We start from the raw sequence: 144,179 nt of genomic DNA on the forward strand, positions 1-144,179 counted from the left end.
TTGTACCTATGTGCCCCCTACAGACATAGTGAAAGTGTTGTGAGACAAAGGCTAGAAAGTTTAAAAACTATAAATTTTTTAAAAAGTGAAAGTCTTTTTTTAGGAGGTGTTAGCATTTGACACCAGTCTTCAGAAGGACATGCTCTTTTTTTTTCTTTTTTTACTGTTTTAATGGATCTCATAGAAGATTAGGAAAATATAATAGAATGTAAATAAAAATTCCATCTTGGTACACAGGTGCTGCCTCTGTATATATTTACATTGGTGGTTCCAGTTGCATTTTTTTTCTTTAGTTGACACCACTCTGTGAAGCTTTGGATCAGTTTTTTTTTGCTTTGCTTACATTTTATCATATGTATTTCAAGTGGTTGGATTCCAGAAAGAAGTGGTGTCCAAGATTAGGGAATTCTGGACTAAGAATGTAGCCCGCGGGAAGGTGTGGACATAAGAAAACCCAGAGGGTATTTAGGAAACACTGAGCAATTCCTTGAGGCTAGAACTTGTGACCCAATGACAAATTGATGTTCTCAAGGAGTCTAGGAAAGTATTTTCTGTCGATGGGGGAGAGCCTCAGACAACATGCTAAGGAATCTTAGCTTATTCTACTCTCATACAAAAAGTAGCACATATTGCACTGTATCTATTTAGAAAAACACAGTGAGGACACTTAGAAATAACTCATAATCCATTGTCCATGAACAATTGCTGCTAATGTTCTGCTATGTGTGTAGTCTTCCAAGTTTTTGTAGACACATATTTCTTCTTTTTCTTTCCTGAGCAGGGGCATAGAATGCATACTTTTTCTAATCTGCTTATAATTCCACTGACATATTTCTTAGTCATTAAAAATTCTTTTGGGGAAGGACATAAGGAAAGTGTGAAGAAGGGTGAATATGGTGAAACTATTACGTACTCATGTATGAAAATGGAAAAATGAGACCTGTTGAAGCTGTTCTAGAAATGGGGAGAGGAGGGATAAAGGAGACTGGGGGAGGGGTGAATTTAACAATGATATATTGTAAGAACTTTTGTAATTGTCACAACGTACCCCCAGCACAACAATAATATGATAAAAAAAGTTTTTTTGCTCTACTGTTTTTAAAATATTTTTTTGCACTGGAACTCTGTTTTAAATGAAATACTATGAGGAACCTGTACAGTAAAACAGAGCTATTATCATGAGAACACGAGTGGGGCTGTGACACCCACCTGACCCCACAAGACTCCCTGACCCCACTCTGAAGGCCACTGTTGCATAATACCATTTTAATGGTGGCCCTGTAAGAATATGACATCATTTTCTTAATCAGCCCTCAGTTGTTTCCAATTCCCCTTTGTAAATTGATACTTCATTCTTTGACCACATCCCATAATTATTTCCCATTGAAGGTTTTTAACATGGGCGTGACATAATCAGAGCTATTAGTATGAGTACCAAACACAGTCAAATCGTACTTAACTGGAGGTCAGCTACCCACAATCCCTAATTAACCAATTTTCTTTTGCTCAACTTTGGGAACATAAAGAAACTCTCTGTCTCTCTGTGTCTTCTCTCCTCTCCTTTCTTCTCCCTCACCCTTCTCTCTCTCTCTCTCTCTCTCTCTCTCTCTCTCTCTCTCTCTCTTTCTCTCTCTCCCTTTCTCGCTCACTCTCTCTCGCTCACTCTCTCTCTCTCACACACACACACACACAGAGGAGTAAAATAACGATATCATTAAAACTATAGAGCATTACTAAGATAAAGAAGAGGAATATAAATGGTGACATATACTGTATTCATAGATTGAAAGACTCTATACTATTAAAATGCCAATTCTCCTCCCCAAGTTGATGTATAGATTCAACACATTGATATTCAAAAATTTAGCAGGCTTCTGAAAAATTAGCAAGGAAATTTAAATTTTTGTCATGGAATAGCCAAAATAATTTTGAAGAGAAACAAAGTTGGCATACTTACTCTGCCTGGTTTCAAGACCTAGTATAAAGCTGACTGCAATCAAGATAGCTTGGTATTCAAGTAAAGGGGGACACATCAGTGGAACAGAATAAAATCCAGAAACAGATACACAATATATTTGTCCACTGATTTTCGGCAAGAGTTCCAACACAGTTAAACGTGGAAAAGGATAATCTTCTCAAGAAAAAGAGTCTGGAACAATTGGTTGTATGGACAAAAATGAATCTTAATCCTTATCTAACACCAAATTTGAAAATTAAACTGAAGTGGATCATAGACCTAAGCCTTCTTTAAAACAAAACCAACCAACCCCCCCAAAAAAAAAACAATAAAAAACCCAGGAGAAAATTAATGTTGGGTTGGCAAATATTTTATAAATCAATAACTTGAGCTTCATCAAAATAAAAAATGTCTGCTCTTTGCAAGCACAATTAGCACATATTCAATAAAGGAGTTCTACATAAAATACATGAAGAATTCTCACACGTCAACAATAAGACAATTAAAATCAGGCAAAAGATCTGAGCAGCCATTTTATCAGAAATATATACAAATACTAAGTAAGCATGTGAAAAGATTATAGACCTTATTAGTCATTAGGGAAAAGCAAGCTTAAACCAAAAGGAGACACCACTACATAGCGACTGAAGAGGGTGATGGAAAAAGATGGACAATACCAAGTGTTGGTGGTCGCGTGGAGCAACTGGAATTCTCGCACCTTGGCAACGCAAAACCGCACAATCACTATGCAAAGTAGCTTAGCACTTCTAAGTTATCCGTTCACTTTCCATACGACTCAAGAAAGTTTACTGTTGAATATTTTCTCAAGTGTAGTGAAAAGTACTTCACAAAGATTTATTCATTTATATTCAAGCAGCATTGCTCAGAGCAGCAAAAAGCTAGAAACAACCGAAATGTCCATAAACTGCTAAATGGATTTTTTAAAAATTTGTATCTGAATGGGATACTACTCAGCAATGAGTAAGTTTGAACTATTGATACATGCAGCACAAGAGCCAGATATAAAAGACAACGTGCTGGAATGCATCCACTTTTATGAATTTCTAGAAGAGGCAAACCTAGTGACGGTGGACCGTGGTTGGTAGGAGTCGGGGATGATGAGTGAGGTTGACCACAGTGTGTCCCCAATCACATTTCTGAAAGAGGTTGCACTATTGCATCCTTACGTCAAAATTCATCACTGTACACTTAAGAGTGATTAATGGTATCATAAACTCTACTTCTGCTGGCATTTGGATTCATCTTCTAGTTTTAAAAACCATTCTCCTAGCCAATAGCTACAATTCACATTTAATCGTTCAGAATTGTGATGTCTGCTAGTTTCAGGTATAAAGTTTGCCTGTTTCTTGTTTTCTTTTGTTAATTTTGAAATGGTTTTTGCAAGAAAAAAAGAAGCGGGAGTATCTTTTCCTCACTATTTTAAATTTGAAGGACATATGAATAGTAGTTAAAACTATGGGATCAGAGATTTTCTTTTTTTTTTTTGGTGGAACTGGGATTTAAACTCAAAACTTCTGCTTGCAAATCAGGTGGTCTCAAAGCAGGTGTTATACTGCTTGAGCCACACCTCCTGTCCATTTTTGTGCTCTGGTTATTTTGAAGAGGGGTCTCATGAACTATTTGCCTGGGCTGGCCTTGAACCACAATCTTTCCAATCTCAGCTTCCCAAGTAATCAGGATTAAAGGTGTGAGCCACCAGCACCCAGATTTCCTAATTCTTAATGAATTAATTTACCCTTTGAGAAGATGCTACTGAGTTCTCACAGTGATGAGTAATCCCTCAGATTTCCCAAACCTCCCCACTCCTTCTCCACTATCTCCACCAAAATAGTCATAAAACAACTTAGTTATCTCAACAGTCAGGTTATACTTTGTTGTGATTTTGCAAATATTCTTTTTTGTAGTGAAGGGACAGAAAGGTTCATAAGGAAAAGAATATACTTTCAATGGACTGAAAGTGGGTCATCTCTAGAGGGAATAAGAGCAACTTTACAAATTTCATTCTTTAGAGAACAATTAGCACTATACCCTAACACCTTTTTTGCTTTCAAACACCAGTCCTTCACTTTTGCTGGAGTTGTTCACTCTCCCCCTTTCCTCTGTCTGATTTTTCTGTACATCTGCCACAATGTGCCCAGGTGCTCTAGCTCTATCAATAATGCTTTCTGTAATCTCAAACGTGCCGCCTCATTTCTCTTATTCTTCATCCACCCCTCCTTCCATGTGCTCCCATTTAGGCTGATTGGCATCAGATGGCTGTCACCCTAAAGTTTCTGTTGGGGACTCACCCTTCCACTTACCTCTTATACCCCTTGCTTCCTGGTTCCATGTGTTACTTTCTTGATCACGCCTTTGTTTTGCCAGTTTGTTACATTCAGTAGCTCACTAAGTCAGGGTACAAGCAAAGTAAATGATTTTGGCTCTTACATGTTTGAAAATATCGTATTTACACTCTCCTTTGATGATTTGACTGAATATAGAACTGTAGGATGTAGGTTAGAACATGGAAGGCGTCGGTTCCTTGTCCTCAAGACTCCAGTGTTATTGTTTTGTTTTCTGGAAGTATTGGAGTTTGAACTCAGGGCCTTGTGCTTACAAGGCAAATGTGCTACCACTTGAGCCAAACCTCCAGCCCTCCTCTGTTGTTACAGAGTCTGTCAACTTCGTGTCTCTTCTTTTCTCTTTGTAGGTTTATAGAATCTTCTCTGAATCCAGAGTATTCTACAATTTCACGGTGTGCCCAACCCTGAGTTTTGGTCATTCCTAGCCTGTTTGACTTGGAAAGTCATGTTTTGGTTCTGGAAAATGTTTTTATATTGTTTTCTTGATTTTTTTTTTTTTGGTCACTTTTGCCCTCTTTTTGACATTTCTGGTAGTTGACTTTCAACTTCCTAGTCATGTCCTCTAGCCTGTTCTTCCTTTCCTCCCCTCCTCCCTTTCCCTCCCCTCTCCTCTCCTGTCCTTTCTTCTTCTCTCCTCTCTGCCCCTCTTGTCTTCTCTCTAAGACAGGGCCTCACTGTATGGTTCAGGTGGCCTCAAATTCACAATCTTCCAGCTTCAAACAATATGCTATCACACCAGGTTGTAATTTGTCATTTTGTCTCCACGATTTTCTATCTTTCAATCTTTTTGTTCTATCTTCTAGAAATTTCTCTGAATTTTATTTATTTATTTGTTGGTGGCACTGGGGTTTGAACTCAGGGCCTCATACTTGCTAGGCAGGCGCTCTACCACTTGAGCCACTCCATCAGCCCTTGTTTGTGCTGGGTATTTTTGAGATAGGGTCTTAAGAACTATTTGCCCAGGCTGACCTCAAATCTCAATCCTCCTGATTTTTGCCTCCTGAGTAGCTGGGATTACAGGCATGAGCCATTGGTGCCTGGCCTGAATTTATTTTTTAATATTAATTTTTTTATTTTGGTGTCCACATCTTTAACTTTACAGAGATGTCCCCGCGTTCAGGATTTTTTTTAAACTTCCTGTTCTTGTTTCATGGATACAAGACATCTTTATCTTTTGGGAGAAATTGTTAGTTTGAAGTCATCTCTGATTTCTCCATGTTCTTTTGGTTTCTGCCTCTCAGGTTAGAAATATTTCCCTGGGGTCTGGAGGTGATTGACCATCAGCTCTTACTGACACCTAAGGCGTGGTAAGCTCTTTGCACATAGCCAGCCTTGGGTCATTGAGGGCTTCCGTCTAGTTGGATGGAGTTTCAAACTGATCTGTCACTGTGAAGAATCTCAAACAGCAGGTCCTGAGATTTACTCCAAAGATGACTATTCTCCTGCTGAAGCGGATATAAAACTCAAAACTGGCTCTGGGGGGGGGAGGAGAGGGGCAGTATTTGAATTTTCTCTCTATCCCTCTATTTCTGAGTTGTGCTTGCTCCCATCTACCTGCCCACTCTCAAACCAATGGCTGCTGCCTTCTCCCCAGGTCCTTGGTCCTTGTAGGCTTGCTCTTTCTTATTTTCCTGTTATTTCAGTGTGGTTGAAGAGGGGGGAAAAAAGGAAATAATTCAAGGAAATAATTGAATCTGGTCTGGTCTGTTTCAGTGCTAAGGGTCCCAAAGGAGGTTCAGAGAGAGCTTACCTTCCCCAAGGCTCCCCAGGACTCCCAAGTCACTGCTTCAGACTGGCTCTCAATTTTCTCATCTATAAAATGGAAGAATAGGACTAGACGAATGTTTAGAACTCTTTTGATTTGGAAATTTTATGTTTTGAGAAACCAGAACCTAGTCTTCATGACTATTTTATTTGTCATGTTTTTGGTGCTCCCAAAAATGTCTTACCTAGCTTATTTTTTTTCTGCTTTTCTTCAGAAACAATGGCCATGGGTAGTGCTCGATCAGTGGTGTACAGCAGGTGCACTCTCAGGACCTTGTACTCAGAAGGATGCCCTGATTGGTTTAACCCTCTGCTATCACCATTTTGAAATTCCTATTAATTTTTTCCTGGGCATGGTGGTGCATATCTGTAATCCCAGCACTTGGGAGGCAAAAGCAGGAGAATTTTGAGTTCCAGGCCAGCCTGGGCTACATAGGAGACTCAGTCTCAAAAAGAAAAAAAAAAAAAGAAAGAAAGAAAAAGAAATTACTACTAATTTTTGAACAAGGGGCTGTGTTATGTTGTGTCAGTTCTCCCAAATTAGGTAGGCAGTCCTGACCACAGGATCTTAATGCCTGTGGCCAGCGCCACAATGTCTGTTAACTCTGCTTCCTAGAAGGAAAGGAGGAGAAAGATGGAGTTTGCCTCATGACTAAAAATGGATAAGCCAGCTCTGGACAGGTTCTGCAACCTGCCTGAGATCTTATCACTCAAGAGTCTGGGAAACTCCTCAGTTATTTAAGCCATACTCTGAGTACCTCACCCGGGTCTCAGGTTATTTTGCTTCTGTTTCATTGGGGCTGTGCCTTCAGTACAAGTTGATGCCCTTGGACAATTCAGTTCTGCATCCAGCATACTTCATTCATTCACTAAAGAAACCTCTGTGAAGCACTTACTATGTCAGCAGAAAGAGCAGGTTCTTTGGACCAGGTAGAACTGGCCTCTTGCTGGTTGTGTGGCCGGCCTGATTTGACCTTCCGAGCCTCAGTTTCCTTTTCTGTTAATGGCCAGAGGATGATTCCATACCAGCTCTGTTATGAGATAACTTAGGTATTAGGCCTGGTACAGTGCTTGACACAGTGTAGACACCTAACAAATAGTCTTTCCTTTCCCTCCTCTCTAAGACTATGCAAACCACAAAAGGGTTCAGCTTCACACATTGGAGCACTTGGAGGATCCACTCAGAGGGAAAATATTCTTCTGTCCACTAGGGATGTTGAGTGTAGTTGGGGAAGAAGGAGGATCGTTTATGAGAAGTTGTGTTTGCTTTCTGGAACATCCGTGTATTCATGATTAGCATTTAATAGGTCCCCAGAAAGCTTTGAAGATAATAACACGTCTACACCTTTCTTTCAACTGACGATCTTGAAGTGATACATTTATGTCAGTAATGAAATTGGGAGGCTTTTGCAAGGAGCCAAGACTTGTTCCTTATCTTAAAAAAAAAAACAAAACTTAGTCTAGTTGTGAAAATTAAGCCCACAGAGAGAAGAGGCAGAGGAATTTGTCCTTAGAAATAGACTGTTTTGTGGAACAAATTGAGGGGTAGATTCTGTAGTAAATTAAACCTAATGACACCGTATGGTATTTGTATTCCACTTTTCAGTTTATAAAGTTTTGACAATGCCCTTGCATACCCATTATCCCACCACAAGGTAGCATGGGAAAGTTACCATCCACACAGACTCAGAGGAGCGACTTGTCCAGGTCACATAATTAGCAGGGCCAGGATTGAGATCCAGTCTTGTGATTCCAGAGTGTCTTCTGTGGCCTCCTTGAGACAGTATTGGGCTCCTTCATCACTCAGCAGAACCTCTTTAGCTAAACTTTTAGCTGAGCTGTCCTGGGCTCCAAGTCCTGGGATGGTGGTAGCATCAGAGGGTGAGGTAGAGGCACCAACTCTAACGTGGCCGCATCAGCAGACAGGGCCCCATCCTGGCTATGTGGTGACCACATTCTTTGAATTCCCATGACCTGGTCATATGAACTAATTCAGACCCTGAAGGTGGCCTCGTCAGGGACCAGATCTGACCCTCTGACCTGCTCAAGGATGCTCCTGGCGTCCTCCCCTTGGATCCTACATAGCCAACCTTTCATTTACCTTAGTGCACAAAACACTGCCATAGTTCACATTTTTAACCCCTCCATCTGTGTTTCCTTTCAGCTACTGTCCCTTTGGCTCCTCCTTTCAGGGAATTGTTTGTGGTCACGCACTTCTTTTTTCCTCTTCCTTCCCTGCCTTGAACCCACTCCAACCAGACTTTCATCCTCACTTGACTAAAATCACTCTCATCAATGATCTGTACTGTACCTCTCCCATGCTGAGCTCATCCAAACTCCTGTGCCATTGACAGGTCTTTCTTAAGGCTTTCTTTCACATGGTTTCTGGTCTCCACTGTCATCTATTCTCCTTCTTCATCATCTTTGCTGGGCTGTTCTACTCTAACTCCTCCTAGACACCAATAACTCCCACATTCATACCTCCAGCCGGTACATCCCTCCGTTCTTGACTCCTGTGTCTGACTTGCTGCTCAATATCTCCTCTTGCATTTTTTCTTTTTAGTGGGACTGGGGTTTGAACTCAGGGCTTCATACTTTCAAAGCAGGCACTCTACCCCTTGAGCCATGCCTCCAGTCCTCCCCTTGTTTTTCTAATAGACATAGTGCATTCAACATGTCCCAAATCTTAATTTTCAATCCACTCACCTGCTCACATCAGTTCTGTGGATAGGCTCTACCCTCACCCAAAAGAGGATCTTGATTCTCTATTCTTATAGTTGCATCCAGCCCATCATTGGGTCCACCTTCAAAATAGATCTGTTCTGCCCCACACAAGGCCCTGTTCAAGTACTGCTAGCAGCTCTAGGCTTTTTCCCCAACAGCCTTCCATTCTCACTCAACCATGTCCTTCTGGTCTAGTCTTCACACAGTGACCTGATTACCACTTCATTCAAAATCCTTCAGTGACTTCTCAACTCATTAGAATTAAATTGAAGGCTGGCAGAGTGGCTCAAGCGGTAAGACTGCCTGCCTACAATTAAATTGAAATGTCTAATGGTGGCCTCAGAAAAACTATTCAAAATACTCTTATTTAACAGGTGGTAGAGGAATATAAATCCATATAATGTTTCTATATAAATCAAAATTTAGAAATATATTCCTTTCTAATTTCTAAGTAAACCAAACTAAATTTATCTACATAATAAAACTGCTTATAAAATTATATAAGGTATAACACAGAACACTTATCAAATCAGCCTAATAATATTTAAGTCACTTATTGGCTTTCAGAACTTACTGGCATGATCTTTTGTTTGCTGCATTCTCACTAATTAAATGGTGACCCGTTCTATAGAAGCTACAACTTGACAGAGGGACTTGTATCAAACTCCTTCAGCACCTTCCCCATGAAATCAGCAGTCACTCCATAACTTGTAGTCTCAAAACAGAGAATTTCTGTTTATGGTGGTGGATCAAGCCTAAGAATCTGCTTCTGGAGTGTGATTATATTAAATTTTTTCTGATCTTTATAATACCATCATTTTAATATCTTAGTGTTGGCTAAATCACTGAAGTTTTTTATTGAGTACCACATATAGTTAGGTCCTTCTTGAAAGGGTCATAAGACTGGGCCAAAATTATGCTTTTACCAGACTTTTTGTTTGTTTATTTGATTTGGTTTGGCTTTGTGGTTTTTGTTTGTTCATTTGGGTTTTTCCTTTGGTTTTTGTTTGTTTGTTTTTTATAGCATGGGGATTGAACCCAGGGCCTTCTGAATGCTAGGCAATCACCATAGCCCTTGATCCACACCCCCAGCCCTTTTGTTTTGTATTTTGTTTTTGAGATAGGGTCTTGCTATCTTTGCCCAAGCTGGCCTCAATCTGGAGGTTCTCCTGCCTCCACCAGACAGCTGGGATCACAGGCCTATGCCAACATACCTGGCTAGATTATCTGGTTTTGACTATGAACTCAGTCGCTCACATAATTTTTAAATGGCCTCTTTTTGTTTCAGTTTTCTTATCTGTAAAATGGGGTGATGGGTGATGGTGACAATATTCAAATAAGCTAATTGATTTAGAGTGGTACCTGACTCAGAAAATGCTAGATTCACATTACTTCTTATGCTAGAACTGCTGCTCTGGAGTGGTCCTCTGATGGAATTATTTTGCTTCCCCCTCCCTTTGCCTTTCCTCGAGGTTGTTACCCCTCCCTAATTTTTTTTAACTGTTACACTTCCCTCCCTTTTGTCTGGCATCCAAAATTCTAAAAAGAAGTCTATGCTTTTACTTGCTGTCAGGGTCTGGGGTCAGTGCTCAGGGCAAGTGCCTGGCAGAAGGAGGAAGATGGCTGTGGAATTGTGTGGCCCAAGAGGAAATTAAGAAGGAGCTGGAGAAGCCAACTGACCTCAAGAAGAGTGGCTTGTTGTTGCTGTGGGTCTTTACCACCAACAGGGGCCACCACAGCCCAGTGGACTAGTCTTCCCTTGGAAATGTGACATCCAGTGTGCTGCAGAGCTATACTTGGGTGAATGCAAACTTGAAAGAACTGGCTAGTTTAGTAAGTGTCACCAGATGAAGGATGAGAAAGTTCCCTGAGCTTCCCAGTTTCCACACCAAGTCACTGGAACTTGAGATCCACAAGTGAAAAGCATTTAAAGGTGTCTCATTAAAAAAAAAAAAAGACAGAGAGTCTCACAAGGTGGAACTTTTAGCAATTATTTATTTTAGAATAGCAGGATAAAGTAGGAAGAAATGGAGGGAAAAGGGAGAAACATTTCCAGCCTCTCACCCTCTACCCCAAGGAGCTAGGAATAAAGACTGGTTCTCAACTGTGGCCTTTGTACTTTCTCAGCTGGAGAATAAAGATGGTCACATTGTCTAGCAGACTCTAAACATTAGACAGTAGTTCTGGGTGACTAAGATGGGTGCTGCTTATTATTTTAAAACATGAAGATATGATCTAGGCCTCCCCAAAACACAGAAACATAGGTGAGTTTTAGATTTCCTTTTGCTAAACATGCCTTCCATTTTTCTGCCCATCTACCTCTTCAAGGAGCTTTGCAGCTTCTGAATAGCTCAAAGGGAAAGGTAGCTATAGAGAGCTTTTGTTATGTCTCCCTATTTTTGTAAAAATCTAAAAGATGAGGGAGGGGAGTTTGTTGCTCTAGTTTTTCAGTTTTTACTTCCTGGATCTAATGTCTGAGTCTGGTCCTTTAAATATTAATTTAAAATAATAAATATAACTTTCCTGTCTCCTTATCTGTCTATTAGACCTCAAAAGAAGTCTGCCCAGAAGCTAGAAAGAAAAGACACACTCTTTGATTTTCCAATTGTTTTTATAAATCTTAGAAGACCTGGCTATCAAGGTAAGGAGATGGGTAGCACCATGTCTGGCAGAAAAGGGGGATGGGGTCAGGGTTGATGACTCCATGATCTTGCAGTTGCTGAATTTCCAAATAGGAGATTATCTGGACATAACAATTGCTCCTCCAAACTGGGCACCACCTCCTTTATGGCAGATGAGCTCGTCTTAAATTCCATTTACTCTCTTGAATTTATTTTTTGGCCAGTTATATAAGATAAATTTATGTACTCTCTTTCCTCCCCAGGAAGGACAAAACAGGGACCCCACTTAAATGCTTAAGATATTAACTGCTCAGTCTTTCATTCCATGCAGTCAACCTGCACAAAGCATGTAAACTGATCTGAGGTTTAATATGAAGAAAGGTAACATGTCTGTCTAAAAATAATTATAGGAGCTGATGCACTGACCTACATCTGTAATCCCAGCTACTCTGGAGGTGGAGATGGGGGCTAGGGATCCCAATTCAAGGCCAAACCCCAACCCAACAGAAAAAGCTGGCTGTGGCGGTGTTACCGTGTTGAGTGGTCTAAGAAGACGCTAGTCCAAAAGATCCCAAGTTCTTGTGTAACCTGAACAGAAAACAGAACAGAGACACAAACTGTAAAACAGTAGCAAAACTTTATAGAAAGAAAAGGAAAGGAAGAGGAAGAGGAAGAGCCGCAAGAGAAAAGCGATGGGCTCTGGCTGAGTGACATAGAAGTACTGATTTATTTGTTTAAATCCAATTTATAAGTTGTAAGGCAGGAAAAATCTGGGCAGTCCTTAGGGAGAGACTAAAGTGGCTGGCATGGGGTATTCTGCATATGTGCTTACACTAATTTTTAAGTTTTTAATTTTATGTATTGTATGCATGAGATGTGACCAAAACTCATGAGGTCTTAAGCAGAGGCTTAATCCAGAAGTTAAATTGGGGACAGAACTCCTTTTTTTAACCAGGAAAGCCAGTCCTGGAGGTGCCTCTTTGGAGACTGTCTTGCAAAGATTTTTTTTGACTGCCAGGGTATTTACAACATGGAGGGGACTTATTGCTCTAGAGATGGCTCAGTGTGGTGCAAGGGGAGTAATGAAAAAAATCTAGCATGAGGCCAGGCACTGGTGGCTCATACCTGTAATCCTAGCTATTCAGGAGGCAGAGATCAGGAGGATCATGGTTTGAAGCTAGCACCCAGCAAATAGTTCATGTGACCCTTTCTTGAAAAAAAAAAAAACACAAAACAGGGCTGGTGGAGTGGCTCAAGTGGCAGGGTGCCTTCCAAGCAAGCATGAGAACTGCAAACCCCAGTACTGCAAAGTCTAGCATGAGGATATCAGATTTGTTTAAGAGAAGGGACTCCCATAGTGAGTTATTTTTTTGTTTGCTAGCCTGCCTCAGTAGTATACATCTGTCATCCCAGCTCCATGGAGGCGGATTGTAGTCTAGGCCAGCCTGGGCAAAGCCAGACCTTGTCTCAGATATAATCCAAGCAAAAAAGGGCTGAAGTGTGACTCAAAAAGTGGTAGGACACCTGCCAGCAATCTCAAAGCCCCAAGTGCAAACCCCAGTATGACCAAACAAACAAACAGAAAAAAAACTACAGGAGCTAGCCCAGGAGGTTGGGGACCATTGCAATGTTCTTAAAAAGGAGACCAAAGGAGACACACGCCCTGGGCAATGAAAACCCAGTCGGCATGCAGCCTTTCTGCCCTGCTCCTCCCTTCTCTCTCTACAAAAGAGCCTGCAAGATGGAGCTTTGAAGACAATACCCCTCCATCTTCTTCAGAGCTGGCCCTTGGAAAAACCTGTTCTTTCCTTCCTACCAACTCTTGGCTCCTGAATTCTGGACTTCATGCAGCAAGAAGCATAGATCTTGTCCCAGTAAGACTCTCACTTTATTAATAACATTAATTTTGTTAATAAAACAAATATCCTTGACTCAGAGCTGCATGGTGGGCTTTAAGAAACTTGTCCTCTTAAATGAAGGTGAAACTCAGCGATAGTGGTGAAAAGATAGAGTCACATTATCCTGATGTCCTCTGTCCCTAAGTCATCTCTTCAGTCCCTTACTTCTTCCATGGCCTCATTCCTGTCATAGGACTAACTCACTATTCCCAGTTGAGCTCCAAGTTCCTGGCTAAGGCCTGGATGGGGTACCCCTGAGGAAGGTCTGTTTCCCCAGTCTCTCCCTTGCCCTTTCTGGGTCAAAATCCCAAGAAGGCAGTACTCTTCACACACAGACAAGGCTCAGTGGGCAGTCCAGGGCAGCCACGAGCAGCTGGATGGCACCAGTTAATCCACCAGGAGTCCCTCCTCTCTTCCCTATTGGAAGCCCATGATGGTGGTCAGAGGGTGGGAACTTCAGGGATTCCTGGTATTGACTTTTTAGCAAGTGATGCAGTATCTGGGCATCAGCCCTGCAGGCCAGAAGACCTTCAGTAATCAGGCTTTTCCCAGCAGGCTGATCCCAGGAACTTTGCCTTTCACCCTTTACTCTCAGGCTACACTGGCCTCCTTTGTTTCTCAAACATTCCAGAAGGATTCTGCTTCAGGGTCTTTTCATACCCCTAGGATCTATTCTTTTTTCTTTTCTTTTCTTTGGTGGTATTGAGAATTGAACTCAGAGACTCCTGCTTCCTAGGCAAGTGCTCTACCACTTGAGCCATGCCCTCAACTCCTTTTGCTTTTAGTCTGTTTTTCGGATAGTCTCAAACTAACTTTGCCTGGGATGGCCTCAAATTGTGATCCTCCCATCTCCACCTCTTGAGTAGCTGGGATTACAGACAAGGACTACCACGCCTGGGCGTCCTCTATTCTTTTTTGAGTACATTCTTCTTTTTTTTTATGGTACTTGGGTTTGAACTCAAGGTTTCACACTTGTTAAGCAGGTACTTTAACACTTGAGCCACTCTGCCTGTCCCTTTTGAGCACATTCTTACAGGCTTTCCTCCTCAATACTCCACTGAAACCATTTGTATTAGTCAGGGTTCTTTAGAGGAATAGAACCAATAGAATGAATGTGTGTGTGTGTGTGTGTATGAATATGTATGTATGTACATACCCATATAAACACACACAAACTGCATATATATTCATAAAAAGGGATTTTTTTTAGATTGGGTTACACAATTGGAGGCTGGATAGCCCAACAATGGCCATCTGCAGGCTAGAGAACCAGAGAACTCAGTAGCTGCTCAGTGCGAGAAGCTGGAAGCCTCAGAATAAGGGGACCAGTGATGCAGCTCCAGTCCAGGGCTGATGATGTGGAAGCTCTCTGGAGAGTTGGTGGTGTGAATCCACACTGACAGGCTGATGAAACTGGAGTCTGGGTAGTTCTCGACCTCTCTGTCTAAGACAACTCACTTTCACCCTTGAAAGTGTCTCTATTCTAACAAACTTTACTATAATATCATCATTCTCACCCTAGAGATGACCCCTTTCCTAACAAACTTTGCTATCATTTTCACTACAAAAAGAAGCAGCTGGATTCTGATGTTGACGGGCGATGGCAGCAGCAAGAAGAGACAAAGAACCAAGCTTGCACACTTTGGCAGTTACTCTACTTTTGTTCCATCCAGGCCACTAGCCTATTGAGTGGTGCCACCATATTCAGGGCAGGCCTATCCCCTTCGGTTTCTGTCTCTTGGAAATGCCATCACAGACACACCTGGAAGTGTGCTATGCTAATTTTCTTAGGCATCTCAATTTAATCAAGTTAACAATCAAGATTAACCATCACACCACCCTTGTCCAGGCCCCTGGTGACCCCTATGTCCATATCCTCTGGTCATCCAGGAGATGAGAAGGCAATCCCACTTCAGCTCTCAGGAGGAGCATCTGGCAGTGGTGATGGACAATGTCTTACTTTTGGACATACTGCTTGGCTTCCAGGACACCATTGTTGCTGGGTTTCTTTCTAGCTCATGGACATTTACTCTTGTGGTTTATTGGTCTCAGTCCCCAGAACTTTTACTCGATGGATACTCACAACCTTAGTAATCCTGCCCAGGCTCTTTACTCTCAAACTTATTCCTCCAGTTGTGCCATTTCCCCTGAATATACAACTCATCTGTTCAACCTGGTACTCAACATCTCCACTTGAACATTCGATGTGTATTGCTAACGTAAATAAATTACAGAACGAACTCTTGTTTTTTCCTCTAGACGCTCTCACATGCCCCACACAAATCTTTTTGGTCCCAGTAATTGCTAACTGCCTTACAGCAGATCAGACCCCAAATTTTGCAGTCATTCTTAATCTTCTCTTACACCAATCCAATCTGTCTAGAAAGACTTTTTGCCTGTATCTTTTAAGTACATCCAGAAGTTAACCTTTTTTCTTCAGCGTCATCACTATCACCCACCAACATTGCACACCTGGATTTTTTTTGTTTGAGGTAAGGTCTTGCTGTATAGCCCAAGTTGGCCTCAAACTCACAATCCTTCTGCCTCAGCCTCCCAAGTTCTGGGTTTATAGTATACACCACACGCTTGGCTTCCACACCTGGATTATTTCAATACCATCCAAAGGGATCTTCCTGCTCTCCCTTGCTTCCTTACAACCTGTTCTCCACACACTCAGAGACTCTTATTAAATGTAAGTCAGATCCTGTCCTCTGCTTTCCATCTAACTGAGAATAAATTCTGATGTCCTTATCATGGTCCCTTGACAAAGATGTCTGCTCTCATGACTTTTTTTATATTTTGGTGGTTGTGTTGAGGATGGAAACCAGGACCTTGCATGTGTTAGGTGAGCACTGTACCACTGAATCACATTCCCACCGCTTTATCATAGTCAACAAGGCCTTCACGATCTGAACCTGGCAGCTTCTCTGACTTTGCGTACCCCACTACACTCTTCCCTGCTTATTAAAGGCCACCCTTCTGTATCAAGGGCTTTGCACCTGGAGTGCTTATTCCCCACTTATTGTGCAGCTGAGACCTGTACTACTCCTAAACCTCCTCTCAAATGTCATTGCTATGGGAGGAGTCTTCTGAGACCTCTCTATCTAAAATAGCAACTTCGACCCCTCAACCTTCCACTCCATCTATGTTCTATCTGCTTTATTTTTGTACATCATGTTTTTCTCATCCAATATGTTTTATGAACATTAATTTACATATTTGTTACGTGTCTTCCCCCACCTAAAGTGTTGGCTTCATGAATTAGAGATTTTTGTCATTGTCCATTGCTTTATTATCTAATGTGCCTAAAATAGTGCAGGGCACACGCTAGGCACTCATTGTTTAATGTATGAAAGGTAAATTCTTTGGGGGAAGAAATTTATGCTATGGAGCAAGCACACTGAGAATGAGTGTTTGTAGAGATTTCCATTGTTATGAACACACTTGGTTCTATGTGCCTTTGTAAGATACTTTTACTGTGATGACCTTCAGCAAAAAGCATTAAAATAAACTGAAATTAGGACCAGAATTACAAATCACTGTATTATATAGTAATGAACCATAATTTAAAAAACAGTGAAATTTTTCATTACGTAACTATTACTAATATTTCAGTGAAAGGAAAGTTGCTTATTAGGTTGATAAGTTATTTAAATGTTTATCTCATTGTTTTATATTATATGTCTCCTATGATACACATCACTAGAACAGTCCTACGTATGTGTGATTTATACAAAAATACATACAATAGGGATGCATGTCCAAAACTGTTTTCTGATGTCTTGTTATCTAGAAGAGGTATTAAGATAGAAATAGATCCAGGCACATGTTTTAGGTTTTGGTTCATCACTATTCTAGTTCAAGGACCAATTTGTATAACTTAGTTCTTACTGTGTAACAAACATAGTGACTTAAAACAAAACCATTTCAGTGCACACTTGTAATCTCAGCTCTCAGGAAGTGGAGGCAGGAGGATTGTGAGTCTGAGGCCACCCGGGGCTGCAAAGCCAGTTCCAGACTAGCCTGGGCTACACAGTGAGTTCCAGGTCAGCCTAGGCGACATATTGAGACCCAGTCTCAAAAAAAAAAAAAAAAAGTGAAAACAAGTAACATTTTGTTGACTCACAATTCTGATCCACTTAGCATCAGCCGAGGTCATTTACATGAGGTCTACTGCATACGAGGCTGGGAGGTCCAAGAAGCTTCATTCAGGCGTGATTTCTTATGTGCCTTCTATCTTACATGCCTGTTTGGGCTTTCTCACAGCATGGTTGTCTCAAGACAGTCGGATTTCTTTCTTACTATGGCAGCTGACTTTTCACGAAGGAGCATCCTAATAAGAGCAAAAGCCAAAGTCACAAAGATCTTGCTTTGGAAGTTGTACATCGTTGAAACAGCATCTACTGGCCAGCGATGATCACAAGACCAGTCCAGATGCAAGGAAGGGGGTAAATGGATCTCATATTTCAATGATAGTGGCATTTCCAACCACAGACTTCCTTTACACATCACTAAGTTAATTCCTATAGCTGTATGCAGCAGTAATTTATCCTTTCCATTATATTCCACTTATGATTAGACTACAATTTGTTTATCCATCCTATTGCTGGAGATTTGCGGGTTTTGCTATTACAAAGTAAGATTTATGAAAACAATCACACATATCTTTTGCTGAACATATGCACTCCTTCTCTTGAGTGTATGTCTAGAAGTGGAGTTGCTAGGTCATAATTAGAGTATACTTAGTTTTACTTCTAAACAGTTTTCCAAAATGCTTCTACCAATTTATACTTCCATCAGCAAAGCAGAAGAGATCCAGTTTATGTGTTTGTGCTCAATCTTGATATTGTCAGTCTTTTTAACTTTAAATATTCTGCTGGGTATGTAATAGTAGCTCATTGTGGTTTTAATTTTCATTTTTCTGGTCAATAGTGATGTTAAGCACACTTTAATGTATTTATTGACATTTAGTTATCCTCTTTTGTGAGATACCTGTTCAAGTCTTTTGCTTATTTTAACAGGATTGTTTACTATTAATTTGTAGGCTATCCTTGTTATGTAAGTCTGTCAAGCCAGGCACTAATGGCTCGCACCTGTAATCCTAGCTACTCAGGAGGCAGAGATCAAGAGGATTGTGGTTCAAAGCCAGCTGAGCAAAAAGTCTGGTAGACTTTACCAGCTATACCATTTAAGATTGGAGTTTTCTTTGTGAGATTTTTATTTTATTTTATTTTCAGTACTGGGGGTGAGTCCAGGGCCTCACTACCACTGGAGCCACACCCTCAGCCAGTGAGAACATTTTAAAAATAGTTATTTCCTAAATAGCTATAGGATTGTTCAGATATTCTATTTCTTCTTGTGTAACCTTTTGATAACTTGTGTTTTTCTAGGAATTTGTCCATTTCCTCAAAATTTTCAAATTGACCTAAAGTTGTGCATGACAGCCTCTTACTGGTTATGATATTTGAAGTGGTACCACTTTCATCATCCTAATATTAATTAATTTTGTCTTGCTTCTTGATCAATCTGTCCAGGTTTACTGAATTTTTCATTATTTTCAAAGAGGTAACATTGGTTTGTGGAGCATTTCTATTGAATGCTTGCTTTTTAAAAGTTAATTTCTCCTCCATATATATTTTTTGATGGGTCTAGGGTTTGAACTCAGGGCTTCATGTTTATAAACCACACATTCTATCCTGTGAGCCACACCTCCAGTCCACTTTGCCTTGCTTATTTTGGAGATGGGGGGGTGGTCTTGTGAGCTATTTGACCAGACTGGTCTCAAATCATGATGCTTCTGATCTGGGTCTCCCAAGTAGCTAGGATTACAGGTGTGAGCCACCAGCACCCAGCTTCTTATCTTTTTAATTTCCTTCTTCCCATTATTTTCCAGTTTAACCTTCTTTTTCTAACTTCTTGAAATATATGTCTGTATCAAAAAGCCTCTCTCAGTGAGAACTTTCTTGACCATCCTGTTGTCACTGGGTGAGGGGGCGAAGGGGTTCTCTCAGAATCCTAGTTTCCACACAAAATCACAGGTAGTTGAGATCCACACAGGTGAAAAAAATTTCAAGTTGTCTCACAAAAAAAAAAAAAAGGAGAGTCTCACAAGGTGGAAATTTTTATCAAGGATTTTAGTATAATAGGATAAAATAGAGAAGAATGGGGGAAAAGGAGAAACATTTTCTGCATTTCAAAGAGGAAATGGGAATAAACACTCCTTGTTTAACGAATAAAATAGTTAAATTTATTGAGCCCTTACTATGTGAGGCTTAACTACATGGGTTTACAAGTAACACATAATTTTTACATAGAAGGAAACTAAGGCACAGGTAAGAAGGAAAGTCATAATTAGAAATCTAGGTCTAGGCGGGCAATGCTGTCTCACACCTGTAATCCTAGCTACTCAAGAGGCAGAGATCAGGAGGACGGCAGCTCAAAGCCAGCTCAGGCAATAGTGCTCCAGACCCTATCTCGAAAAAACCACAGAAAAGATCTGGTGGAGTGATTCAAGGTATAGGCCCTGGGTTCAAACCCTACTACAGCAAAAAAAAAAAAAAAAAAAAAAGAAAAGAAAAGAAAAAGAAATCTAGGCTTAAGGGCTGGAGATGTAGCTCAGTGGCAGAGCGCTTGCCTAGCATATTCCATGCAGAGAGAGGGAGGTCCCCAAATTAAAACATAATTATAACTCAGCAGCCTGTGTTCTTTCTTCAAACCTGGAGACCTCTGACTTTTTCAAGTTTTACCAAGGTCTTGTTTTAGTATAACAGGTAAAGTAGGGAGAAATGAAAAAAAAAAAAAAGCGAGGGTTGGGGGTGGTGGTGGTGGTGGTGGGAACACGACATTTCCTACTCCCTATGCAGGAAATGGGAGTAAAGGCTCAAAATTATAGTTTTCATCAGTGGCCTTTATGCTTTCTGAGCTGGGGGAATATCACCCCAATCCTAAAACGATTGTTTCTGGGTAGAGAAGATGGGTGTAGTCTATTGTTCTAAAACATGGAGATGCGGTCTTGGCCTACTCAAAACACAGGGACAATAGGTAATTTTAGGATTCCCTTTGCCAGTCTTGCCTTCCAATTCTGTGACTCTTTACCCACTGGAAAGAGTTTATAGCCGTTAAACATGCCGAAGGAGGAGTGATGCAAACAGCCCCTTCATCTAGACGTCCTGTTTGAAGAGGGCTCGGAGCCCACGCTGACACCCTTCCACGTGGATCTAGCAATCACTCCGCGGCGGGCGCCGCTCACTTGCTTATTGGTTGGTTTTAGGCTCCGAGAGCAGCGCGCACAGACTTCCCTGGGGCAGGCCCGGAACCCAACGGCAGGGGCTCGAGTTTCCGGCCGGAAGGCTCCTTCTCGGGCTCCCGGAAGTGGCGCTCGCTGCCGAGGTAACGGGTCCCGGCGGGGGCGGCGCTGTGATGGACTTTGAGGAGACGGTGAGGAGGTGGCGCGAGCAGTTGTCTCTGATAGCTGGGGCGCGAGGGGAGTGAGGCTGAGGAGCATGGCCCCAGGAGGACGTGGGCGAGGGATGAGCCTGGCGGGCCGCGTGTGCGCGCGGGTTGGGAGAGGCTGGAGTGTGCGGCTCCAGCACGTTGTGGGTGAGGGAGGGTGATGTGTTTTTCTTTAGGGGTGAAGCTGTGGGTTTGTGGGGTGCTCACCCGCGTGGCTCTTCCTCGGCGAGACCACACGACAGTCCGGTGCGATGCTGGAGAGGGTGAGGGAGGGGCGCGGCGGGGCTGGACTCTGGCCGTCGGTCTTTCTGGGAATCCAAATCCGGGTCTGCCCAGTTACCACTGTGGTTGTCCGTCAGTACGGTCATGGAAAATTGTACCAAAATAAATTCGGCACGCATTTTTGATACGCTGCATAAAGTGCTGCACTCTTTGGCGATATTGAAATCGGTAATTAAGTCAGCCACAATAAATCAAACACCAAAAAGCAGAGAATTAGTCTGTGTGTGCACAGTTACTGCGATGGTAAAAGGTCTTGTAAGTAGGTGGTCAGTACATGTTAATTGAATGATGGATAATGTCTAAATGCTAAATTGATGAAATTACAATGAAAATTTACCATAAACCATACATACATGGTTTGAGTAGATCACCTGTTCTGCTCAGTGTTGAATCTCCAGCACCCAGTTAAGGGATGGGGGTGTGGCTCAAGTGTAGAGCTCCTGTGTAGCCGGCGTGAGACCCTGAGTTCAAACCCCAGTACCGCAAAAAAAAAAAAAAGAACGTGGTACCCAGTTAAATGTCTAGTGTACACATAGTTGATACCCTTTACACTGTTGAATAAATAAAACTTGAAGCAACTGCAATAAAAATCTAGTTGCGTTGTGATTTGTGTTTTTAGTATCCTGGAGGAAGTTCTATTTCTAATTTTTGTCCGAAGTCTTGTCTGTATTTACATTTTTTCAATTTTTTCCTCAGACCATTTTTCAAGTTTTGTTTACTCCTCTTTGTTTCCAGTTTACTTCTACCACCTTTTCTTTTTTCTCACACATATTTTAAGACATTTTCTATAATAGTTTTAGTTTCATACTGGTCAAGAGATACATTTTCAGTTTTCTGTGATTTTTAAATTTTTATTTATAAGGAATCCTTCAAAAAGAACTAAGAACTGCAGAGTTTTGATAAATGTGTTGAACGTGGTTTGATAGTAACACCTTTTCTGTCTTCTTCCTTAGAAAGAGTTTAAAGCACGCTGTTCCCAGTGTGGTGCTGTCTCTTGGGGTCTTACTGAAGAAGGCAAATATTACTGCACTTCTTGCCACAATGTTACAGAAGTAAGTTACTGATATCATTTATGAGTTTGTTTATGTTTTAAAAATTGTGGTTTCAACCTGATATGTAGCATAGTTCTCAAAAGTTGATTTTTTAAAAAAATCACTCATACAATTCCCCAATTCCAAGAATGTAAGTAGTTTTCAAGTGCTCACTCTTAGGTTAAAGAATTTGTGAGTTAGATTGAGGTTAAGCTTATGAAAGTATGTTGAGCCATACTTATAAATGAATTTCTGATGCAGACTGTCGTTAAACCACATTAACACTGTACTTAGAAGGTGATGCATTTCTTTTCATTAGTATTTATTTAAGAGTTTTTAATGTGTTACACTAACTTAGAGATTTAGAAGCTGGGCTGTTAGAAAGATTGAAGATTTTTGGGAGGATTGAAAATACGTTTCATTATCATTTTACCTTTGTGTAGTACCTTACAAATTATCAAATGTTTTCTTATCCATTATCTTCTTTCCTCCTCATAACAACCTGTGAGATAGTGTTATGCCTATTTATAGATAGAGTAAGTAGGGCTCACAGTTGACTGAGTCTGCCAAAATCATACAAGTACAAAGTATTGAGCCAGGTCTTGAACCTGAGTCTTCTTATTACAGGCTTCATTTCACTCCATCACACTGTTTCTTAAAATAGAGATTGTGATACTGTCCTGTGTAACCTTGGTAAATGAGGTTACCTTCTTTACACTGGAGTGTTCAGTCCTATTCTGGCGACCATAGCTTTAGACCAGTATAACCAAAATAATCAAGGGTATGGATAGTCTACTACTAGATAGGCCAAACACATAGAAAAGGATTTGCTGAAAGTATTTAGTGCCAGGAAGGAACAAATCTTAACTTTCACCACATCATTAAGAGAGGCCAACTGTGACAGATGAGTGACTGCTCCAACATGGAATGATAGGGACTGATTTACCTTTCTGCTTGAAGCAATTAAAAACCTGGACAAAATATCTGAAAGTAAAAAAAATAATCCTCTTGAGAAAAGTTGTTAGATAGTTTGCATTTCTGTCATACAACTGTTGCTGAGATGCTTATGTCTGCTTTCTATTTAGTCAGATAGGATAGTAAGATACATATCTACTGAAGAAGCCTTTAGGGTGATGGTGATGTCCATTAGCTGGATTATGGAAATAGTTTCATAGGATAAGGTGGGAAGGAGGGAGGGAGGTAGATTACACACCCAGCAAGTTGTGAAACTTGAAATGTACGAAGTTTGGTCCTCTCCTTTGATGCACATTAGGGCACTGGTAGTTTTATTTACTGTTTTTTTTTTTTTAAAGCAAGGATTAATTTGAATATGGTAAGATAAAGTAGGGGGAAAATACCAAGAAACATGCATACCTGCACCCCATGCAGGAAATGAGAATAAAGATTCACTTAACTGTTATTTTTGTACTGTTGTGCAAATTCACATATGGTGAAGGAAGATTGTGTCTTAATGGACTATTTGCCATTAGCAGGTGAAGTTAACATACTATTTTTATAGAAATTGAGCTACCATAAATAATTGCTGCCTCTGTGTGTGTGTGTGTGTGTGTGTGTGTGTGTGTGAAACTGGGGTTTGAACTCAGGGCTATGTACTTGCAAAGTAGGTGCTGTATCACCTGAGCCACACCTCTAGTCCATTTTGCTCTGGTTATTTTGGTTGGTGTCTCGCTGTTTCCCCTAAGCTGACCTCAAACTGAGATTCTCCAGATCTTACCCTCCCAAGTAGCTAGGATTACAGTGTGAGCCACCAGTGCCTGGCAGTAATTGCTTCTTTTCTTTCTGTCTTTGCTACTGTTCTATTTGGTTCTGTCTGTTTAAATCTCCTGTAGTCACTTTTTAGTTTGAAATATCCTATTACCTACCTGACTCTACATTTAAGACTGTCGACCTGCATGGAATAACTTACTAAGATGTACAGTTCTTAAAGGCAGGCACCATGTTTTTTACTTTTTATTTTTTATGTTGTGTTTGTGTGTGAGGGATCGAACCCAGTGCCTTGTGCATGCTAGGCAAGTGTTCTGCCACTGAGCTACATCCTCAGCCCCAACGTAGTTTTTATAAAGAATATGCATGTAGCTCAGAGCCTTCCTTCCATTGGGTAGGCAAACCTGTGTTTGTGCAACTTCACTGGTTACTCTTGGCTTTATGGCCATTCAGACATGTTCACTCCATAGAATGCTATGTACTTGGTGCTGCCTGGAGTTCTGTAGTATGGTGGTGTTGAAATCTGGGGAGTGGAGAATGGACAGTGAGAGAGTAGTTAGATCTATGAAAAATGGAAGTCATGGAGCGGCTTATCTGATTTTTCTTCTTTTCTTGCCCTCCAGTTTACTCTGTATCTAATTCTTCAAACGCTAGGCATTTTCTACAATCTGAGCAAAGGCTTTCTGAGTTGGTAAAGGAAGCAGAAGGTTTATCCTGGTATGTTTTATCCAGGAAAAAATATGAAACCTTCAATCAGGCCAATTTAGACAATTGCAGATATTTCATGGGTATTTAATAAAAGCATAGGCAAGAATTCTGTGAGTTTAATAGACTTTCATGATTATAAAAGCAATGCATGTTTATTATAGGAAATTTGGAAATTGTGAAGGTAAAATTCTTCACAATAATATCAATACATATTTGAATAACTTCCCTTTTCCATGCCTCTGTCTGTCTCTTTCTCTTTCTCTTTTGTTTGTTTCTTTCTATGTATGGGAGGGGAAAGGGGAATTTTTGAATACTACTGTGTCTTTTGTGTTAATAATACTTTCCTGTGTTATTGTAAACATGTGCTGAAATTTTTACTATGTAAATATTCCATAACCATCCAGTAATTAATTATAGCTTTAGTTTGTGATGCTTGGCTTTTAAAATTTTTATTTGTTTGTTTCATGTTTTGTGTCATCCTGATTTTAAACCTTTTCTTCTTGGCTACCTTATAAGCTTTACTTGACTTTGCTAGGTAACTGCTTTAGTATTTATTTTGACATGTCTTAGGTTCTCAGTATGGCCAATGTAGTATATTGATAGGAATTGCTTTGGAAATTGTTTCTGTGACTAGAGATCGTATTCCAAGAATCCTATTGTTAGAGACAGGTCTTTTCTTTCATTCTTAATGAGAGATAAATTTTATTCTAAATCTCTAAATTTAGAATATTATATTACTTTTCCCTGCTGATTAATGACTTTCACTTTTCAGCATTGACTGAATATTTTCTTTTTGGTTGTGAGAATTAAGAATCTTAGATACCTGCCCTTGAGCAGTTGAAATTGAAGATTTTGGTAGGAATTATACTTACCGTTTAATCATCTAAACTTCTGTAAGTTACATTAAAAACACAAAGTAATACTTTCATATTTTCAGAAGTGAAAACTGTTTTAAGATAATTCAAATACATGAAACAGGAGATTGAAATGAATTTGTGTGTGGGTTAGGCATCATCGGTTTGAGTAAATATAGAAATTGTTTTAATCTTAATATGTATTTTTCATGGATAAAAAAGTGAGTAGATTTGACTTTTGGTTTGATTTGATCTGCAAAAGTTAGTTAGTGATTTAAAACTTTATCTGTTTACTAGCCACTTAGTGATTACTGTGTTCAGGCACTGTTTTAGGAACAGATAAATCTTAAATGAAAAAGCAACAAAAAGATTAACCAGAATATTACAATTTACATAATTTTCACAAGCTGTTACCATTGTTAGTCTAGTCACTCACAATTTGGTTCTCAGAGCGTAGAAATATGCTGAGGGTGTCATAAAGCTATCTTCTTAATGGTCTGTTTTTGTTTTTTGCAGAGATGTAAGGAAGTTACAACCACTGGAGCTATTCCTAATGCCAAGATAAAAACCATCAACAAGGGCCTGAAAAATAAAAGAAAGCTTGGTAAGCTCTTTCTCAATATGTACTCATCATTCTTTATTCATATCTTTCACTTTCGTGACTTGGGGACATGGAATTTTAAATAGATTCTAGAGAACAATGTCAGATTTTAAAGCAGATACTGCAAAATTGAATTAAAGTTGGTAATTTGATGGTAAAATTGGAAGTAAATGTATTGAAGTATATTCTTTTTTTTTTCCCTCTGAAGTTTTACTTCTTGGCATTGAGTTGCTTTTCCAGTGGAACAACTGCTCTGCAGAAGATAATAGCAAAAGGAGCATTTTTTTACCTAGTGGCTTATGTTCTTCTGGACTATATTTAAATTGACTGAATATGATTTCTGTGCTTTTAAAGGAAAGTGCTTACTTTGTGAACTGATTCACCTGTGAAATGGTCAGGCAAGTGAAACACGATATTCAACTTTCAGAAACCCATTTCTCACATTGAGTTTTGAACACACCCTTTTTAAAATAGAGAAGATTGTTTTCCCTTAAAATAGATAGCCTCAGCATGGAATACATATAATCAACCATTACTTCAAGATTTGAGGTAAAGTTTATTATTTTTCATTTTTGTGACTACCTACGACAAGGTTCTCAAGTGTGAAACCAGAGTAATGATAACAGTAGATTCTTCCACATGAAGTGCCTGTAAGGCTATATGGATGCTACATATGTTTGTATGTATGTATATATAAAAATGTAACATGAAATACACGACATTCTTCGGTGAGTAACAGGGAATGCCTAATGCTAACAGATGTTCCTGGTTAACCTTTAATAATGGCTATTTTTATTGAGCTAAAACTTGATTAATTTTTATTAAATTTTATCAGAGTAAAACCTAATTTATCTGTACTTGACATATTTAAGTAGTTAAAATGCATAGCTTAAACCTAACTTGTTTAAGGAACTCTAGGTGCTTCATTAGGCAGTAGGTGCAGCCTCATTGCCCTTAGTTTCTTCTCTGGAAAATCAATTTGTTATGTAAAATAGGATTACAGACTCAGAATTTAAAATACAACTTTTTCAGGTTCTAAGTTTCTAGAACGGTGTGCAGGATACAGTTGAAAACTAAACTTTTGCATACGTCAGAATTACTGGTTTTCTGTTACACAGATTGGGACCCTTTGCAGGAGGGAATTGGGTTAGCCAGTGAATGTGAGGAGACCTTGTACATTCAGGTCAGGGAGTCCTCTACCATCTGCAGGGGAGGAGGGATCTGGGAGTCAGTGACAGGCTTCAGAAGCTGTGTGTAAAACGTATTGATGACATGCCATTACAGTATTTGGCAGTGAGGGGTTGTTTTGAGGGCTCACGAAAAGCCCACCTAGAATACCTAGCACACACCTGCTGCCCTAACAAGAGTTTCAGTTTGTCCCTGTATGTGGAACCATTTCCACAAAAGCAGAATACTATTGACCAGTTTCGTTTCTTTAAATATTGTCAGTGCCTTTTCCTTCATCTGGACCATCAGATCTTGGCTCTTGACATTTGTTTATTCATTCATCAAGGGTTCATTGTTCCCTTGTGAAATGGAACAGAAAACTGGTAGAAGCAGTGACTTAGTACTTTCATGTGGAATTCTGGGCATTGTTCTAAGCTGGGTGAGGTGGCTCATACTTTTAATGTAGCTAGGAGAAGCCAGAGATAGAGAGGATTGTGGTTAGAGGCCAGCTTGGGCAAAAAGTTAGCAAGACCCCATCTCAACAAATAGGGTAGATATGGTGGTATACAGCCATAATCCCCGCCATAAAGAAGGAATAGGAAGGAAGATTATGGTCTGAGGCTGGCTTGGGCAAATATGTAACACCCTATCTGAAAAATAACTGAAACCAAAAAGGGTTGGAGGTATGGCTCAACTGATAGAGTGCTTGCCTGGCAAGCATAAGGCCCTGAGTTCAAACCCTGATACCACCAAAAAACCAGAGAAAACCTCCACATTTTAAAAACTTAAATTTTACTTTTTTTTAAAACATTATGAGTATGCATTTTTCTGCATTTAGATTAATATTTCATAAAAACTATTGGTAATTGAAAACAAAAACTGATAAATTATACAAAATGCTTAGTTTCAGCATATGTGCACAAATTTGACAGATTAGAAAAGAAAATGTAAGGATAGAAACTCTCTAGGGGTACAGACATTTTTTTCAAATTGTAGTGTGTAAACAAATTGTAATTATGTATTACCATTGCAGTTAGTAAATCAGGAGTGCAGATATCTAAAACTTGTTATTTGTCATTTAGAAAAAGGCTGGGATTGGTATGTATGTGAAGGCTTTCAGTACATACTTTATCACCAAGCGGAAGCCCTAATGACTTTTGGAGTCGGTCCAGAGTTAAAGGTAGGTCCAATGTGCCTGAATATTAGTTTACATTATGTTGCTTGGAGAGAAAGGTTTATAGTAGAACTAAGGAGGAATCAGTAATGACACTAGGGGCTTTGTGTGTAAGTTGTTTTCTTTCTCTGATCCTTAATTTAGTAAATATGTAAAAGGAAGTGCTTCAATTAGGTGAAGTTTAATGTCTTTTCCTTCTCTAAAATGTAAGATTAAGAGAATTTCATAGTCCCTGGGTTCCACCCCCAGCACTGGAAAAAACAAACAAAAAAAGGATTTATTCATTGTTCCCCATATACCTGATGTTGTGATGAGACTTTAAGGAAAAGCAGGTAAGCATGAATTTAGTTGTAAGGCAGTATGTAAAGTACATATGTACCTTTCTATTTGTCGTACTCTGAATCACCACTTGTTTCCTTTCCCCTTTAGAATGAAGTTCTGCATAATCTTTGGAAGCGCTACCTTCAGAAGAGCAAGCAGGCATATTGTAAAAACCCAGTTTATACCAGTGGAAGGAAAGCCAAGGTAAGTCACTAGTCTGAAAAGTGGGACTAAAAGACGTGTTGTAAAATAGAAGAAGATGGGGGCTCTCATCTGTGTGAGTCTGGGATTATGGTGCTTGTCAGAGGATTTTCAGTGAAGAGGTTCCCGGTATACTCCAGAAGGACAGAGTCCCTAATCTAGATGTTGGAATGAATTTTGACTTACTAAACTAGTTGAAACATGAAGGAATTTTTAAATTAACTTCCTGTATTGAAGCTTAAGGAATTTCTATTTCTTTCTTAAGGGATTTCTGTCGTGCTACTGAAAGTTTTTTTTACCTGCTATTCCTTTTGCTTGGTGTCCTACTTTACCTGGCATTTCAAGATTCACTTCAAATATCTCTTCTCAAGAGCCTTGATGTGAAGGCAAATAAATCTGGGTGCCCACCCTGCCACATCCACCAGAGCAGATATATTTTTAGCAGTTTGTTCTTGACAACTTTATAAATGTACCATGGTACTTTTATTTGGGATAAGGACAGTTTCACTGCTGAGAAAGCAAGTTTGCTAATTGTTGATATGTCTTATATGTGGTACTCATGCTTGAGGGCTAAGAAGAAGAGATTCTGAATTTTTTTGACTCGCATTTGTTAAAAACTTGGGAACTTGGCCCAGCGTTTCCTTGTCTGGTCAAGTCCTCACAGGTTCCATGTGCAGAGTTCAGTGATCCAGGACTGAGAAGCCCAGGTCTGGGTAAAAGGAATAGATTACAGAGGTGAGCCAAGAAGTCACCTCTGAGCTACTCAGGTATTTTCAGTGGTGCTGGTCCTGAGGATGAGAAGGTTACAGGAGTCAAATCATGTAAAACATAGTGACTGCAGGGGAAGAAACCGAAGGAATAGGTTTGGGAAATGTTCTTGTTTAAATATGAGACAATGAATTTAAATAAACTCAAGAGAAAAAACTTGAATTTAGTAGAAAAAGACATTTTATGATCATGCAGGTATGAAGCATTATCTTTTGGGATTTTTTGTTTGTTTGTTTTTTGCAGTGTCGGAAGTTGAACTCAGGGCCTCATGCTTGCTAGGAAGGCACTTTACCACTTGAGCATTCTACCAGTCCTGGTATTAACCTGTCTTGATGCAGGAGATAGGTACTTGTCAAAAAAAAGCAAAAGATGCTATATGATTTTTAGATGACACTTTAAAAAAGAAAAGAATTATGCAAACTAATAAATTGATTCTAAAATTTCATAGCTTAGGTATTTGTTGGTTATTTGTTTTTATACACTGCAGCTTTGCATAGTATATGGAAAATAGGAATCGGAACTGCAATTCTCTGTGACTTTTTTTGTTTTGTTGTTGATGTACTGGAGATCAAACCCAGGGCCTTGTGCATGCTAAGCAAACACTCAACCATTAACTGCATCCCCATCTCCTCTCTGTGGCATTTTTATAGTTTTAGGTTAACTTAGGATTTAAAGATTAAAGTTTTGGCATAAATTTTTACCTGGGTAAAATAGTATTAAGAAAAAACTCCTTATGATCAGTTACATATATTTTCCTCAACAGAAAACAGTATTAGCGTCACACTAAAATCCTGGTGAATAAATAAGCAAAAAGTAAAACTTGAAGGTAATATATAAGTTTGTAATACGATTTCTGTTGCAGGAGTACAGCTGTACTTTCTTTTCAAAGGAAGGGAAACAACTACTTTTTGATTAGAAGTTTAGGGATTGGGAATATAGCTCAATGGTATAACACTTGCCTAATGATTTGAGGTCTGGCTTCAATCCTCAGCACTGCACAGAAAACAGAAAAAATCAAAAGCTTAGTCTTCTCAGTAATTTTTGTTTTTGGAGACAGCATCTCTCTTTGTAACCCAGGCTTTCTAAAACCCAGAATCCTTAGGGTTTTGGATGTAACTGTCCTAAGCACAAGAAGAGGTCTAGATCTGAATCCTGGTCTTACTTCTGAGCTGTGGGATCTTTGGTGAGGTAAATTTCTGGAAACTTCTAGAAAAAGCCAACAAGCCAAGAAAAATATAAATCAGGGTAAGGAGAGGTAGGGATTGGGGCACCTGGGAAAGGTGCTATGTAATTGGTCAGGGAAGGCTTTCCTGATGAGGGAGCTTAAGGAAGTGATAGAGTAAGCATGCAGATACAGAGGGGAAGAAATGGTGAAGTTTAGGCCTCACCTGGACCAACCAAATCCAAATCTGTACCTTAACAGGTGTCTAGGTACTTCCTTTATACACTAAAGTTCAAGAGGCACTGCCATAGGTGAGCCATGGTAGGAGCTGAGGCCAGGTGGTAGCAGTGGAGGTGATAAGTGGTAGGATTCTAGATAAACTAAAGAGAGAGCCAACAGGATTTCCTGATGGATAAGTGGGGTGTGGAAAAGAGGAGTCAAGGATGACTCTTAAGGGCTTTGGCCTGAGCAGATGGAAGGAAGGAATTGCCATCTACTGAAATGGCAGGAGGAACAGGAAGATCAGGAGTTCAGTTGTGATAATGTTAAGTTGGAGACAGCAGTTAGGCGTCCAAGAGGAAATGTCAAGTATGCAAGTAGATAGACACAAGTCTGCAGTTCAGGAAAGGCGACTGGACTGGAGATAGCAATTTGAAAGCTGTCAGTTTGCACTATAATAATCCAACCTAAAATGTTGTTTATAAGATACACCAAAATTTTAAGTACCTCTAAGAAAGAAAAAAAGGAATGCTATAAATTAAATTGTGACATGCCACATGCTTATAAGATACACCAGGACTTCAAGAATGCTAAAATAAGGGGGAGTGCATTTTAGAATTAAAATACAATAGTCAATATTTAAAACTAAGACTGGTTGACATCACCAAGGAGTGAGGGCAGAAGAGGATCAAGAACTGAGTTTCAGGCCTGCTAGAGGGTTAGGGTATTTAGGATAAATAAGGAACTGACAAAGAAGTAAGGAGCATTTGGTGAAGTAAGAGGACACCCAAGAGAGAAACAGGACTGTTCTGAAAACAAGGGGAACAGAGTGTTTCAAGAAGAGAGCAGTGGTCATCTGTGACAAATTCTACCAACAGGTAACAAAGAAAGAGGGCTACAGATTGGTCAGGAGAGCAGTGGAGCAGAAAGCTTGACAGGAATGGGGGATAAGATAGACTAAGAGGAGAGAATTTGGAGACAGCAAATCTGGACTTTCCTTGAGGCATTTTGCTGCAAATGTAAAGTGAAATTGTGTAGTACATGGGTTTCAGGAAAAGGTTTCTTTGTTTTTTGAAGTAGGATCAGTTAGTATATTTGTGTACTGATCGAATGATAAAGGAGAGAAGAAATAGCCAACAGTGGAAAGAGTAGAAGTGAGTGATTTCTTTGAGTAGACCAGATAGCCAGGTGGAAGGCATATATGGAGATACAGGCTTTAGATAGGCGGTTGAATGGTACAGAAGAACTGGGAAGAAGGCAGAGGATGTGGGAATGCTGCTGAACCAATGCTTGTTTTCTTCTAATGGCTGCAGTTTCCTCAGAAGCATGTGCTCCTCGGCCAGCTTTTGTAGCTTGCCCGTAGGAGGGAATGTGTTTGGCTAAGAATAAAAACATTTTTTCCCATCCCTGATTTTTTCTTGCCTCATTCTCTCGTGAGCTTCTTAAACACATGAGGGTTATTTTATTTATTTTATTTTGGTGGAACTGGAGTTTGAACTCAAAACACATGAGTTTTATCTCCTTGTAATAAGATTAAGTTTCTTGGCTGGCAGGGTTGAGGGCATGGCTTTTTGGCTTTTTTTTTTTGTGGTATAGCTTTTTGATTGCAACCAGTTCCTCACAGTAGTATCAGCTAATGAGATCTTTAAAAGGAGCCAGGCACCTGACCTTTTTAGGGACTCTGACTACCATTTCAATAGTACATGTATGATACACAAACAATGTTATGAGATAGTATACACTTTATAGTTACGGGTTATAAATAGTGCTACAAGGTTCAAGGAAACAAGAAATCATTGAAGAGGAGTGGGTTGGAAAGATAGCATGATAGAGTAAGTAATGAGTTGGAAAAGGAGAAGAGAAGGTCAGGAAGGAGAAATGGAAATAGCAAGGTAAAAATTTAAAATTCCCCAGGTAGGGTCAACAGAGAGAAGCTAGCTGTGTGCATGGAGTCATCATCCACTCACAGTGTTTTTATTGTGCGAGCACTAGTGCTACAAGTGAAGTGTTCCTGGGAGAAGACCTGAGGCATGTGGTGGCAGCCTGCTTCCCCACTCACTCCTGTCTGTAGTCCTTTTCCAAGAAGCATTGTGGGGGCTATCAGGGAACATATTCTAGAAGTAAAGGCCTTTCAGACATAGGGACTTGGCAGACAGTTGCAGTTCTCTAGAATGGTTTCTCATGATATTTATCATGGTCAGGAATTGTTTAAGTTCACAGAAATTAACTGAAACAGTTATGCAATAATTTTATTTATATTATTTTGTGAATAGGTATTGGAAGATAATCTGCATCATGCAGATGGGACTAGTGAGCCTGAGCTGCTAAGTGATACTAACTATCCGGTTGAAAGTGGAGCAGAATCTCCATCCGATACCCAAACTCCAAAGCACTTCCCCATCATCAAACCATCACAGCCAGGTAAAAATGAGAACTAGACTCTTTAGAATTTTAAATCTGATATTGTATCTTAAGAATAATTTAGTCATAGCTCCACTTTCCAAGGAAGAGAACTTGGCTAGCAAAGAAAATGACTTGCCGATTCATATGACTAAGAGAAGGCAAATTAAATGAATTCTTTGTGCAAGTTTTAAAAAGGCACAATGTCTCTCCAGGAAAATGTTTTCATGTGATTTTACAGGAAGATAAAAAGAAAGTTGTTCCAGAAAGGAGGCTAGCTCAGAGATACCAATTATTTTTAAAGCATCATGATTATTTTCCTAACCTGTGTTAAGTTTTTGTTTGCTTGCTTGTGTGTGAGTTGCTTTTTTTAAATGGTCGTACTGGGCTTTTGAATGCAGGGTTTTTTGCTTGCTAGTCAGGTGGTCTATCACTTGAGCCACACACCCCAGCCCTGGTTGCTTGTTTTTTGATAAATGATGTCTGGAGCTTTGCCTTAGTTTTACAGTCAAATTATGAATACAACTCAATACAAAACTATAAAATGCAGACACTTACAAAGAAAATAAAATTATGAGTCACTGTACCCTCAAAAACAATCACTATTGCTATAGCCTATCATCCAGATTTTTTTCTTCACCTGTATATAAAGAGAAATGCAAAATTCTTTGTTGTTTTTGCAAGCATGTGAATTGTCTCTTCATTCTTTTTTTTCCCCTGGTTTTTTTTTTTTTTTTTGAGTGAGGGTCACATTATACAGCTCAGTCTGGTCTCAAACTCACTATGTAGCCAGGATGACCTTGAACCTGCAGTCCTCCTGCCTCAGCCTTTCTGAGTGTTAGGATTATAGATGTGAGCCACCATGCCCAGCATCATTCTTTAAATTCATAACCAAAATTCTCTGTGTATATAATTCAAATAGTTCTCTGTCTTGTTATAAAAAACTTAAAATATCACAACAAAAAAGAAGTGTAGACGACTGTCCTCCCAAATGTTCTGTTCCCAAGCGGCATTCACTTTCAACTCTTTTGTAACTTCATATCTCTATATCACATGCTTCTAGTATTTCATCTTAATTCATTAGCTATTGAATTCCCATTGTGAAGACAAAAGTTTTAGCTTTTTCACATTCCCTACTGCCTCTTCTCCTCCCATGATTGTGCATTTCCCATCATCTTCTCCATGTAAGGTTTGACTAGGTCAATACAATAATCATTTAAATTATGAATATATAACTGTGATTCAGAACTAAGACAATGTAGTTTAGTATGATTAGCCTTTGTCTGTGTCCTTTGCTTTTTCCAGAGCTGATTTTTGCTTTGTTATTTAGTTTCTCTCTACTTACTGCTTGCCTATAATTTATTGTTAATGTATCTTCACGTTTTCACTAGACCTGGGATCTCTCTTTACTGCCCTCCTGAGATCCTGTCATCTTTCTTTTGTTGGATTTCTTTTTTCCTGGGTCCTATTTTATTTTCGTTCCTGTCTTAATTCTCATTTTTGTAGTGCATCTTTTTATTTTGGCAGTACTGGAGTTTGAACTCAGGGCCTCAGGTGCAGGTACTCTATTGCTTGAGCCACTCCAACAGCCCTTTTTTGTGTTGGGTATTTTTGGGTAGGGTCTCATGAACTATTTGCCAGGCTGGCCTGCCTCCTGAGTAGCTTTAATCTCAGTCTCCTGAGTAGCCAGGATTACAGATGTGAGCCACCAGCACATCTTTTATTTTTTTATAATTTCACAGAAGGTATTAATATTTCCCCTTTCATTTATTGGTCCTTTTTATATTAGACCCTTCAAATGTTTAATGAGCCTAAAATGGCTCTTCCTCTCTAAAAATAGAAACAAGGAGCTGGGAGTATTGTTTATGGTAGAGTGCTTTGTATGGGCATGGCCCCGGGTTTGATCCCTACCCCTGGGAAGAAAGGAGACAAAATCCTTGTGCCCATGGGACGTCTTATCAGTTTTGCTTTGTACCCAAGGGTGATCTCACTGAGTTGTTAGTGAACCTCCAGCATTGTCATCTTAAAATCTCCCTGCCCCCTTGGACTAGAGGTATGTCTCAAGCAGTGGAGCACCTTTGAAATCCTGAGTTCAAACCCCAGTCCTGCCAAAAAAAGGTAATAATAATATTAACCTGGATTTAAAATCTTTCCCCCTTGAGCTATTCAGATCCTCCAGAGAAATGTCTTTGGGTCCTCTCTTTCAGAAGTGTATAATCTTGGCCGTTCTGGGATATGGGTGGGAAGAAAGGGAGTGAGGGGCTATGGAAGTACTCAGCAGGTTTTCAGTTCTCACCTGTTTGTGACTGGCATGCCCTACTCTAGAGACCTTTACTTTCCTTTCTTTAGAGAAGAAACTCCCATTTTTCTGACAAGGTTGGGGAGGGGCAGTCATGTGGCTGCAGAAAGTTGGGGTAAGAATCTGGATATCTGTTTCTTAATCAGACTTTCAGCAGTCCTCCTGGCATTAGTCCTGCCCTTATCCATTTTCCAGGAATATCTGTTTAACCAATTCCTGAGTTGTCTTCAGGGATTCCCCAGTGAAAAATTCAGTTGGTTTTTGGCCTTCCCCATTGCTGGCTTTGGACCTAGCTCTGTCAGGGCTGCCAAGGCAGTAATCACCTGTCCATATGTTTTCCAGCTTCTACATTTTTTTTTTCATATTTTTGAGACAAGGTGTGTAGCAAGGCTGACCCAGAACTCATGATCGTTTCTGCCTCAGCCTCTCAAGTGGTGGGATTACAGGTATATGCCACCATGCCCACCCCAGATTCTAAAATTTTATTGCTCTTCTTTTCCATGTTATTTGTTTTTGCATTTATGTTTTTAAAATTCATTTACCACAATTATCTTTGGAGTGGGAGGAACAGATGGTAATCTTATCTGCTGTCTTAACTGGAAGTCCTTACCATAAGGACTGTATTACAAGTATATGCATGTGTGTGTGTGTGTGTGTGTGTGTATGTGTGTATGTATACAATATTGTACATACATATGTTTATATATTTAATGGAAATTTGTATTCTTATTCTTTTAAAACAGTGGTCCTCAAATGGTATCTTCTATCAGAATCATCTGGAAGGCTTATTAAACTGCAGTAATTTGTGTTCCTGCTACATTTTTAGATAATCCTAATACTGCTGGTCCAGGGATTTTACTTTGAGGACCACTAAGCTAAAGCATTCTGGAAATTGTTATATTGTATACCATTGTGTAGGATTATTTAATTTAACTTCTAATGCTGGTGCTTGGGTTGTTTAAATTTTTCTCACTTAGACATAGTGCTGCACAATATTCCTTCACTGTAAACCTTTTTGTGTTTTTAAAATCATTTCTCTAGGATGAAATCTTAGAACTGCTGGACCAGTTGGTCATGGAATATTTGTTGAGTTTCTACTCTGTACTTGGGACTGCTCTGGGTCCTGGGGACACAGTGATGAAGCAGCACTGTCTGCCTTCAAGGTGCTTATATTATAGTAGGAAGAAATAGGTAGTAAATGCACAAATAAAAGAAAAGATTTAGTGTCATGAAGGAATTCGTTGTAGGATTTGGAAAAGGGGATTTTGAAAAATGATAGTGAGAACTTCTGTCCAAAAAAGCTTGGAGTTTCTCACTGTTACTCTCAGTTCTACTTCTCTATCCTCACCCCTTAGGTGACTTTACCTAATACCATGGCTTAACTACTGTTAGCCATGTCCTGAAACTAAAAACTTCCCACCACTAGTCCCACCTCTAAAATATATAAACTTTTGTATTTAGCTGCTTACTTACCATTTCCATTGTTATGTTCAATAAGATCTCACACTTTGTAGTTTTTGCCAGGTTTGGAAGTATGTATCTGTAATCCCAGAACTCTGGAGGCAGAGGCAGGAGGATCACAATTTTCAAGACAGCTGGGCTATGTAGCCAGACCCTATCTCAAACAAAACAAAATATTGAAGTTCTAACATCTTTTGGGAGAGAAGAGGGACAGGGTCTTTCTTTGTAGCCCAGGCTGGCTTTGAACTCTCAATCCTCCTGCCTCTACTTCCCAAGTGCTGATACTACAGGTATGCATCACTACACCTGACCAGTTTTGACATCTTGACTTCTCTTGTCAAACCTGCTCTTTTGCCGTCTCACTTGTGTCAGTAAATAGCATCTTCATTTTTTTTTATTGTTGTTGCTGCTCAGTCCAAAAATCTTAGACTCATACTTGTCTCTACCTTTTCTCTTATACTTTACATCTAGTCTGTCACCAAATCCTTTTGGTTCTGTGTCTAAAATGTTTCTAGAATCCATCCATTTCTCTGTGAAAATTTTAGATTTGTTGAAAGCCAGCATGTTTTAGTTGGGTGCATGGCATTATGGGAAAAATGAATCAAGTATCCACAGTAGTCATGTAAAGAGCACGGAGTAACATCTGATTTTGATGAGCAGTATTAATGTGTGCAACAGTAGTTTTGTGACAGTAATGTAGCCTATTGCATGCTACATTTCACATCATGGATGCTCAGATCTAACTGCTCATATGACATAGGTAAACTTGTAATTTTAGAGTCCTGAAACTATTCATCCTGAGCATTCATGGTGTTTCCTTAGCAGTGTTCGCCTAAGAATCTGTGCATACCAGTGGTCTACCATAGTTTCTTACTCTTACTCCACCATCATCTTCTGCCATTTTCCTTTACACATGATGCTTTCCCCATACTGGCTTTGCTTTTGCTCTTGTTCACTCCTGCTCATGTGTTTGGTATTCCTCCTAAGATCCTCAAGACTGACTGAATTCATTCAGCCCTCTGTTCACATGTCTCCTTCTCAGAGAGGTCTCTCTGCACCCATATAAAATAACACATTTCTCCTCCTTTCCCATCAGTGTATCCCCCTACATTGCTGTTTTTCTATATAGCACCACCATCTGTCCATTGTTTTTTTGTTTATAGACAAGATATTGTTCATTTTCATTTCCCAAAACGTAGAAGAGTGCCAAGAAGAACAATGTGAATAAGTATTTGTAGATTGAACAAGTGAGGTTACTGTAATGCCAAATGGTAGGGGTGTCTGGAGAATGGGATGAGAGAAGGTACTGCTTTAGCTGAATAACTTTGGAGAGGCCTCTCTGAGAAGAAGACATTTCCACTTTGTAATTGTTTATCCTCTTATTTATTTTAAAAATGGTTCATGTTCACACTTGAAAATTCAAAGCATTCATCTCTGTAAAATCTCATCCAATCCACTTCCACAGATAACCCTCAATTGCCCGTCTGGCTGATTTCCCTCTAAACCTTCTTTGTTCTTCATTGACAAATTGCTCTTGCAATGGTAATCAGGTCTCACCTAATTTAATATATCTTAAATGCCTGTTCTTTTGTTGTCCACAGTAGTTACTTGCGTTTTTAAAATTCTTTTTTTTTTTTTTTTTTTGGTGGACGTACTGGGGTTTGAACTCAGGGCTTCACACTTGCTAGGCAGATGCTGTACCACTTGAGCCACTCTGCCAGCTCTCAGTTTTAAAAATCTTGCTTTATCCCCTAAGAAACAGCATCTGTTTGTTCTGGATCTCTTGATGGAATTGAGTACTCAGAGCGAAAGGAGAAAGGAATTGTGAAGATGACTGTGCCAAGAACGCTTGCTTTCTGCTGTCTGTCGTTAATTTGGCAGAGAGAAACAGTTACTCTTTCAGATCTTTTGAGGTAAGCAGAACTTATAATGTTCTGACAGTTATCTGTGTGAACTAACAGAATAGCCTTTGGATAGTTGAATTGTGTAAAAAGGCCTAAAATAAGGATAGGACTGGGAAGGTTTTGGGTAGCCTTAACTTCTGAAATTTAATTCCTTTTAAGGCTAGTAATTCATTTCTTTGGTTTTGTTATTTATATAGTGAAAATAATAGTATTTACTGCACATTAAATATTAGAAAATTAATTATCTAATGTGAATAATATATTTTGAAGAGAAAAGTGACATTAAAATATCGGAGGAGGAATATTAAATATTTTCTAAGAAAAGATGAACCAGTGATCTTTACTGGTTTAGTTACAAAAATATTGATTACTGGTATAATTTTAAAAACATTGGTGTTGTAAGAGCTAAAATATTTACTGTCTATGTTTACTAGGAAAAAGTTGAAAACCAAACTGTAGGAAGAACCTGTTATACAGATAGTAGGCATTTACATGTTTTAAGGTAGTCTACAGGATTTTTTTTTTGACAGTACTATAGTTTGAACATAGGGCCTCATGCTTGCTAGGCAGGCACCCTATCACTTAAGCCATGTCCTAGCCCTTTTTGCTTTAGTTATTTTTCTGATAGAGTCTCACATTTTTGCCTGGGGTATTCTCAAACCTTAATCCTCCCAAGCTCTCTGTACCAAATAATTAAGATTACAGGTGTGAGCCACCATGCCTGGCCTCTACAGAGTTTTAGATGGAAAGACTGCTGTGAGGAAGTAGCTGCTTGAGCTAAAGCCAACCCCAGTCTTCAAGATTTTAAAATTAATGAATTGAGTAAATTATAGCATCATGTGTAAGAATTAATCACTTAATACATGTACTAAAATCATTAGTGTGTTAATCGTTTCCCTTCCTTTGTCATCAATGTGTGGAGTGCTTATAAGAACACAGATTTGGAACCAGACCCTTGGCTCTGCCACTTATTTTTTATATGACCTTGAGTAAGTTTTTAAATTTATTTCTGCTTCTGTTTCCTCATTGGTAAATGGAGCTAATAATAATAACTACCTCATAGGGTTCTAACTATTTTCAATAATTAGCACTACATGAGAAGTTCTGAGAACAGTGTCTGGAGCATAATGAGAGTTCAATGCTAGTCATGATTGTTTTTGTTTTCATCATCACCATCATTGTCATCATCATTGGCAGTAGGCCCTTTTATTAAATAAAATGCTTCAAGTAAATGATGATAGTGCCTTTGTATTTGGCCACATCAACCACATAACAAGGTATGATTAACTCTACATGCAGATAGCTCATGATTCAGTGAATTTTACTCTTAAGTTGAAAAACTTCATCATGCTTTGTATGCCCCCATTGGGTGATATCATCCTTTCTTCCAAGGTTTTAATTACCATGTGTATGCTGATGACTCCCAGACTTACATCTCCAGCCCAGACTTGTCTACTGAGTGCCAGATCCATCTTTTCATTTGTACACCTACCTTCTGGACACAACTACTTGGATGTCTTTATGGTGTCTTAAAATCAGCATGACTGAAGCAACTTAGCATCTGTCCAAATCCAGTTTCTCTTGTGTTTTCATTCTTAGTACATGCCCATGCATCCTGTTGTGTCCTGTCCGGAAACCTAGGATCATCCTTGACTCTTTCCCCTCTCCACGCATACAGTTAGTCATTATGTCCTATCAATTATACTTCCAGAATTACTCTAAAATCATTCTTTTCTCCATTCCCTGCACCTTTATCATCACCTGGATTACTTAATGATTTCCCAACTGAGCTCTGTGTCTGTAATCTTGTGTCATTCCTATCCATTTTCCTCCTGATAACCAGACGGATCTTTCATGTCTTTAGAGCTGCCCGGAGCAATCTAGAAGTAGGCAGCAAAACTCCTAGAAAGTGAAAAGTTGGAGAAAATATTTATTGAAATTCTTCTCAGGGAGAATATTATATGTGGATGGAAGAGTGGGGATAAGCTCCTGTCCCCTCTTCACTCCCTCCCTTGGTCTTAACCTTCCCTCTTAACCTCCCCCATTCAAGGGGAATTCTAAAATGCCTTCAAGGAGATTGGATCTCCTTAGCTGGAGGGCTTTAACTTTGCTCTGTGGGGTACACAAGTTGGGAACAGAGTTTAGTTGCTTGGGGCAATAGGAGAAAGGGCTCATTCTCTGCTTTTCTCCCAGAAAAAAAGTTCTGAGTCACAAATTCTCAAAACTGTGGCTTCCTGAATGACAGCTTCAGCATTACATGGGAACATGATAGAATTGCAAATCCTTAGACCTATTCTAGATTTTCTGAATCAGAAACTCTGAGGGTAGCATCTGGTAATCTCTGTTTTAATAAGTCCTTCAGGGGATTCTTAATGAATACTGAAGCTTGAGAACTAATGCCAAGTTATGAAAAACTAGTTAAAGAACATTGATCTGAAGGGAGTCAGTTACTAACCTGGCCAGGATGCCTATGTATCTTAAGTTGATTGTGCATGTCATTCCCCTGTTTAAATATAGCAGCATCCATAGTCCTTGGGATAAATTCATATACCTTCACATAACCTGTAAAAGACCCTGCCTGCCTAGCAAGAACAACAATAATAAAGAGCCAACATTTATTTCACAAATACTTACTGAATATCTACTATAACCAGATTTTGTTCTGGAGCTTAGAATCTTTTTTTTTTGTGGTACCGGGGCTTGAACTCAGGTCCTTCACCTTGAGCAACTCCGCCACCCCTTTTTGTTGGTATTTTCGAGATAGGGTCTTACGAACTATTTGCCCGGGCTGGCTTCGAACCATGATCCTACTGATCTCTGCCTCCTGAGCAGCTAGGATTACAAGCATGAGCCACCAGCACCTGGCTAGGAGCTTAGAACCTTGAGATACAGTTGTGAGCCATGTTGGTCAAGTCCCTAGTTGCATGAGGTTCAAGACCAGTGGAGGAAACATGAGCAAATACATGAATAAATGAGAAAATGATCAGATAGGGAAATGTAGTCTGGAAAATTTAAATAAGATGATGTGATAGAGAAAGAGTAGATGGCTGCTTTAGATGGGTTATTATGGAAGGTGAAACTTGAGGTACTTCAAATGATAATATAGCCAGCCTGTGAGGACCCAGAGTCCTAGCATTCCAGGTAGAGATGATGTTAGTGCCGAGCCGCAAAGGAAGAGCTGGCTCAGTATGATTAAGTTGCAGGTGAGTAGTGTGAATGAAGGAAGAGAATTCAAAGGAGGAGGGGAAGGACAATGGCAGAGAGATGATAAGCAGGGCAGATGCATGTCTTTGTAAGCCAAGATAGGAATTAGGATTTTTTAAATTGAAGTAATTTATATGTGATAAAGTTCACCCTTTTAAAATGTGCAGTTCATTAGTTTTCAGTATATTCACAAAGATATGCAACCATCACTTCTGTCTACCTCTAGGAAACCCCATGACCATTAGGACTGAATTTTTTTTTTTATTCATATGTGCATACAATGTTTGGGTCATTTCTCCCCCCCTTTCCCCCTACCCTTTCTCTTTCCCCCCACCCCCTCGCTACCAGGCAGAAATTATTTTGCCATTATCTCCAGTTTTTGTTGTAGAGAGAGTATAAGCAATAATAGGAAGGACCAAGGGTTTTTGCAAGGGTTTTTGAGATAAGGATAACTATACAGGGAGTTGACTTGCATTGATTTCCTGTGCATCTGTGTTACCTTCTAAGTTAATTCTTCTCAAACTAACCTTTTCTCTAGTTCCTGGTCCCCTTCTCCTGTTGGCCTCAGTTACTTTAAAAGTATCTGCATTAGTTTCTCTGCGTTGAGGACAACAAATGCTATCTAGTTTTTTAGGTGTCTTACCTATCCTCATATCTCCCTTGTGTGCTCTCACTTTATCATGTGATCAAAGTCCAGTCCCCTTGTTGTGTTTGCCCTTGATCTAACATAGGACTGGATTTTAAGTGTTATAGTAAGCCCTTGGGCGGTTGCAGCAGGAGAGACATGATCTGATCTATGATTTTAAGAGATCATTCAGGCAGCTGTCTGGAAATTGGATTTCATGAAGGGATAGGTTGAAGCAGGGAGACTGGGTGGTCTTTTCCTATACTTTAGGCAAGAAATGGCGGCTTGGACGAGGGTGGTGGTAAGGGAAGAGGGAGGAGTAAATGGGTCAGGATCTGTTTTGCAGCACACATGACTCATTTTTAAGAAGTGCTTCTTAAGTGATCTGTAGCCAAGAACCAATTTGTTAAATTTTCAATCCATCACTCTGTTGGTCAGGAGAGGCGTTTGGGTGCTTTTAGTGTGTGCCAGTTCCTCTGTCAACTTCCTAGACCCAGAGAACCAGCTGGCAGTACCTGCCAAGGGAAATAGATTGTTCAGAACTTTGATTCTGCAGCCATTCTTTTGGGAATTTTTTTTTTTCTGAAAGGAATTTCAAATTCAAAAAACTTTGGACAGAGATTAAAAAGCGTTCACTTATAAGTGGTGAATAATTGTTAAAACTCCACATATCCCAGTAACTGCTCTGGGGATACATCTCTTCCAACCAAGTGGGTTTCTCTTTCCTCTGCACCTGCAGCACTGAGTGTGGCTCTCTGGTAGCTGTCTGTATGACCGGTTAGGGTGGGAGTGGGCCTACTCTTTATCTCTTACTCATCTCTGAACGCATAACACACTGCACAGTGCTATCACATAGTATCACAAGGAGGTAAGCACTAGATTATGAGCACATTCGCATGGTGGAATTCTAGATAGTTTTAAAAGTGATAGGCATACACTACATCATGTACATAAAATAATATTAAGCCAAAACTGTAGTTCTAAAATAATATGAATAGGGATTACTATGCAAAACTATTTTTATATAAACTAAAGGAACTAATGGAACTCAGCTGGGGGAGGATTTCACACTATTTTTACATAAAATTTTTATTATCAACTTTCAGTAGACTTAAAGTTAAAGAAATCGCATTCTAAATTTGAAATTAAATTTGGATAGATTTTCTCTTTTAACTGCTAGAAAGCCGACAGTCATACGTCACCTCCACTCCGGCAACAGCAGACTGAGGCATTGCATTGTGTGCTTTGTCCTGACTTTTATCTCCCTTAACACCCTTCTTACTTCTTGAATCTTACATTTAAGATTCCATTGCTCATTCTCTGTTCTCCTTGCCTGCTTTAGTTTTCTCCTTAACATTTTTCTTACATACCAGATTAATTGATTTGCTGTGTTGATTGTCCTTCTCTTTTCACTAGAATTTAAGCTCTGTGAGGACAGGAATATTTACCTGTTTTGTTCACTGCTTTATATCTGCTGTCTAGACTAGTACTGGTAATACAGTACTCAATAAATTTCTGTTGTATGAATGAATGAATTGTAAATAAATGTATCCATTCATAAATGGTGTAGTTTTCTTCAAACTCAATACTTGACTCAAAATATTTGATCTCCTACTGTGTGCAAGACATTTGGATGAAATCATGAGTGAGCAAACAGACACGGTTCCTTCCCTTAACAATTCCTCCAACAACCAGCATGAACTGGATGCCATGCACTGAGATAGTCCTGAAGACAGAGGGCAGATGGGAAGGTCTGCCATCAAAGAAAACGGAGCAAGGAACATCTGAAGAAGTGAGGGGTAGTAGGAATGGAAGAAATGCTGGGTTGGGCAGCCTACTGATGAATTAACAGAAGACACACACTTCTTAGAATATTTAATCTAGTCAAAAACTTAAGAGGAAAAACAAAAAAAAATAATTAAGAGACTCATAAGCTAATTGGCTAGTCTCGCACATGGGTTCAGAGAACAGTAGATATGATTTAATTTATCCTTAATAATATGTGGGCATTAGAATATACTTAACTAAGTCTTCTTTTTTTAAAATTTTCTTGGTGGTACTAGGGGTTGAACTCAGGGCCTCACTTGCTAGGCAGATACTCCACCACTTGAGCCATGTCCCCAGCCCAACTAATCCTTACTTTCCCTTTGAAATAAAAGAATTTACTTTTCAAACCCCAGTACCGCCACAAAAAAAACCCCCAAAACAACAACAACAAAAATCCCACAAAGTTTACTTTGCTAAATCAGTATATAACTCTGATTGAAACTTTGTTTTAAAAATACAGATTTGTTGAAGAGGGCCATATTCCTTATATAAATGCTTTCCAGCATTTTCCAGAAGAGATGAAAATATATGGGCGTGACAAAGGAATCTTTGGCATAGAGGTAAATTACTTTTTTATTTACTTTGTATTCGCTAATAAGACACATAGTATGATTTATATTCTTTTCCTGACTTAGTATTTGGTGTTTTCTGAAATGTCTGAAATCTAGTTTTTAGTCTCCCCAATCATGGAACATTAGTTGCAATTTAATGAAGAAGAGAATCTTAATTTTTTTATTTTCCTTAGGTGATTTCTTCAAGAAAGATGTGTGTTTTGTTGTTACTTGCACACTTATGTTGCTTTGGAGGAATGAGAAGAAAATTACATTGTTTCAAGAGGCACCATTTTAAGCTTGTCCTTCTGTTAGCTTATCTTTTTTTTAGACCTGTTTTCCAATGGAAATACTTCTGACTTTTAATTATTAGTCTTTATCACTACTCATAGTACTCAAAGATTATTTCTATTTCATTGGTTTATTTAGTGTACAAAATGTGCTAAATATCACTATTAAATGTTTTTCTCCATTTACTCACTCAAGACCTTTATGACCTTCCCAGCCTTGATATAGATTGTGGTTTAAAAGACATTTGTTAGCTAGGCACGCTGGCTCACTCCTGTAATTCCAGCTACTCAGGAAGTGATTAGCAGGATCACAGTTTGAGGCCAGCCCGGGCAAAAAGTTAGCAAGACCCCCATCTCAACAAAACAAGCTGGGTGTGGTATTGCAAGGCTGTAATCCCAGTTATGTGGGAAGCCTTAGGTAGGAGAATTGCTGTCTGATACTGGCCGCAGGGAAAAATGCAAGGCCCTACCTGAAAAATGACTAAAAGCAAACAGGGCTAGAGTACCTGCCTTGCAAGTGTGAGGCCAAAACATTTATTGAGTGCTTGCTAGATTTAATAAGGATAACTGTAATTTACAAGATGGTGAAACCAAGGCTCAAAATGGTTAAGTAACTTGGTCCTGGTCATATAATTGGCAAATCATGAAACCTGGATTTGTTCCCATGTGTCTCTCATATCAAAAGTCATGTTTTTTTCTTTCATGCCACAGTAGTTTCTCATTCTCTGATAAGAGCTACAATCAGGGAGGCAGAGCTTCCAGGAATGGTAAAGAGCTGAAAATCTTTCCCTCAACATTCCCCCAAGAACTCGGTTCTCAGAAAATTTACCAAAGGCAAATAATAATTTGGGAAGTATTTATTTGTTAAAAAACAAAACAAAACGAAACATGAACTTTGGGTAAGAATAGTGAAAGTCTTTGTAGCATTCTTAACCTAAGGTTGCTCCCATCTGTCACCCTCACCTTAGTCCCAGTCCCAGCTGGTGGTAAGGTTGTGTTGTATAGCAGGGTGGCTATTACTATCAGCTTCAGTGTTGGAGGGACTGATTTGATTTGAAGCAGAGGGCAAAAGGTCCACACATGGCATGATCAGATAAAATAGAAAATCCCATAGGACATGGTCAGGGAAAAGCCCACAGGCCTTTTAGCCTGAGATTGAGGAACCACTAATGAACTTAGTATACATTCAACAGGGGTGTCCTAGAAAAGCAGAGAGCCACAGTTATTAAGGGGACATCATAAATTCTGAACCTGTGTATCTACTGATTATCATCAAAACTGAAGAAAGTTTAGCATCAATAAAAAGTAATCCCATTGATGTTTCATTACCAAAAGTTAAGGCACAGACTATAATGTGTGTGTGTGTAAATATAAAATTACTTTCATCTGAAACCTTGACATACTTTTCATTATTGTTTTACTTATTATTATTCAATGTCTCAAAGACAAGTTGATTCACTTCTTCAGAAATATAATTTGAGCCATTAAAAAATAGATTGGGGCCAGGTGCCAGTGAGGCACACCTGTAATCCTAGCTACTCAGGAGGCAGAGATCAGGAGGATTACGATTTGAAACCATCCCAGGCAAATGTTCATGAGGCCCTATCTCAAAAAAAAACATCACAAAAAAAGGGCTGGTGGAGTAGCTCAAGGTGTAGGCCCTGAGTTCAAGCCCCAGTACTGTATAAAAAAAAAAAGAATTGGGATGTCAAATTATATAAGATTTAATCTTTGTTTGTTCACCTAAGTAATTTATTACTTGGTAGTACACAGTTTGGGGAGATCCCTTTTATTAATGTTTATGTTAAAAGGTTTGCTTTGAGAAGAATGTCGTCATAACAAAAATGTTCAAATTCCTTCCATTCAAATATCCTTTCACAAACAGGTTGATACGGGGTTTGTGCCTTTCCAACTTGTCAGTGTTAATATAATGCAGATATAAACTGAAAGCAAATGTTGTCTTTGAAATTATTTTAGGGGAACTGCTTGCAGTTTATTGCCAAATGAGAATCTAACTGAAGTAGAGTGTACTAGGTTCCTTTATTCATGGTTTCAGTTACCCATGGTCAACCATAGTCCAAAAATATCAAATGAAAATTTCAAGAAATGAAATAAACCAGTCCTGAGTTTTAAATAGGGTACCATCTTGAGTAATGTGATAAATCCTGTTTGCTCCTGCCCAGGATGTGAAGCCTCCTTTTGTGCAGTGTGTCAACAGTCTGTGCTGTCCTCCTGCTAGTCACTGCATTAGCCATCTTGGTTTCCAGATCACTTGTTGCAGTATTACTATCACAGTGTTTGTGTTCAAGAAACCCTTACCTAATGGCTGCAAACACATGAACAGTGATGTTAACAATTCAGATATGTCAAGGAGAAGCCGTTCCTCTAAGTACTTCTTTTAAGTGAAGAGGTGAAAGTACAATAAAATGTTTTAAGAAGTCAGGAATGGTGGTACATGCTGGTAGTCTCAGGAGGATTTTGGTTCAGGACCAGCCAGGGCAAAGATAGCAAGACCTTGTCTCAACAACAAAAAGTAAACCAAAAACCCCAAAAGCGTTGGGGATGTAGCTCAAGTGGTAGAATGCTTGCACAGCCCACATGAGTCCCTGGGAAGTTTTGACAGACCACGTTTACGTTTTATAATATTGTCGTATTTTATCGTTAGTTATAAATTTGTTACTGTACCTAGTTTATAAATTAAACTTTATTATAGGTGTCTGTAGGAGAACAGGTATTACATATTTCAGGTCAGTCTGGGGCTTTTCTAAGAGTCTTGGAGCATATGCCTGACAGAGAAGGGAGGAGAAGGGCTATTGTAGTTCACAGTGGAAGAAGAGAAAGTCAGTAATGAGAGTGACACCATAGGTGCTTTGAAAGGGAAAATTAGGGTGTCAGGGGATTAATAAGAGAGTTCCCTGGCAAAACTGATGTAGCCCTTGAATATTTTTGTAAATTGATTTTGTTCAAAAGGATTTCACAGTCTGTTATCATACAGTTTTTGCTAGAAGTTTATACCAAAAAGAAAAGTCAATGTCTCATTCATTCTTTGTTATGTGAACTTAATAAATAAGTATAATTATAACTTAGATTTTGTTCAGAATAAGATGAAATAAACTTACTGGTATGCTTTTTAATTGTTTCTCAAAGTCCTAACCAAATCCCTCTTCACTATTTTCACCAATAAAATTTTGACTTTTTTTTTTTTTGACAGTACTGGGGTTTGAACTCAGGGTCTTACACTTGATAAGCAAATGCTCTACCATTTGAGCTGTGCCCCCTGCCCTTGTTCCCTATTTTTTAAGTAGATTCACTTTGAGTGGCTTTTATTGGTGTGAGTTATCTTTGGATAATAATAAAATAAAATAACAATGCAGTGTTGCTATAAAAGTCATGCTTATTTTCACAAACGATGATCTGTGCCAGGCATGGTAGTGCCAGTCTGTAATCTTAGCTACTCAAGAGGCAGTGCTCAGGGAGGATCAAGATTCAAGGCCAGCCCAGGCAAAAAGTTATGAAGACCCCTCATCTCACCAAATAAGCTAGGCATGATGGTGTGTGCTTCTATCCCTAGCTTCGTGAGAGGTGTAGGTAGGAGCAGCATGGTGCAAGTCCCGCCCCGGGCAAAAACTTGAGACTCTGGAAAAATAAAGTGAAAGAGGGTGGGCATGTGGCTCAAGTGGTAGAGTACCTGCCTACCAAACATGAGTTCCTGAGTTCAAACCCCAGTACTGTCAAATAATAACAATAACAATATAGAATGTAATACTTAAATAAAAATTCTTTATTAGATTATTTACATTATTTTAAAATTTTAACCACTACTTTTTTTTCCCCTTAAGATAAGGTCTTGCTTTGTAGCCCAAGCTGACTTTAATCTTGTGGTCCCCTGCCTCCATTTCCCAAGTGTTAGGATTATAGAAATGCACCATCATGCCCAACTGTAGCCACTGTTTTTATTTTTCAAGAATTTTAAATTAATTTGAAGCTGGGAGCTGGTGGCTCATGCCTATAGTCCTAGCTACTCAGGAGGCAGAGATCAGGAGGTTCTTTTTTTGAAGCCAGCCCTCGGCAAATAGTTTGTGAACTCTGTCTTAGAAAAAGGGCTCTTGGTAAGAGCACCTGCTAGTAAGTGTGAGGCCCTGAGTTCAAATCCCAGTGCTGCAAAAAAAAAAGAAAAAAAATTAATTTGACCTGGCTGTTTCATGGCAGTGCAGAGCATATGTTTGTTCCTAATAAAGTATGTTTTGTTTATAAGTAATTGTTTTGCACATGATGGGAATAGAATGACCACATATGTAAATTTTGATTTTATTAGACAGGTGTTTTCCTGAAAAGCTTACTGTAAAGAGTTGAAGTATGTGTCACCATTGACATTCATTATGAAACTGGAAATTTCAAAACCTGGTGAAAAATGCAATCAAGAATTAGAATACTCTATTCATTTAATTTTTTTTATGGTGCTATGGATTGGACCCAGGACCTCTCACACACAGAGTACTCCTTTGAAATTGCATGTTTAAGTCTCTTGTTTTAATGGTACTAGGGTTTGGACTCAGCCTCACGCTTGCTAGTGCTCTAGCCAACCCTGTTTTATATAGGATGTTTCTTTTTTTTTCTTTATTTTATTCATATGTGCATACAAGGCTTGGGTCATTTCTCCCCCCTGCCCCCATCCCCTCCCTTAGCACCCACTCCTCCCCCTCCCTCTCCCCCCACCCCCTCAATACCCAGCAGAAACTATTTTGCCCTTATTTCTAATTTTGTTGAAGAGAGAGTATAAGCAATAATAGGAAGGAACAAGTGTTTTTGCTAGTTGAGATAAGGATAGCTATACAGGGAGTTGACTCACATTAATTTCCTGTGCGTGTGTGTTACCTTCTAGGTTAATTCTTTTTGATCTCACCTTTTCTCTAGTTCCTGGTCCCCTTTTCCTATTGGCCTCAGTTGCTTTTAAGGTATCTGCTTTAGTTTCTCTGCTTTAGTTTCAAATGCTAGCTAGTTTTTTAGGTGTCTTACCTATCCTCACCTCTCCCTTGTGTGCTCTCGCTTTTATCATGTGCTCAAAGTCCAATCCCCTTGTTGTGTTTGCCCTTGATCTAATGTCCACATATGAGGGAGAACATACAATTTTTGGTCTTTTGGGCCAGGCTAACCTCACTCAGAATGATGTTCTCCAATTCCATCTATTTACCAGCAAATGATAACATTTTATTCTTCTTCATGGCTGCATAAAATTCCACTGTGTAGAGATACCACATTTTCTTAATCCATTCATCGGTGGTGGGGCATCTTGGCTGTTTCCATAACTTGGCTATTGTGAATAGTGCTGCAATAAACATGGGTGTGCAGGTGCCTCTGGAGTAACCTGTGTCACAGTCTTTTGGGTATATCCCCAAGAGTGGTATTGCTGAATCAAATGGTAGATCAATGTCTAGCTTTTTAAGTAACCTCCAAATTGTTTTCCAGAGTGGTTGTACTAGTTTACATTCCCACCAACAGTGTAAGAGGGTTCCTTTTTCCCCCGCATCCTCGCCAACACCTGTTGTTGGTGGTGTTGCTGATGATGGCTATTCTAACAGGGGTGAGGTGGAATCTTAGTGTGGTTTTAATTTGCATTTCCTTTATTGCTAGAGATGGTGAGCATTTTTTCATGTGTTTTTTGGCCATTTGAATTTCTTCTTTTGAGAAAGTTCTGTTTAGTTCACTTGCCTATTTCTTTATTGGTTCATTAGTTTTGGGAGAATTTAGTTTTTCAAGTTCCCTATATATTCTGGTTATCAGTCCTTTGTCTGATGTGTAGTTAGCAAATATTTTCTCCCACTCTGTGGGTGTTCTCTTCAGTTTAGAGACCATTTTCTTCAGTTTAGAGACCATTTGGATGTTTAAGATAGGGTTTCATGAACTGTTTGCCTGGGCTAGCTTCGAACCTCTGATCCTCCTGATCTCTGCTTCCTTAGTAGATAGGATTACAGGCGTGAGCCACTGGCGTCTGGCTTCATTATCCTAGTTCTTGAAACTATTTAAGTAGTTTCTGTAAAGATATAATAAGAGTTTTTCTCACCATTTTTTTATGAAGTACTAGTTTTGAAGCATTGAGCCAAAAGGAAGTAGATGATTAGAAATACAAATAAACATGCAGCATACAGTGACATATCTCAGATTACTAAATATTAGCATTTTGCCTTGAGTTAGAATGTGGGTCCTCATGAGCAACTTGTATTAGATTTTTCAGCCACGTTTTGTGGGAGCAGTTCCAGTAGATTTGGAGCACAGGAAGCAAGCTTGGAAGTGGTGTCCCAGGGCTGCTGTCCTTAGTAATTACTTTCTTTCATTCCCAGTAGAGATTGGATGTGTTACATATATACTTGCACTTGCAGTGGCAAATGTCCCTGAATCACAAGGAAGCAGAGCGTGGTTATAGCTACCACTTGACCTGGGAAAAACAAAAAAAGAAATGATAGTAGTGGTAGTACTTAAGTTCCAGCTGCCCCAATTTTAAGTACTTAATAACTCTTTTTTAACTTGAACCTACCCCATGAAGCATATTGTATGCATTATTACTATTATTATTATTATCCCTATTTTACAGATAATCTGAAACAGGTTAGGTAACTTGCCTGGTACATTTATTTTGAATGTAGTCTGGGATGGCCAAGTTAGGCCTTAGTTTTGAGGAGGACAAAAAAGAGGGACCATAGGAAACCACAAGGATTGGGTGATGGGCAGAACAGGGAGCAGGAAGTGGTGGTAGGATATTGAGGCAAAAGAAAGAAAGAAAGAGGGAGGGAGGGAGGAAGGAAGGAAAAAGAAAAGAAAAGAAAGAAAAAGGAGGGCTCTAAACTGGTTACTGAAACCAACAGGTTGCCATGAGGCAGAAATGGCCAAAACTAAAAGGGAGGGGAGAAAGAACCAGGCAGGCTAGGGTTCATTGATGTAAAGGACTGAGGACACAGAGGATACCTCCTGTTTATCTAGCTAGCACAGTAGACACCAACCTACTTGACTTGGACAGAGGCAAGTTCAGAAAACTGAACTTGGATGAAGTCAGGGAGGAAAATATGGAAGTATAAAGTGCTCCTTCCATGTCTGGAGTCCTTATTGCATGTCTTGGGTAATACTAAAGGTACTGTGAAACTATCACGTAGGAGAAGGTTTTTCAAAATTATTGATTTTTGAAATTCTGCAGTTTTTAGTGGCTAAAAAATTGCTGTGGCTAGTTATCCGAGCCTTGTTTAAATGTCCTGCTAAAAGGAAAAGAAATTTGGCTCCCTAATTCTAGATGTGTCTTTTTGTCTTTATATTTGTTCAGTTTTTCTGGAGGGATCAATGGAACTGAGTTGTCATTTTTGCATTAATTATCTGCTTAGTCTTGGCTAATAAAAAATTCCCCCTCTTTCTTCTATCTCCCCTTTTTCTTTTTTTCCCTTACTTCCCCCACCTTCACCCCTTTCTCCTCCTCTCCCTTAATCCCCAGCATGTTCTTGTAGCTTACATCCTGATCAAATAGGGTTTAACATGATTTCTTACTTAAATTATATGGATTTTTTTCTTAATTAAGGTTATTTATGCATTTTGCTAGTGCCTGAAATTATTGTATTCTTTTCTTTAACCAAATTATAAGCCTCTTGAGAATAGACGTCAGTTGTTTCTTTTTTGACAGCACTGGGATTTGAACTCAGGACCTACACCTTGAGCCACACTACCAGCTCTTTTTTGTGATGTGTTTTTTCAAGATCAGGTCTTTCAAACTATTTGCCTAGGCTGACTTCGAACCACAATCCTAATCTCTGCCTCCTGAGTAGCTAGGATTACAGACATGAGCCACTGGTGGACAGCTAGACATCAAATTCTTTAAGATGAAATCATGGAACATTAAAGGTAGAGGGAAATTGGAGGATCAAATAGTTCACTTTTCATACTTTTCCAGTAGGAAAACAGATCTAAGAAGATTATGACTTGGGAACAAATAAACCTGTCCTTTAATAGAATTTTCAAGAGAATTATTTGTTTGTTTTTGGTGGCACTGGGGTTTGAACTCAGGGCCTCATGCTTGCTAGACAGGCACTCTCGCTGCTTCATGAGAAGGTATATGCAGTGTACAAGTGCATCACAAGCACTCGAATGGCAACAAGTTCCTTCAGGCCTTAGGTGGAGAAGCTTTCCCCTTGAGGTAGAGAACCAGAGAGTAATACAGCTGCTTGGAGAAAAATATGTGTCAGCTTTGACAAGTAAATTTTCATTTTAAAAATCTGTTAACTTGTGAATATGCCTGTTTCTAGGCTTTTTTCAAAGTCGTTCCGGGAATTCCATGGTTGTGGGAACAGATAATGTGTCTTGCTTCTTTAAAATGGTATTTTGTAACTTTGGTTATAAAGGCTATTGCTTCTTGGGCTGAGTGTATATGCTTGGTGTTGATAGCTAATGAGTAATTTACTTTTTAATTAAGAAATTTAGTTTTAGTTTCTGTTTATTCCCATAAACACTCAAGTTTCACTCTGTAAAAGTAATTTTCAAAAATTCATTCTGTGTTGTTCCAAATAGTAATAGACTCATTATTACCACATGTTTGAATGATGGCAGGAGTGGTATACAGTGCTCAGTAGTCAGAGACTTTCTGTAATAGCCACGCAGCCCATGTTTCTCTGAAGCCTCGAGTAAGATCTTTCCCTGCTCTAATAAGGACAGTGTGGTAGGGTACCTGCAGCTATAGTAGTTATATTTATTTCTGGTGATGACTCAGGGTTTTAGCCTAAAATACTATGTCTTAAGCTGTTCTCTGCCCTTCCTAAGTTTTAACAATTTGAGGCTGAAGTTTTATAGAATAAGAGGTGAAATGAGTTACGCTTATTTCTGCTCCGAGCCATTCAAATACTAATTTTTTCTCATTGTATCAGTATTAGGTCTCTGTATCCTTAGGTCCCATATCCACAGATCAAAAATACTCTAAAAAAAAAAAAGTATCATTATTCCCTAAACAATACAGTATAACAACTACTTACATTGCGTTAACATTGTGTTAGGTATTAAAAGCAGTCTAGAGATAATTTAAAGTGTATGGAGGATGTGCACAGTTTGTATGCAAATAGCCACACTGTTTTATATAAGGGACTCGAGCATTTGCAAATTTTGATATCTGTGGGAGACCCTGGAGTCAGTCCCCCACCTTTAACTAGGTACTGCTGCTCTAAGAGAGGAGTATTGAAATCTTCAATTTGATTTGCAGCTTTTTCTTAGCATTCTTTCAATTTTTGTTTCAGTATTTTGGAGGTGTTACTGTGCATGTAACATTTAGAATATATTATTTTCTTAATTGATTTCTTTATCTTAATGAATGTCCCTTTTCTCCTGGTGAATATTTCTTCTCATATCAGTGTTGTCTGAAATTAACATAACCACTCCAATTCCAACTTTTTTTCATTGTTTTCATGCCATCTCTTTACTTTTTGAGGGGGCAGTACTGGGGTTTAAACTCAGGGCTTCACACTTGCTAAGCAGGTGCTTGACCACTTGAGTCACTCTGCCAGCCCTTTTTTGTGTTGGGTCTCTTTGAGATAGGATCTTGTTTTCACTTTGCCCAGCACTGAACCACGATCCTCCTGATCTGTGCCTCCTAAGTAGGTACGATCACAAGCATGACCCCACCAGTGCTGGTCCAAATTTTTTTTTAAGCTGTCATTGTCCTTATATTTAAAGTTAGTTTCTGGTAGCTAGTATATAGTTGGGTCTTGACCGCTCACAGTTTGAAAAGCTCTCTTAGGGTTTTCTTATTTTTTGGTATATTTTTTGCTCATTTTTGTAGTGCTAATGATCACCCCAGGACTTTGCACACTCTAGGCAAGCCGTCTATCACTGAGCTACACCACAGTTCCAGTTCTGCCTTTTAATTAGAATGTATGGACCATTTGTTGTCCGATGGTTGGTTAAGTCAATCAACCTGCTCTTATTTGTCCCATCTATTCCCTGTTCCCTTTTCCTCTTCTCTTGCCTTTTTTTGAATTTTTTTTTCATGATTCCATTTTATTTCTACTATTGACTTATTAACTGCACTTCTTTGATTTCTTCTTTTAGTGGTTGGTCTAGAGTTTACAGTATTCATCTTTAATTTATTGGCTACCGCAACTACAATATGCCATGACATGTATAACGTAAGAACCAATATTGACTGGAGGTGTGGCTCAAGTGGTGGAGTGCTTGCTTTGTAAGCTTGAAGCCCTGAGTTCAAACCACAGTCCCTCCAAAAGAAACAAACAAACAAAAGGTCCAGTATTTCTACTTCTTCCATCTTTTAGTACAAAACATTTCACTTTTATCTGTAGACTTTGGGACTATTTTTGCTTTCAACAATCATTTGTCCTTTCAAGAAGCTAAAAATGTTTAAATCATTTTATATTTATGCACATATTTGCCATTTCTGGCAGTTTTGTGTAGATCCACTTTTCCACCTGTAAAAAATGCTTTTTGACGTTTCTTAGAAGACAGCTCTACTGACATTTGAAGTCTCCTGGCTTTTCTTGATCTAAAAAACTTTGTCTTGTTTTGAAAAGACATTTTTACTGGGTAACAAATTCTAGGCTCATACTTTTCTTTCAGTAGTTAATAAATACAACATCACATTGATTTCAGGTCTGCCTAATTTCTTGGTTTTTCAATTGATCTATAGTAGTAATTGTACATATTTATGAGGTATATAGTAAAATGTTTTAATGCACATACACAGTGTGTAATGATCAGATCAGGTAATTGGCATACTTATTACCTCTTTGTGTTGAGAATGTTCAGTCTTCTCTACCCGGTATTTTGAAGTATTCAGTTCTTTTTTTGTCAGCCATAGTTACCTGACTGTGCTATAGAACATTAGATTATTCCTTTTCTCTAATTGCACCTCTGTGCCTGCTACTTATCATCTTTCCATCTTCCACACACACACACACACACACACACACACCCACAGCCTCCACAGCCTCTGGTAACCACTGTTCTGCTTTCTACTTTCATGAGTTTAATTCTGTACCTTTCACATAGAAGTGAGAACATGGCAGATTTATCTTATTTCTGAGCCAAGAGGGCTCAGAAATTGCCGTAAATTACAGGATTTCATTCTTTTTATGGCTGAAAAATACTCTGTTGTTTATATATATATCACATTTTCTTTATCCATTTATCAGTGGACACCTCAGTCAATTCCTTACCTTGGTTGTTATGAATTGTGCAGCAGTCAGCATGCACGCGCACATACCTCGTTTACACACGGGTTTCTGTTCCTTTACATATGTACCCAGTAGTGGAATTGCAGTAGCATGTGGTAATTTTTAGGTTTTGTGTTTTTCTGAGACAGGATTTACTATGTCTGGACTCCCAACTTATGATCCTCCTGCCTCAGCCTCCTAAGTGCTGGGATTACAAGTATGCACCACCACACCCTGCTTCTTCTGTAGCTTTTTGAGCAACTTCCAGACTGTTTTCTATGATGGCTGTACTAGTTTACATTCTCAGAATAGAGTATGAGAGTTTCCTCTGAATCCTGACCAGCATTTGTTGTTTTGAGTCACTTTTATAAATTTTGGGGGGGGGTAGTTGGGTTTGAACTCAGGGTCCCATGCTTGCAAGGCAGGCACTTTACTACTTGAGCCATAACCCAACCCTTTTGTGCGGTTTTTGAAAGATTTTTTTTCTTCACTGGGTTATTTTATAAAAGAGGAAGAAAGCGTGTCTTTTTAATAGCATTGTAACTAAGGTGAGGTGTTACGAATGGGATTTTGATTGTCACTCCACTGACAGCCATGCTGACCATCTTTTCATGTGTTTGTTTGCATTTGTGGCTTTTTGTTTGTTTATTTTTGTTTTTGCTTTTTTGGTGGTACTGGACTTTGAACTCAGGTCCTTGCACTAGTTAGGCAGGCATTCTGTTATTGGAGCCATGCCCCCAGCCCCCTTGTTGCCCATTTGTACATTTTTTTTTTTTGATAAATGTCTGTTCTGATCACTTGCCCATTTAATATTATTATTGTTATTAGCAGTACTGGAGTTTGAACTCAGGGCCTTGCACTTGCTAGGCAAAGGCTCTACCACTTTAGCCATACCAAATGTTTTTGCTTTAGTTATTTTTTAGATGGAATCTCATGCTTTTGCCTGGGGTCAGCCTCAGACTGTGATGCTTTTACCTCTGCCACCTGTATAGCTGGGACTACAGGTGTGAGCCACCACATCCAGCCCTTGCTCATTTTTGAATTGTGGGGGGTTTTTTGTTTTGTTTTTTGCTGTTCAGTTACTTACGTATTCTACATTTATCTCTTGCCAGATGAATACCTTGTAAGTATTTTCTCCCATTCTGATGGTCGTTTCTTAACTCTTGTTTTTTTTTTTCCTTTTCTGTACAGAAGCTTTTGCATTTGATGTGATCTCATTTGTTAATTTTAGTTATCCATGCCTTTGATGTCATAGCCGAAAAAAGTCTTTGTTCAGACCAACATTCTAAAGCATTTCCCTGTGTTTTCTTCTAGTAGTTTCATAGTTTGGGGTCTTACATTTAAGTCCTTGATCCATTTTGAGTTGATTTTTGTTTATGATTAGAGATAGGTCTGTTTCCTTCCTTTCTTTCTTCATTTCCCTTTCCTCCCTTCCCCTCCTTTCTCCTCCCTTCTCCTCCCCTCCCCTCCCTCTTCCTTTACCTTCTCTGTGTTGCTAGGCTGGCACTGAACAACTTCAGCCACACCCCCAACCCTTTAGTTATTTTTCAGATAGGGTCTTGAGTTTTTGCCTGGGCTGGCTTGGAACTCCTGCCTTATGTCTCCCACATAACTGGGTTCACAACCATGTGCCACCACTGCCTGGCTTGTTTGTTGAGATGAGGCCTCACTAACTTTTTGCCCCAGCTGGCTTCCAATGGTAATTCAGATCTCCACCTCCCTAATAGCAGTGTTTACAGGTGAACCACTGCACCCAGCCTGCAGTTTCTTTGCATATGGATCTCCAGTTTTCTGAGTACTGTTTGTTGAATGTCCAGTGTACATTCTTGGTGCCTTTGTCAGAAGTCAGTGGGCAGTAAGTCCTGGGTTGACTTTTGGATTCTCTGTTCTATTTCACTGGTTTTGGGTTTGTTTTTATGCCATCACTATGTTGTACTGATCACATAGCATTGTAGGGCTTTTTTTTTTTTTTTTTTTTTTTGGTGGCACTGGGGTTTGCACCTAGGGCCTACAACCTAAGCTGCTCTGCCAGTCCTTTTCTTGTGATGGGTTTTTTGAGATAGGGTCTCATGACCTGTTTACCTGGGCTGGCTTTGAACCATGATTCTCCTGACCTCTGCCTCCTGAGTAGCTAGGATTACAGGCATGAGCCACCGGTGCCTGGCTATAGTGTGTTTTGAAGTCAGGTATTGCTATGCCTCCAGCTTTGTTCTTTTTGCTTAGGAGTGCTTTGGTTATTTGGAATCTTTGTAGTTTCATCCAAGTTTTAGGAGTTTTTTTTTTTTAATTTCTGTGAAGAATATCATTGTTATTTTGATAATGATTTGCATGAATCTGTAAATCACTTGGGGTGATGCAAACATTTTAGCAATTTTAATTTTTCAGTCCATGAACATGGTTTGTCTTTCCATTTTTCTTAGTGTGCGCTTCAGTTTCTTTTATCAGCGTTTTATAGCTTTCATTGATAGGGTTGCTTTATCTCCTTGGTTAAATTTATTCCAAGATGTTTAATTGTGAATGAGATTGCTTTAAGTTTTTTCAATTAGTTTGTTATTGGTATACAAATGTTACTGATTTTTGTATGTTCATCTTGTATCCTGTAACATTTCTGTGTAGAACATTTATCAGTTCTAACATTTTTTTAGTGGAGTTTTTAGGGTTTCTATATATAATATGTCATCTGCAAACAGGGATAGTTGAACTGCTTCCTTCTCAATTTGGATGCCCTTTATTTCTCTTGTGTAATTACTCTGGTTAGGACTGTGGCACTGGGAATTAAACCCAGTGCACTTTATCACTTGAGTGATGCCCCCAGCCCTCCACCCCTTTTTGAGATAGGGTAATTTTACCCATCCCGGACTATCCTCGAACTTGTGCTCCTCCAGAGTAGTTGGTATTATAGGTAGGCTCTGCCACATTTGCTTCAGGGCTTTTATTTTAATTTTTTTTTTTTTTTGTGGTACCAGAAATTTAACCCAGGGCCTCATGCTTATTAAGCAAACACTCTTCCACTTGGGCTGCTACTCCCTGGTCTCAGGACTGCTTACGTGCTGAATTAGAGTGATGAAAATAGGCATCCTTGTCTTGCTCCAGATCTTAGAGGAAATGCTTTTAAATTTTCCTCCAAAGTATGATGTCAGCCATGGGTTTGTCATATATAGCTTTAATTATGACAAGTGATGAGGTGCGTTTTTCTGTACCTATTTTGTTGAGAGTTTTTATCATAAAGGGATATTGAGTTTTATTGAAGACTTTTTCTGTGCACATTGAAATGATCATGTTGTTTTTGTGCTTGATTCTGTTGGATGTTATGGATCACTTTTATTGATTTGTGACTGTTGAATTATCCTTGCATTCCTGAGCTAAGTCCCACTTTAATCATACTGAGTAATCTTTTTGATGTGCTCCTGGGTTCTGTATCTGTCCTATGGGTAGATGTAGATACAGATATATAGATATAAATATAAATATAATTGGGGTTTGAACCCAGGGCTTTGTGCAAAGCAGGCGCTCTACCACTTGAGCCACACCTCCAGTCCATTTTGCTCTGGTTATTTTGGAGATGGGGATCTCATGAACTATTTGCCTGGACTGACCTCAAACCTGTGACCCTCCTGATCTTAGCCTCCCAAGTAGCTAGGATTACAGGTGTGAGCCACTGGTGCGAGCCACTGGTGCTGGCCCAAATGCTAATTTTTAAACTTTTAGTAATAGAAATGCTAAGTACTTCTTCCTGTAATACCTAAGTGCATTTCAGTGGTCATTCATTCTTAGATTTTTTTAAAAAATTGTAATCCTTCATCAAAATTTTCCCCCTAAGTAGACCATGGTTTTTGGAGAATCATGAGTTTGATTATACAAAATAGTTCTAGTAATAATCCCTTTTGTTGACTGTTTTTAATCTTTTTTCATTAATAGTGTTTTTAATTGACACATCATAATTACATACATTTATAGGGTTCATTGTGGTGTCTTAACATATGTCACATGGAATAATTTATTCAGTGTAATTAACATATCCATCACTATTTTGCCTACTATTTTTTATGGTGAGACATTTGAAATTTGCTTTCTTAGTTATTTTAAAATACATAGTTCATTATTACTGACTGTAATCACTTTGCTGTGCAATAGATCCTAACATTTATTCCTCCTGTGTATCTGAAACTTTGTACCCTTTGACTAGCAACTTCCCAATCTCTCCTTCCACTTGCCCCCAGCCTCTGGTAATCATCAGACTCCTGTCTAGTTACATAAATTCAACTTTTAAAAATTCCATAGATAAGTGAGATCATTTCGTATTGTATGTCTTTCTGTGCCTAACTTCTTTCACATAGCATAATGTCTTCCAAGTTCATCCATCCACATTGTCACAAAAGACAGAGAATTTCCTTGCTTAATGCTGAAGTATTCCATTTTGTATATCCTCCACATTTTCTTTCGTTATTCATTTATTGTTGATGGACCATTTAAGTCGGTTCTATATCTTTGCTATTGCAAATAATACTCCGGTGAACGTGGAGATACATTTCACCTGGTAGTTCTATTTTTAGAGAGTTTCTGTTTCTGTTTTCTTTTCTTTTTGGCAGACTGTGGTTTGAACTCTGCCTTGTGCTTGGCAAGTGCTCTGGCACTTTGACCACTCCCCTGGCCTTTTTCTTTTAGTTTATTTTTCAGATAGGGTCTTGCACTTTTGCCCAGGCTTCCGCTTTCTTTTCAGTAGCGATTATACACTTGAACCATCTTGCTCAGCTTGTTTTCTGAGATAGGATCTTGCTTTTCCCCCACCAACCACCATCCTCCTATCTTGCCTTATTAGGTTTTTGAGGAATCTCCATATTTTTTATCATAATGGCTATGCAAGTTTATACTCCCATCAACGATGTATAAGAGTTCCTTTTTCTCTGCTTCCTTACCAATACTTATTATCTTTGCTCTGTTCAAATTAATCTTGAGAGAAGTTATGGGATAGAGAGTTCTTGTAGAGGTTTTGGTGGAAAGTATGAGCATAAAAATAATATGAGATTATGTCTTGGTAACAGCCATTGCACTTTGCTTTCTTTTTTTTTCCATGTATATCTTGGAGAGGGTTGGTGTGGGTGTGGGTGTGGTACTAGGTTTTGAACTCAAGGCCTCACACTTGCTAGTAAAGCCACACCCCCAGCCCTTTTTGTTCTGGTTATTTTGGAGATAGGTTCTCAATTTTTTGCCTAGTTCAGCCTGAACTAATATCCTACTGTTTTAAGCTCCCGACTGTAAGTGGGATGACAGGTGTGCAATACCACATCTGACTTTTTTTCAAGTAGCTAGGATTACAGGTATGAATCACTGGTGGTGTCTGGCTTAGGTTTTTTTGTTGTTGTTGTTAACTTTTTAGTGTAAGTTTTTAAAATTTTTATTTATTTGTGGCATTGGAGTTTGAACTCAGGGCCTCACACTTGCTTGGCAGGCACTCTTACCGCTTGAGCCACTCTGTTAGCTTGTTTACTTTTTATTTTGGAGTAATTTTTGATTTATAGAAAAGTTGCAGTACTAAAAATAGTACCCTGAGTTCAAACCCAACTACTACCACAAACAAAAATAAATAAATAAAAATAGTACAAAGAACACTCATGTAGCCTTTACCCAGATTCAACTATTGTTAACATTTTATCTGTGTTGTTTTACTATTTCTGCTGTTGTCCCTATCTGTCCACCTATATGTCTACATAGTTTTGTTCCTGAGTCATTGAAGGTAAGTTAAAACATCATGATCCATTACCCCAACTACTTCAGTATCTAGTTCCTAAGACTAGGAATATTCTCCTACACAACTATAATTTATTTATCAATTTTTTATTCCTTTTATAACTGCACAGTATAGATAATGCCACAGTTTACTTAAGTAGTTCTCTACTAATAGCAAGTTTTGTGTTTGGGAAGAAAAGGCTAAGGAAGTCAGCTACATAATGAAAGAATAAAACGAGAAGCAATCTAAATACCTGTAACATGAAAGTGGGTAAACTGTGTTAAATTCATAGTGATTAATATTAAACTGAAAACCAATCTAGGAAACATGTTGAATGTAGAAACCAAGGCTCAAAAAACTACATACAGTGGGACGGGGTGGGACAGGCAGAGTGCACTGGCAGTGATGTCCATGCTCCAGTTCATGCATTCATGGGCGTTCATTTTACTCCCTGACTTTTAAGTTACAAACATGTGAATGTGCTTTTCAAAATTTTAAAGGCAGTTAGAAAATACTATCTAAAAAGAATTTGTAAACGAGAGAAGTAAAAGTAGTATGATGCAAGGGTTTTTGTGTATGTCCCAAATCCCAGTTATAAGATGGATCTCTTTGAGGATTGGACCATATTTACTGCCTCTATTCTATAAACCATAAGACCTAATGTGGCTCTGTATGCCTGATTAGGGCTCAGTCTGTATTTATTGACTAAGTGATTTGAGATAGTTATAGAACAGAATTTATTTAAACACTATTTTTGGGAGATTTCAAATTGATCTGCTGGGTTTTTTCCCCCTCAAGTACAAAATTTCCAGACTGCTTCTGATATAGTCATTATGTGATATATTAGAAGGCAACATTAAATAGTGATATTTGTTTTCATTGTAAATGTCACAATGTATGCCCAGTACAACAATAATATGATAGTAAAAAAATTTAAAAATTACAGTATGAATCACATGTGTAAATTAAAATTTTCTAGTAGTCACATGCAAAAATACAGGCAAAATTAATTTTAATAATGTTTAATCTCCAATCCAAAATATTATATTAACATATGAGCAGTATTATAAAAAAATAATTCTATTAAATTTAATGGTAAATACATAAGGGATATAACTTTTACAGATAAGCAAGGACATTTACAAATAAGAGTTATGGGTGTGTCAGAATCACTGATGAAAATCCATGAATAAAATAAATAATCTTATCAGTTAATTTGTACTCTTTACCAGTATATTGAAACCAATAGTGAATTATTTAGGTTAGAAATCTATCCATGAGGCTACATTTATATTTTTAGGAGAATCATAACTTGTATTTTGCTAAGTGAAACTAGTGATTTCATCTGTATTATCTGCGATTTAGTTTGATCCTGAGCTAGTACACCCAAGTACCCAGCATGCTCAGCCCAGAATTACCGTTTTCCAAGAGAAGTGAGCGATAGTTTGCTTTTGCATTCACCTAAATGCAACAGAATATTGACAAAGATGAATCTGCAAAAACAATCACTTAACCCTTCCAAAATAAAATTCAATTTGATTTTGCTTGGGGATTATCTGCTCTTCATCTTTTCCTCTCCTTTAGTATAGAGAACTGTGAAACTGGAATATAGCTGTACAACTATCAGCAGAGTATTTGGAGAAATCTTGAGGTGGGCTCCAAAAGGTTTTTTCTAGCTCTGATCCTATAGCCAAAACAAATTACCATGTCCTGGTGAGTTGGCAAGTCCTCGTTGGTCCTCAGTTTTGTATTTGTTCATGAGGTCATGTCTGTGCATGTTTCTAAAATGGTCTCATCCTCAGGAACAAGGCTGTCTTTCAAATAAAGTAGTGTGTTCACAAGTATTCAGAAAGCAAGACTTTGAACGTCAAGTATTTTGTTAGGACATGGTACATTTACAACCACTAAGATAATTCTAGCAGACTAAAAACACAAGGCGAACTATTTTATGAGTCATATGAGTGAAATTCATTTTATCTGTCCCATGATAATGTATTACAGTGCTTGTTACTGCTTCTCAGAGATTTACCTATTCCTTATTGATTTTCCTTTGTAGCAGAGTCCTGTGATAAGTTTGGATTAACAGGTGCATGTAGCATTAGCTTCTTCACAGCTGACTCTTAGCTTCAAAACAACAATACCAATAAGTAGGGTGGGGCACTGCACTCTTTTTTAATAGCTGAGCAGGAAGTTCATCTCTGACAGGGTATTGTAATCTGCTTTATCGTAGGAGCCTGCTCTTGTGTAACAGAAACTCCAGCGTGTCCTTGCTTGTCTTAAAGCATTGCTTCATGAAAGAAAATAAACTCACCAGAATATTTGTGAAATTCAATTAAAATGCTTTCCCAAGTGATCCATTTTTAATTCATTGTGAAATAATTTATTATAGCTTTGTGGTCTTTAAAAAAAGACATGTTAAACCTGTGATTTCTTACTATTGTAATTAAGTGGATCTGTATCACTCTAGAAGCCCTGTGTCATATTTATTATACCTTTTAGACGCATCTGCAGCCAAGTGGAGTAATAGTCTACACCCCACCCTACCCCACCCAGCCCCACCCCTTTTTTTCAAGAAATGGGAAGGTTTGGGATGCCTTCAACTGACTGTTTATTCAATTGACAGGCAGCTTTTCTTCTTTGTGTGTTTTGCCTTTGCTCACAAAAGTGCATTCACTCCTCTATAGTATGTTGAAACTTTTAAATGGAAATGGCTTTTCATTAACAAAGGAAGCATTTTCTTCCCCCTTCCATGTCTTACCTTTCTCCACTAAGTCTTGGCTTCTTCAGCAGCGGTACTTCCACCAGAAATGACAAAAGGTGCAATTGTGCTCAGAGATGGCTGTGAAGATAATGCCACTGGGTGTGTGGGCTACTGGGGACTGTTTTTCTTCTGGGTTTCGTTTTGTTTTATTTTTTGTTATTTCAGAAAGTCCAGCACTCCTTAAAACCTCCTTTCCCACCCCTTCCAAAAAAAGCCTTTAAAATTCTTCTTAAACCTTTATCAATGGCGAGTTATTTCTCCCATTAAGTTCTGTTACTATTAAAGACAGCCTCTCTGCCCGAGTAACAACAATGTGAAGGGAATTGAGTACAGGATACAGAGAGTAGTGAGTAGTTTTGTTTTCTTTATATGCACATCAGGAGAGTTGCAGTCTTCTTGCTGTTATCCTGACTTCAGAGTGGTCTGGAGAGCGTCTGCTGTTCACTTGAAGGTATAGATAGTGTCTCCAGCAGTCTTCTTTTCTGAGTTGTGACTTCCACCCAAGGTGAATAGCCCATGCATTTTATTTAATTCCTTATTTAATTTGAAAATTATCCCCTCCTTTTTTTGCCTCTACCTCTTCATTTTATACTCATGTTTCTGGGGAACAGTACTGATTTGAAGCACTATTTATTTCTAGTAAGAATCTTCCAGTTGAAAATCTAGTCTCTTTTAGGTATACATCTCTACCAAATAATCAGACCACTGGTAGAACCAAATTGTTGGGCCTAAACACACTTTCTCCATTAGATATGATTTGTGCTGCCAATGGCCGGCAGACAGGTGGTCCACAGTGATTTTTGAGCCATGGTTTTCTTTATATATTTTGAACTCTCAGACAAATTTCTGAGCATATAATATGTGATGTCCATATTTTCCTACTACGATCGTTGGCAGTGTTTCTAAATCCCCTCAAGAATTAGTCATTTTGTCATCTTTTGCTAGACTCAGCAAGAAGAGATAAAGTAGAAGCTGGGAATTCATTCTCAAGTACACCTCCAGTATTTTGAATGTTGGTAAACAGCATTCTCCTCTTCTCTCTGAATGAGTAAAGGGAAAAGATGTAATGCAGGCTCCGCCAAACCCACTGAGTGGCACTTTGCCATCATGATTCAATTTGCCTTGCAGCAGTCTTACACCGTTTATGAAACTGGAGGAAGAAAAAGACTCTTCCAGAAATGTCAGTCACTTCTTAAGCACCTTCAAATGAAGGTCTTATTGGATCAATTTTTAATACACACTGAGTCTTCAAACTTTACTCTAGATTTGTTCATCGTCTCACTCCGTAGGTCACGTGTGACCCTTGGGATTGTTTGTGCAATCTTAGTTAGAATAGTGATCTGACCGTTTAAAATCTACCTGAGGGAAATTCAGGTGAGTGTAAGGATAACAGGTGTTCTCAGTTCCCCTTGTTCCCACTCCTCCCTTCCAGAATCGCTACTTCCAGACAGCGTGAGGAGAAACCCCATGATGTTGCCTTTGCTTCCTGGCCTCCCGCGTCTTAACCATCAGTGGAATGTATGTGTGTGCACGTCTCTATTCAAGCTTGCAGAATAAAACCATCTGAGGGGTTCTGCCAGTCTGTGAAAAAAGTGAGAACGAGAAACCACTGTATATTTTATTTATATGTTTCTTATTTCCCTGAAATGGCATGTTCTGTTCCCTAGGGACTAAGCAAGTCCATTAACTGACTGAAGGTTCTGAAGCTTTAGTATGCAATAGAATATCCTGAAAATTGGGAGACCAATGCAGGAGGATCCCAAGGTCGAGACCAACCTAGATTATATAGTGACACCACGACTCAAAAAAAAAACTCTGCAAAGCTGGGTATGGTGGTATACATCTGTAATACCAGCACTTAGGAGGCTGAGATTTGTTAGTTCTGGAGAACTGTGATTCTCAGAATTGTGAATTTATGCCAGCCTGTGCTACACAGTGAGAACCTGTCTTAAACAAAAAAGAGAAAAGAAAAAACATAGTATCTTGGGTAGCTTGTTTACCCACATCTTCTTAGACCCAGCCTTAGAGACTGACTGAGAATCTGGTGTGGGATCTAAGAAGACGCCTTTGTAATAAGCATCTTGCAAGTGATTCTGATAGAGATGTTGCTTTGTGCAGTGCACATTAGTCTTATCTCTGTTTCTGTCTTTCCTTTGTATTACATATTGTTTCACCAAAAAAATGTAATGTAGTATTAGACTAATTAGCAGATAACCCAAGGTTGTCAGTATAAAGCAAAATGCTATTTTACCTTACTGAACATGAGAAGTTTTTATTGTTTGTGGGGTTGGTCGGCCTGGTGATTGTTTTTGTTGTTGTTTTCCAGTACTGGGGATCGAACACTTGAGTTACACCCCAGCCCTTTTGGGTTTTTGTTTGTTTGGTTTTTTTTAATTTTGTTTTTGATGTAGAGTTTTGCTAACTTTGCCCGAGCTGGCCTCAAATTCATGATCCTTTGGTCCCTGTCTCCCAGTAGCTGAGGTCATAGGGTGTACCACCACACCCAGCTTAAATATACAAAGTTTTAAACTGAATTCTGGTAAGCTTCTTATTCTATTTAATTAATATATCAGAGATTCCACATAACTAGTGAAAATATACTACAAATACCTGCAGCTTCTAAGACATCCTTCCCTTGGGTGAGTCCTGTTGATGAATGCATTTTATACAAGTCAATCTAACAACATCACTGAATGTTTACCGTAATTATTATGTGATAGTTATCTGTAATTTACAGTCTTGTCCATTTTAGAGACTGACTCTCATCTCTGGACTAAGGACAATGGAAAAGAGACAAAAATGTCTGTTATTCTCTAAAGTGGTGCCAAGTAGCAGTCCTCGAAGCCTTGTGCCAAAGGTCAGATACTTTGCTGAACTAGACCCCCAAACTGCCTAGCTCAAATGTACTGGCTCATGCTGTTAGCAGGAGATAGTATTCTGTTGCCTTTTTTGGGATAGAGGGGAGGGTCTTATTTTATGGTCCAGACTAACCTCGAACTCATGATCTTCCTGCTTCATCCTCCCAAGTGCTGGGTTGCAGAACAGTACCACTCAAAGCCCCTGATGCTTTTGGTTACATTCCCTGGAACAGAAATGGTGCACAGTGATGATGTGATAACTCTTTTACCTTACTTGAGTCACTAAAAGGAAAATCACTTTGAGTCTTACACTAGAATCATTAAGTACAAATTAGGTGTAATTTCTAGGCAAGGAGGTTCTGAGCAAGAGATTCTGCAGTTATATTTTTTTAATCTTCAGCTTTATTATACTTCTAATTATGGCTTCTCTAGTGTGCTTTTCCTCTTTAGACAGACTTCACTTAGGTTCTCTTTTATACTTTTTTGTGTGGCAAACTATAGGTAACAAAATTTAACATTTGAACCATTTTTAACTAATTCAATGGCACTAAGTACATTAAATAATAATATGGCTTACAAATAAAAACACATTTAAAATAGCTTTAAATGCATTCTTCATGAGTAATTCAGTTTATATTTTTATATCATGTTCACTTATGCTTAAGAATTAAAGCAAGTATATTACTCTGATAGAAATTTGGGAAATCACTCATTCATGCAATATAAAGGATAATATTCAAGTTAAAGGGAAAAATCCCCCTCTTTTTGTTTTTGTAAATGTATCCACATGTAATCATCTATTTGTAAGACATTACATATAAAGAAGTTGTGAAAAATAGTAATATTCAAGACTAAGCTTTGATCATTAAGGAAGAGAATGTGGAGGTTCCTGAACCAGTTGAATGTAGAATTACCACATGGCCCAGCAATCCCCCTCTGCATATATTCCCAGAGGAGATGAAATCAGCACTTCATAAAGTTATCTGAACTCCCATGTTCATTATAGCATCATTCATAGTATCCCAGATACAGAAGCAGCCTAAATGCCCATCATGGAGCAAATAGATAAAAAAAAAGTGTTGTGTCTTTATAAAGGAGATCTTGGACTGGGGATGTAGCTCAGTGATAGAGAAATTGCCTAGGATATGCAAAGCCCTGAGTTCAGTCCCCAGCACTACCAAAAAAAAAAAAAAAGCCATGACATCTGTCATAACACGGATGGACCTGTAGGACATTATGCTATGTGAAATAAGGTAAGTACAAAAAGAAGAACATTGTATGATTTCACTTACATATGAAGTGTTTTCTTAAGAGTCCAGATACACAGAGATAGAGAATAAAATGGTTACTATGAGGAGAAGGGATTGAGAGATGTAGGTTAAAAGATACAAAATAGCAGGTATGTAGGATGAACAACTTCATAGAGATCCAATTACAGCATTTGGACCAAAATAAATAAAGCTGCATTGTGTTAGGGATTTTGTTAATTAAGTAGATTTCAGCTGCTCTTTTCTCACACACACACACACACACACACACACACACACACAGTAACTATGTGAGATGATAACATGATGTAGTCTATAACTTCATGTTCTAGACCTCAAATGTATGTAATAAAATTTATTGTAAAAAGACTGAGCTTTTAGGTGGAGTAAAGAGTGTGATGGAATGCATGTAGCATGTTAACAAAAGATTTCACAAATGTTCCTAGATGACTGGGGATTGTGCCTGGGTAAGGAGCACCATTGGTGGATAAAATTTGGGGGAGTAGAATATGAAGAGTCAGTTTGGGGTGTATGTGTGACATACAGGATAGCTGCTCAAGTAGAGAAAATGTCAAACAGACTGCTGGGGTGGGGTTAAAGTCCAATGTTGCAAATATGAATGTTCTAAAGGGACCAAGAGAAAAGTCCACCAAGTCTATGTTGTGAGTTATTTTTATTATCTTCAGTATAGTGTTTTATATTTCATAAATTTTTGTAATGTTCATGTAGTTTTATTTATTTTTTACTTTTTGGCAGTACTGGTGTTTGAACTCGTGGCCAAACACTTGCTAGGCAGGGCACTCTACCAGCCTTCATGTAGCTTTGTAATCAAACTTAAATGTTGCTAAAATACACGTGCAACTTACTATATGCAGCAGAATACTAGTTTAAAAAATAAATAGAATGGTATTGGAAACCCTTTAGCCACCTTTAAAAATATTTTGACTTATTCATAAAAGGAGCTGTGTTTAAAAAAAAATGAAAATTTTTTTATAAATGAAATTTTGAAAGTGAAATCTATAATGCTGACTTGTGATTAGAAGAATCTAGAATCTAAACTTTAGCATAAATATGTAGATTTGTATTAGTAATCATTATTTTCCCCTTAACTCATATTTGAAAAGATGATAACCTGTTTGTGACCATATATTTAGTTTGACGTATCAGCCTTTTAGTGTGGCAGTTCTGAATACATGCTAAATCTTATTAGCTTACCAAGTTGCTGTTCATTAATAGCCTACTTGTCATGAATTTATCATCCATTAAATTATTTTTTAAATAATTAATTTTGAGAGGATGTGCTCTCCTCTAAGTATTTTGTTTGCAAGTAACAATACTTAATTGCATCTCCTACTTGCTGTATTTAAGAGGATTGGGGTTGCCTTAACTCTTGTCAGTAATGTTAAGATTGTCTTAACTTGAAAGATGCTTCAGATTTTGTGCAGAGAAAAGCAGAGGTCTAAGTGACTTGATTTTATTTTTTAAAAAAGGGAAAACACGTTTTTCTCAAAGATCACTGAGAATTTATGTTTTCCTTAAAAAAGGAAAATTCATAGAGTAGAATACAGTTAGTATCTTATATACAAGTAGAATTACTTTATCTCAACATTAAAAAAAGACTTAAAAGGCCACATTGCTACTCTGCATTGACATGAATTTACTTTGAATTCTTCAGCTACAGATTAATCATCATACTTTAATAATATAGCATAAACTGGAAAGCCTTTTTTCCAAATAAAATTCAAGAGTCCAGATGTTGAAATAATATCAAAATAAATAGGATGCAGAGAAGATTGTAGCTTCAGGCAAAGTAAAAGGAATCACAGTTGCAAATTTTAGAAATTAGCAGAATGCTTGTTTCCTGAAAGTGTGCCCCTGTTCTATTATAAAGAATCTCCCTATGCTTTATAATTGCACATGAGCTGAAATTAACAAAGTGAAGCTTTACAGAGAAATAGTAATGTCTTCAGGTGGCTCCCAAACACATTCACACATTTAGAAGATGTGTAAGACATGACTTAACAGCAGTAGTTTCTAAAACAGCTCTGGATTTCATTGACTGTAAGCTCAAATTTGGAAGCAGAGTTTTTCTTAATGATTATACCTATTAAAACAAATCGAATAATTAGAGCTGGAGATGCAGCTCAGTGGCAGAACATGTTCAAGGCACGGGTTCAGTCCCTGTGCTAAAAAACAGCAATGGAGTGTGGCCTTTGGGAAGAGTGCTGGGCTCCCATCACTAGAGGTTTTGAAGAAGGTTCAGATGTGCTAGGGATTTTGTAGGTTAGACCATGTGCTTACAGTCTTTCCAACTCTACTTGCCAGTTACATTGTTTCTCCCACGAAGGAGAGACACAAAGCAGCTCTCATCTAAAATAGTTTACTTACCTAGTATTATATTTCTTTCTTGCCTCCTCCCCTCCCTTTTTTTTAACTTTGTATTGAGGTAAAATCAACATCTGGAAAATGCGCATATCATAAACATATGCAGTGTGATGAATTTTCACAATTTGAACAGTCGTGCCACCAGCCCCCATTACTGGCACCCAGCAACTCCTCTGTGCTCACCTGCAGTCACAAGCCATCCTACCCTGGTGTTAACAATCTGCTGGCTTCTGTCAGCATGCAAGCCTAGAGCTGAGCTCCTGGGTTTGTACTTCTCATAAATATAATTCCTCGTGTTCATGCTTTGCTTCTTTCTTTGAGCACTCACTCATAATGCCTCATGTAGAGCATTCATCTCATTGCTGACTAATGTTGCATTGTGAGACTATACCAAAATCCTCTCACTGCCCTATCCTTGACAGATATCTGGGTAGATTCCTGTTTGGGGCTTTTATGAACAGTGCTGTTAAGAACTTCCATGCACATCTCTACAGATTTCTACTGGGCATATGTAGCTAAGAGTAGAATAGCTTTGTCATGGGATGTACATATGCTCAACTTTAATAGATACTACTGATAGGATTGCAAAACGTTTGTCTTCAGGACCAGCATGGTTCTGGCATGGTTCCCACCATGTCAAAAATGTTAGTTTTCCTGAACTCCCATAAGCTTTTTGTTTATACCTTACTTGTGGCACTTGGTAACTTTGTGTTTTGTACTGTTGTTTTTGCACCTGTATTTCTCCTTCCCGATTATTAATGTCTCACTCATCTTCCTATTTCCCAGAGTACCTTGTGTAGAGTAAGCTCTACATAGTGTTTCCATGTGAATGGACGGATGAATTAGGAAAGTTTTATGTAGCTGTTAATAGTAGGGATGTTCATAAATTGCAAATAGAGGTTTGTTTGTTTGTTTTCTTGTGGTACTGGGGTTTGAACTCAGGGCTTCACACTTGCTAGGCAGATGCTGCCAGCATAAATTGCAAATATATGCAAAAAACGAAACAGCATCCTTACAGTGCTGGGCAGAATTAGAATTTACACAGGGAAAAACACCCCAATTTTTCTGAATTTTTGAAGAGAATTTTATGTTTTTATGTGAGGGACTTGAATATGAAGTTGAGTTGTGAATATTTACTACTAAACTTAGAGTCTGGTGTTACCTCCCATGTAGAAGCATGTGAATTTTTTTACATCACAGTGGGCTGCACTTATTAGTGTGCATTTGAAAGTTACAAGAGGGTACAGGGAAGGAGGGGAGAAGGAAGCAGTTCTGACAACACTGCCGCTAGTTGTGTATCTGCTTTATCCTTCCTCAGATCATTTCAAGGTAAGAAGTACTGATTTCACTAGATCATGATTAAGGCCCAGGAAGAGTTTTATGAGCCAAATAGAATTTCAATGACTTTTTAATTTAGTATTATTACTGTTTAAAATTACTAAGTTAAATTATTAAGTACTTGTGGTTATATTGTCCCCTTAGTTTTTCTCCACATTTCAAATTTTATTCAATAAATACATATTAAATCAAAATGTTTTAAAAGTAATTTATGCTGCAAGAATTGCTATCTTGATTACCACTTTTATTTTATTTTAGTCTTGGCCTAACTATGAAGAGATCTATAAAAACATGATTGAAATTGCCACGTTTTTAGATTTGCCTCGTTTTCCAGACATAACTGAAGACTGCTACCTTCATCCCAACATCTTGTGTATGAAATACTTAATGGAAGTCAATCTCCCTGGTAAGGTGTGGTTTATATGGTGAGGAAGCTTTCACTGCTGGGGTTATGATAAACAGAATAAAGAATCCTTTCTTTCCAGTCACAGACTACTAGAGCCATCTGAAAGGGTCCACAGTAGCAGGAAGCTTCATTTCAACATGCTTTCTTAAAAATAATTCAGACTGGGCTGGCAGAGTGACTCAAGCAGTGAGAGCACCTGCTTAATAAGCATGAGGCCCTGAGTTCAAACCTCAGTGCTGCCAAAAAGAGAGAGAGATAATTCAGACTATACAGCCGAGCATGGTGATTTATGTCGTAATCCTAGTTACATGGGAGGCAAAGAAAGGAGGATCATAGTTTAAGGCCAGCCTGTGCAAAAAGTTTGAGACACCCCATCTCAACCTGTAAGCTGGGCATGGTGGCTTACAACTATAATCCTAGCTACTTAGGGAGGTGGAGATCTGGAAGATCATGGTTTGAGACCAGCCTAGGCAAAAAGTTAGCAAGATCCCCGTCTTAACAAAACAAGCTCAGTGTGGTGTTGCACACCTCTTACTCTAGCTACTTTGGAAACCTAGGTGGTAGGAGGATTGCAGTCTGAGGCCAGCCCTAAGCAAAAACATGAGACCCTATCTGAAACAATCTAAAAGCAAAAAAGGCTGGAAGTGTGGCTGAAGTGTAGAGTGCTTGCCTACCAAGCACAATACCCTAGTTCGAACCCCAGTGCCACACGCACACAAAACAAGTTAAAGTGGCTATTTCTCAGCTATTGTAAGGCTTGTTATTTTTTCCTTGTACCATTATATATCCTATAAATCACCTCTGTTGAATTTGTATTATTGCTAGTGGGGAAAGCATTGAACTTTTAACATAATAGAGCTACAAATTAAGATGCAATAATCCCTGCACTGTAGAGTTTAGATTCTTAAATGTCTGAAGTTGGTTCGCAAACCCCCCACATGTAAGATTGTAGGAGGACCTCTACCGTTTGATGCTTTCAAGTTTATAAATACTGTTCTCAGTACTGCCTAATTGACTTATGACACTGTTGCTCAGAAAGGAGAGCTGTGTGTTTGATACTTTCACAAATAGAGGTTTTAGGGGCTCCAAGAAGCTAAAAGTGGTTTTAAATATCCTAGGGCAGCAAATGCTCTTCCTTAGTGCCTTCCATTCTTCTTCTTCTTTGAAACAGGGTCCACACTGTGTTGCCCGGCTGGCCTTGAACTCAGGATCTTCCTGCCTCACCCTTCTGAGTACTGAGATTTCAGGTGTGTGCAACTACACCTGGCTCCTCCATGCCTTTAAAGGTGGCCATGAAGTTGAGTTGTAAGGTTTCAGCAAGCCTGACACACATAGCCTTGCTGAGCAGCCCCTCTGCTGGCTGTGAGTTATTTCAGGCATGGTTTCTCAGATGGGCACCAGTGAGTCTGCTCAGTAGAGTTCCTGCCCACTTTTATGGTTATATATCTTCTTTCTGAATGACTTTGGTGTTTCCAGGGTGCCCTGCACATATTCTCTCCTCAGTGAAGGTGGGAAGCGAAGGCAGGTAGGAGTCCCCATTGATAGACAAGACTTAGAGAAGCTCAGTAACACTCAGGTGGTCAGTAGCACAGAAGATTCTTATAGTCACCCAGTCCGCCCCCTCCATGTCTGGTGTTCTTTGCATATCATGCTCATTTTCAGCCTCCTGTGCTGTCTGTGCTACCCTTCTCACATTTTCTTCCATTTGCAATGTTATTACTCTTGTAGTTTTGTTATAAGAGGAGCATTGTAAACTATCAATTTTTAAAGAAAGGAGAATTTTTAAAGAAATGTCACTATATATGTAATATATATTACATATTAATACATTATTATGTATTTTATATATATGTTATATATATAAAACTCCTAATATGGTTTTGATTTTTGAATTAAGAGACCATATCCTCTACAACCCAACATAGATAATGCATAAAATTTTAGTGAATATGTTTTAAAATTAGTGTTTCCATGTTTTAAGTGTGTGTGTTTGAGTATGAGTTCTAATTATCATTTTTCTGGTATCCTCCATGGTAGCACAGTGTCTTATACATGGTAGGTACTCAGCAAATGCACGTTGAATTGAGTTTAGTTTTATATCTCCTTGTCTTTTTGAACTTAAATAAAGACCTGGAGTTGATTCAGATTCAAATTCTCTGTCATACAAACACCCTCATGAGCTGGCCCTGCTTGGCTCTTCGCATTCAGCAGTAGCGCCCTCATGAGGTCACATTCTCATAGTTCGCGCTATGAACTCAGAGCTGCTTGAGGAAAAGGACTGCCTCTGTATCAAGGGCCCAGAACATAGTTGTTGCCCAATAAATGTTTGTTGAAGAATGAGCAAAAGTGAAGTGAAAACTTTATTAGACTCTAGTAGACATAGGGAAGCACTTTGGTGCCATATTTTAAAATACATTAATAATATGTAATAGTATGTTCTGTTTTTGTGTGAGCAAAGTTCTTATCAGTGAGTTTTTTTTTCCTTTTTCGTCCCTGGGGATTGAACTCAAGTCCTCACATAGGCTAGACAAGTGTTGTGCCACTTGAGCTTCATTCTCAGCCCTAATCAGTGAATATTTTCACTTAAACATTTCACGGAAGAAATCTGTTTGTAGTTCACTCATTCTTTACGTACCTTGTAATTAACATCAGCTCTGTGTAGGTTGATGCAGTTGGAAAGACTGAGTCAGTCTCAAGTTTAAGCCCTTGACCACATGTACTGGGGGAAGATGGTCAGAGAGCTGCCGTGGTGCTCAGAAGAGGGCCAGCCAGAGAAGTTGCTGGTATCATGGTATCACACAGGCATTCTTAGGAGAAGTAATTGGTGTGACTGAGATCTGTGACATGAGTGAGCATCATCCCATCAAAGTTTGACATGAGGAGTGGGGCAAAGAACTTGGCTTTCTAGGCCAGGGACAAAAGTTGCTCTGCAAAGTAGAGAGGCAAGTGAGAATGTGGGAAAATACAGAGTTCTGTTTGAACTGGGAGCTTAAAGTTTTAATGGGTTGCATGAGGCATGCCTGTAATCCCAGAACTGGGGGACCAAGGCAGGAGGATTACAAGTTTGAGACTACATAGTGAGAACTATGAGACCCTGTTTCAGGAAAAAAAAAGAGAAAAAGGATTACCTTATGAGTACACACATCACTATGGTTTAGTTAGCAAAAAATATTAATTCACATTTAACTGTTTTGTTCTTCAACAGATGAAATGCATGGTTTAACCTGCCAAGTGGTAAAAATGACTGGAATAGGAGAAGTAGATTTTCTGACATTTGATCCTATAGCTAAAATGAAAAGGACTGTTAAATATGACGTACAAGCTGTAGCTGTCATTGTAGTAGTATTGAAACTGCTCTTTTTATTGGATGACAATTTAGAATGGTAAGTAATGTCAGTTTTATGTCAAATAATAATTTATTGTGCTGGTCTTAGTTTTTGAAAATGGCAGGGAAGAACATTATATTACTTTTGCATAATTATTCAGAGTGAAGGAATTGATACATTATCTCAACAGAAAATGGAGACTCCATTGTCATAAAACATGAACTAGTACTATATTGTAATGTTGACTTCTCATATAATACTTTGACTCAGCTAATACCAGTAATCTGATCATGTTTCATTACTGTGATTCTTTAGATAGCAATGTTTCTCATTGCTCCACATATTTCTGATTTTTAAATATGGTCATAAGTCCTAGACTTAAGATTATTTATCACATTATTTCTATGCCTTCAGACTCCTGGCGCTGTTTGTCACAAATGTCAGCAAAGTGACTATACTCATAGTCTTCTTTGCAATTTTAGTGATTGCTTCTCTATTAAGACATCCTATCAGTTTCAAGTATTGTGCTATACTTTTTTCTCAGAAGAATTAAAAATTTAACTGTCCAAATACATGATTTTTTTAAAAAAATTGACTTATTTATCATTATTTCCAGGTCTTTGTCTGATCTTGCTGAAAAGTATAATAAAGAAAATAAAGAAGGTACTTAAATTTTTTATTAGTCAAATTCAAAGTAATTATAAATCATGAATTAAGGGCTGGCAGAGTGGCTCAAGTGGGAGAGTACCTGTGTTGCAATTGTGAGTTCAAACCCCCATTCCACAAAAAAAAAAATTCATGAATTAAAAGATGTAAAAAATGTAGGGGGAAAATTTGAATAACATACATGTGTACATCCACACGTGTGTATACAAGCTGTACCTTTTGTACCAGGGTTATTTTTTTCCTAGACTTAGCTAATTATATCTGTGAGCCACTAAGAAATTTCAGTGACTTCCCACAACATGTAGAGACCAACCTGCTCTTTATTCCCAACTTGTGCTACCTAACCACACTCGTCCGTGAACTCAGTGGTGACTTTATAACCACTCTGTTCTAATGCCTTCAGCCTTCGCTCATGCTGGTCAGGCTCCCTGAGGCATTCTTTCCTTCTTACCCCCAATGCTCTTTCAGTCCTCGCAAATGCCTCTTCATTCTTCAAGATGCAGCATTAATACCACTCTCTACCTGTTCTTCACACTCACTCCTTCATATAACTTCCCTTCTTCCCAAGTCACAGCCAGTCAGTCCTTCCACCATTGCTGCCGTCCAGACTTCTATTGGATGTGTTGTTGATTTTTGGTTTTTTTCAGTACAGGGATTTCAACTCAGGGCCTACACTTTGAGCCACTCTGCCAGCCCTTTTTTGTGATTTTTTTTTTTTTTTCCAAGATAGGGTCTTGCAAACTCTTTGCTTCCCTGGTTTTGAACTGCATTCTTCTTCATCTCTGCCTCCTGAGTAGCTAGGATTACAGGTGTTGCCACTAATGCTCAGCTGGTTTAGTTTTCTGAGACAAGGTCTCACTATGTACCCCAGACTGACTTCAAACTTAAAATCCTCCTGCTTCTGCCTTGCTGTACTCCCATGCATGGCTAATCGATACAACTTGAACATGCTCTGACTGTCCAGTCCATTTTCTTCCTTATCTCTGGAATCTCTGGATTAGGATTAGGAAGAACAGAATTAGGCACTGATAAAGCTGGAAGTCTAGATTCAATTACAGTAGCACCATTTCACACATTTATTAATTATTTGCTTCTCAGTTCATGTATTTTCCAGACATGTGGGATGCCAGGCTGTATGTGCTGGGTGTGAGGCTTGGGTGTGTAGTGACAAAGTGTGTATTCCATTCTCAATGAGGTAACAGTCAAGTCTAAGAAAAACAAACATGCAAAAGAATGGTGTCGGTATAATTTAGGTAGGGCCACACACAATACAGGTAGAAACTGAGAGGTGAAAGTAACAGATTATTGAGGAGAGTGAGATTAGAGTATGGAGACAGTGACTCCATCCGTGATTTCCAATAACTGGTATGTAAGTGTTTAGTTTTGTCAGTGAATGAAGATCCAAGTGAACAATATGTATCATTATAATTTGATTTATTTCATTGATCATGGATTTCATTTCTTTCAGAAAAGCCCTGGTTTGATTTCAGAAAGTGGTACCAAGTTGTGAAGAAAACTTTTGATGAGAAAAAACGAAAATGGGAGGAAGCAAGGGCAAAGTATGTTATATCTTGTTGTCTTAGATTCACCTACTCTTAGTTCTGTGTCAGTTACTTTGTGTTGAAAGCTCAGATTTTATCAGTACTCACTCATCAGCATTGTGGCATTTTTTTCTAGAAATGTTAGCACTGTACATTCTAGTTATATTTTGTTTTCTTTGGTTTGGGGCAGTCTACCACTTGAACACCCAGCTCTTTTATTGGGTGGAAATGGGGGTCTCACAAACTGTTTTGCCCAAGCCAACCTTGAACTGTGATCTTCCCCATCTCTGCTTGCCAAGTAGCTAGGATTACAGGTGTACACTACCTTACCCAGTTTTGTGGCGGTTTTTTTAAGCAGTGTTGGGGATCAAACCCAGGACCTTGCACATGCTAAGCAAGCACTACTTTCTTTTTTTTTACATGGCTGTTAACTATTAATTAAACTCCACATTGTTTTAGATGTCACCATTTTCCATTAAAACTACCTCTTTTATTCTAGGATCTAATCCAGGGCTACATGTTGTACTTAGCACTCAGCTTTTTACAATTTGCCTGAACCTCGCCAGCATTTCTAATATTCCTTCCTCTTCCTTTCTTTCCCATGTATGTTTCCCTATATTATAACGATTATAGATGTCACCCATGACATACATAATTGGAATGTTGCCCCAAAATAATGATCTCTGTGAAAATCTGAACAAAGGAAAGAAGACAGCAGGTGTATTTAATTCAGTCAGCCTCACTTTGTTTGAACTATCGTTCAGATGTGGCTCCAATTAAGGTTGACTGGAAAGAGCACTGCTTATGGACAGGTGATGTTCGGCCTGACTCTTGACTGTGTCACAGACTAGCTGCATGACTTCACTCTAGCTTTATTGCACCAAAGTTTAGTTCACTCATAAATTTCTGAATACTGTCTTACCTAGAGTAGATTCATTTGATCAGTTGCTCAGTTTTATTTCTATTCTTAGAAATTTGGGTGGGAGTGGGGAATAAAGGAGAATGGTGGAGAGGGTGAATTCAAATATGATATAGGAACTTTTATAAATGCTACAATGTACCCCCACCAGCACAACAATTAAAAAAAAGAAATTTGAGTCTCCATAAGACTTTGAAGAAAAATTAACATCTCTGTTGTGTAAATTCACAGTAATACTGATTTGAGCAAGTAATTTTGTATCCTTTGAGAAAAATCAAAAGTTCTTAAAGTTAGTTAAAATAATTTGTCAGCATCAGTTTCCTCATGAACAAAATAGGAATAATCAGCCGTGTTTATATGCTCTAATTAAAGAACCAGTTTTCAAGTTTCAAAGCTAAAACTTTTATTATTATTCTAAATTTGAGAGCTTTTCAGTAGAAAAACAGACTCTCAGATCATGGGAGAAGATCCTTTCCAAAAGAAGAGTGATAAGTTCTCACTAGGCAGGCTTGGTGCACAGTGGTAAAGGAGAAGGGGTGGAGGTGAATGCACTCTTGACAGCTCATGGAGATGGATTCTTCCTTTCCCTATTAGAAAACAAGTGGAGGGCTAGCCGAGTAGCTCAAGTGATAGAGCACCTGCCTAGTAAGCATGAGGCCCTGAGTTCAAACCCGAGTTCTGCCAAAAAAAACCTAGCATAGAAAACAAGTGGATCTTTAGTCAGTGTATCTCAGTAGATACAAGACTAATAACAAGAACAAGTTTGTTCTGTTGTCTGAGGCATCTTGGAAAATCAGCCTTTTGTAGTGTCAGCTGGGTTAACCATGATGATCCGAAGGGCCAGTTCGGAGGCCATGCTGCCTGGCTGTCTCAGTGATGATGAGGCATTTCTTAGCCCCAACCACGCACCACCTTACATTTCAAACATGACTCAGTTCATGCTACAGTGCTGTAATCAGTTTGCACATCTAAGACTTCAGGCTTTCAGCTACTTTAGGAAAGAATTTAGCAACGAAAAAAAAAGATTGTTTAATTTTAAAATACTATTTCCCAGGGAGGCTCCAGGTCCCAAGAGGTCATCCAGGGAATCTCTTACTAAATTCCTTCTTCACAAAGTGTATGCCATCTTTACTATGTACAAGCAGTGTCAATCGGCCACCTGTACGTTAGTCATTGGCAAATGATGCATGGACACAGAGCCCCTGGGCATGCTGGCCATTGACCTGTTTGTGTCATCCTCTCCACCCCATAAAATTTCTAGTTTTCTTTGCTTTTTGCAGTGCTGGCACACTAGGCAACCACTCTACCACTGTGCTGTGTCCATCCCTAGCCCTAAATTTCTAATTTTTCTCCCTGTTTGTCTGGACATCATCTTCCTGTTGTCAGATGAAAATTATTGAAACATTCTCTATAGCTAGTATGGACCCTGTACACGGGCTGAAAAACACTAGTAAATAGTAATTGGAAAAAAACAAAAACAACGCTTATGGGGCCATTTTGCTAACTGTCAGTTTGCCATAGAAGATGTTGAGAAAAACATGGTAGAAAATCTCTGTGGCCTTTTGGGTTAGGCAAAAACTTCTTAGGACTGATATCCATAAAAGAAGAGAACTGATAAATTGGACTTCATCATCTGTAAGAACTTTTCCTCAAAAGGAACTTAAGAGAAAAAGAGGCCCCAGACTCAGAGAAATTATATGCAAATCACATATCTGATAAGAGATTTTTTTCTATAGTATAAAAAATTCTCAATAGGATAACAACTCAATTTTTCAAATGAACAAACCAAAGATACACAATTGGCACATGAAAAGATACTTGGATTCATTAGTAGGAAAGTGCAAATTAAAACAATTAAATGACATACGCCAATTAGAATGACCAAAAAAAAAAAAATGTTGACCATACAAATTTGATAGTGCAAAGTGGTGCAGACATTTTGGAGAGTTTGGCAGTTTCTCATGATAGTAAGCATAAAGTTAAGACAATATCCAGTACTTTCCATTCCTCGATATTTACCCAAGTGAAATCAAACTTACAGTTATACAAAAACCTATTTAGAAGTGTTTGTAGTGGGTTCATTCACAATCACTAAAAACTGGCAACAACCCAAATGTCCTTCAGTGGTGACAGGATAAACAACTGGCATAGCCATCCAGTACGATTACACTGAGTAGTACAAAGGAGCAAACTGACATCAGTTGTATGAATGAACCTAAAATTCATTATGCTAAATGAAGGACTCAAAAGGATATACAGTATGATTCCATTTATGTTATGTTCTGGAAAAGGCTAAACTTACAGGGGGCGAAAGGCATAGACCAGTGGTTGCCCAAGATCAAAGGTATGGTGAAAATTGATAATAAATGGCCGGGGGTGGGGGTGGGGAAGTGATGGATATGTTCTGTTAATCATAGTGTGTGTTTGTTAATCCTAACCAGAAGTGCACTGAAAAGGGCAAGGTTTACTGTAAGTAAATTATACTGGATTTTTTTTGTTTAAATACAGGGAAATAAATGGTAAAGATGAGAGAAGCATACAGATAACTTCTAGATTAAAGACCTAAGACCTTTGTGGCATGTCTCTGTTTTTATAGCTTTATGTAATGGGAAGAGGTAGGCAAAGTAAAAAAGTTCTGAACAAGATTTAGTTTCAGAAGGGGTGTCCACGCCTTGGGAGCATCCCCTCTCGAGTTCTCGGGCATGTGCTCCAAAGGTAGAGTAATGCTTCCTTGGTAACAGTGTGGTCCACTTGTGTAGGCCTTTACCATCAATGCCTGAGAAATGGCTAAGAAACATCTGTCCCATCAGGCCGTCAAAAGAATGCTTGAAATGGGATACCTGTTTAGGGAGTTCTTTATTGTTTGAGATTTTGTTATTCTTATTACTTAAGAAAGTAAATAACAAAAAAAGATATGTTAAAGAACCACAGACTCATGGGGTTAAATGACAAGCTCCATGATATATTTTATTTTTTTTCATTTTTCTTTTATTATTCATATGTGCATACAAGGCTTGGATCATTTCTCCCCCCTGCCCCCACTCCGTCCCTTACCACCCACTCGGTCCCCTCCCTCTCCCCACCCCCAATACCCAGCAGAAACTATTTTGCCCTTATTTCTAATTTTGTTGTAGAGAGAGTATAAGCAATAATAGGAAGGAACAAGGGTTTTTGCTGGTTGAGATAAGGATAGCTATACAGGGCATTGACTCACATTGATTTCCTGTGCGTGGGTGTTACCTTCTAGGTTAATTCTTTTTGATCTAACCTTTTATCTAGTACCCGTTCCCCTTTTCCTATTGGCCTCAGTTGCTTTAAGGTATCTGCTTTAGTTTCTCTGCATTAAGGGCAACAAATGCTATCTAGTTTTTTAGGTGTCTTACCTATCCTCACCCCTCCCTTGTGTGCTCTCGCTTTTATCATGTGCTCAAAGTCCAATCCCCTTGTTGTGTTTGCCCTTGATCTAATATCCACATATGAGGGAGAACATACGATTTTTGGTCTTTTGGGCCAGGCTAACCTCACTTAGAATGATGTTCTCCAATTCCATCCATTTACCAGCGAATGATAGCATTTCGTTCTTCATGGCTGCATAAAATTCCATTGTGTATAGATACCACATTTTCTTAATCCATTCATCAGTGGTGGGGCATCTTGGCTGTTTCCATAACTTGGCTATTGTGAATAGTGCCGCAATAAACATGGATGTGCAGGTGCCTCTGGAGTAACAGTCTTTTGGGTATATCCCCAAGAGTGGTATTGCTGGATCAAATGGTAGATCAATGTTTAGCTTTTTAAGTAGCCTCCAAATTTTTTTCCAGAGTGGTTGTACTAGTCTGCATTCCCACCAACAGTGTAAGAGGGTTCCTTTTTCCCCGCATCCTCGCCAACACCTGTTGTTGGTGGTGTTGCTGATGATGGCTATTCTAACAGGGGTGAGGTGGAATCTTAGTGTGGTTTTAATTTGCATTTCCTTTATTGCTAGAGATGGTGAGCATTTTTTCATGTGTTTTCTGGCCATTTGAATTTCTTCTTTTGAGAAAGTTCTGTTTAGTTCACGTGCCCATTTCTTTATTGGTTCATTAGTTTTGGGAGAATTTAGTTTTTTAAGTTCCCTGTATATTCTGGTTATCAGTCCTTTGTCTGATGTATAGTTGGCATCCATGATATATTTTAAATGTGGTATAGTTCACTAAAATTTAATTTGCAAAGGTTTCAGGAAGACCATCACCTATACAATGTTGAGTCCATCGTTGCTTCTCCCTGACATTGAAAGACATTTTACTTCTGTTCTTAACATTTTAAGTCACTGGGAACCCAAAGTAAAAAGTTGTCATTTCTCTTTTATGTATAGTCATCTAATCAATACTGATTTAGTATTTTTTTAATCCTAGAGAAAAATCTCAATTCTTAGTGATAATTTGCTATCATAATGTTATTAAAGTGTATATGTCTTTTTTCTTTCCCAGCATTAAAAAACAAAGGTGAAAAATTATGAGTTGTAGACTTCTATAGGTAAATAAAAATCATTGTACTTTTGGCTTCTTATTCCTTACTGTCTTTTCTAGAAAGTCCTCAGGAATTTCTTAAGTGTCTGTTAGCCAGGCACTTAGTCAAGCATTAGATAATTACATCTAATAATTGTATAGTATTTAAAGAATCTGTGCATATCTTAATTATTCCTCACAACAACCCTATAAAAGTGGAAGACAGGTTAGAGATGCTAAATTCATTAGTTAATTCACTTACTCATCTGTTCATTTATCAACAGGTGTTTAAACAAGTCTTTACTATGTACCATTCCTTGCCAACACTGGGGACAGAAAGAAGACTGAAATAGTCTCTGCCTTGGAAACCACCATAGTTTGTCCCTCAAGGCCACTAGACCTTTTGCTAGAAATAGTGGAGGTAGATCCTCTGAGTCAGTACTCTTTTTCTGTTGCCACAATGTCTTTCAAAATAATAAAATGGCCTGGGATCGAGGCAGATTTATTTTTTATTATAAGTTACAGATGTCCCTTAGGATGCTCAGAAAGAATGGAAATAAGATTTAAAATGAACATTATTGGGCTGGGATGTAACTCAAGGGTAAGAGCACTTGTCTAGCATGTGCAAAGCCCTGGGTTCAATCCCCAACATGATCAAAAAAGGAAAACAGCATTGTTATCTTTGTTCTAGAGCAGCAGCATCTGCTTGGCAAAGTTTAGCAGTGGCCACTAGAACCAGAAATAGTGCAAATCACTTCCTTTTGGCCTGAATCTGGGACTGGTCACTAATAACCTGTAGGAATGCCAGATGGCGTATAGTCTTTGCCCTTGAGGCTACCTGCTAGCCAGATAAATCGAGTACCCCATTACAGTTGCCCCTCCCTGGCTGGCCTTCCCTAAGCAAGAGTCAATACAAGAACATTGTTGGTCTGTGTCATGCAGAAAGCTAGATGTTTCCTTCCCATTCCCTCCAGGAATAGGATAGATTTCCAGGCAGTGAGTGCCAGAGAAATTTGAGAATAGGAAGTGACACTGTTTATAGTTTTCAGAATCAGAAGTACCATTGACTTAGTCCTCAGCAAAGGGCATTTGAGGCAAAGGAGGAGGAACAGTTGTTTCTTATACTCTCTTTATGAGAGTAAAGAGCAAGGAAATTTTATGGTGAGGAAAATCATTTCTACTTTGTATAATTAATAACTTCTGCAGGATCCTTTGGCATCTGGGAGATGTGTGGGAGGAACACACCATACTATTGGCCTGCTCTCACTCATTGCCTCCTTGTAGGATTGAAGCTTTATGGACAATGGAGACATGTGACAATAGGCCCCTCCAAGCCAGAGCTATTACGCTGGATGTCAGGAATTTCAGACAGGAATGACTGCCTCTGAGAAACGGGTCTCTGAACTGTATTCAGGCACATTTTGTCCCTATCCTGCTCAAACTATTTGTGGGTTTTTTTTTTTTTGCACAGGTACATGTGGAAAAGTGAAAAGCCACTCTACCACTCACACATCGACAAATCAGTAGCATATAAAAGAAGAGGTGAGTTGAATTTTTTCTTGTTAGTGTCAGGTAGCAACACAGTTGTAGACTAGCTCAGTATCTTGACTTGAAAAGTGAACTTCTGAAGTGTTACACTGTACATGTACATCCAAAGGAAAATCATCCTCTACAAGCAATCTATCTTTTTATCTCAGTGTTCCCATTGGAATCTAAAATCCTATATTTCTATGATGTTTAGAACTCTGGAGAATTGCCCTTAAAGTAGTGATAAAATATATATAAAGTTTACCATTTTAACCATTTTTAAGTAACTGCTTTATACCCCTCATCCTGTTGCAGTTTCACCTTTGTTATCCTCATACATTACTGTGGACCATTCATCAAAACAAAAAGCCAACTGGGTATGGTGGTGCACACCTGTAATCCTAGCACTTAGGAAGCTAAGGCAAGGGGCTATATGGCAAGACACTATCTTGAGAAATAAAATAAGAAACCAACATCAGTATGTTCCCATGAAGGAAATTCCAGGCTTTATATGTGATATAACATTATTATTATTTCTTTGCTTTTTTCCTCCATTTCCAGAAATGGTGGTGAATCTACAAAAACAATTTAGTACACTGGTTGACTCAACACCAATTGTTGAAAAAAAAGGCCCTTCAAGCTTTCAGTTCAACTGGACTGAAGAAGACACTGATAGAACTTGTTTCCATGGACATAGCCTCCAGGGAGTCCTGATAAAGAAAAAGAAAGGCCAGTCACTGATAACCAAGAATTCATTATATTGGCTTAGTACCCAGAAATTCTGTAAAAGGTAGGTGAAGCTTTTCGAACCCAAAAGATAAAAGGCATGATGAAATCCCCAGTTTGGGATGAAGGTATATTCTTTTCTAATAAAAAAAAAAAAGTCACAGATAGTTTAAAAGAACCAGATAGTTTATTAGTTGGGATTAGAAAATGGTAAATTTTTGGGGGCAGGGATTTTTTTTCTTTTTTGGTGCTGGGGATTAAATGAAAGGCCACACATAAGCTAAGTGAGCATGTACTCTACCACTGAGCAATACCTCCAGCTACAGCAGATGGGAAGCTTATAGTCATGAAAATCAGAATTATACACTGAGTCTTGTGTAAGAGTTTTAGGAAAGCTGGTCAGCTGGTAGAGTGGCTCAAGTGCTCCACCACTTGAGCCACTAGCAAGCACGAGGCTCTGAGTTCAACCCTAGCAATGCCAAAAAAAAAAAAAAAAAAAAGAGAAAAAGAAAGAAAGCTGGTAAAAATCAAGAAAGAGATGTCACACATTAGCACAGACTGTTCCCACTAGCTAAATTAATCTGCAGTGAGTGATGGAGCCAAATAATTGTCAGTGAATGCTGATCAGGCAAACCATTGTGTTTTTAAGTACATTTTATTATTCATTGTCCTGAGTAAATTACATACTCATCCTCACTTACTCCTAATTCTTCTTCAAGTATTTCCTAAGAATATTCTTCTAAGTAACCATAATACAGTTAGGGCAGGACCTAGCACAGTGCCAGTGTTCACAAAGTATTTGTTGAGTCAATGAATAGAAAATAGGACCTGCCTTAGGTTCTTATGAGAATTAAATGGCACATTTGGACATAGTACTTCATAAATGATAACTATGATCATTATTTTAAGCAAAGTTAATTTTTCATTAAAGCATTTCACTTAGTGAATTTGTATCAAAGATTAATGAAAAGTAAAAAATAAAGTAGGAGATGGTAAAATGAAGTTGTCCATATTAAAATTTGCTACCAAAAAAAAGTGTAGTTGCATCTGTAGTGCGTAAGGTATGGCTTAACTGCACACACAGGAAAATGCCACCACCCCACCCTGAGCTCAGTTCCACTTCTGAGGTGATAGATTCCTTTGTAGTGGTCAGTGCATGGCTTTTTAGGGTTTAAAATTTCATTGAGAAAAGGAGAAAAAGTTGTAGTCCCTACCAGCAAGGAGTACTTGCACTAGACTCAAGTTAAGGCTGTGGTGCTGATGCAGCTGTCTCTTCTGTCTGCACAGTTATGTGGTTTCTGGGCTAATATGATAGCTTTGTGGTTTTCACAGAGCACATGGGTGAATGTTAGATTTAATAATGTCATAGAACATAGTGAGACATAAGTAGACCATGATAGAATCAGAGGTAAAACAGTAGAGATTTTCATTGATGCATGAACTGTAGCTACTGTAAACCAAGGTTCAATAAGGCTGTGATTTTATGCACCAAAACTGTCTGTCATCCTTTCCTACTTCAGACCACAACCCAGAACCACAGGGTAAGCAAAACTTCAACCAACCAATAAAAAAGTCACAAAAAAACATGACTGAAGCTTACACCTTTTCCTCAGAGAGCCTCTAGCCTTTCACTAGGAGTCTGCAGACTCTGCATTTAGTTGTGTTTGAGTTTTCTGAAATCCAAACTCCTAATCATCAATAGAAACAAAGTAGAGGGGTCTGAGAGGTGGTCTACCAGAGGACACTTGACAGCAAACACAGTAGAAGAACCAGCATGGGGCTTACAAGACCTGCAAGGGATACTACCTGTGTCCCTTGCATGATGGTTGTGGACACTGTGAAAAATTTTCCCTTTATATAATTAAGGTATTTTAGCAAATTGTTCTTAATTTCCTTCCAACTCATAATACTATTTTAAGGCTTATACTTGCTCAGTTATTTGGGGGGGTGCTCAAAAGCTGGATGTATACATTTCTGAATTATCTTCAGAGATAACCGACTCCTTTTCCTTCCCCTTCTAGTCATTGTAGACATGTGACAACCTATGAAGAATCAAATTTTTCTCTGAGTTACCAGTTTATACTAAATATCTTCTCCTTCTTGCTAAGAATAAAGACCTCCTTTCTCCATGAAGAAGTGAGCTTAATTGAAAAGAAACTTTTTAAAAAAAAATACAGAGAAGCAAAAAAGAATTCTTCAAGATCCAAGAAAGTGAGAAGATACTGAAAAAAAAAGAAATAGAAACTTTATTGGAAAAATATTTTAATAGTGATAATGATGTCAAATTAAACACTGCAGAGAATTGTGGAAAATATAATTTCACTACAGATGTATTTACATGTGTGTCAAATGTGCTTATAGGATATACATATTGTGAATCAGGTGAACTTTTTTTTAAATGATGAGTATTCTTTGGGAAAATTAAAGCAGCAATAAATTATACAAATGGTATTCATAACTTTGTATTCATTGTAGTTTAAAGCTAATTTTGTGTGTGTGTGTGTGTGTGTGTGTGTGTGTGTGTGTGTGTGTGTGAGAGTGGGTTTCAATTCAGTGCTTTGCTCTTGCTAAGCAGGTGTTCTACTGCTTGAGCTACACCCAGCCCTTTTTACTCTGGAGATTTTGGATGTAAAGTCTTGCTTTTTGCCCAGGCCAACCTGGACTATGATCCTCCTATTTCATGCTTTGCACCATAGCTGGGATGACAGGCACACACTACCATGCCCAGCTATTGGTTGAGGTGGGGTCTCCTGAACCACCCAGGTTGGCCTTGAACCCGGATTCTCCTGCTTTCAGCCTCCCAAGTAGTTAGGATTACAGGTGTGAGACACTGGCACCTGGCTTTTCTTTGGTGAGAGAAGGAGGAGGGAGGCAGGGTCTTGGTGGGTAGCCCAAACTAGCCTTGATCTTGAGGATCTTCCTGCATCTGCCTCCTGAATGTTGGGATTTTAGATGTGCACCACAGTGCCCAGCTTTTAAGTCTGTTTTTTAAACTAGATCATTTCCTTATACTGTATACCCCAAAGTAAATCCCAGATGGATCAAAGATCAAAACATTGTAAACTTTCATATATAGATGTGTAAATGTATTATAAGAAAACAAGTATGAGTGCTTTGATGATCTTGGAATTGGGAGGTTCTAAGCATGTCTCAGATCCAGAAACCAAAAGGAAAAGATTGATAGTAGGACTATGAAGTCAAAGGCAAATGGCAAACTGGGATATTTTACTTGCAGCTTATAGTTTACGAAGGAAAATTTTCTTTAATCTACCAATAGTTCTTGCAAAGCAAGAGGAAAAAGACAAAGGTGAGCAAGAGATATAAAGAAATAATTTTCTGAGAAAAAGGCCAAGCCAAAAAACATAACATAGTCAACTTCACTTGTATTCAAGAAATGTAATCTAAGGTAGGTACTGTTTCCCACATCGCAGATGGAAAAGTTGGGCCTTCTTGTTCAGAGTTCAGTTATTTGTGCAAAAGGACCTCACTGAGCAATGATCCAGTCACATTCTATGACTGCAGCACCAGAGACTGAGCAAGATCCTGGTCCTAAGGACTGTATATATTCTAATTAGGAGCAGACAGTAAGCAAATGAATATTTGGGGGAATGAAATGCAAGGAAGAAAAAGCAAGACCAGGAAAGAGTGGAAAGGGAGAGGCTGTTCTATAAAGGGTACTTGAGGGGAGATCCTCTGCATGGTGACATGTAGGTGGAGATCACCTTGCATGAAGTACAGTCGAGGGAACAAGCCAGGTAGGCTATTCTAAACGGAGGTAACAAATGCAAAGGCTCTGAAGTCTGAGTGCTTGACAGATTCAACAGCCAGTTGTTGAGGGTGGCAGGAGTATGGTGGTTGACAGGAGAGAGGTGGCAGATGAGATGGAAGAGGTTGCCAGGTGATTCAAGGCCATGGTAAGGATTTGGACTTTCATCCCAAGGGTGTCAAAAATTTTAAGCAAAAGATTGAGGAAGTTCTCTTCCTGAAGAAGAGACTTCAGGTTTTCATTTTGTAAATCAGGAATCAATGTCCTTTTTTCAGATGAGTTTCCTGCATCCATGAAATGATCATACAGTGTTTTTAGTCAGTCAATAAAGTAAGTTACGTGATGGAATTTCAAATGTTAAACCAATCTTGTATTCCTAGGATAAACCTCATTTGGTCCTGATCTATCACTCATTTTCCGTGTTGTTGAATTTGATGGATGAATTTTTTGTTTGTTTGTATTTTTGAGCCAGGATCTTGCTTTGTAGCCCAGGGACTCTCAGTCCTCCTGCCTCAGCCTCCTGAGTGGTGGGAATACAGCCATGCATCACCATGCCTAGCTGGTTTGCTGAAATTTCATCAGGAATTTTTTGCACCTATGTTCATAAGAAATTTTCTGTAACTTAAAGTTTCTTTATGTGTTTTGGTATCAGAGCAGTGCTGGCATCACAGGGTGAGTTGTGAAGCATTCCCTTCTGCTTTTCTTTCTAGAGGCATTTGCATAGAGCTAGTATTATTTACTCCTTAAATGTCTAGTAATGAAGTCTATGGGGGCGGAACTGGGAAGGCTGTCCTCGTGGGAAGCTTTTTAACTACAAATTCAGTGCTTTAATATGGGGCTGTTCAGGTTATCTATTCTTGAGAAAACTTTTCAAAAGACTGTTAGGAAAATAAAGGCAGCACAGGCTGGGAAAAATATTTGCAAAACATCTGAGAAAGGAGTTGTATCTATATAAAAAGTTCTCATAACTCAGTAAGAAAGCAAACAGCCCTATTGAAAATGGATGTAAGATTTGTACAGACTTTTCACCAAGAAGACATACAAATAAGCACATGAAGTTACTGAGCATCATTAGCTATTTAGGAAAATGCTCATTAAAAAGGGAGTGCCATGCCACTGCACAGCAACCAGAATGGTTAGCATTTGGGAAGACCAGCCACAGTAAGTAAGCAAGGATTTGGAGAAGCTGGTGCTAACCATAGAATGCTAAAGTCACTTTACAAAAGTTGAGTAGTTCTTAATGAAAGTTACACGTGCCTTATGACACAACCATCCTACTAGGTGTCTACCCAAGTAAATTAAATGTTTCTGCATAAAGTCCTGTATCCATATATTCATAACAACTTTATTTGGAATAGCCAAAAAAGGAAAAGAACTCAAATGCTCACCAATAGGCAAATGCATAAACAAATCATGGTATATCCATATACAATGAAATACTACTTTCCCATGAGAAGAAACAAACTATTCAAACAACCAATGATATCCCTGTCGAGGAGCAGGGTTTGAAGGAGAATATAAGAAGTGTATCTCTTTTTTGCAGTACTGGGGTTGGAACTCAGGACCTTGCATTTGCTCAGCAAGTGCTGTACCAGAAGTATATCTCTTATAACTGAAAAAAAAAATTGAACTGAAAAAAGAATTTTTTAATATAAATGCCATGGAATGAATATCATGACTTGAAGTAGTATGGCATTTCAGTTGAGTAACAAGTTGAAGTTGCTAACAAGATCTATATGCTTAAAAATATCAAGACAGCTCAAAGCTAAGAAAAGTAAGATTGACCGAGGAGGAAAGTGAAAAATAAGCTATATTTGTATGTATCTCAAATCCTATGAATTAACATTTAAATCTAATGAAGAAATGTTACTCTCTGGCAGTCAGTGTTTTCATACCTAAAAATATTATCTGACTGTTGGAAAAGTGTATCTGTCTACCCCAAAAATGAAGAGGGAGGCCACCCTGGGCTACATGGTGAGACCCCCCCCACCTCAAAAAAAAGTGCTGCTGGGCACCAGTGGCTCAGCCCTGTATTCCTAGCTACTTGGGAGGCTAAGATCAGGAGGATCAAGGTTTGAGGCGAGTTCCAGGCAAATAGTTCTCAAGACCCCATCTCCAAAATAACCAGAGCAAAATGGACTGGAGGTGTGACTCAAGCAGTAGAGTGCTTGCTTTGGATGTGTGAGTTCAAACCCCAGTCTGACCAAAAAAAAGAGCTACTTATGCATGTATTATATGTGTATATATTATATGCATACACACATATTTATATACAGCTACTTCACTAAATTCAGTGTCTTCTTGTCAGCTGTCTGTGGGACTTGCTATCCTCCTTTACGTAAATGAGAAGCTAAGGGTTAATGATATTACGTGGCCTGTCCAAGATGTACAGCTGACACAAGGCTGAGCTAAGATTCAAGCCCAGAGGGCTCAAGTGGTAGAGCATCTCCCTAGCAAGTGAGAGGCCCTGAGTTCAAGCCCCATTACTGCCAAAAAAAAAAAAAAAGTATAAAATTTGAGCCCAGGTTTCAGACTCCAGATTCCAAACTACATTTTTTAATAATCAAGTCTAGATTTCTCACTGCTTTAGCAGTCTGTACATTTGTCTCCCTTTCATTTACTTCATTGGAATACAGATAGGTTGTGGATGTAGTACATTTGATTCAATAAAAATTTCTTGGTTGTGTATCCCAGTCCTCAAAGTGTGATCCCTGGATAGCAGCAAGGATCTTGTTGGAAATGCATATTCTCAGGCCTCCTTCTGACCTGTGTGTCAGAAATCAGTGTGGGGCTCAGCGATGTGCTTTAAAGCCTTCCCCTGGTTCCAATACACACTGTAGTGTGGGAACCACTGATTTAGAATATATGATAAAGGTTTAGAAATCAGTGAGTCAGCATATGAATTAGCAAATGTTTTTCGCTACTATTAATAGAAAGCCTCACTACTGGGTAGGATACAAGGATATTTCAAATACTTTGAACAGTTCTGGGATGTGTGCTTGTTTTTAATCCTCCTTCCCAAATGTGAGTTTCTTTAAACAGTTTGAGACTCAAAGGATGAGTGTCTTCTGCCTGGTGTGTTGACTTGTATAGTGCATGGGCACCTCAGTATTACTGTGGGAATGTGATGGCTACAGGTGGAGGCCCAGAGAGGTGCCTCATCTCCCTGAAGGGCAGCATTTCTCCGGGCACACAGTAGGCCTACCTGCCATTGCCATTCAAAAGTGGAGCCAGTTCTAAAGCCCCAATCCAAAAGGGCAAACCCAGGACCTGGCTCTCGGCACTCGGCAGCAGCAAATGGTGAGTTTGCTGGTTGGACGGAGCCTTGCTTCTTTGTTGCCTTTTTTCCCCTCTGCTGGTGAAAAGCCATCTAGAAAAGAGGATTAACTCAACCGGGTATCTACACAGCAAGTCATATCGCCTTCAAGGAGAGAAGGGTCAGAACCCCCATAGAATTTCCAAGTGTGGCTGCTGTAAAAGTTCTATTCATTATTGTGAAGAGAGCAGATAGCTAATAGTGTGTATTTTTATCTTGAGTGTGTAGCTAGTGACTTTTTTAAAACTTAAAAATGCCTCTGTTTTTAAAGCTGAGTAAATGCACACAGTATTTAGTTTCTCACAAAATGCGTTCAAGGAGCTTTTAGCGTATGTTCTCTTGTTAGGTGCCCTTGTGAAGTATTTAAGCCTAAAGTGATTTTAGTGCCAGACTTACCTGATAATATGCTATGACCTGAGAACAGCTTACAAAAGACTGCTTTTATTGACTTTATAAATTAAGAACTTGGTATTTCAGCTCACTTGGCCTTTTGCCCTTCTGGAACAATTAATTTCTTTTGGAACAATTAGTACACATTTTATGGATATTTGCATTGAGCTGGGTGACTCACAGATACTCCCAAAGGAATTTTTTAACTCGAATACCACTTAAATATAATTACCTTTGTCACCATTGTTGTCACATTAAATTGTATTAAGTGATTAAGTTAAATGTTATCTAAAATGAAAAAGGTGGCCACTGAATTTAAAAACTCCCAGAATTGTGCACATTTCATTATTGTTTTTCTCTTTATCAAAAGATATTTCAGATGTGCTAACCCTTGGAAGGAAGTGAGCACGACTGACTTAACCACTGCCACCAGTCACTTTAAAGGATAAAGAACTTCAGTTTGGTATTTATTTGCATTGTACGAAATTTTTGCGCATTTTTGAGAATTGGAAGAAAAAGAGCTTGAACTCAATAGAAAGATATTTTTATATTTCTCTCAGAAATTCACACCAGAAGAAAAATCTGAGAAGCCCACTTCCACCCCCACGGTCACCCTGCTGGGGCTCTGGGACCTGCAGAGGGGACCTGGGGCCTCCTCTCCCTCCTTGCTCAGTGCAATCAACTCTGTTCCACATTTGATTTGGTGTTTGTGGCTGTGGTTTTAATTGCACCTTTCTCTCTAACTAGTGTTTCTCACAGTGCAGCCCAGGGACCTGCATCAGAGGCAATGCCCCGGGGTCCCTCTACTGTCCCTCACCCCAGCCCCCAGCACCTGCTCCTTATCACCCCACCCTCCTCCCTGCCCCAGGCGGCCATAGGCATGGGCAGGGCCTGCAGCTCCACCTCTTCTTCCTGGCACTGCTCCCTGGAACCTTGTTGGCTCTCTGCGCCTTCCTTGGCATCTGAGCACTCTTTTCTTTCAGCTCCTCCACACTTAACAGCACATCCTCCTTTTTGACACTAGTGCAGTCTGCTTGCCTTACTCACTAGACAGGGAGCCTTTCACACAGGTCATTCTCACAGCTCTTTGGAGAACCTTGTGCCTAATAGATGTTCAGAAATTGTCTGATGGAATGAAGGTAGAAGAGGGAATGCAGCAAAAAGCTTCTTTCTTTCTTCTAAGCTGCTGCAGGGCAGTTTTCACTGTGTACTGAGAACTCAGCTGTCTGCCTTCCAAATGTTGGTTTGGGATCAAGTTGGAGCCCTCCTGAGACAGAAAAGAAAAACTGGGCAAAGCTTTTGCCCAGGGTATTCCTGTGGCCCATCCTCTAAGTTTGCCTCATACGCAGCCTCCTCATCCCTTAGCAAATTTTAAGTGAGGGCCTTGAGACAGGGAGAAGTTGAAGGACTTGCCCAGGGACACATGGGAAGCCACAGAACCAGGCTCTGATCCCAGATGCTTGACTCCAAGTGAGCTGAGTGGACTCACAGAGCTGCTCTCCCTAACTGGGAATGACGTGGACCCCAGGGCTACTCTGAGATGAAAACACTGGCGTTTATGGCTAAAGGAAATCCTCGCCACCCTTGTCCACCTCCCTCCCTCCCAAACCTGTTCTTCCTCTGTTCCCTGTTTTTCGATTGCAGCATCATTCTCCTAATTGCCCTAGCTATAAAGTTGCAACCACTCCCTAGCTGTCACCCCAACTTCCATCAGTATCAGGCCTGACACTAGGGCCAGAGCCTCCCACAGACAGAAGGGCTGCCCAGCTCCGACCCTCTCACCTCTCTTCTGGGGGATTGCAAAACCTCTTTTCTCTCCAGGCATTTATCATTCCTCAGCCAGTAATTTTCCAAAAATAGATTTAATAACACTCTGGGGCTTGAAATCCTCTGATGGCTCCTTGGTGTCTACAGGCCCGATGGCTTGGCCTGAGAGGTCATCAGACTGTGGCTCCTGAACCACTTTTCCTGTCTCCTGGCCCATGTACTCCCTCTGCTCAGGCAAGCTGTGGCATCTCACACCCCGGGGCTCTTGCCTGGGCTGGAGTCACTATCAGGAATGTCCTTGTCCCTCTTCTCAGAACGCTTTTTCTTCCCTCAGGACCCTGCTCAGATGTCATCTCCTCCATGGAACCTGCCCCACCTCTGCTCCCCCAGGCAGAGTTCCTCATTGCCAAAGTACAGAGCATACACCTCTGTCACGGCATATGTGACTTTAGGGCCATGTGCAGCTTTCCAGACGGAGCCACTGGAGAGCAGGACTGGGTCAGCCATGTACACTTGTGCCCGTGTGTCCTCCACAGCTCCAAAGGCCCGGGGACAGTCTGAGGTTAAGAAGCTTGGGCCCTTATAAAAAGTGAAAAACAGAGCTCCCAAAGATAATACAGGCAACAAGCCAAAAAAGTGTATCCAGTACATTTTACAAATCTAATTTGTAAAACTGAGTTTTTTCTTTTCTCTTTTTGGCAGTCCTGGGAGATTGACCTTGGCCTTACACTTGCTTAACCCACCACTTAACCCACACCCCAGCCCCAAAATGAGTTGTATGTGGCTAATTTTCATGTACCAGCCATCACTACAGGATGTCTCCTCTCTGCATTTTCAGTGAGCTGTCTGTAAATCTGCTTTGCTTTATGCAGAGTCAAATGCTTTTTGCCTGTCCTCCATGGATTTCAGATCTTTCATCTGCTGACCTCACCACGCTCCAGAGCAGAGTACGCTGAAGCTTTACGATGCTTGAGCTTTTATTGAAAGAATTAAAGGACACCTGAGTAATGCCCAGTGAATGCCTCTGTTCCCAGGCGACAGAGGCTATGTGGTGTCAGGCTGTGCTCACCGAGAACTATCCCCCTCTTCGTCTCCTCCCTTGATGCCTATTGCAGAATTTTCCCCCTCTCCTTTTTTCAACCCCTAGTTCTTTTTTTCTCAAGTATCCAACAGGAGTCACTCAAAATTCCAGGCACTAGGTTGATAGGTTGAGAAAAAGCATACAAAATGCTTGAATTTCAAGTAAAGGAAATTGTCACTTGGGGAAATAGGTACTATAAAAGTCAAGTTGATGAAATGTCAACCTTGGACAAATGACTTGTTCCCTGCTTATAAAGCAAGATGATCTCTCCCATGTACTAAAATGTGTGGAGATGCTCCAACAATTTTAAATGGGCATTATTTTATAACAAAGATGTCTGCCCACTAGTAATCCTTTCTTCAAAGAGTCAGCCATCACCACCTGGCCTCTCTTCTCCCCTTGACTGGGCTGGGTGTTTTCTTGAAGTGGCAGTGAACCTAATAGCTACGCCCCATTTTCTGTTAGTCACGGGCAAGAGGGGTAGTGGAGATTGAGCCTAGGGCTTAATCTGGTAGCTGTGTTGCAACTGCAGAGCCTTTGCTGGAATGATCGATCTGCAGTGAAGCCACAGGAAAAGAATGTGAGGTATCCAGTTTCTCCCAGTCGCCAGCAAGTGGGTGACGCCCAACTTTACTTAGCTGCTTCTGCTTCTGCCTCCATTCACAAACAGGAGGGCTGTTGGTTTCTTGGTGACTGAGTCTGGATCAAGTCCCAGGTATCTGACAAGACTCACCTGAGACTGCAGTCATCCTGGCAGCAGCAACAAGCAGGGAGGAAGGGGCAAAGCCTTCTTAAACAAGTGTGTTCATGACAATGTCACTAAAGACGTTTGAACATAGAGTGGATGGATACCAAAAAGTGAAGCTAATCCTGAGTCACAGTGTTCTCTAAGTTTGAGAATCACTTAGGGAGTAGTCAAATGTCACCTCCCAAACCATATGTTGTCACCAGGAAGCACCAGCCATGGCTTTGCCACATTTAATACACCCAGGCTGCTCTACAATGGAGACTACAGGCTAACCCCAGAATCTCTTGCAGAAATACCCAACCAGCAGTATCACCACTACAAGGGAAAATGTGGGATTTGGAAACAAGATATGGAGATTCAAGTCCCACACTTACTGGCTGTGAGACTGTCATTTGATCTCTCTGGATCCCGTTACTCCATCTGTAAGAGGGATATAGCCCTGTCTACCTTTCAGTGCTGGTTTAAGAATCAAACAGCCTGGGTTTGTGACCATGCTGGACACTGATACTGCCACAAGAAGGTCAACATAATTACCATCCCAGATAACAGTGGCCGGTGACCTCTGCCACATGCTGCCTCTGTGCTAGATGACGAGCAAAGGTTTTATTCCGTAAATCAGCTTATGATAGAGTGAGGAGAAAATGGAAAGCTGGGAAGTTTAGTATTTACCAAGTTCCCGTTATGTGCCTGGCCTTGTTTGGATCATTTTATTTTTTCTTTCTCTCTCTCTTTTTTTTTCCTTCCTTTGTGAGACAGAGTTTCACTATGTATCCCATGCTGGCCTCAAACTTGAGATCCTCCTGCTTCAGCCTTCTAAGTGCTAAGATTACAGGAATATACCGCCATGCCAGCTTGGGACATTTTTCTTAAAAGTCACAAAACCTCTAGTAGTAGAAATTATTATTGGATAGTCCACAGTTGAGGAATCTTAGGCTTGGGCTAAACAACTTCTGAGCTTGCAGGGCTAGAGGCAGGGTGGAGAGCTGTACTCCTTGCCTCCCACAACCTGTTCTCCAAAGTGGAAAGACTTTCATCTCACCAGGCAAAAGCATGAGACACCATGGTTCTGGTGAAGTGGGTGGGACAGTGCTGGATATCAGGGCATGGAGGCTCTGCCACTTGGGATGTCCCTTCTATATGGCCTTGTGATCAGAGCGGAAGACCCTTCCTGAAGGTGGTAAGCTCTGCGAATGGCAGTCAGACAGTGAGGAGGTGGCATGCCCAACAGAGAAGCACACAGAGGAAGAGGACAGCTTCCTGTCCTCCTAAGCTTTTTCTCCTGGCAGTGCTGGGGATTGAACACAGGGTCTGGTGCTTGCTTGCTAGGCAGGCGTTCTACCACTGAGCTACTCTCCTAGCCCCTCCTAATCTTCAGAGAAGATGGAAACCACTATCAAGTAAGTGCTCATGTGCCAGGCATTGAGTGAGATTCTTTAAGTACAATTAAAGCTGTAGTTAATTCCGGAACACTTGATACTATTTTCCTTGTCCAGATGGGAAAACAGAACTGGCAGAGGCCATGGCTGCTCAAGATAAATATAAGAAGCTGACCTGAAATTTGAATCCAGATTTGCTTGACTTAAAGTTCTCTCAAATCACGCAGAACTGGATATAGCAGAACGCAGAGGAACTTGAGGTGCGCAGTTTAGTAAGGGATGGCTAGGGGACCTGGGAATAACCGTAACGGCACTGCAGGTTGGCCTTTAAAGAAGTGTAGACTGGGGCGGCCAGAGAAGAACGGCCTGAATATCAGGCCATGTTCAGAGAACACTGGGACAGGGGCACAAGGCATTGGGGCTTTTGACTGAGACGTCAATTTGGAAAGGTCTGTTAGGGTCAGAAAGGAGCTTGCAGTTCAGCCTGAAACTATAATGGTTCTAAGTGCAGCAACCATCTTAGAGCCATGGAACATGGGAGTGGGAGGGACTAGATGACTCCTGTCCAACTGTTTCCTTTTACTGAGGCCCACGGAGAGGTGACTCTACAGTGATCACCTCGCTGGGCAGGAGAAGCACCTGGGCTATGAGCTGGATCTATGATTCTCAATCTGCCGCCCATACTGAGTTTTTACTTCCCCAAGTCTGCTAGCAGACTGTGGTCTCTAGCAGGAGAGGAAACCAATTTTAGTTCTGCACTCTGAAACCCATCACTTGGGAAGCTCCCATCAAAGATCCTCCTTCTGGGTTGGAGATACGGCTCAAGCGGTCTGCTTAGCAAGCTCGAGGCCCTGAGTTCAAGCTCCAGTACCACCAAAAAAACCCTCCAAAACAGAAACCAAAACACAACCGTTAGTGAGACATGGTGACGAACATCTATAATCCCAGCACTTAGAAAGCTGAGGGCAGGAGGATCTTCAGTTTGCAGCCAACCTAGGCTACATAGCAAGACCCTCAAAAAACCAAAACAAACAAGAAACAGCAACAAAAAACTATCCCAGATGAGCCCCCAGTACGTGCCTGAGCCCAGCTACTCAGAAGGCTGAGATAGTAGGATTGCTTTGAGCCTGAGTTCAAGGCCAGCATGTACCACGTAAATTGACTGTCCCCAAACAAAACAAAACAAAATCCATAAAACCCCAGAAACCAACAATACTACCCGATCCTGAAGCTTTAAAAGATTATTATCAAAGAACAGATGCTAAATCTCACTCATAACTTTAAAAAACGCAAATTAAAATAATAAGATACATTTTTCATCTAAGAGACCAGTGAAGCAAATCTTGTAATCCCCATGGTTGGAGAGGGTATGGTACCTTAGCCAGTCTGATCCTCTGCTGGTCAAAGCAGGGCAGACTTTTAGAAATCAAACTGGAAGGAGCTACAAAAAATTGAACTGTGCATCCCTTTTTTCCCAGCAACTACAGTTCAGGAATTGATCCTATTGGTAACTTTGGTCAGGTATGCAAAAATGTACCTCGGAAGATGTTTATTTTGAATGTGTGGAATTGTGAAAAACTATTTTCTCACCAATATAGGGTAATTATTATATACCCATACAAAGAAATAACATGCAGCCATTTTTTTTAAAGGACAGATTTCTGTGTGCTGACACAGAAATTGTGTAAAACATAGGAAGTGCAACCAAGCAAGTGGTTGCAGTTTGTGCTTAGTATGAATCCCGTTTCTGTAAGAAATGAAAGTATGTGCATGCTTGTATATACACAGAAAAATCTGCACACACAGAAATGGTTAATAGTGGTTATCCTGAGGGATAGGGACAAGGGATGGTGGGTGGAGAAGTCTATTTGTACTGTTTCACTTAAATTCTGTTTTTCTTCCTTTTTTTGATCTTTTCTTTATTCATTTATTTTTTGGCTTCTTTTAAACTATGAGTATGCACCTTTGTAATTAAAAAACAGTTTAGAAAATAAAGAAGTATTGCATAGATACAGATTTTAACTTTAGAGGATTATTGGAAATAAACAATCCTATCTTCAAATTTAAAATCAGATCCAAGTTTTTTTATTACTACATTTCTGTTCTAATAACAGTGGGCCCTTCCTGTTTCTGTTTTTGGATTTATGGCTTGACATCTCTTCATTCTTCTGTTTATTGGGTGGCTACCATGTGTCAGGCACTGAGCCTGAAGGAGCCACCAGGAGGGTCATTTAAGTCAGCCCCAGATGCAGCAGGAAGGACAAAAATGGATGCCTGCAGAGGATTCTACCCATTCAAGAAACAGCTCCTGGGTATTTCTACGTATGTACCAGGTACAGGGTGCATAACAATGACAGCCATACAATTCCTGCCCTCTGAAGACAGGCATGAAGAGAAACTCACACCTGGCAAACAGACCGTAGTAAACATGGGGCTGAGGCCCTGGGCAAAGCCCTGTAGGTTACCCAGGATGTCTCACCCAGCCTAGGGGAAGGCCACCTGAGGAATGGGGAGCACTTCAGGGTCTAGGAGAAGAGTGGAGCTCTGGCCTCCCTCAGTGTGGAGACAGAGGAGGAAGAGGAAAGGCCAGGTACAGGGACATTGTTTCCCTGTCTGTCACTTCCACACTATTGATGATCTGCACCGTGTCTATGGGCCACCTGTTCTGTTCTTAATATTTTTCTTAAACTAGCTTGCTTTTAATATATAATTTAAATAGGAAAGTACTGCATAAGAAAAAAGAAGAAGCTGCATGGCAACAGCGCTGTGCGCAGGGCTAGGTGACTTGAAACGTCCTTGAGAAGTGGGTCTGTGGTTGCTGACCTGGGTAACCAGGGACCTGGAAAAGTAGGAGCAGTATGGTGGCTGGAGCAGCTGAGGGTCAGCTGGCACTGGACAGAGGCATGGATGACCTCACATGCTCAGTCCTCAGCAAGTGACAGCTGAATGCTCCTCCTTCCTTGTTTCAGCTTCTCCCTCCTGTTCCACACTTCCATTTTCCTCTGATCTCAGTGTGTGCTCTTCCTGTTTCCTCTGCTGTCTTCTCCTTCCTAGCCTTCTATGTCGGAGGCTCCAGGGCCCAGGTCAAGCCCATCCTCCTCCTTCCCTCACTGCCTCAGAGATTCGGACAATCTCAAGACTTTAAATTCCACCTTTACACGATCCCAGACTTCTCACCTGGGCTCCAGTGTCATACCCATCTTCCTGTCACTTCTCAGATGGAAAATAAACTTGAACTTGCCACATCTCAAGCAGGACTCCTGCCCTCTGCCTCTCAGGGATTGGCAAGTCACTTCTTCCAGCTGCTCAACTGAAAACCTGGTAGTCAGTCATCCTTGACTCTTCTTTTGTTTTTCTGAGACAAATCTTGCTATGTAGCCCAGGGTAGCCTCCTAGCCTTGCACGCTCAATCCTCCTACTTCAGCCTCCAGAGCAGCTGGGATTACAGGTGACATTGTGCCTGGCTATCCTTGACTCTAACTCACACTCCATATCCAATTTTCAGGAAACCCTGTTGGTTCTGCCTTCAGAATATGTCCAGAATTGAATAGATCCAGAACTCTACTACCCTAGGCCAATGCTACTGGCTATTAACTTGTGCTTGTATTGTCCCAATGACCTCCCACCTGGTTTCCTACCATTCGTGACTAGATTAAATGGTGAGTGAGATCTGTCTCTGTCCTACTCCAAGCTCTCCAACATTTCCCCATTTCAGAGTAAAACCCAAAGGCCTTAAAGCCTACAGGGCTGTACACAATTTGCTCCGTTGCTCGATTTACTCTCTGTCCACACATCCCCTACTCTCCTCCTCCAGCCACAGGGCTCTCTTGGCTGTCCACTGGACACACCAGTGTGCCCCCCACCCCATGCCTGGCTGGGCCTCTGCCTGTACCAGTCCTCCTCCAAGTACCATTCAGGGTTCAAGGCTCACCTCCCTCAAGTCTGAAATCCAGACTCCACCCACACTCCCCATCTGTGGGCAGAATTTACAGCTTTTTAATATACTAAATGATTTCCTGTGACCCCAAGTAGGATGGTCTATTAGACAGGGAATTACGTCCGCTCTGTTCTCTGCCCTCTCCCCAGCATCTAGGACCATGGCCCTGGCCGAGCCTCCGCTGTGCAAGTGCGCAGACCCTCCGGAAGGGAGAGGTGGAAATGAGAGGAGCGAGGGTGCAGGAGAGGCTGAACTGGGCCGAGGACGGGGAGGCTGAAGCCCGGGTGGAGGTCTGGGAGGGGTGAAGGGTGGGCAGAGAGGAGATCCGGGAAACTAGTGCGGGCCTCCATCGGGGAGGCTGGGCGCTTGGGCAGGAGGCTCAGCCCCCACTGGGACCACTTCCCAGGTACCCATGCTGCCGCTCGCTGGGGGACAATGGACAGGGGGATTACAGCAGACTTCCAGCGACTGGTCAGAGATGGACCAGCGGGAAGTTCTAAAACCGGACGGCTGAGGTGGGCAAAGAGGGAAAAATCTCGGTTAACAGTCATGGGAGTCAGCCGGGGCGCGGCGGCTCACGCCTGTAATCCCAGCTACTCAAGAGGCAGAGATCGGGAGGATCGTGGTTTGAAGCCAGCCCGGGAAAAGTTTGCCAGGCCCTATCTCGAAAAAAACCTCCACACAAAAGGGCTGTTGGAGTGGCTGCGGGTGTAGGCCCTGAGTTCAAGTCCCACTACCGAAGGGAGGAAAAAAAAACACCGCGCGACTCATTAAGTGACCGGATGCAAGGAGTGGAGGGCGAGAAAAGGGCCCAGAGGGCGGAAACTGGGACGTCCCCTTGCCAAGCGAGTGACCGGCACCGTGGGGCACTTGCGACGGAAGGAGCTGGGTGGGCGAGGAAGGAGGAGGCTCCACCCGCCAAGAAGGTAGCAGAAGGGGCGATAGGGGCTGCGGGGGCGACCCGACACCGCCGAGAGCTTTTTGTGGGCTCGTGGAGGTGGGCTGAGGGCGGCAGGTGCGCGCCGAAGCTGCCAGGCGACGGCGCCAGTCTGGGCTGACGCGACAACCGCGAGCCAGGCGCGCAACCCCAGGCGCAATCGCGCGGAGCGCCGCCACGCGGGGCGCGCGGACTCTCCTGCTCTTCCCCACCCTCTCCGCTCCGCTCCGCCCCGTAAGCCCCGCCCCGGCACCCGGGATCTGGCCAATCAAGAAGCGCGGCAAGCCTCCAGTTCTCTGAGGCCCCGCCCCGGACCGGCGCGCCGCCAGCCAATGGGCGGCCGAGCCTGTCGCCCAGTGCGCGCAGCTCGCGCGGAGCCGGCTCAGAGCGAGAAAAGCGAACCCAACCCGTCGGGGCCGCCGCTCCGGACCCGCCAGCCGCCGCCGCCTCCTCCCCCCCGGATCGGGTGTACTGTCCCAACCCGAAAGTCCAGTTCTGCGGCCCGGCAGCGGCGAGCGAGCGCGATGACACAGGAGTACGACAAGTGAGTGAGGCGCGGGCGCGGAGTCCGGCCGCCGCGGGGCGGCGGGGCCGCCGCTGTCCTCTGCCGCCGGTGGGCCGCCCGCACCTGCGTCGAGCGAGCCCGGCGCCGGCTCCGAAGGCTGGCGGGGCGCGGCGAGGCCGGCGCCGGGGGTGGGGGGGTCGGTCCGTCCGTTTTGTCCTCCCCGCAGCTTCTGCCCGCGCCTTGGTTCGGCCGGAGCCTCCCGAGGAGTTTGGGGCGCGCGACACCCTCGGCCGGGGGAGGGGGGTCCCCCCTTTCCCGCGGGTCACGCACCTCGGGGGGCGTGGGGACCGCCGCGGCCGCCCCTGCGCGGTGGTCTGTGCGACAGGTGGACAGACGTCTGTCATTTGCCGGCACCTGCCGACTTGGCGGAACCCCAGAGGGGCATCTGGGGGAGGTCGGAGGCCCCTGGCCGGTGTGTGAGTGGTGAAAGTGCACCTGCATCCCGATGGCGATTACGGGTCGCCGTGTTTTACCGTGGGGCGATCGGGAGGGAGAGCCCCAGATCCCGGGCGAGTTAGAAAACCGCAGATTAGCAGGCCATTTGGAAATGCGACGAGTGCAGTAGGGGAGCCGGGACGAGGGATAGAGCTCCGTTTGTATTTGCGGTTCTTCTCTAAATGTGAAATTGTTCCCCCCAAAAAAGTTATTTGAAAATTAAAAAGGAGATCGCGCCAAGCCAGTCAGTCTATTACAGGTAAGTAGATCCAAAGCCGATTTATAATCAAGAGTCGTTTTAAGTGTGCTCGTCTTCTGAATGAGGTTAGCTATGTATGGAGTATGCAAAAGAGATTAATCTTGTCTTCTACAAGAGGCAGTAAAATTATTGCTTGAACCACCTCTGTTTAAAGGGCAGGGGATGTAGCTTAGTGGTAGAGCGCTTGCCTCGCTTGTGCAAGGCCCTGGGTTCGAGCCTCAGCATCTCAAGAAAAAAGTATATTTGAGAAGTCTGAGAGGTCACTAAGGAAGGGTCTAAGGCTGCCTGAAAGTACTGATGACCCTTTAGGACCTAACAGCAGCTCGATAGTCATGAAAAGGTGGTAGGTAGACTAAGAAAGGCTACTGCTTTTTGTTTACCTGTTGACTTACAGTTCAGGTACAGCAAAATGTCCAAAGCTAACATTTTGGCCTTAGGCACACTTTGGAAACATAAATCACCTTCAAGGTGATCACAGACATAAAGCCATTTGAAAAATATTTATTTTCTGATGCTTGTACAAATTTGGGATGGGGGTGGAAGAAGAGAAGCTGAAAAACTAGCACAACTGGACTTGAGTGAGACAAGTGCTGTCAGAGTCTTCTGGAAGTAGTTATTAGACTATTAATAATAGCTGAGCAGTGCACCAGAAAAACTCCTCAATTTGAGGTACCACTGTCTGGTAGCTGGGGGACTATGACCTGATGGCTTGGGGAATGCCACTCTGTATATTTTTCTGTTTTGTTAAAGCTTGAGATTAGTACAGTCCATTTTTAAACAAACTATTTTGTATTGACTTTATTAAAGTAGTAACCCATCTCCACACTTGTTCGGATGTAAGCTCCTAGGATGGTATTCCTAGGCCTGAGGAAAGATCTGGATTCTGAAGAAGCTCTTTGCTGGTAGCAAGACTAAATTAAGTTCCTGGATTTTTTCTCCCCTTTTCAAAGATGTTCTCTTTTTTTCTAAATCTATATCTGGTTTTAAAGCGCTTGGGTGACTGCCAAACCCTAACCTTTGTTGATTACTTGAAAAGATAATCAGTCTTTCTACATTCACTTTTAGAAAAGGTAGGTCACCTTTAGGCCATTTACATATTTCATTTGTGTGTTGCAATGAGAACTGATCCTTGAATTTGCTAAAAATAATAATAATTCAGAGATGTTCTAAACATTATTTTTTCCCTTTACAAAAAAAAAACAGCTTTATTTTGCTAGAGTCAATGTTCCAATTTTTTCTCTTTAATGACTTTTTAAATAGTACCAACTGAACAGTTGTTGAGACTGTTTACATTTCAGATTTTTGGGATCAGTAATGTTTGCCTTAATCTTTTATATTAAATCTTCTATAAAGCTTCACTAAGTTCACCCATTGATGTTCTGGTGTATTCCCACCAAACTGCAGTTTTAAAATGAGACAGTTCTTGCCCAGTGTGAAAAGCTAGTAAAGACGTCATTCATTTTTTGGAGGGGTTCTGGGGCTTGAACCCAGGGCTTCGAGCATGGTAGGCATACGGCTGCTGGCCTGTATCTTTAGCCCCTAAAAATTAGTAAAGATTTTAAAAATCGGATTTCTCTAGCTGCTTTTAAAAATCTGTTTTCATTCACTGGCTTCATTTATTGTAGATTCTTGAGTGTTTATCTCTAAGATAAACAGTTAACTCTCAAGCCAGAAGATTATGCCCCTTTATTGATTTACAGTCCCCTTTGGCGACATTCCATGCTCGATCTGCTGGTCGTCAGCAGAATACCCTAACCTTCCCACATACCCCTCGGATTAAGCAGAGTATTCCTTTTCCTTTCTGCCCCTCCTCCCCTGCCCCTGTTTTTGGGCAGGAGAAAGAGGGAAGTAACAAGTAGCAGCATGATTAACTGTGTACGCTTAAGAAGAAGGTGCAGTCTCAATTGTGTGTTTGAAAAGAAGCAATGTTCTCTTTGCCTTACTGTCTGTGTCCTTGTGTTTACGTGAAATATTTGAATAGCACATTGTTTTCTTAGCGGTGTTTTGGGGCTTTCTAAACTGCATACCCTGGGTGCCGTGTGTAGGTTAACTGTAGGTTCCCTGGCTGCCTCTGGACCTTGTATTTTACTGGGGGACCCATTGGTCTGCCTTTAATGAAGACCTTCTGGTCTTAATTTGACTTACTAGCGTCATCAGAGAAACAATAGACTATTTTATAGGAATGTCAAGGAATTATTTGGTTATTTAAAAATTACCTTATGATGCCTTGCAGTAAAAAGTGTGACTTTTTTTTTATTATTACTACTTTTTCTGAAGCAAACGGCCAGTGTTGGTTCTTCAGAATGAAGCACTTTATCCCCAGCGGCGCTCCTATACTAGCGAGGATGAAGCCTGGAAGTCTTTCCTGGAAAACCCTCTCACCGCAGCAACCAAAGCGATGATGAGCATCAACGGGGACGAGGACAGTGCTGCGGCACTGGGCCTGCTCTATGACTACTACAAGGTAGGCCACCTGCTCTCAAAGCCCCAGCAGCAGTCTCAGACGCACTTGATTCAGCAGCGTATAAAACAGTCATTTGCGGTACAATGTCATGCTAGTTGCTTCTGTAGTGACTATAAATAGTTTAATGAATACTTTGACTTACTGTGGTTCAAAGCTGAAAATCTACCAGCAAAGAATCAAAGGATTGTTTTTTTAAACGTGTGAATTAGGCAGCTGGTCTGGCTCTGTCTGAAAGGGTGAAGCTGCCATAAAAGAAGATGGTGGATGTGCCTTAGTGGACTCGAACATGTTACCAAAGGTGGTTCTTTGTGCCATGAAGAGTGGGCAGAACTAATTTGCCTATGCGCCACCCTTTGTTTCTGTGTAGTCAGGTAATTGTCTTTTTTGTAAATGTTACTTACAGATTTGATTGTAGGAATCATTAAAAAAAAACATTTTCTAGTTTGGGACCTTCTGGTTCTGAGATTAGGATATATATTTTGTTGCCTGCTTCTAAAGATCTGTGTTAGTCTTCTTAAATATAATCTGCACTATGCATGGATCTTGACATGGTTTTCGTGCTCTGAAGAGGACACCACTGATCTGACTCATCCTCACTGAAGTTGTATTAATACAGCTGCTGCCTACTTAAGACCTGTTACACTGGACATGTTACCAGTATGTCTGTCACTTCTCACTCTTGGGTCCCGCAATGTGGATGTGTTCAGCTGGGGTTTCAGTCCTGGTCTGACTCATGCCAGAGCCTGGCCTCTGCAGGGCAGTGTGTTCTCTACTCAGATGTGCCTGCTTCTGCTCTCCCTTGACACCTTTCTGACCAGTGGCAGACATTTGGGGAAAGTTATTCAGATTCTAGGATACCCAGCTTTGGCACATGGCCTTTGTCTTGTTAGTGCCATGTGTAACTTATATGCACACATTGTGCTGTCACCACTGCCTTTATAAAGACAGGCACTTTTCATATTCTCAGAAGCTGCTGCTTTTTCTTTTTCTCTTGACAGTCTCAGAAGCTTCTTGATGATAATGTCTCCTTATGGATCGTGTGTGTGTATTACAGTTGCAATTTTATTTTTGCCTTTTTTTTCCACGTCAGATGGGTAATGTGCCAACATTGTGACCAGATTTGAGGGAGGCACATGTCATGCAAAGGCAAGAACTCACACTCATTACACTTCTGAATAAAAAAGTATATTTACCATCTTTCTATTTTGGAAATCTTCAGACTTACAGAAAACTTAAAATAATGGAGTAATTAACTCTTAAATACCTTATCTAGCTTTACCAGTGTCTTGCCTTTTGTTATATTCTGGCCATGTGTTCTTCCCTGAATGTAAGAAAATCAGAAGCTGGGCATGGTGGTGCACATCTGTAATTCCAACACTCAGGAGATGCTGAGGCAGGAGGATAGTGAGTTCAAGGCCAGTCTGGGCCATGTAACAAGACCCTATCTTGGGGAAAAAAACAAAACAAAACGGGGGGAAATAAAAAGCAAAGAAGAAAATTGGGTTATCAAAATTAGGTTGGGAACTAAACAAAATTCAGTTTTAGTTATTTCCTGGTATCAGGCCATGTGTCCAATTTGTAGTGTTCGAGGGATTGCAATAAAAAATTTTTTCATCAAATATGAATAGAAACTTGTATAATAACTAATGTTTGAAGAAGCTCTTGCCTAGGAAGTATAACATAAAGAGTTCCTTTGAAGTAGAAATTAATATGTATGTGCTCTTCCGGCTTGTTTTATTGAAATCAGTGTAAAACCAAAGATATTAATTACGAGGTTATCCACATTTGGGGTAGGGGCCAGTACTGGGGTTTGCACTGAGGGTCTTGCAGTTGCCAGGCAGGCACTATCCCACTTGCCCCATGCCCCCAGTCCTTTCACTTTCATTATTTTTCAAGTAGGGTCCTGTGTTTATGCCCAGGCTGGCCTGTACTGCAATCTTCTTTTATTCATGCTTCTCCTTGATTTGAGACAACAGGTGCGTGCCACCACCCCAACTCTTATTGGTTGAGATGGGATCGAACTAACTTTTGCCCTGGCAGGTCTTGAACTTCAGTGCTCCCAGTCTTCACCTTCAGAGTAGCTAGGATTACAGGTGTGAGCCACCACACCGGACCTGCATACATATTTTTAACTGAAACTTGAGAATGGGAAAAGCCAAAAAGTTTAGTGCCAGAAAGACCAATGCGGTATGTGTACGCATTTTAAATGAAACGTCTTAAAAGTATAGCTGTATTTTACATCTCAAGAGAAGCTAATCCTCATGTCTGCCCCTTAAGGGTGGCAATTTGTAGTGGTATTTACTTGTCAGGCTTCTTGTGGTAAGTGTAAAACTGTTTTTGGTTTTGATGAATTACTTGCTTCCGTTCTTCCGTTGTAAGCTTCAGTCATTATTACTTGATAACTAGTAAAGCTTTAAAAGTACATTGCTAATATATGAAATGATGATTTGTTTGTCTTTAATGGTAAAACACGTAAGAACAGGATTCCCCACCCTCCCAACCATTTTCACACATCTCAGCAATCTTAGAGTGTTCTCTGGGACTGTGTCTCCATTGGGTTGATGTCACAGTTTCCACTAATGTTTGCCTGCTTCTCACCTCCTTGGAAAAGAAAAGAAGAGTCAAAAAAGGAATAGAACAAACTGAGTTAGACTTGTCCTTTGGGTAAAATGGACATTTTAATCCCAGAGTATCTGAAGACACTACCTCTGTGAAATCGGCATTTGGATCGTGGAAGAAATGAACTGTCTCCTGGCTCTTTCTTTTGATTTTTGAGTAGTTTTGGGAAGAGTGGAGCAGTTGGGAAGCTGAAGAACTGAACGCACTTTAGGTAGCTTCTTCTCTGCTGGGCTGTGGGCACAGGGGTGTGGCCTGAGTTCATTTGCCGACTGCTTAACAGTTGCTTTTTGCCCATCACTATGGTGATGGGATTGAAAGCTGCTTGAGAGCTTCATTGTATCCCCAGAGCCTGGTGCTTGGTAGACACTCAAAGATAGTGAATGATTAAGTTTGCTGAAAAATAAAAACGCTGTTTATTTGGGTGAGCTGTCTCACTGGGTAAGAGCTGAATTCTTACCATGCGTGTAATGTATTAGGTCCCAAGAGAAAGACGGTCATCAGCGGCAAAGCCAGAGATCGAGCACCCAGAGCCCGAGCACAGCAAAAGGTAATGCTTAATATGCAGCACAAAATAGTACACTTGAAGATGGCGTGCATGTCTAGAAATAAAACGGGAAAATCCATCTCAATGAACAATAGCTAGTGGGAGAGATGAGTTAATTGACTCCTGATCTCTCAGAGTTCTGGTTTCATTGCTAATTTGCCTCTCTTACGCCTTTTTTTTTTTTTTTTTTTTGGTGGCACTGGGGTTTGAACTCAGGGCTTCACACTTGCTAGGCAGGTGCTGTACTGCATGAGTCAAGCCTCCAGCCCTAACTTCCCTATAGTTTGTTTAAGCATTGTTGCCTTTTCTAGAAAATGAAAGCACTAACTTTCTGCTCCTCCCAAGGAGTTTTTAGTGAATTGTTGCTTATTTGTTTTGAGACCCTCTTAAAGGGAATGTGGCAATGGACTGAGATCTTTAAAAAAGAAGTTAGTCAAGCGCGTTTGTGCATTCCTATAATTCTACCACTCAGGAGGCAGAGACAGGAGGATCACAAGTTTGAGGCAGCCTGGGCTACATAGTGAGATCCTGTCCCAAAGGGAAACAGGTGCTGGGTGGAGTGCTAGCCTGGGATAGGCAAGGCCTTCAGTTTATCCCCAGCGTTACACACATACACACATAGTACCAATGACTCTTGAATAGCTGTCTGATTATTCAATAAAATAAGTTACATGCTGTTCAAACTCCTCTTGAAGTTATTTTTTAAATATTTAAAACTTTCAGAAAGCTGAATTAAAGCTTGACTTTATGGCCATGAAAAACTTCTTTTTTATTTGTTGGTTTTTATGAGAAGGGGCCCCCTGTGTAGCCCAGGGTGGCCTTGAACTCCCCAGTGCTGGGATTTTAGGTATATACCACCATGCCTAATGAAAAACTTTAAAGATACTTTCTAGCAAACATAGGCCCTGAATTCAAACCCCAGTGCTGCCAAAAAAGAAAAGAAAAAACAAAACAAAAGAAAGACACCTTTTAAATTGTTCCATGTTTTAATAGTAATGAAGAATAAATTAGCCAGGCTGAGGCAGGAGAATCAGGAGTTCAAGGTTAGCCAGCCTGGGCTACACAGCAAAACCCAGTTTCAAAAAAAAAGAATAAAACATACTTAAAGAATCCCTCAGGATATTATTATGGTGACAATTACTTATTTATTCACTTAGTTATTGCTTTGGTGTGCACACACATGGTATATGGCTACAGTTGTAGTCACAGATAGGAATTGGTAGAATGCTTTCTCTACTTAGTTTGTGTCATAAATATTTTCCATGTTGCTGTTTTGATCTTTATGACCATGCTTTGAAGAGGGGCTTACGCATAGCTTTTATTTCTAATTTGTATCGTGGGCATTTTCAACCATAAGAAAAGGAGCAATAGTATAGACCCACAGGATCCGTTGCCAGCTTTCGCAGTTGCCAGCACCGTTTCTCCTGCTTAACTTACTCTCTTTCTTAACTTTCAAATTAATTTCGTATTCATCTTTGCTGAAGTATTCTGAAGCAGATTTAAAATATACTTATTATTGTGGATGTATGGTTTATAGCTTTTTACCACGACTAAGCCTTAGTGGAAACATTTGTGGATAACTTTCTCCAAGTTTTTGTTTTTTCTTTTTTTCCTTCAGTGCTTGGATTAAGTTCAGGGGCTCACACGTGCTAGGCAAACAGTCTTACGCTGAGCCATGCCCCAGCCCTTTTTTGCTTTAGTTATGTTTCAGATAGAATCTTGAATTTTTGCCCAGGGCTCACCTCGGTCCAGGATCCTTCTGCCTATGCTTCCCAAGTAGCTGTGCTTACAGATGTGTGCCACCACACTCAGCCCTTTATTGTATTTTGAGACAGGGTCTCCTTAGGCTGTGTAGAAAACAGCAACATTCCTCCCTCAGCCTTCTAACGTTTTTAGCATAAATTCTCAGAAGTGAATTTATGGTTTGGGGTTTAAACAATTTTATTGATGTTGAAATATACAAAATTGATAAATGCTTTTTTCCTTAAGTTTTCAACCTGTAAGGCTTCAGGAGGCTTTAAAAATGTCACCCACTAGAAATCATTCACACACTGCCCAGGGTATTTATTAAACCAAAATTAATTTTATGGAAAATAGCTACTGGTACAATGTGATAGTAGGGTTTCTTTGAAAGAAAAGCCAAGTAGCATCAGTATCAGGAAAGCAGTAGCAGAGCCATAGTAGCTCGTGAGCACCTGTGTGCTCCCTGCATTGGAGGGACACTGCATTCCGTCCTCAGCCACTGAGAGGAGGAGCAACCCCACTGTTCCCCACTTCACAGATGAGAATTGAGCTGACGCAGAATTTGAATCCAGCCTGAGTCTGTTCTCTAGATTATCTTTGTAGCTTCAGACTTATAGTAAAATATGAGAATTTATGTTAGGATTATTGAAAATAAAGCTTATTAGAGGAGAACTCAGTCTTCAGTATTTCAAATAAGATTTTACTTTGTGCTTTTGGATTTTACATGACTTACAACTATAAAGTCTTTTCTCCTTCACTAGTAATGTGTTGTGCCATTTTCTGTTAAATTGGTCTCTACCAAGTATATTATTACTGTGAGGGACCCGGGGAATCTGGGGGGTGGGGGATGGTAGCTCAGTGGTGGAGTGCTTGTCTAACTTGTCTGAGGCCCTGGGTTCATTCCCCATCACCCCATCCCCCCAAAACATTGTCAAAGAACTGTGTCAGCATTGAGTTTAAACATGCAATTCTTTTTTCCTTAAAGAAACAGCATACCAAATGTGACTGAGCAGCCCCTCATTTCTGCTGGAGAGAACAGAGTGCAAGTACTGAAAAATGTGCCCTTTAACATTGTCCTTCCCCATGGCAACCAGCTGGGCATTGATAAGAGGGGCCACCTGACAGCTCCTGACACAACAGTCACTGTCTCCATTGCAACTATGCCCACGCACTCCATCAAGACTGAAATCCAGCCGCATGGTTTTGCTGTTGGAATCCCCCCAGCAGTGTATCATCCCGAGCCCACTGAGCGCGTGGTAGTTTTTGACCGGAACCTCAGTACTGACCAGTTCAGCTCTGCTCAGCCCCCAAATGCTCAGCGGCGGACTCCAGACTCCACTTTCTCCGAGACCTTCAAGGAGGGTGTTCAGGAGGTACAGGAAACAAAAACGTCATCCTAAGATGGCAGTGTGTTTGTATAAGTATTGGGTTCCACCTTTTCCTTGTTATATAAGCTTGAAACTCAGCCTGAAGTGAGTGGATTAGGAATAAAGGATTTTTTTTTTTTTTTTTTACAAAAAAGGCGCATGGGTTTAATTTGTAAGCTAAACCTATAAATCCAGAAATTATTATCATGGGCACATGGCTAATCTTACCAGGAGCTGAGTTAACAATTAGGAGTTCAGTGAAGTGATTTGCTGGAGAGAGAGAAAGGCAACCCCAGGCATAATCTTCCATTGAGCACAGATAATGTTCACTCAGTCTGTTTCTAGCTTTTGTCCTAGACCCAAGCATGCTCACGGCAACTGCCTTAACACCAACTGTTTACGTCGTGTTTTCTTGGTGCTTCTTGGTTGGTAGTGCGGTTGGGGAGAGAGGGAGGTCACAGCATATCCTGTGAAGCTTTACAAATTAATTCCAAAGAATTCTGAGGGTTTATGATCATGCATACCTCACTTAGGTAAAAGTTAGGACTTACAGGGTGGGAAACCATTCTTAGTGACCTGTAGGGGAGATGGCATCTGTGTCTGCTGCGGAGTTAGGATAGAAAGTAGCCACTCCCGAGGGAAGGCATCAGACTCATCCAGCTGTGGTGTGAACTTCACTCCCAGACCTCATGCTATTTTGGTTACAGATTCTAGAGTCTGAACAAAATTGGGGTGTGTGGGAAAGATAGATAATGGATCCCAGGCACTTTGTGGAAGCGTGTATGCAGATGGTCTTTTTTGTTGCTGTTGTTGATACCAGAGGGTTTGAACTCAGGGCCTCGAGCTTGCTAGGCATGTGCTCTACCACTTCAGCCATGCCTCCAGCCTGGATGGTCTTTTTTTTTCTGAGACACAGTCTTCCTACAGAACCCAGGCTGGCCTTGAACTTGAGATCTTCCTGCTTCTACTTCCCAAATGCTAGTATTCTGGGCATATGCCACCATGTCCAGCTGCACATGGATTGTCTTGAGTGGCATATAAAAGTAAATTTGTACTTTTTATAATTTAAAAAAATTTAATTGATTTCGCATTTTTATTTTGAAATGAGTGTTAAAAGTGTAGTGGGCTGCTATAAGCCACACATTGTATGCTGTACCAGACCTTGGTTTTTGGAATCATGATAATAGTTAAATGGTTGTGGCTTATTACATTGATATTTCAGGTTTTCTTCCCCTCGGACCTCAGTCTACGGATGCCTGGCATGAATTCAGAGGACTATGTATTTGACAGTGTTTCTGGGTAATGGTTGTCTTTTAATTTAATTTTTTAATTTTCAGCATTTATGATTTCTTCCTTTTGGTTACCTGATACTGACAAATCCGAGGTGGCTTTGGTGGGCTTTCTCTTCATTTCACTCCACTAACTGTGGCCTTTTCTTGGGTAGAGGACATTTGCTGTGTGCCTTTGATTTTGGACTCTTTGGATGGTTTCCAGTTTCCTCAGCTCTGGTGTTGGTGCTTTTTCTTCCTTAGCTTGTTTCTGTGATGTTGTGGGATGGAATCTGAAAGGAGAGATGGGGATTAAACTAGATCACTGGGGCCCCTTCTCTCAAAAGTGTATAATCAGGTGAGAGTTTGAGAGTAACATCAAGTAAACAAAGGCCTTTTTTTAATTACTCTTGTTAATGATGAAATAAATGAAGGCAACTTCTTTTCTGACCTGACAACTTTTTAGCCTCACAAAACTGCATCTTCCTTTGGGAATATGGATATTTTCCAAGTTCATTAGGAACATATATAAACACCTTCAGGTTATTTTTTAAAAGTCTTAAGATTTCATTTTATCATTTTAGTGGGGTTTTTTTTTTTGCATGTGTTATATTTTGCAATTAAAAAAAAAAAGGTTTTCTGAAGTCTAGGATTTTATGGGAGTTGAGACTTGCCTTACAGATCTGCTCCAAGGCGCAGAGGTCACAAACTCAGCTGCCTTTAGAGGTTGGGGTGGAGTTAGCAAACTTTTCCTGGAACAGGTCAAGATAGTAAGTATTTTAGGTTTTGTGGTCTATATAGTCTCTTTGTGGTTTTGCAAGTACCCGGTTCTGCTGTTGTAGTAATGCAAAAGTAGCCACAGATAATGTATAAACAAATGGTGTGACTGTATTCTAATAAAACTTTATTTACAAAGATAGCTGTATTTTGCTGACTCTGGACTAGGAAGGCTCTTCAGGGGCATGTCTGAGTGGTGGTGTAAGGTAATAGAAGAATTAGGAAGTGCCCCTCCAGAGACATCTAGATTGCAAGCAGAAAGAACAGAAAAGTGCTGAGCAGGGCAAATTCCATTCAATTCAGGGCTTCCAGCTGCCTGTTTGCAGTCTTTGTGCGCATGACCTGTGAGGTTCCGCCCATGGCCTTTTCACTTACTGATGTCTTCTGTTGCCTGAACCTCCAAATGTCTAATTGTTAATACTACATCATAGGATTTCTAGTCTGCATTTTGTAGTACTCCGTCTGAGAGATTTGGGGATTGCTGGTTACTATGTACTTAGGTTTAAGACTGTCATGGAAAGGTAGCAAGTACTGCTTAGAATCTGGTGTGTCCAGTTTGATGTTTGCTGGTGGTCTGCTGCATTGAAGCATTTCAGGACTGTACTAAAGTGTGCAGGGAGCTTCCAAGAAACTGGATTAGAAATCTGTCACTTCTTTGTCCTTTAGGAACAACTTCGAGTATACCCTAGAAGCTTCAAAGTCACTTCGGCAGAAGCCAGGGGACAGCACTATGACATACTTGAACAAAGGCCAGTTCTATCCTATCACCTTGAAGGAGGTGAGCAGCAACGAAGGGATCCACCACCCCATCAGCAAAGTTCGAGTAAGTTCTGTTCCTGATTCTGTTCTCTAGGAAAGCTCACCAGATGTTCCCAGGGCCTAACATTTCCGGGTCAGAAACAGCTTGGAATGAAAGCCTGCCTGAAAGTGCAGTTTTCACTGTAAAACCTAAAGCTCAATAAGTTTCCAGTAAGTTACTCACCCCTCAGTGTCTTTATGTTGTCATGCATTCTCATTCACAGAGTGTGATCATGGTGGTTTTTGCTGAGGACAAGAGCAGAGAGGATCAGCTAAGGCACTGGAAGTACTGGCACTCCCGGCAGCACACTGCTAAACAAAGGTGCATTGACATAGGTGAGTGGTTCAGGAGCCTGCTCTTATTCCCAGAGGTGCAAGGCCCAGCTCTCTAAATCCAGTTATTTTTGGCAGTCATCAGCTTCCTGCCGAAAGTATTTGAATTTTTATGCCAGCCACTGATCTGTTCCAAACACTGTCCTGGGCCTCCTGGAATTAGTGCTCTGTCCTTGCTTTCTTCACAGAGACCTATGCCCAGGCAGTGGCTTTCCATGGCAATGCTGGGGCCAGGAGCTTTAGCCAACTGGCCTAGGAGTGTCCTACTTTTTAGTCTTTTTTTTTTTTTTGCTTCTTTTGAGATGCTAGGAATGGATCCTGGTCCTTCACACATGCTAGGCAAGACTTTGCCATTAAGCTATGCTTCCAGCCTGGTTCGTACATTTTAGGAGTAACATCTTCTTTAGGAGATGCTGTGAACTGTTTGCCAGAGCTCACCTCGAACTGCGATCCTCCCAATCTCAGCCTCCCAAATAGCTAGAATTATAGACATGAAACTATCAGTGCCCAACCATTCTTTTTTTAAGACAGGGTTCACTTTGTCACCAAGGCTGCCTCCAAACTTGTAATCCTCCTGCCTCAGGCTCCTGAATGCTAAGGTTATAGGTGCGAGCCACCATGCCAGCTTGCGTTCTTCATTTTTTAAAAATTTCTTTCAATCCAACAAAATGTTAATTTAAATTATCAGAGCTGATAACATAAAAAGCTTAATGTTTCTTTGAGGTGCTGTGATTTCATGCTAAAAGTAAAACCATATCTTTGTTTTTCTTATTCATTATTTCATATAGCTGACTATAAAGAAAGTTTCAATACCATCAGTAACATTGAAGAGATTGCTTATAATGCCATTTCCTTCAGCTGGGACATTAACGATGAAGCAAAGGTATGTTAACAAGGTTCAGGAGCGCTTACATTGCCAGCTGTTTGAGAAGCAGGAGGGGGGGCCTGTTTTTAACTTTTTTTTTTTTTTTTTTTTTTGGCGCTGGGGTTTGAACTGAGGACCTTGTACTTGCTAGGCAGGCCCTCTACCACTTGAGCCATGCCCTCAGCATTGACAACTGATCTTGTTTTTGCAGTATTGGTGGTGCTAGGGTTTGAACTAAGGACCTTGCAGTTGCTAGGCAAGTGTTCTACCACTTGAGTTTTGCATGTTTTCATTCTTATACATTATGAAACTATCCTTCTCCTTTCTGTCCTCCCGCCTCCTCTAAAAAAGAGCATTTTTGCTGACATCCTTCAACATGCAGACTCCAGTATGGAAAAACCTCAGCAATGAGACATCGTCTACCACACTGCCCCCTGTCTGGTGCCCAGTCCCCTTACTCACTTGGTTTTGTTCCCTCCATTTACGGGTGATACAGGATTAGTCCACAGTGCCCATCAAACTGGAGTGCCTTGGAGAAAGGTTTTGAAATAATGAAATTAGCAATATTCATTTCCCATTATTACCATGTAAACACAACTCAGACTCAGTGTTAAGATTCTTCGGTACTGGGCTTTTACAGTTGGAGATTACCTCCAGTTCAAGTTCAAGTGCTGATTTGGATAATCCATGCGCCCCCCCCCCCACTCCCGCCCGACATTTTTTTTAAGAGCCATGCCCCCAGTTCTTTTGGTTATTTTGAATAGGGTCTCACTTTATGTCTGGGCCAGCCTGGACCACGATCCTCCTTTATGCTTTCTGCATAGCTGGTTGAGATGGTGTATTACTAACTTTTTGCCTGGACTGGTCTCAAACCTCTATCCTCCCAGTTTCCTTCTCTTGAGTAGCTTGAGCCACCATACCCAGGCTATTTTTTTGAGATAGTCTTCATATGGCCAACCTCAAACTCACCATCCTCCTGCCTCAGCCTCATGAATGCTGGAATTACAGGTATGCACCACCATGCTCTGCTCATTTGGATAATTGATGAAAACTTTTAGTGTCCTCTAAGAAAAATTCGGCATATTCTTAAGTAATATCTACCCTTCCCACTGCATTCTTCCCCTTTTAAAATAATCTTCTGTTTTTCACTAAATCATTAGAGTTCTCATATTTACTCTGTTTGGATTGCTTTGAAAACTGGGAGCTCAAAGAAATATGATAGAAGCATTAAGCCACATTAAGCTAATGTTGTAATTGCTTTCCTGTCTTACTGTGGTTGTCAATGTCTAAGGCAAAAAAGGGTGTCTTTAAGCTGCAGGAGACCCTTTTCAACAAAGCATAGGCACTGTCATCTCCTGGAGGTTTTCCTGCCACCCACTTGATAGTGTTCAAGTGTTAGCAGGCTGCTCCGTCCCGCATTGGGTGCTCTGTTCATACTGCATTCACCACAGGGCCTACCAGGAGGGAGAAAGTGTGGCACATCCGATAGTCGTTTCCAGTCATTTTGAAATTACACTGTAACAGGACTCTGTGGCTGCTGAGAACGACCTCTGAGAAGAGGTGGCCTATGCCCTCTGGGTGCTCCTGTTCTCAAGGCTCACTGGAGAAGTGCTTCCTGGACACCACAAGGGACTGACTGGGAAACTGGAGCAATGATGAAGAGCCTACTAAGTCTTGAATTAACTTTTCTGACTTACGTATTACCTTTGGTCAGTCCCTCAGTTCCCTAGCTCAGTGTTTGCCTTTTTGGCACGCTAGAAAAATAAAAAGGCTGTAGTGGCCAGCTCTTTTCTCTGTTGGGTGTGTCCTGGATTAAGAAGCACTTGTCAGAGTCCTGGAGATCTTGGCTGTGAGAGCCCGAATGTGGGCAGGGCACTTCGTTTGTTTGATGTGTCACTCTAGGGTGGGAGTAGTGAGGCTGCTGGAGGGTCTCATCTGCTCAGTGCTCTGCTAGCTGATGGAGGCGGAGTGGGCAGCCCCTTCCTGCTTTTGGAAAGGCAGTGCCAGTTTTTTAATGAGGCTGTGTTTCTTGAAGGTGATAGCAGACATCAGCTTCAAGCATATATTAGAATTTAGTATCAGATTTTTTGCTTTTCCTGGACAAATTGATATTTTCTGAATTTATACTTAAAGTAATAAGTGCCTCAAAATAGCTAATGTGCATTCAGAATCCTATGTAGTTAGGGCATTTTGTTTAACTACTTTTTCCTGAAGAGATCTACTTTCTTAAATACCCACTTTCTTTTTGTTATTTGAGATATGTTGTATGTTTTGCTTTTGTTTTTGGTGGTGCTGGAGAACAAACCCAGGTCTTCATGCTTGCTAGGCAAGTGCTCTACCACTGAGCTATACCGGGCTAGGATATGTTGATTCTTAATTCCAGTTCCTCTCTCCCACAGACATAAGGGTTGTGGAAGTATGTGCCATGCCTTCCTTCCCTCCTCTCTGTGGTACTCCATTACCCTCCTGGCCATGCCAAAGTGAGTAGAAGCAGAATTTTGACCAGGGTCAACCTCTGAATCTTATTTTTAGCTTCTGATTCTCACTTGTATTTTTAGGAAGAGTGAGGGTGAATCGTGACAGTCTTAGCATATGTTCCGCATGGGGAAACACTGTCCCAGCCAGGGCTCACTTTATTCTGCACCTGTGCACACTCCATTTATTTGGGTAAGCATATACCCGCTGGTGCTATAGGAAATATTGAGATAAAAGTCATTCATTTTCAAAATGGTTGGTTTCCCCCAGGCATCGGACTGGCCACCATGCAGACCAGTTTCATTTATTTTATTGTCCCCTTTGAAGTTAGAGGTTCATTTTGCAGTCAGGCATCTTCTAAAGATTCAGAAATCTCTAGACCTGAGGGCCCTGGTCTCTGAGAGAAGAGAATAGAAAGTGAGGAAAGAGCAAACTGTAAGGAGCCCAGCTGAGCTGTGTGGATGTTCTTCTAGCACCAGTGGGTGCCTTCCCCACAGCAGGAGCCTCACCTTCATCCAGCCGGGCCTGGTGCTGCTGCAGACAAGACCCTGTGCTAGCTCAGGCTCCCAGCTCCAGGCATGTGGTTCCAGGTGCTAATGATAGTATCATGGTTCATGTAGCCGTGGGTTAAATAGGCTTTTGGGGGGTAGTCTGAGACCCTAAATATACCATCATGAGTTCTAAGGAAAGCTGTGTATACCACTTTACAGATGGACTTTGGGGGCACAGATAATGTGTAAATTAGAGCTTTTTGTCCTGCAGTAGTTTCAGCATTTCCTAACCCAAGTAAATAATTGTGGATAGGCCACACAGCTTGGTCTAGAAGCTAGTTTCTACTTGGGTTGTAAACCTTAAGATTTACAACAGCATTGAGATTTGATTGGTGACAAGAAGTAAGGGCCTCTCAGAGACTTGAAGATGTAAAGTAAACAGAAGTCAGGGAGAGAGACCTGAGTTCTTCCAGTGCCTGTCACCTGCTGTGCTATGCTGAGGTGCCTTGCCTGTGTTCACAACCAGCTCAGTGCCCACACAGCAGCACCTTGTCCTGGTGATTATTGTTTGTGGCTTGGTGTGATAAGGGACCTTCGAGGAGGCAGAGTAGACCTGGATACGAAAAAGCATCATTTTACTGGTATTATTATTAATGATTATTATTTTGCAGTAGTGGGGCTTGAACTCGGGGCCTACACCTTGAGCCACTCCACCAGCCCTTTGTGTGTGTGTGTGTGTGTGTGTGTGTGTGTGTGTGTGAGATGGGTTTTTTCAAGATAGGGTCTTGAACTATTAGCCTAGGCTGGCTTTGAACTGCGATCCTCCTGATCTCTGCCTCCTGAATAGCTAGGATTACAGGTGTGAGCCACAGCACCCATCAAGAGGAAGCATTCTTGACACTGGAGATTACTTAACAGTGTTAGAGATCTTACTAAGAGGGCAGCATTGTAGCCTCACTAGTAGAAATCCCTGCAGCAAAAGAGTGCTTCTGCTGCTAGTATGTAAATTTACATCAGATGAGTGATGCTTAGCTACAGAGGAGTGGGAACTAGAAACCAAAATGCAACCACACGGGACCCCACCAAGTCCTGGGCAGCACCAAGGACAGCCCTTGATCATAGTCAATGAGGTGGTCTGACAAAAGAGGAAGATGGCGATGGTTCAAAGCACAGCTCAAGATTTTTTTGTTGTTTATATATGTAGATGTGATCATGAATATTAAGCAACCTTTTTAAGGATGTAATGAACCCGAGGGATACAAAATACCTAACCAATATGATTTTTCTAGTGGTGACATCTAAATCCTTACTCTAGAAGGTGGATTATATTGCAACTAATATTCACGTGTTCCATTGAAAAATACCAACAGCCAGATGTGTGCCGGGCTCCTTCTGGAGTGAGCGATGTCAGAGAAGTATTAGCTGGAGAGTTGGGTTTTGCTTTGCTATATCATGCATTTCCTGGCCTAAGACACCCTGAGCTCTGGGTATTTCTCCAGCAATGCAGTTGTGGGGACCTGGGTGCTATTCGTGAGTCTTCATCAGATCATCAGAAGGAGACTTTTTCTCAGCATTCAGACTGATGGAACTGCATCTTTCAGTGGCATGATCCTGACTTTGGGTTCGACAGAGCCAGCTGCAGTACATTTTCCATCTCCTCCCCACTTCATTTCCTTCTGTATCTTGCCTTCTGTGTGGGGCCCTAGCCTAAGGGGCACCGGCAATCAGAGGCAGAACAGAATCACAGCATCCTGCTCCCTGTCAAATAAGAGGACTTTATACTTATACTGATAGCTATAATCTTTGCTCTGAGAAGGAATATGGAAGCATTCGGAATGGTTGTCCTGAAAACCAAGTGTTTCATGTCGTGGAAAGACTCATGTTATGAAAGCCAAAGGATTAAAACAATTTGAGGCCTTATGTGAGTACCCAGGAGCTTTACTGAGAGGACACCTGTGTTGGGATGGGATGGGATGGATGGGGCAATTCGCTTTTGTCTCCTTGTCTCAGCAAAAGCCTGCGGAGTTCCTGGTGAGAGATCACTGATGCTCACAGGGTGCGTAGTTCTGTAAAGAGGGGCGTATCCACTCTGGTAACTTGAACTTAAGACGTTTTGTGTGTACTTGTGGAATGCAGGTTTATGAGTTTAATAACAGCTTGTTGTTTTGTCTAAGCATAATATTTGGAATTCATTGTGAGAGTAATTTTTAATTTGTTTGGACTGAACATATTGCTTGCATTTATAGAAATTCCATTCTAGTGAAGCATCCATCAAGTGTGCCATTAAAGTAAGGTGTTGCCATGTTTGGTTGCATGAGGCAGGGACAGGTTTGGTTTGTTCCACAGCTTTAAATTTCCAGTGTGAATGGGAGGGCGGAGGGAGGAGAGAAGTGAGTCAAACTTGTACTTGCAATTGTAATTAAATGAAGGTAAGAGAGTTAAAGCTGAAGTGAATACTCCGTGGCCTAAATAGAAAAAAGTCAGCAAGCAAGCACTGTTATTTTTGGAGTCTAGGTGGATCACCATGCTAATCCAATCGAACTGGATCATCCATTGGTTCCTACGGAACCTCAGGCCCAAGGAAAACTTAAGGTAGTCGTCTGCAGTGACATGTATTCAACATTAGGAGTTTTCTTTTATGACATTTGAAAACATGTATTTGTAAAAGTAAAAAATACAAAAATACTTTTGTATTTTACAAAAGTGAAAATTTTGTTTGATTTTTCTTTTTTTGCTTGGTGCTGGTGGCTCATGCCCATAATCTTAGCAGAGATCAGGAGGATGTAGTTCAAGATCAGCCTCAGCAAATAGTTTTAAGAGACCCTATCTCGAAAATACCTAATACAAAATAAGGGCTGGTAGAGTGGCTCAAGTGGTAGAGTGCCTGCTTAGCAAGTGTAAAGCTCAGAGTTCAAACCCCAGTGCTGTCAAAAAAACCCAAAACCAAAACCGGTACTGGGGTTTGAACTAAGGGCCTCATGCTTGCTAGGCAGGCGCTCTACCACTTGAGCCACATCTCAAGCCCTTTTTCCTTAGTTTTTTTTTTTTTTTCAGATAGGGTCTTGTATTTTTTTGCCTGGACTGGCCTCAAACCATGATCTGCTTAGCAGAAGTTACACGTGTGCATCTCCATACCAAACTTATTTATTGAGATGGGGTCTCACTGATTTTATGCCTGGCCTGGCCTCCATCTGTGATCTTCCTAATCTCCTCTTCCTGTCCTGGGTAGCTAGGATTACAGGTATGAGCCACTATGCCTGGCCCCCCTAAACAGAGAGAGTTATATGCCTTTATAGGGAATAAGGATTCTTCAAGGTTTTAATGGTGTGTGTGTGTGTGTGTGTGTGTGTATGGTACTGGGGATTTTCACTTGCTAGGCAGGCGCTGTAACACTTGAGCCACATCCCCAACCCTTTTTGCTCTTGTTATTTTTGAGATAGGGTCTTACTTGTGCTCAGGCTGGTCATTACCACAGTCCTATTTTGCACTTCTACTTCCAGTGTAGCTAGCATCCCAGCTACAGGTACACACCATCACACCCAGTATTTTCTGTTGAGATGTAGTCTCTCAAACTTTGTTGCCCAGGCTCTCCTTCAACCACGATCCTCTCAATTTCCACCTCCCATGTAGCTAGAATTGTAGGTGTGAGCTACCTTACCCACCTCCAAGAATTGTGTTTTGATCAGTATTGAATATAAGAAAATTTTCTGGTTGACAAGAGAACACCATCTTTACTTGGCAATTGGGAATTTTGTTTGAAAACAACTCTTGTGGGTATGGTTATGAGGGCTTTCTCTTCCACTCTTTCTTTCTTTTGTGAAGGCGGGTCTGTTGGGCTTTGCCTCAAGAACCTTTCAAGAAGTGAACTCTAGCATTGAAGCTGAGCTGAAGAATAGCACATTGACTCCTGCCGGTCTTTAGAATCCACAGGTAACAATGGCGTGCCTTTATTATAGCAGAGCCCCGGGCCAGGGCCCCGATTAAGACTGCCTGGATAAGGAGACACTTGGCAGCTGAAGAAAGCCTTAGTCTGGTAGTGAAACTTGCATCTTGTGAAACGGGTTCCAAGCACCCATGTCTGTTTAGCTGTTTGAATTAGGTTTTCATTCTTGGGTGGGGGGAGAGGGGTAGGGGTGGGGGAGTGGGATTTTTTTCCCTTCCTCCATTTTGCCATTCAAGAAACAATAAGCTCCTCCATGGAATGTTCTCTAGCAACTTGTCATCTTAACCTTCCCTCTCCTAGGTCCTTCATGGGAATTCCATCTATGGTGGCTTTCTAACGCTGTCATTTCATTCAGTTTTGCTCTTTGTAAACTAAAGCAGAGGGCACCCTCTGGCCTGCTGTTACTGGTGGTAACCAAAGTATGGGGCCTTCAAACCCAGTTTCTTATAAATGGCAGCTCCTCTCCACACAGGCCTGCTAGGCCTTTGCTGAATCTAGTGAATTAATTTACAGACTTTGTCTTTAGCCTTTTTTGTTCTAGTGGAAAATACCTTATTTATAACCAAAACTTTTTGGCAGAACTGGGATTTGAGCTTAGGGCCCCTCATTTGCTAGGCAGGTGCGCTATCACCTGAGCCATGATCCCAGCTACAATCAGAACTTTTTTGTTTGGTTTTTGGTTTTTTTGTTTGTTTTTGTTTTTTTGTTGTTGTTAACCAGAATTTTTGATTGGCAGTCAGCCTGCCTGTCAAGTCTCCTTTATGACCCATTTGTTTCCCTGTCCTGTTTTGTACCCAGTGATGGTGGAATGTGGTGTGTGTTTGCCTTGTGTCACACCTGCATCCAGTTCTGCATACTTCAGAGCACACATTCTACTTATTTGAGACAACAGGTGCCAAATCACTGTAGCTGCCAAGTGTCCTGAAGTTCACGAGGTCTTGCGTATAGAATGTGACAGAGGGAAGAATAGCACACAGTTCCCTCTGAATGTTTTCTTTTCGTCTCTTTATCTCTATGACTTTTTCCCTGGCTCCTTGTGCTCTGCAGAAACTAAGACGCCGTGTGGGCGGTGTGGGAAGCAGTGCTGTGGCAACAGGCAGCTGCTGACTAGGTGCTTGTTTTTCCTTCAGGGAAACGCCCCGTGGAGCCGTGGGAAGAGTGCAAGTTAGAGCTTTTCTCCTCCCACGTCCCTGTCCTCCCAATCCCTTCCTGCCAATTCCTTTTCTTTCCTTTTGATGGTCATTTGATAGTCTGAGAAATCACAGAAATGCTAGCTGCACACCGTCTCTTGGTGGATGGTGCTAGCACTCTGAAGTGGGATATTTCATCACTGCCCATCGTAAGAGGAGCCGGGAAGTGTGACAGGCCAGGATTATCTGGTCCATCGGTAGTGGAGCTGGATTCGCTTCTAAGCCTATGACTCAGTCTCTGATTCCTTCTTGGGCTCCAGGCATTAATTAAGCCTGCATATATGGAGTGGGAAGTAGAGGAACAACGAGGCCCGCACTGAGCTGAGAGATCAGGGCTTGTGTATTTGTGTTGGCTGGGCAGTGCGAGGAGGGCTGTGGATTAAGACTAGGTGTCGGCCACACACTGCCGATAAATGTTCTTGGTTAATTAGAGCTCAAGCAAGAGTTAGAACTTAGTTTCTTAGTTTATGCTCTTTCCCATTCCACTAGTTTCAGTTCACACCCTTAACTTCATATAAACGTATTAAAAGTGGTGACTTTTATTCTCTTTAGTTAGTGCTGTTGGAGTTATAGTGAGAAAAACTACATTGTTGGCCTCACATTTTAATTTTGGTAGTCAGGAGATTTCTTCCTGTGAAGAGCTACTTAGAACTGTTGTAGCCTAGGCTTTTTGATTGATTAGAGAATTTAATGAAAGTTTATTTAGGGTTTCTCCTTTTGATTTAGTAGATTAATTGCATTCTAGAATTGACCTCATAACCAGTTGTCTATATTTAACTAAGTTGAATTTTAATGTAACAATGAATTAAAAATGATAAAGACTCCCAGAGACCACTGGGACTGTATCCAAGATGGCTGCATCTGTGTTTCTCACGGAGCCACACAGTCATCTGTTAAGTCTTATGACTTAGCTGAAGCAAGTAGGAAGTTGGTCATGGACTGGCTGTTTGGTTTGAAATACAGAGACCTTTGGTTTCTTGCATCATGATCAAAATGACCTACTGAGACATCTGGGGGCCCTTTCCCCCATTTTTCCCATAGGTGTCACTCTAGCTCTGTGTTTTTCTTGTGGCAGTGTGGTTTCCAGAAAAGGCACTGAGGTTGGGCTAAAGACATGGGTCTTGCTGCAGCTTTGTCATCTGTTTACGGTGTGTCTTTTTCCATCTGTGCGCACCGAGCCTGAGCCTCTGAGCCTCAACTACAGGTCAACCCTGGCTGCCTCGAATGAAAAGCTGGTGAGAACCAGGGACCATGGACAGTGAGACACTTGGTAGAGAACAACGATTGGAATGGATTTGGAATGTCAAGGTTTTTTTTCAGCTTTTATAGTTAAATCAACCTACTTTTCTTTTTCCCTTGCTCCTCCAACAGAGCTTTTCTTGTCATGTTTACCAGGCAGTTAGAGCTCTGTTGAACGTTCTAACTGTGTGTCATAATGCACAAATGACAGCTGTTTATGCTGATGCCAGGTAAGCAGGCATGCTCTCAGCTCTGAGGCCAAGCCTTTTCCACAAGTCTGCTGTGCTCAATTTGAAGTGCAAGAGCCAAATACCATCCTCCCTTAAAGTTTTCTTGACCAGTTTGACTTGTTTCTAACATCCTTCTAGGGAATTTTTTTCTTTTAATAGGCTGGGGAATCTAAGCCAGGGCTCATACCTGCTAGGCCAATGCACTAAGCTCCAACCCTAGTCCCTTCCAGATAATTCTATGCACATAGTCAATGTTTTACTACTGTGCAGAAGAACTGGCTTGGGATGTCATGTTGCCCATTCATGCAGCCAGTCATCTGTCTACTTTCCTGTGCAAGCACTGGCAGGGATGAAAAGCAGGTCCGGCATGAAGCCTGCTTGGGCAGTTGTACTTTCCATGGGATGGTGCTCAGCACCAGTAGGCTAAAAATGTGCTCTTAGGATTTCCAGAGCAAGGAATTCTAGAAGACTTCATTGGAACTGAAGAATATTATTGTAGAGGATGTTTGATTGTTCTTTGCCCTCTGAAGAGGCTGTTGTGAATTTAGGTGGGAAAGAGGCAAGTGAAATGGCCTAGTCTACAGTGGGGCTGTGACATTGCATAGGGCAGGGGGAAACCATTGTGAACTTGTGCATTGCCCCATCTGTAAGTGCAACATGAGTAACTTGTATGTAATGACCAGATAAAAGTTGTTAGGCATCTGCAGTTTCTGAACATTTGAAAGTGCAGAAGTGATTTACACGATAGGAAGCTATGTCATGATTCACGATTTGGGTTTAGTCCCCCGCCCCCTCACACTTACCTTATGTATCAATGTATCCCAGGGAGCCTCTAAATGCCATAGCCTTTCCCAAAGCAGTTCCCCAGGTATATATAGTATAGTTAAAATTTTTTGTTCAGCAAATATTTAATGTGCATTGAGTATAAGAAAATTGCTTGGAGCCAGGTTTTGTGGTGGACTCCCTAGTCCACCACGCGGGAGGCCAAGACAGGAGGATGATGAGTTGGTCCCAGCCTGGGCTACGTAGACTGTCTCAGAAAATACGCCAGGCACCAGTGGCTCTCATCTGTAATCCTAGCTACTCTGGAAGCTGAGATTGGGAGGATCACTGTTTGATTGTGGGCAAATAGTTCAAGAGACCGCATCTCTAAAATAATCAGAGCAAAATGGACTGGAGGTGTGGCTCAAGTGGTAGGGTGCCTGCTTTTCAAGCAAGAAGCCCCAAGTTCAAGCCCCAATCTCTCTCAGGAAGAGAGGGGGACGGCCTGGTGTGGTGAGATTACAAATAGCTGTAATCCCAGCTATTTTGTGAGACAGAGATCAGGAGGACTGAGGTTCAAAGCCAGCCTAGGCAAAAAAGTTACAGATCCCATGTCAGTCAATAAACTGGGCATGGTGGCATGCACCTGTGACCAAGGGAAGCAGGAGGCTGTAGGTAGGTATCCCGGTCTGAGGCCGTGGACAAAATGTGAGACCTTACCTGAAAAATAATCTGAAAATAAAGCAAAGAAAGGGCTGGGGTGTGGCTTAAGCATTGTGCCTGCTTAGCAAGCATGAAGCCTTGAGTTCAAAACCAATACCACCAAAAAAACCCAAGAAACAACTGCTTGCCGTTCTGTGTTCTTCCAAGATGACTTGAAGTTCAAGTTGGCTTAGAGGACTAGAAATGTGAACATGAATACTTTGTGAACTCGGGCAACAGGTTGCCCAACCTCTAACTAAGTCTTGGTTTCCTCATCAATAAAATGGAGCCAGAATAGGTCCAATTTCGAGGTGGTTTTGAGAGTCAGAGTAACAATGGAATACCATAATAATGTAAGAATGGAATAAATATAGCTCTAATATAGCAGCATGTGGTTTTGCTTGGCTGGAGGTTAGGAATTCGGCATCATTCATTTCTTAAATATGTCTTTATTTGCCAGTCACTGTCCTTGGGCTGTAAGAGTGCAGAGGTGGGTAATGTATGACCTAATTCTCACAAAACTCAAGGTTTAGTGGTGGTGGGAGGGGATTGCCACTCTACTAAGTGCATTTCAAGTAAAACACAAAGAAAGGATGGAGCCTCACTTGGGATGGGAGGGTCAGGACGCCTGGGTGGCACCTCAGTGGGTCCTAAGGATTATGAGAGCCAGATGGGCATCCAGACCCTAGGATGAGCCTGAGACTCCACGTTTGTGAATTCGCAAGAGTGTGGGTCTGGGGGCAGGAGTGGCAGGGACCACACCCGTAAAGCCCTTGCCTACCCAGTGAGGAGCGGTGGACCCAGGATCTTGAAGTGGAGGCTTTTTGAGAATTTTTCATGCTGTGTTTTCGGTTCAGTGAAGTGTGCTTGGGATGCTACCAGAGTCCAATGCTTGTGCTTAGGGATTGGATGAGGCCAGCCAAAGTGCACCTGAGGTCAGGTGGTGCTATGAGCCCAAACATTTTTAATCTTTCACAGTGCTCAACCTGGGATCCGGATGTAATTTTATGGTTATGTGTATTTTACTCACATTTGAGAAATACTGCTGTAAGTGGTAGAAAATGTACCTGGAAGGTAGATGGATTACAAGCAACACTCTGTGGCAGATGATCAAAACTGTCTGACACAATTTGAGCTTGCTACAGCAAGCAAGTCTACCTACTCTGATGTTCTCTATGAGACAAGCCTTTATACAGACTTAAATAGTTAAAAGAAAAGAAAGGTAGACTGGAGTCACGTGCACCTTGAATGTTAAGGAGCTTAGTTTTTATTGTGTAGGCAGTAGTAAGCCATTGAAAATATTTTGAGAAAGAATAAATGACTAAGATTCAGTAGTGATATTAGTATTTATTTGTCTAAAATTGAATCTTTCCCATCTCCTTGCCTGATTTGCAGCTGTTTTACTTGTCAGAGTCCTCTGCTCAGGGCTGGAGAAAGAAGGACTAATTTGTGCAGCTTTATAGTAGCTCTTTTTTTTTGTTGTTCAGTTTTGTGTATTTATTGGAGGCTCCATTTTGTGTTTTTAAAGTTTTATGATGGCTTGAAACTTGTTAAAACAAGATTTGGAAATAATACGTAGATTTTTGTTTGCTCTTGATTTTTTTCTCTCATTACCAATATTTGATGTAGTACCTTTTAGTAATAGATAATACAAAATATATACTGAACATTGGAAGAACTTTTCCAAATGAACAATGTAGCCCTGCCCTGAAGGGATTTAAGGCATTTACTAACTACAGTATGACAGAGTGACAGTTAAACAGACATGCAAGCTCAGGTGCTCATGAATTCTGCCCTTGACCTGAGAGATAACTTTGACCTAGATGGAAACCTCTCCCTTAAAGAAGTAGCTCTTTCCCTGACGAAGTTCTTAGTCTGGCCTCGTGACGTATTGGGGGAGGAGAGTGGAAGCCACTTAGCACAGCCTGCTACGTGGTAAGATGCCCTGGGGCATTGGGTTCCATTTGGATAGATTTGGGGGCACTCATTGGAGAAGGTATACTAGTTGATGCTAGGTCTTTATCGGTAGGATATTTTTAAATGAAGGGGCAGAGAAAATAAGATCCCCAAAGTGTTAAAATGCCCCTAAAGGAGGTATGAAACTAGAACAGGAGTTTGAAGCCAGATTTTGGAGGGCTTGATGATTTGGGTTCCCTCCTTCCCACTGTGGGGAGCCACTGATGGTTGTGGCTTTTCCCACCTGCCATAATTTTACCAGGCACGGAGATGGTGCTGCCCAGATGAGCACCTGTGACTTTGCACTCACTGCAGTAACAGAACACTAGTTACTCTGTATTTATGAGAGAATTAACCCCCATTGAGCGAAATCTTGAGCCCTTAAAAAGAAAACCATATCTAGACTGTCCTAAGAGTGGTTCATGTTCTTACCGAGTCCAAGGGTTCACACTCTGAAATTCCTTTTTTTTTTTCATTTTTCTTTTATTATTCATATCTGAAATTCCTTTACTTGGTTGAACAAATCATATTATGAAAGCCATAGGGAAATTATTTTCACCTGCACAGCAACAACATATAAAAGCATGCAGTGTTCTACCTAAATCTCAGCGGAAATAAGTAGGACTATATTGTTTAGGTGTCAGGTTTTCATACATGAATAATAATACAGAACAAGTATTACTGTTACTGTGGTACGTTTTCTAAAAAAGAACTTTTTTGCCAATTCATGTAAAATACCCTGAGATAGTCAACTTAAATTAATCAGTAAGCCTCAACTATTTATAAATTTTGTAGTGTTTGATGAATTTCAAGTGTTTTGTTAAAGCTGTCTTTTTTATAAAGTAGATGGGTGAAAAATACTTTTGCAATCCCCTGCACATACACAGAGAGATTAAATTCACCTGTTAAAGTTTACATGCTTAACCACTCTCTTTATATTAGACAGGAAGTTTTGCCTGAATTGTGTGTTGGTTTGTAGTTATAAAGTCCCAAAAGAGTAGGTAGGTGGGAGGTTTGTAAAGTTCATTCTTAGTTTCTTCCACTTTACCCTCTGGGAAGTGCCCCTTCCATGTCTCTGTGTTGAACATATTGTTTCCTTGTATCTTTTTCCTCCTTTTCCTCTGAACACTAACATGGAAAAGTCTTCAGCTGCATGAGCAGCCTGTGTGAGGCTGCTGTAATGCATCTGGGAAAAATCATTAAAACATTAGTTCAGGATCTGAATTCTTGTTGCTTGCTGAGCTTGGGAGCATTTGGAATAAAAAAATCTGTATGTCAGTCCTTTGATAATATATATCACTTTATTTTGTTGTTTTTCTCTGTTTCAAACTGAGACTTGCAAACAATATTAAATCTTTGGAACTATTCTGTGTGCCTGGATTCTCAGCCAAGAATGAGGAAACATGGGCTTAGAAACATGGGCTGGGCTTTAGAAAGAATCTTGCACAGCATCTTAGGCCTGTTCAGTACTTTATTTTTGTGGTTTTTTTTTTTTTTCTCTTTTAATAATTTTGGGTGGGAACATTAGTTGTTCACCTTTTTAGATTAATGGTTTTTTTTAAATTTTTTTTTCTTTTATTATTCATATGTGCATACAAGGCTTGGTTCATTTCTCCCCCCTGCCCCCACCCCCTCTCTTACCACCCACTTCCCCCCCCTCCCCCCTACCCCAATACCCAGCAGAAGCTATTTTGCCCTTATTTCTAATTTTGTTGTAGAGAGAGTACAAGCAATAATAGGAAGGAACAAGGGTTTTTGCTGGTTGAGATTAATGTTTTTTGAATAACATCATACTTGCCCTTAAAGCAAGTAAAAAGGAAGTACTAAAATAGAGAAAAGGTCATCTTTTAAAGTTCCAAGTTCCATTTTAGAAATCTTCACAGTGGTACTGGGATTTGAACTCAGGGCTTCATGCTTGCTCTGCATGCACTTGCTTGAGCCATGCCTCCAGTCCACTTCACAGCATTTTAAAGAAAGAGGAGGGTATGTCATTCAGCCTAGCCTCCATTATCAGAAGCAGGCTTGTATGTGTTGTGTGGTGTGTGTGTGTTTGTGTGTGTGTGTGTGTGTGTGTGTGTACAACACTCACATGTGTTTTGTGGAGGAGAAGCTGGGCATGTAAATCACCAATCCTCTGGAAGAGTCATTGGTGTTTTTTCTGTAATCGTATCAATAGCGGGTTTCAGCTGCCTGGTAAGAATGTCCCGAGCGTTTGTTTTGTACAGATCTGGGTGACTTGGCCCATTGTCTTGCTCAGTGAGGGTAGAACCAATTTTAGGTGTTAAAACCATGAAAGACAATCATGCCCACCTTGCTCTTCCACAGGACCCGGAGGCAGCTGTGGCTTGTTTTCATACTTGTCCTGTTTTGGGTGCTACTGACTAGAGATTGTCACCTTCCTAAATACAAAGACTTAGAAGTCAGCACTGCCCCACTCCCCTCTGAGTGAAGCTGTACTGATAGAGACAGCATGGCTCCAAGGGTGAGTGATGTGTCAGCCAGAAGCATGAGTCAGATAGCTTGTCAGGATGTCCCTGATGAGGAAAGTGGAGTTGTCAAATTATGACCTGTTAACCACATGGTAATGAGGGAAGGACAAATTAGTGTCCAAGCGAGAGTTGGTCAGCCCTGGTGTAAAAGGTGTCTCACATGTCTGTATCATTCCCTATACATTATTCCTTCTTTTATTAAAAACATGTCCCAGGTACCAGGAACATAGGTGACTGAGGTGTGATTGCCTCACAGTGGAGTTAGGTGGCACCAAAACCGCTCCTGTCCTGCAGTTCCGAGTCACAACTGATACCTCCACCTGAGCACACACTCTCCTGCAGAAACGTAAATCCCCGAGAAAAGCAAATACAACACAGCTAGTGGAAACAAGGAGAATCTTAGAGTTTTCAATGTTTTTTTTCTGGTCAGTATCTTTCGAACTTTGACCACTTGAGGATTGGCATGACCTTATTTAATAGCAAAGTTGAACAAATGCTTCAGTCTGTTCACACTAAGTAAATAAATATTCTTACTTGATAGGGCTGTGCCTCTATAAATTTTTTTTTATTTTATTAAACCTAATGTAGTACATATAAATGCATGTAAGTTGAGCAGTACTCTTTTTATTTTATTTTTTTGGCTGTACTGGGGTTTGAACTCAGGACTTTGTGCTTGCTAAGCAGGCACTCTACAACTTAAGCCACACCCTCAGTCCTGATCTGAACTCTTTAAAGAAAGGAAATTATGCATTGAGACTAGTTTGATGATCTCAGAATTTTGGAGGCAAAGTACATCAGTCTGTAGGAGAGCAGTTACTTTATAGCAGTGGTTTTCATCCTGACTGATAACTTGAATTACCTGGGAGTACCAAAAAGGCAGTCCTCGTGTCTGTACTTACCCCAGGCCAAGGAGATCTGAGTTCCTAGTCGTGTGGCCAAGCACTCATAGGTTTCACAGTGGTGCAGTGCACTCTGGTGTGTGAATCACTGAGATGAGTTCCTCAGGCTTCCACATGCCCAGGATTCCCTAGAGCACTTGGGACCCCACCCTTGACTTTCTGATTCTGGGGGTCTGAGTGGGCGTGAAATTTCTAACAAGTTCCCAGGCCATCTTGTATAAGACTATTCTGTTTCCACAAGTTGTTTACTATGATTACTTTAACTGCAACCTTACATGGTCCTTTCAAAATAATAGGATTTATAGAGAGTTGATTGGTAAATATATTGCACAATAGGTTTGTCACCAGTAGTAAATATGGAGTAGGAATTTGGATTCACCCTCATTCAGTATGGACGTAATCCATACTGGGTCTGGATTTGGACGTGCTTTAGAGAAATTCTGACTCACCCAGTCACTTGATAGGTAAGGACCTGGTCAGTGGTGACAGCACTAGTTATGGACAGAGATGGCACCAAACTTGGTTGTTTTGATTTTTCAGACTAAAGCCACTTCTGCTGAGCATATTACCTCCCGCCAGAAAGTACCTAGGGCCTTCTTGCTCCCATTAATTGAGTCCTAAACCTGGCACAGATATCTCCTCAGCCCCACATGTCCCCTCCATGATCCTGCATGTTCTTGCTTTGGATCCTACTGTTCCAGGCCTTGTGAGCACTGTTTCATGTTTTCTCTTTTGGGGTCTTCAGGCTATTGTCCTTCCCTGGCATAGTGTATTTCTACTTCATACCTTTGTCCCTGTTTCCTGCTATGTTTGTATATTTAGACATGATGGAATTTTTTTAATGCTGCATTAGGAATGTTGCAAATTTCCTTTGATAAACTTAGAGATCTGCTAAATTTGGAAAGAACTTTTATAGTAAAGTGTTATATTTTAAACTAAAGAGTGGAAGTGGTCATGAGTAACAGTGAGGGCAGGTCTTCCTGAAGGCTGTGTTTATCCTGATCCTGGGATTTGGCTCCTGTTTATTTCTGCTTTTATGTGAACCTTGAAACTGGGAAGCAAGGGGAGGTCAGGTTTGGGTTGGATTTCCATGAAAAGGGAATGGCACTTCAGGTCAAGAGTTTTCCTGGAATTGTTGAGCTAAAAGTGCAACTTTCTCAGGCATTGTTTCTGAGTTAGGAATTGAGCCACATGGCTAAAGGTGACAAAAATTTAGATTTGCCATTTGGTTGTAAAATTAAATGGGTGATCATTTGGTTACTTTATGTGCCCAGTTTGCATAGATTACTTTTTTTTTAACCTAAGTGTATTCCATAGATTGTCTTCTGCTTCTGATTTATGGGCTTATGGATTGTAGATGAAGTAATTTTTTAAGTATATATACATGCATATATAAAATAGCAAGTCAGAGATAGATTTTCTATAATGCAGTTTGGAAATCTGGTGTGCCCCTTTTTGCCTATATATCTATATCTAGTTCTTAAAAATTTAAAGCAATTTTGCTTATTTAGTGGAAAGAAAAATTTCAGCAGGCAAGATAGGGCAGTGCTAGAAGGTCCATGCTCAGTGTTGGGTTGGGGATGAGCCAGGATGTGGACCTGACCCACTGGTATGTATGGTCTAGTCAGGAAGTGAGACAACACACATCAAAGTAGCGCGCCCTTCATCCCAGGTCTCCAACCAATTTGGGGAAAGGTCGATTTGGAAAAGAGAGGTAGTAGGGTGTGAGGGGGTAGGGAAAGTCATCGAAATGAATCCTATCTAGTTCCTTTGCTATCCCATTTGGGACAGCTATAATATCTTCCTGGGCTTCATCTGTGAGAGGGGAACAGTGGCCTCTGCTGGGCACAGCGATGACTTGTTAGACAGTATCAAAAGCCTGTCATGGTCCTGGTGTGCTGGGATTGGCCCACCTCCTCCTGCTGGTGCTGCTGCTTGCTGGTGCCTGGCTGGCAGAGCAGAGCTGTGGGGTGGCCAGGGCCACCAGACCAGTAGGGAGGTCACCAAGGTTACAGGTGAGCCAGGGATGGCACTCGGCAGTGTTCCAGAGACAGTGAAAAGGAAGGTCTGGAGAGGCCTGGTAAAGGCATGGGATGTGAGACTGCTAAATCTGTTCTCAGTCATTTTAGAATGTTTTGGTCTTTTCCTACTTAGAAATAATTAAGTAAGGATAAAGGCCCTCTTCCTACATTGCATGCTGTCTAGAGAGCATTCCTTGTCCTCACAGTTCTAAGTTTTCTTTCTCCTTAACTTTTCTTTCACTCCCTTTTTTTAAATTTAGTGTTCTTGTAGGGTTTTCCACCTTTTATAACTTAAATTCATCCCTGTTCAGCCAGCAACACCCAGTGCTGCTTGTTGAGGCTAAAGGACTAGGAAGAATCCTAATTGTCCAGCTTAAGGGTAATGTGTCTTTGAAATGTGCCAGTCTGTTTTTAAAACTGTGATTCTAGGACTATCCACCATGTGGTGCTCATGACCTAGAAACAATTCTAAAACCAGCTGCCTGGGAGATCAAAAGCATTGTAACCATGTGTGGACAGGTTAAAATCCAGAAGCACAAAAACAGGGAAGTGGAGTATATTCACTGTCTGTGCAGAGCTCCACCAGGCTTCACTGGGTGGCAGCCTCCAGTACTACAGTACTTTTAGAACCCGGACTGGAAGATGAGCAGACTTAACTGACAGTGAACATAGGATGGGCGGGGAGATGGGGAGAGGTATGGCCTCCTCCTCCTCCTCGAAAAATGGAATCCCAGTCGGAAAGCTTCTGCCCCAGCTAGTGCGCTGCTGAGGCGCGGGTCAGCTGCTCTATGAAAGTGGCCAGCGCCAGCCCCAGCATACTTGGAAATTGTCCGTGTGGCCAGAGGCCACTAGAGTGCTAGGGAAAGAGAGCAGAGTTGTGAAGCCAGGCGACAACCCCGAGGCCCATTTGTGTGGCTTCTCCAGAGTAGTTGGTGACCCTCTAGGAGAGCCATCTCCATTACTTGGATAATTGAGTTTTTCTTCTCTCTCGGGGACATAAACCCACCAGCATAATGTCTTCCTGAGTTATTCTTCTTGGAGGTTTCAGCCACATCTCTGTGCAGCTTCCTTAAATGAAGAATGCATTGTTTAGTGCTAGGTAGTCATTAATTAAAACTTGTATGATCATGGACTGGGGAGTGGCTCAAGCAGTAGAGTGCCTTCCTCACAAGCATGAAGCCCTAAGTTCAAACTCCAGTACTGCCCCCCCAAAAATAAAAAAACAAAGGCTTGTTTGTGATCAAGTTCTTAGCCTGTGAACAAACTTTGCCTCTTTTGTCTAAGTTTTCACTTGTGCCTGTCAAAATAAAAATCCAAGTTAATTTTAAATAATGAAAGGCCCTTGAGCCTTGGTCACTACCCATAAAGGAGGTATGAAAACTACTGTCTAAAGACTTGGCCCAATGTGATTTTCTTATCAAAGACCAGTAAGAACAAATGGGGAAAAGATGAAGATGTTTTAGTTTAGACAAGCAGCCATTGAGAAAGAACTTCTTTGGAATTTTATAATCATAGGAATTATAGATTAAGGGAACCCTGATTTCAAAAGTCCCAATGTGTTAGGATGTAGACTGCTACAACTGACCCCAAAATGTGGTGCCAATAGATACACGTAGATTTCCAGAGCCTGTACTGAGCTATAAAACAGCCACAGAGAGACATGCTATGGTGATAGCAGCAGATGACATCAGCAGTGACAGCCATTCTCTCGCACTTGTCCTGGCTGATACTAAAGAGCTATCGTAGAAGGGAGATGAACAGTCCTTCTTCTCCCATTCCTGTGACTTGTAGTAATTTCCAAATAAGCCCTAGGAAAGGCTTCTTTCAAGCAGGAAACTGAGCTCTCATTCACTGTTAGTATTTTCACAGACTGTACTGAGTTGGCTGTTGGAGCTGTTGCTCATGGAACCTTCTTTTCCTTCCTCAGGTATTCATCTCTGTGAACTGCTTAAGCACAGATTTCTCTTCGCAGAAGGGTGTGAAGGGGTTGCCTCTCAACATTCAGATTGACACCTATAGTTACAACAACCGCAGCAACAAGCCAGTGCACCGGGCTTACTGCCAGATAAAAGTCTTCTGTGACAAGGTAAGAGCGAGTGAGGGCTGTGTGGGGCATTTGAAAGATGCTCTTCCTCCCATGGGCTTTTCATCCTAACTGCAAGGTGATGTGATTATTGTGCTGATATAAAATAGCTTCTCTTAAGTGGCCATTTATTGTTTTAGCCTTGTATGCAAAGAAACATTAGAAAGGGAAGAAAAAAACTGTTTTAACTAAACAATTAGAGGAATTGGTAATGTAGGTTGATGGGCATGTCTGATAAGAGGTGGGTGCAGGGTTCATCCTGAGCACAGCTCAGTTACCACTAAATTGGGCCATCCTTTTTACCTGGCTTACATCCCTGCAGGCTCTGTGGCAAGTCCTCAGCATCCTCAGGACAGTAGCAGAATATGACCTTGAGCTGTTCTTCCCTGTCAGCAGCATCTGATTTCTTGGTGTGGCTGCCTTTTCCTAGGAAACAGATGGCCAGGGGCTGAGCTGCACTATGTTGGAGACTGTGGTAGGGCTGTTCGTTGTGCACATGGGAAGGAGATTGCTGTTTTGAGCTAGGAAGCAGCCACAGAGGAATGAATAGTCCCTTGAACTTGAATTAAGGAAGACTTTTACTTTTCCCACCCAAAAATATTGGGCTGTGTATTTTTTTGGTAGTTTCTCTCTTTTCACCTTGATGTATTAAAAAAAAAAAAAACCAAACTTTTCTTGTATGAAGATTTTTATTTATTTATTTATTTTTGTCTTTTCTTTTTTGGTGCTGGGATCGAACCCAGGGCCTTGCGCATGCTAGGCAAGTGCTGTACCACCAAGCTACATCCCAGCCCCTGTATGAGGATTTTTAAAAGGTGCTAGGTAACTGGACTTATACTTGCTGTCAAAGGCTTGTTCTCCCCTTGAATTTTGACTGGCTGTGAAAGCATAGCTCCTGACCACAGGAGGGTGCTGGGGACCTTTAAGTTCAGAGAGCTTCCCAAAGAACACCCAGATTCAGTACCACTATCAAGGTCCTGCCTATGTGTACTTCCTAACGGGTCACAGTGTGCTCGTCGTTGTTGTTGTTAACAAGTAACAGTGGCTTAAAACAATAAAAGTTTAATATCAGTCTATAGCTCAAAAGACTGACAAGTCTCACAGCCAAAATCAAGACATGGACAGGGCTTCATCCCTTTTGGGAGCATCTCCGAGAGAACCTGCTACCTCTGGAGGCTGCCGGATTTCTTTGGCTCATGGCCTCTTTCACCTTTAGAACCCAAGGTGACTGGTTGCAGCTCATACCACATCACTCTGGCTCCGCTTTGTTCCATCTCTTCTACCTCCCTCTTCTGCTTTTTAAGGCCTTGGTGGTTACCTTGGGCTTCCACAGGTAACCTAGGATAATATCCCTGTCTTTTGGTCTGCAGATTAGCAGCAGCTTTACCTCCCTTCTGCCTTGTGACCTGCCATTGCTGCAATTCAAAGAAAATGAGTCATAGCTGGTGGGCACAGGAACTTCAGGTGCTAAGTCAGCTTCTTCTCATCATACCACATTCCTCTTTGTAGCCTAAAGAAAACCTGAGAAGCTAGGTGTAATGGCACATACCTTTAACCCAGTATTTGGGAGGTGAAGGCAGGAGGATCATGAGTTTAAGGCAGCATGGGCTGTGTAGTGAGACCTTGTCTCAAAAAACAAGCAAACAAAAAATCTGAGGAGGAATAGTGAGGATGTCTGTGTTCATGTTGCTTTTATAAGGCTCTGTGTAGAAATTACAGTTTTATTGGTTCAATTAAAGGTTTTTTCACTTTTGATATTTCTAAAAAAAACTGTTCCTATCTAACAACTTTTCTTGGCATTCTTCAGAATTCCCAAGTTCAGTTTCTGAATGCTGTGAAGTTGCTGTTTTCTGTGTGGCCTCTGCCGACAAGGAAAGGATCCTGGTTTCAGTGCCCTCAGGGTTCCCACCAGGAGAGTCTACATGGGAGGCAGCTGTGTCAGAAGACACTGACCAGAGGGCCAGTCCATTGCCAGGGTTTTTCTTGGGGAAAGGGCCATGGTCGCTGAGCGTGGCTTCCCCATGGTTATCCATGATGTGCAGGCAGGCCTTGGTTATTTCTAACCTGTTAGGAACATCTGTTTCTGTAAAGCCAAATAAAAAGTCAAATGAATTGCCAGGAAAATGAACTGGTAGTAAAATAGTCACACAAACTGCTAGTCCCAATTTTTGAATTTGATTCAATAAACATGACACTATTCTATATAATTTTTACCCAAATGTTTACTCGGTTCCTGACACCATAGCAGTATGGACTGATGCTGGTCCACAGGTCACACTGAACAGAGCTATGTCAGAAGACGTCAGCCCAAGTCAGCAGTAAACAGTTTTCCATATCAGATAGAAAATTTATATATGCAGTTTTGAAAAGAAGGAATATACAGACTAATGCTCTTAAACAAATTTGGTTTTAATATTATGACTTTTCCAGGAAGAGGGCTGGAGGCATGGCTCAAGTAGTAGAATGCCTGCCTAGCAAACATTAAGCCCTGAGTTCAATACCCAATACTGGAAAAAAAAAAGACTTTTCTGAGGAGGTTTTTTTTGTTGTTTTTTGTAATACTAGGGTTTGAACTCAGGGCCTACACCTTGAGCGACTCCACCAGCCCTTTTTTGTGATGGAGTTTCTTGAGATAGGGTCTCACAAACTATTTGCCTAGGCTGGCTTGGAACCCTGATCCTCCTGATCTCTGCCTCCTGAGCAGCTAGGATTACAGGCGTGAGCCACTGGGTTGGTAGCACTGGGATTTGAACTGGGGAGCTTTCTGTTTTAGTAAGCTGGTTTAGAAAATAAAACACAGGACTGGAAGCATGGCTCAAGCAGTAGAGCTCCTCCAAGTATGAAGCCCTGAGTTCATACTCCAGTACTGCCAAAAATAAAAAGAAACTGACAGAATGGCTCAGGTGGTAGAACGCCTGCCTAGCAAGCATGAGGCCTTGAGTTCAAACCCCAGTGCCACCAAAAATATAAATAAATAGGAAAATGAAACATAGGAAGGGTGTTGTGAACTGTCCAAAGTTACTTTTATTAATCGGTGGTGGTTGTACAAAGTTTAGAAAGCAGTTTGTGCCGAATGAGTGCTTTGAAGCTGCATGCTGGTGTGTTCTGCAAAGCAGTGCACCTTCAAGATTGCAGAACTGAGTGTGTTTTGGAACAGTGTGTGATTTTACTTTCTGGTGTTAGTGCTGGCCTGCTCATCTGTTCACTTGGATCACATGCACTGGGAACATATGTCCCAAGTTTTGCCTAGCAGGTCAGATGTGCAGCCGTTACTTGTACCGCAGTAAGGGAACATCACACAAAGCCGTGGCTAAAAAAAAATGAGCCTGTACTGCTCATGGTGCAGTGTGTAACCTAAGTCAGTGAATGCTCAGGTGCTCTCAGCCTTCGTGGGTTATCTTGTGTGAGGTCCTTTCCAATTCCACTACCGTTTTTCCCTGCCTGCAGCATATGTAATTCTAGAGACACGCTTGGAAACGAAGTTGTTGGCCTGTCCTTCCACTTCCGCCCTTATGGCACAGAGAAGCAGTAGTAAGTGCCATATGGTATAGGAGGACACTTGGGGACATAGAAGGTGAAAATGTACACTGTTTTCACCCCCAGTTTTTAATCTCAGAGCTGTTATGGCTGGCATACAATCTTACATGAGCAGAAAATACCACGTATGTGCTGAGTTTCAAAGTTGAGCCTCCCAGCCACACGAACCCCACATGTCCCTGCCCCTACTCCCATCCTGGCTATGAACTTTGTGCCACTCACTGTGATTGCAATTGCTGCTTCCACTGTAGGTCGGCCTGGACTGCCCAGGTCTGGACTATCCCACCTGAGCCTGTCATTCTGAGGTTTGACCCTCTCTTAATTGGTGCCTGTCAATTCACTTCCCTCTGCTAGCTCTTAAAACTGTCATTTTATGACGGGTGCTGGTGACTCTTGCCTGTAATCCTAGCTGCTGTAGAGGTTGAGATCAGGGGGATCAAGGTTCAAAGTCAGCTGGACAAATAGTTTAAGAGACCTTATTTCAAATAAACCTTTTAAAAGGGCTGCAGAGTAGCTCAAGTGGTAGATACCTGCCAAGTAAGCATAAGGCCCTGAATTCAAGCCCCACTACCACCCTCCCCGCAAAAAAGTATGAAAATGGGAGAATGAGACCTGCTGAAACTATTTCAGGAATGGGGGAGGGAATATGGAGGAGAGAGGGTGAATTCAACTCTGACATATTGTAAGAACTTTTGTAAAAGTCACAATGTGCCCCAGTTCAGCAACAGCAACAATATAAAAGGAAAATAATGTAGATGCAATTGTATCACTAGAGATGGAAAAAAAAATGAAACGAAACTCATTTTATGAATTTGGTCCACATTTGCAGTAAGAAATTAGACGTAAGACATCTTTTTGGCATCCTTTAGAGGTATTAACATTTTTTTCCTTTCTGAGAAGAAAGTTGTATCAGAACTTTATTATAAGCTGCTTAACTCATTTGATAAGTGGAATTTTCTCTTATTGCAGTAGCAAAATTTAGCACTTTTTTTCAGAGAAAATTGGAGTAGAAATTGGATGTCTAACCAGTGGAAATTTGCCACCTCCTTTTTCTATGAGCTTACATAGATCCCTGGTCTATCCTAATACAGAAAAGCTCATTGACACTTCCCACAGAAGTTATTTTCTTCTTCATCAGAGTGTATGTTGTAAAGAACACCTGATGCAGTGCCCAAAATCAACTGAATGAGTTGATGATGAAGAGAAAGAGTCAAAACAACTTGAGGTTCATTGGTTCCCCATAGTGTCTTGGGACTTGGTTTAACATTTCTTGCAGTGTGGGCTTACTGGGGACAAGTTCTTTCACATTTTTTGTGTCTGATTTCATCTTCTGTTTGGGAAAATCTTCCTGCTCGGTATAAAATTCTAGAGCAACTGTTTTTCTGTCAGTACTGAAGTGCTGGTCTGCTGACTTCCTGTGGCACTTCTGATGAGAGTCTGCAACCACCCGAGTCTTTGTTCTGTATGTAATTCTTCTTTTCTGAGACTGGTTTTCAGGATTTTCTCTGTCACTGGTTTTGAACAATTTGATCATGATACGTGTATTTATGTTTCTTGTTCTCGGAGTTTCTTCAGTTATGTTGAGAATCTGTGGGTTTATAGTTTTTACTAAACTTGGAAATTTTCAGCCAATATGTTTGCTTCTTTCTGGTTATACATCCATAAGGTTCTCAAAATTCTCTTAGAGCCCACTAGTGACATTTTCTTTTTTTAATTACTTTTCTTCTGTTTCATTTTGGATAGTTCCTTTGCCATCTCCTCAAGTTCACCCATCTTTTGCTAGGTATAAAATGCTGTTAATCCATCCAGTGTAATTATTATCTAAGATATTGTAGTTTTCTTCTCTGGAGGTTCAAGTTGGGGCTGTTTTGTATTGTTCATGTCTCTGCTTAGCAGATGTTTTTGTTTGTGGTGCTAGGGAGTGAACTCCTGTACAGGTTGGGCAGCTGCTCTACCACTGAGCCACACCCCCTGCCCAGGTTTAGTTTTTTTACGGTTTTTTTTTTTTTCACTAGTTTTTGAGCACATGGGATACAGTTACTGTAACCAGTTTAATGTCCTTGATTGACATCCTGTGTCAGTTCTGGGTCAGGGTCAATGGTTTGATTGTCCTGCAGTCATGTTTTCCTGCT

The 144,179-nt window shown here is 40.6% G+C and overlaps 2 protein-coding genes, 2 non-coding genes and 1 pseudogene across 12 annotated transcripts in view; 4 read left to right on the forward strand and 1 right to left on the reverse strand.

Moving 5' to 3' along the window:
• Positions 1-10,361: 10,361 nt before the first annotated feature.
• Positions 10,362-11,617, forward strand: LOC109695923 (histone deacetylase complex subunit SAP18 pseudogene; annotated as a pseudogene).
• A 9,064-nt stretch (positions 11,618-20,681) lies between these two features.
• Positions 20,682-89,126, forward strand: Taf1b (TATA-box binding protein associated factor, RNA polymerase I subunit B). 7 transcript variants are annotated; one of them, XM_074049151.1, is made up of 16 exons: positions 20,682-20,716; positions 22,015-22,113; positions 25,896-25,983; positions 28,230-28,327; positions 28,751-28,846; positions 33,266-33,413; positions 38,909-39,065; positions 45,173-45,272; positions 67,981-68,085; positions 73,336-73,483; positions 76,689-76,866; positions 77,426-77,472; positions 78,944-79,034; positions 85,894-85,964; positions 86,511-86,739; positions 88,697-89,126. In XM_074049151.1, exons 4-16 carry the CDS (start codon positions 28,298-28,300, stop codon positions 88,899-88,901), a joined length of 1,605 nt encoding a protein of 534 aa, XP_073905252.1. In that variant the 5' UTR covers positions 20,682-20,716; positions 22,015-22,113; positions 25,896-25,983; positions 28,230-28,297; the 3' UTR covers positions 88,902-89,126. The 7 variants fall into 7 exon arrangements, with proteins under 7 accessions (XP_073905252.1, XP_073905250.1, XP_020034309.1 ...); XM_074049149.1 differs by having other exon boundaries at positions 20,684-20,764; XM_074049150.1 differs by lacking the exon at positions 20,682-20,716 and adding an exon at positions 20,779-20,926.
• Positions 89,127-104,360: 15,234 nt separating this feature from the next.
• Positions 104,361-144,179, forward strand: part of Grhl1 (grainyhead like transcription factor 1) — a 53,175-nt gene continuing 13,356 nt past the window's right edge. Inside the window, exons 1-9 of one of the 3 annotated variants that reach the window (XM_074049155.1) lie at positions 104,361-104,537; positions 107,530-107,716; positions 110,812-110,882; positions 113,608-113,995; positions 115,212-115,288; positions 116,701-116,857; positions 117,057-117,168; positions 117,954-118,048; positions 138,355-138,513. In XM_074049155.1, the coding sequence (XP_073905256.1) occupies positions 104,518-104,537; positions 107,530-107,716; positions 110,812-110,882; positions 113,608-113,995; positions 115,212-115,288; positions 116,701-116,857; positions 117,057-117,168; positions 117,954-118,048; positions 138,355-138,513 (1,266 nt within the window). In that variant the 5' untranslated portion in view covers positions 104,361-104,517. Of the gene's footprint in view, positions 104,538-104,719; positions 105,253-107,529; positions 107,717-110,811; positions 110,883-113,607; positions 113,996-115,211; positions 115,289-116,700; positions 116,858-117,056; positions 117,169-117,953; positions 118,049-138,354; positions 138,514-144,179 lie in introns of those variants that run through there. The other 2 variants (XM_020178714.2, XM_074049156.1) reach the window with 2 other exon arrangements.
• Positions 108,801-108,903, reverse strand: LOC141415341 (small nucleolar RNA U13). The gene has a single exon (XR_012440315.1). It is a non-coding gene; the product is annotated as a small nucleolar RNA U13 (small nucleolar RNA).
• On the forward strand, positions 130,150-130,269 carry LOC141415271 (small nucleolar RNA SNORA28). The gene has a single exon (XR_012440259.1). It is a non-coding gene; the product is annotated as a small nucleolar RNA SNORA28 (small nucleolar RNA).

This window comes from Castor canadensis, chromosome 12, assembly GCF_047511655.1.
Source record: "Castor canadensis chromosome 12, mCasCan1.hap1v2, whole genome shotgun sequence".
In the NCBI taxonomy this organism is placed as follows: Eukaryota; Metazoa; Chordata; class Mammalia; order Rodentia; family Castoridae; genus Castor; species Castor canadensis.

Coding starts and splice junctions, on each gene's coding strand:
- Taf1b (XM_074049149.1), top strand. Junction 22,114..25,895: donor CTTGCCACAATGTTACAGAA/GTAAGTTACTGA, acceptor TGTTTTTTGCAG/AGATGTAAGGAAGTTACAAC. Junction 85,965..86,510: donor AGTAGCATATAAAAGAAGAG/GTGAGTTGAATT, acceptor CTCCATTTCCAG/AAATGGTGGTGAATCTACAA.